This window comes from Brachycentrus maculatus, unplaced genomic scaffold, assembly GCF_059751285.1.
Source record: "Brachycentrus maculatus isolate JH-2025_06_01 unplaced genomic scaffold, ASM5975128v1 h1tg000474l, whole genome shotgun sequence".
Classification (NCBI taxonomy): Eukaryota; Metazoa; Arthropoda; class Insecta; order Trichoptera; family Brachycentridae; genus Brachycentrus; species Brachycentrus maculatus.
Window position 1 is genome coordinate 179,125 of NW_028281221.1, and position 144,179 is coordinate 323,303.

The 144,179-nt window shown below is 31.2% G+C and overlaps 1 protein-coding gene across 1 annotated transcript; it reads left to right on the plus strand.

Annotated features, from left to right (window-relative positions):
- Positions 1 to 29,340: 29,340 nt before the first annotated feature.
- Positions 29,341 to 94,894, plus strand: LOC148302201 (cadherin-86C-like). The gene is made up of 15 exons (XM_088271993.1): positions 29,341 to 29,814; positions 65,105 to 65,277; positions 76,840 to 77,033; positions 79,563 to 79,807; positions 82,409 to 82,492; positions 82,767 to 82,892; positions 82,980 to 83,244; positions 88,380 to 88,572; positions 88,663 to 88,906; positions 88,998 to 89,583; positions 89,677 to 90,028; positions 90,230 to 90,356; positions 90,877 to 91,007; positions 91,087 to 91,395; positions 92,137 to 94,894. The coding sequence occupies exons 2-15, from the start codon at positions 65,246 to 65,248 to the stop codon at positions 94,886 to 94,888; spliced, it is 5,640 nt and encodes a 1,879-aa protein (XP_088128119.1). The 5' UTR covers positions 29,341 to 29,814; positions 65,105 to 65,245; the 3' UTR covers positions 94,889 to 94,894.
- The last annotated feature ends 49,285 nt before the right edge of the window (positions 94,895 to 144,179 follow it).

Below are 144,179 nucleotides of genomic sequence, written 5' to 3' on the forward strand. Positions count from 1 at the left end.
TATTTATCTTGTACGAGCGGTACCTACGCATTAAATTGGTTCAATATTCGAACACCTATTGTTTCTGCGCCTGGTACTGTGTGAGATAATATAAGCAAGAGAGCATCAATTAAAGTCGTTGTCGGAAACTCCGTACAATGATCGCGGTTACCTACTCAATCCTTCTGCGGCCCGCGTCGTGTCAGTCCCCTGAACCTGACCATATGGTGCCGATACGATTGCGACCTTATTTATTTATTTACACTTCCCGCGGTATTTTGCAATATCGATAAATAAACATGACATTATTTTACTTATTTCAACAGCATAGAATATAAAATATAAATAAGCTTAATATACAATAAATTTTAAATCGGATAATATCTGTTTTAATACCTAAAAATTAGGAATAGGTATTATTAGGAATAGGTATAGTTTAAAAACATTTTTCGTCATTATTTTGATACTGTAAAACACAAATAAAAAAGTATAAATTTTTTAACACACGTTTCTTTTTTGTGAATTTGGTAAAAATAAATGAACGGAACGCATTATTACCCTAGAGGTAATTGGTCTAGGAGGTTATGGCGAGAACGGAGATTTTATTTTTCTTCAGATACGAAAGGCGCAAGCGCAGTCTACTATACTACTACATTCGCAAAGTCTGCCCGACTTTGCGAATGTAGTAGTCGTGTGTTATCAGTGAACGACATTTTCTGACAGTAACCGCCGTTTTCCATGCTCTCCTGGTACGAAAGGGACGCCGACAACGACCGCGAGCAATGTGGCGGCGTAACGCCGTCGCATTTTCTCACCGACTCGCCTGGCATACTTTCCTGGTAGCGACATTTTAGATAGGACGAAACGTCACGTGGCGTCAGAAACAAAGGAAAATTTAATTTCACGTTTTTGGTATATTTTTTTTAGTATATATTTAATATGTTTGTATTAAGATTTAGTTTATTTTTTATTTTATATTTGGTCCCGTGTTAGTCGTGAGTTGATCTTCATAGTCAGGTTTTATAATTCCTGATTCAGATATAAAATATACAAGCCATGCCGAAAAAAGAACTACAATTTTTACAAATTTAAGCAATAAATAAGTAATTTCGAAGTAAGTTATTCCAATCACGCACTAGAAATATGATTTGTTTATGATTTTTAAATTAAGAGGAACTTCATGCGAAAATCAAATTTTAAACAATTTATAGGATAACGAAGTTCTAATTTTATTTATCGGCTTTGAAGAAAATTCGCGTTTTCATTGAATAAATCCACCAATATAAAGAAAATATTGTGGTTTAAAAGACTCATATGGTGTGGCATAAAATCGGAACATTTTATTTTAAGACTTGTTAAAAAAATATATTAATACAACATTTAATTTTTAAAATTATATTGATGTTGGTCTAAATAAGTATAAGTTAGTAACGTCATTAATACAAAGCGACGATTTGTGTTAATTAGTTAGAAAATTATTTTCCTTAGCATATTATTTGATGAAAACAAAACACAAAATAATATTATTTATTAGATACTAACATCAAATTGCTTATTCCCTGTGACCTTTAGCAGAATATTGGATGCCAATGCATAAAACACCGATGTCCGTCCATAGCTCATTATTACCGTAATCTCTCATTCCTTTAAAGGAAGGGATGCATTCGCTGACTGAGATAAGTGCCTCAATATTAAGTGAAAACCTACCTATCTACAGAGGTCTATTACGGCTTGCCTGTTCTGTGATGATCTATGCATCTTAAACGGGATAGAAGGTGAACGTCTTCTCGGGGTTCGCGTCTTTGCAATTGCTTTGTGCACATGTCTGAAGAAAGGTTTTATTGACTTTTATGACAACTCATATAAAGTCGTTGGAGATCGTTAGTTCAGTAGAAATAATTTATTCCAATCACTAGGTAGAAATGTGATTTATTTATATAAACAAATAAATAAATAAGGTATAAAATAAATAAATAAATACGGTGTTTGAAAGTGATGCGGAATGCATCGAAACACGTGTCACAGTAGATTTTAAGAAATAGTGGTATTTAATAAGTAAAGTTTTATTTAAAAATGGATTGGTTTTACCACAAAGCGACTGCCGAATCAATTAATGAAATTAAATAAATAAGATAAATGCTTTTTCGTAAGGAACTTAATTTATCAAGCAAATTTTAAATAGTATGTGGGACAACAAAGTTTTAATTAAATTTATCGGCTTTGTATTTTATTAGCACTAGAATAAAATTCGGGTTTTCATTTGATAAATCCAAGGACACAAAGAAAATATCGCGGTGTAATATATTCTCCATGAAATCAGGACATTTCATTGTAGATTATATTAAAAGAAGTTTTTTTTAATTTAAAATCTTTAAGTAGTGTTATTTGATTATACTAACGTTGGTCAAAATACTAATAAGTTAGTAACGTAATTAATATAAAGGTACAAAGCGACAATTTTTTGGCTGTCGTATGAAAAAGATAGAAACTTATTTCAATATTTTTTTAAGGATTTTTTTTTAACTTCTAGCTGTCAACAATCACTTATATACTTGTATAAACTATAAGTTGACCATATTATATGTTTTTTATTTTATGGTAAACTATATGTATGATATACTATATGTGGTAAATAAATACAATTAAACAAAAAGTAAAATAACGACAGAGGTCGAAAACGCAAGCAGAAGTCACAGGAGCCGCTTGAACGCAAGCCTGTTTCATATTGTGATCACATTGGATCATTAAGCCCCCATCCACTGCTAATAAATAATTCCGTATCGCCATTAAGCAGTGGCGCTCCGAAGTGCATATCAATTGCATTCCCATATTCCAGAAGATCTGCGTATCGATAGTAAAAGCCCATTTATTATTATGACTATGAAAAAATATTATTAATCCCACGTAGAAGCTTAATTTTATTTATTTTCTTCGTCAGATAAAATCTTTTAAATATGCACCTAAACATATTAAATTTATTAAGCTAATGAATGCATTTAAAAGCTACAATTTCATGTTATTCTTAAAGTTTTATAATATCATACATTAAATGATTTTTTTTCTTTAAAACTTTTAATGCATCAAAATCATAAATAGTTTTCATACAGATAAGGGGATTATTAATTTAAAAAGATTTTTTATTGAAAACACATTATTTTATTTGAAATATCCGAGAGTTTTAAATTTTCAAATAATATAACATGTATTGTCGTCAGACTTGGTAAGCTTGGACCGAGTGGTAAGCGCATTTAGCTGCCGTGCTGGAGGTTCCGGTTTCGATTCCCAGGAAAGGAGGATAAAATAAATATGTGATTTTCACTCAAATATTTGTTCATTTATAATTTCACTCAATTTTTCTCGAGACACCAGAAGCGCAGGGCTGATAATCTTTCCTCAGTGTTATTAATATTAAGATAAAACTACGTTAATCCGAAGCAGTGCCCTATGCACCACTAGATGAGAATTGGTGTTAAGAAGGAGTAAAAAGATATTGCCGTATTATCAGTATGTAATATACGTAGTACCATATACATAATCAAATATTTTTATTTTGTTAAACAGCATTGGGTATAAAACAGATCAAATGTTAGTATCTCTTTAAATTTAATTATCATTATAATTTTGTAAATATAAATAGAAATGATATAATTTCTTCGAAAAAATGGTTAAGTGAAAATACGATTATATTTTACGTAGGTATTACCTATTTTTATCTATGAGAAATACAAATTTAACGGTTGGTAATGATTAACATTATTTAAATTTAAGTATTATTATTTTTTATCAACACATAAATTATTCTAAATTTTTATATTCACTCTTTTAGTAACTTACATTTTGACGTCACTTAAATGTCGCAGCAGACTTGATATAAAGAGACAGTGGCGCCGAAATGTTTTCCAACTATGCATGTTATTTGGTTCCGGTATTTTGAAATGCACAATAATGCAGTTTCCCTCGTTCATACCATTTGAAGAATTACGTCTCCACATACGCGGAATGCAAATAGAATAAATGCTTACATAAGTATATAAGAAAAGTAATATATTCTTGTAACATAAGACATTTGATTAAAGTTATCTCCTTAAAATATCTGTTGAATACTTACGACTTACGCGATGGGAATTTTAAATCATTTACACTGATTTTATAAACTGCTGTATCAGGAATGTAATAATTGGCAAGAGGTAGTAGTATAATCCTGTGGTATAATCTTCCAGAGATATATCGATACGAAAAGGATTTATTTTTATGATAATACTTTCCCACTTTGATCTATCCATAACTTTGCAATATAGCTAGATTATCGATAAACATAAATAATATATGTAGGGAATATTAATTACTTAAAATAATCAAGAGGTATACAAAAATCTCAATAAAAACTTCACATCGTAATCACGTGACCATAGGAAAATTCGTTTGTGAAATATATAGATACTTAGATGAGTTTGAGAACAAAATTTCATATTTTTTAAAAATCCTATTTAATATTTTTCTCCCTCTATTCAGTGGTGCATAGGGTAACTACAAGTACAATGAAATTACGCAGTATCGTAAAAAATATGAAGAAAGGTTATCTGTAGGGAAAAGAAAAAACAGAAGACGAAATATATCAAACGTATTATTCACAATGAATGTTGACCCAATAGGAATAATTAGATTAAATAATAAACGAAAAAAGACACGAAGGATATTGAAAATTATATAAAATATTTTAAGAAAGAATAATAACGAAATAAAATATCACGTTTCGAAACTACGCATATCAAAAAGTAAAAATATTAGCTAAAACTAGAATGTGAAAAATATCGGTATTTTCCGGTAATTCAACAATAAAATTTAGCTACATTCAACAGTTAATTGGTAATATTAATTAAAGAGTATAAGTATACCCTTACAGGAATCAAATCCGGCACAACATGTTTTGCAGTCGCAAATACTAAATATTTTACTATTGAACTTTTTAATGAACATATATTACGAATCTAAAAATAAATTATTAAAAATTCTTGACCTATTGTAATCTCGACAAAACATCAACTAATTGGATTTTCAATGTTGTATTTAATGTCTGCCAATCAAAAATTGAACGCAGTTTTATATCTCATTAACACTGATACTTCCCAGTTAATCAAAAAATTTACAAGGTAGTTTAGACATTTTACGTAATTTGCGAAATACTTGTAAATTATTGTTGATTTTACAAACCATTGGGGTTAAGGGTTAAAACTTAACGTAAATAGTTTTATCACGCAAGACTCTACTTTATATACTGAATTGGATTTTTGATAATAGCTCAAATTTCCAGTTATGACCTTCGCAAGCTACACTCGTCTCTAATTTTGATATAGGTAACTATTAGCGGCGCAAACACATTGCTAACTTTACTGTTTAACTTTGGATGTTATTATTTAATCCTTAGCAGTGGAAAGGGGAAATAATTCCATTGTTTCAGTTCGCATATAACGAGCTTAGTTTCAATTTGTAAAAATTGTATACTGTAAAATAAATAATACTCAAGTAGTATCCGCCTCCGTAGTGTAATGGTCAGCACGCTCGGCTACCGTTCTGGAGGTCCCGGGTTCGATTCCCAAGGGGGGTAAAATAAATATAAGTAATTTTTTCGCTGTAATATTTATTTAATATTACCATGGACTGGTACCTGAAGCGGAGGGCTGATCACCTTTCCTTCATGTGTAAACGATCAAGATAACACTTTATATGACACAGTGCCCTATGCACCATTGGGGAGCGGATAAGGGTTCAAAATTTTTTTTTATTAATCTCAAGGAAATATACATAATTCGTTCCACCGGAGACCACGGGAGAGGTCACATGGATGTTCCCACCCGATTTATTTAAAGAATATATTTTGGATATTTTTTCGTTTTTTAGAATAAGAAAAAAGGTAATTACGTAAAGTGTTACCTGGATTTGTAGAAAATTGTGTTGAGACTTAACGAATACAGCGCCTTAATACTTTTTCCGGATACCTACACACATATACTAGATGCTTATGGTGGTTACCCGTCAATTTCCTCGACTGTTGACCTGACCACCTTCAAGTAGCTAAAATACCTTTCCCTCGATCTTCCTCTGCTTCTATTACCTACTTTTACCACATTCAAATAATTTTGACTATTCTTTATTCACTCATTATTTATTTTTATGTTGCTAAATGTCTTTATCAGTGGATTATGGTGGCAGACAAATTATATTGTAACAATAAATCATAAACGATAATAACAATAATAAAACCAAAGAATTAATTAAAAACAAAACTATGCTTAAATATTCAATCAACACACGTGTGTGTGCGTTACCTCTAAGAATTTTAGGAAAAGTGTTTTAAATTACGTATTTATTTTTTACGGTTATTTTATATTTTATGATGACAATTCAATTAACTTTTATTGAATGCGCCATAAATATTTAAATAATTATTAAATACATATGTTAAAAGGATCGTTAAATTTTAATTCAATATGAAATTTTACAAACCGCTGGCGCCAAATTGGTGCAAAAAAATATAGTAATCAATTCGTATATTTTGTGTATCAGTAGTTTATTAAGCGTAAATTCGCACAATTTAGTATCTTCACACAGTTTTATATAAATATGCAAAACATCTGAAAAAAACGCTTAAAATACAAATTTTCAATTTTAAATTTGTATTTTAAGGCCCAGTATTTGAACAGTCGCAACTTATTTTCTCTAAATCAAAGTAAAATTTTACGTAAAAACGGGATATTTCTGGGACGACAACGACATCACAATTGGAACAAATACGACGAACGTCTAATACAGGACCGTGATACGTGCATGCGCAACTGAGCGGCGTACTGTAATAATAATTATAATAATTTTGGAAAATTTATATAGCGCTATATTCGTAAAATACTACCTCAAGGGCTCTTATACAGATAGATTACATTAGTAGTCCACTTCCAAAACCAAGTTATGTTAAAATATTTTTTTAGCAAATGGCGGCAATCGGTAGAAACTTTAAAATAGTTATAACTTTAAAATAACTGCCAGAACTCGTCAAGTTAGGAATAGAAAAATCAATACTTTTGCAAAACTCACTATGCCGATCAACAGTTCCCTTTCAAAAATCTCTCGAAAAAGCTTAAATCGGTAGCAGATTTAATCTTCTACCGATTGCCCCCATCGGCTAAAAACATTTTTTTTAACATAACGTGGTTTGGAAGTGGACTACTCACATTACAGATATGTTATTTTACATCAGACTCGTTGAGCGATAGGATATTTTTTGACAAAATTTAAAACAACTTTAAAACGTTTAAAAAATAGCTTTAATCGTTTTTTTTATTTATCGCCGAAGAACTTAAGATTGCATGTCTTATATCAATGAGTATCCACAATGTTACGAAACTAAGATGCACATGTTGTTTTTGATTTATAGAATATAATGAAAATATCACAGAAGGGTTATCTATTCGAGTTAGGCTTAAGGGTCGAGTCGCCCACTCAAATACATTGTGCATATGTTTAAAATAATGTAGGTACCTAAAAAAGTATTTGTTAATAGACAAAGTCAGGAGTTATGATTAATATATGATGACTTCTGACTCCTATAATTGTAGGTACATATAAAAAAATAGTTGCCCATATAAAAAAAGTATTTGATTATAAACAAAGTCAGGATAAATACATGTATATCATGACTCCTGACTCCTGACAGGCTCCGTGGCGTAGTTGGTTAGACGCTCGACTGCGAAACTGGCGTCGCGGGTTCGCATCCCGCCAATTGCAAAACGAATTTAAGAAAGGTTTATTTTCAATTAGTCTGGGTGTTTGTAATGTATTTTTCACATTTACCTTCCCTATCCTTACTATCCTACCTACAGACGAGCATCTAAAATAGACGCTTTGGGGGTTATTCCTTAAAAAAAAAAGTCGAAACAATATGGAGTTGGACACCATACGGAATAAGCTGACGATCAGTGAATTACCATATATGTTTATGGGATGATTCCACTAAACATATGGTTTTCAGCCTTTCAAGAGAGAAAGAATAGGAAAACAGAGAAATACGACATGGTAGGTACACAGATCATCAAAATAATTAGGTTTTTTTTGTAAAAATCGGAATCTAAACTACAACGCCAATTTTCCAATCTAACGTCTACCAAACTGTAACGAGTAACAAGTAGTCTTTTCAATTTAAGTTTTAAAAATCAAAGTATAATTTTTTACAAAAATCAGTATTAATTGGTGTCAACAATTTTTAATTTTTATCAAAATATTGTGTAAAACCTATTGTTTAATATTTTATTGCAGATATATTTTAATGTCTAGCTCTGAGTGGACTGGCTCCTTAATTAATCTTTATAACGTAATGGAAGTTCTTAGTACGCTTGTTATCACCCGAGTGTCGAGGTGATTTATTATTTTCTTGTAATTAAACCATGTAAAATAAATCAATATTTCTCACGACTTCCGCAATCAATTTACAATTATTTATATTTCTTCCCATATTATCTATTACGGAATTATTTATTCACCTTTTTCTAGAACTTTACGCATAATTTTCATTGAATCAATGATATCGGAATCGGAACAATTTTTACACGTTTGCCAATTTCTAGTAAATAATTATAATTAAAAATAGTATGACGTACTAATACTATTGTACCGCCCTAGATTTTATAGCTAGTATTGGTCAAACGTTTGTGAACATATTTCAAACCACCCACCTCCTCATTCCTGTATCCGTTTATGGGTGCCTGGTCATATTATTAACTCATGATCGCCACCCAACGACATTATTTCCAAAACCAAACGAACGACCTAATAAAAATGTTAAATAAATGAGAAGCAATAAAATTTCACTGTAAATAATAAGTTTAGACACTCTTATTACCATCCGTGTTATTTATACTTTCCCACAATTAATGTATTAAAAAGTAGCCAAGGGCTGCCCCTTCACCCGGTGAGGACCATGACCCGGAAGAGGTGTGGGGGTCTCTTTTCATCATCGGGCCGACGAGTGGGTGCGAGGGGGAGGAAAATAATGGCGTCCTTATGACGTAACGCCGGTCAAGCGCCAAACGGGCCAGCCATCCGTTGTGTTTTTTGGTTGCCTGGCAACTTCGCGACTGCCAGCTTTCGCTTCGCGGCTGTAGGCGGAAAAACTTTTGATTTTAAAGGCAAGGACGTTTGAATATACACAACTCTCGATATTATACTTAGTAATACTAGCCATTCAAATTCAAACACTATCAAAAATACAAACATACGTGAATTTTTCAAAAGATACTTTTATCTAAGTCATTATATTTCACAATGCATTTTAATTGATGCAATGTTTTTTTAACGCTTGAGGCTAAGGTTACGTTATGAACGTATAATGCGTAAAGATTATTCTCTTATAAAATTTAAACTACGATTATTTATACAGAAAACACGGAAACAAAATGGTTAAGTATATTATGACCTTTAAAAAGTAACAGCGTCATATTTTATGAAAATTTATAAACGGTAATTAAAAATGACATGAAATGGGGAAAAAAAAGATCTGATTAGTCTATGCCATATGCACCGTTAATGCTGCAAAGAGCACTGCATTGAAGTGATAATATTTTTCAGCTTACAAAATTTATCATATGATTTGGGAGAGTATCGAAATGTTTGGTGCATTATACTAATTTCACCAAAAATTAGTGCCTTCATCTGTTAATGGACAATTCGGATACTACTAGTAAAGAAAAATCAGTTCCATGATAAAGCGTCATTAAAAAGGTAAGGATGATAAAAACATGCTGTGTTGATTTTAAAACAAGATATTTTTATTAATTTGGCTATGAAGATATGAGACGAAAAACGTTTTCAACGTTAGAATGTGGAAATCTGAGTATGTATTTAAAGGGCTAACGTCCTGTCATAGACCTATATAATGGATCACTTTACACACTGTGTAATATTCATCGTTCTGTCGTGAATCTTACAACATAATATTTTAAACATCGATATTCTCCGTGTGATAATCGTTAGCCCAGTAATGTCCAGACTTCCATATTTTCCTTCCAAAAAAAAATTATATGCCTCAATCGAGATGTCCATAAAAAAATCGAGTATTTGGATACTATGATGTGGTTATTAACTATTCAACAGCGTGTCAGCCTCCGTAGTGTAATGGTCAGCACGCTCGGCTACCGATCTGGAGGTCCTGGGTTCGATTCCCAAGGGGGGTAAAATAAAATATAAGTGATTTTTTCACTGTAATATTTATTCAATATTACCATGGACTAGTACCTGAAGCGGAGGGCTGATCACCTTTCCTTCATATGTAAACGATCAAGATAACACTGTGTTTATATGACACAGTGCCCTATGTGCGGATAAGGGTTTTATTATTATTATTTATGATGTGGTTTGATTTAAACGTACTATTTCATTTTGAATCAATTTGTTCATAATTTTCCTCATCAATATGCTACAGTCGAGCCTCAGGTTATTATTTTTTTCATCTAACTCAACTTGATACTTGTTAACGTATAAAAAAATAACAACTGTTTTTATGAACGTACTCTGGTCAAAAGTTTTTTTTTTTAAAATTGAAACACAAGAGCGCGGTTTAAATGTCAAACCTAGTGGCTATTGAAATGGATTCTACATTAAAGGTTGTCCGGCGGCCTTCGCGTATTTATACAAGCATAGAAAAACGTTATTTATTGTATGAACTCGATTCTCTGTAGTTCGTGTGTGTATTTTTTAAACGCCAGCCTACTTACGCAAGAGAACTTAGCAGCCATAATGTTGCATGAAAAATTGGATTGAAATATCAACAACAAAATGGGGAAATCGTGATTTTATTAGGGTCTTCGAGCTTTTCGTAATTCTTAGCTTTATTGACATTCTTGGCATAATTATTTTGTGGAACACTTGTGAATTATTTATCGCGATATGGAAACTATAAATAATAAATAATGAATAATTTTCCCCGATATCCGATTGATTTCTTCAGGTTATGTCAGGTCAATAATTTCCACATATTACCACCATGTCCACTGCATTAAATCGAAACTGTGTTATTAATAATATAATAAAACCCTTATCCGCACCCCAATGGTGCATAGGGCACTGCGTCATATAAACGCAGTGTTATCTTGATCTTTACACATGAAGGAAAGGTGATCAGCCCTCCGCTTCAAGTACCAGTCTAGGGTAATATTGAATAAATATTACAATGAAAAAATCACTTATATTTATTCTTACCCCCCCTGGGAATCGAACCCGGGTCCTCCAGAACGGTAGCCGAGCGTGCTGACCGTTACACTACGGAGGTGTTATTATGGTCATAGTTAAACAATTTAATAAAATATATAAAATAGAACCCATTTGGGGATCCAAAATAAATGATCTGAAAAAATACTTTATGAAAAGAGATATATGTAGTGATAAGTCATATTTTTTAAATTTGTTTTTACCTTTTATTTTGTATATTTTCTCATTTCTTACATTTTCTCATTTTTTATATTATCTCATTTGTTTTATTTTATATGCTTCTTACCTTATGTTTTTCTCATTTATTTCTTTTAAATATACTTCTTGTGCCTATTTATTATACCTGTTCATTGTTTTTATATTTTGCCATGCATTAGTTTCGGTTATTTAAAAAAAAACAACATTTTGTAAATTTATTATTTGTGTTCCAGTCTTGTTAACCTTAATCCCATGTCCCAAAATTAGAAACAGAAATGACTCATCGGGAATATATGAATATATGACTTATGTTTGTAATATGTTTTGAAAAAATAAATAAATAATTAATAAATAATCAGTCTTATTCTATTAAAAATAATAATGCTCCACAATATTATTTTAAGCCGATGAAGGAAATTTAAAATTTGAAATTTAAAAAATTTGAAATGCTTCAAAATAAAGCTATGATAATAGTGCTTAAGAAAAATAGATATAAGAATAAAGGAATAAATGAGAGAAGAACTTAACTGGTTACCTATAAAATAGAAACTAGTATACAAACTGTAAGAAGACGTAAATATGTATTTTGTAAATTAAGTGTTCATAACAGTTAGTATTTAATGTAATATAATCTAACTGAAGAAAAAAATAAGGTCGTTGATTATTTTGGATGCATTTAAATTTTTATTCAAAATGTCGGATTTAACTATTTAGATTGTTTATGTTGATATATCAATAAAAAAATATTAAATGGGAGACTGGGAGTTTTCATGCCAAAAGTAATAAATTCCTTTAAATGCTTTGATTTCCATTCAGTTTCGCTGTCTGTTTAAAGATTTAAATAAAACCGATTAAGTTAAAGTTTTTATTAAAAGCTGTCGCTTAAGTCTACTATCCTTCTAAATAAAGATGTACCTCATTAAGTTGTGGCGAAAAATATGATCACCACTAAATAATTGTTAGGGTAGCATTTACTGATTTTACATTTCAAATTTTAAATGGGTGCAACGGGTGTGGTCTGTGCATATACCGTAACATTAAAATCCGTACTTGCAAATACATTATTATTATATATTGAGTAAAACCGACTCTTAAAATTTATACTAACATCTTCCGCCATTATACTGCACTCAAAATTAATACCTTCTTTGTCGGCAAAATAAACTAAAACCGATTAACTTATTTATATAATATATAGCAAGTCCATTTTTATTTAATTTACGAGTACAATTCCTTTTCCAATGTAACATTCAATGCTTTGGTATTATTACAAAGCAGCAATTATTCAACCTTAGTACAAATTAAAGGTAGCCCTAACTTCTGTATTCGTAGATATTAAATATCGAAAAATAGTTTTTGCATTGTTCCTTTTATAAAAAGGGTTTCTTCTTAATATCTATGATTCTCGGTGACAGTTTTGATAGTATGTCCCTTTTCAATGTTGCTTGCTTAGGCGACCCCTTTTATCTATGATCGCGAGTCTGTGAATACGTAGGTTTAAAGGGCGCCATAAGTAAAGGCTTGTCTTAAATAAAATGCCATTAATTCGCATTACCTTTGCAAGTTGTAAAGCACGGTCCGTGCACTTACTTCTGATGGGTCGGTACAGTATGCAAAGCTCTATTCTTTGGTCAGCGCTCGGTCACGCAACTTGCTAATATACTGATGTACGAGACTAAACTAAATATTCAGGTTAACGCATCAGCTCGTCAGTAATACTATTAATCAATCAATTCAAAATTAATTTTATTGTCAATTTAATTGAAAGAAGTGGAACGTAAAATGAGCTTTACAGCAATCACAATAAAATACCGTGATTATACTACCATTCCACAAAGTTAACGATGCTTTTAATATACAAAATTAATCACAATAAAATATAAAATCCAACCGTATTACACTACATCCATTGATGTTTGTGTATAATTTAACCCCGCATTAAAAAATAAACATAGAAAAAGTTTGCGATGGAATTAAAGTGAAAAGTTAATGATTTAACTACTTTGTGTGTTTAACTACTCTGGGTGACTGCCTTGTAAATTTAAAAGCCTTATTTCTGCCGACTTTTAGAGACGGGTTTTCGATCAGTTTACGTATTGTCACCAAGTTACCGAAAATAAAAATAACGATTATTAGTTTTTTTTACGGAATCAATGTACAGTTAAAGTTATTTACTCTACGTAGTTAAAATGTTTACTTCCGTATGTAATTGATGCCCTAATCTTAAATGAAAAACCGTGTTCTATGTTCTATTTTCTTGTTTATTGTACAAGCACTATCTTACTGCTTATTTCAAAGAGCTGAATAATGTATGAACCTTGACTAGTATTGTTAGTCAGTTTAAGTTCATTGGAATAAATACTTCTAAGCTATAAGATTGCATCTCAAATGAAGATGTATTTATGTACAAAATGTTTTTTGCTTTTTGGTTTTTGTTTCGAGTATTAGACTTTTAATATTTATTGATGAATAACGAGTTAAAGAATAATTATTGTTTTATTCACAAGGAGAAACATCGATTTTATAAGAAGATAATTGATGACTTCAAAAATTACCAAAAAAAAACATTTCTCTGAGTCGCAATTGATTGAAAACAATATTTTGAAGCAATGTGGCAATGGTAACTGCTTGAAATTAACATGTACTGCATTGTTACTTCATACTTATGCTGCTACTCTTCGGCATACTGAAGTGGCCATTCCAACAGCGAAACATTTATACCAGGGCAGCATGAATTATGCCCGGTTACAGAAAGGCAAGGCAATCGCAGTCCGGAATATATGTATACATACCTACTACGTAAGCTGAAATAATAAAAGCCTCTAACCTAAATTTATGCTCCGCCATAAATCAAATCCGAGAAGTGACCGATTTCAATTTCAGCCAGTCAAGTTTCGAGAGGTTAAATCAAAGTTAAATTGAATTTTGTAAAACAAAAGAATGGCAACACGAAATGGAGAGTGTTTGTGTTTAATGGCAGCACATATATGCATAAATATAGCATGCATTTATGTTACATTCAAATCTGTATAGATTAAAATACCTTTCAACTTTAATAACGTTCTTTTATTATATGATCAGGTAGAATGATGATCTTGGTTATGTAAATAAAACAATATTATGGATCGTTCTTCTTTATGGTTATTGATTGTTGATGATGAAACTGATCTAAAACAATAGCTACTCACAATACATTAACACCCAAAGTTTTACATTTCAATGAAGAATTTTCATTCACACCCTTATCCGCACCTAAATGGTGCATAGGGCACTGCAGCATATGAATGCAGTGTTATCTTGATCGTTAACACATGAAGGAAAGGTGATCAGCCCTCCGCTTCATTTACCAGTCCAGTGTAGTATTGAATAAATATTAGTGTAATAAAATCACTGTTATTTATTTGACCCCCCCCTGGGAATCGAACCCGGGACCTCCAGTACGGTAGCCAAGGGTGCTGACCATTATTACACTATACAGGCGGACAAATGTCTGTCTCAATGAAGAACTATAGCTGGTAATTTGTTAGAATTTGACACTGGGTTAGATTCTTTATAATAATAACGATGTTAAGTTTTGGATAAACCTTTGTGTACACATAAAGAGTCTGTTCAAAATGTGAGAGGGCCCTGGTGCCTCTCTCTTTTATCTTAACCTTTAGTGCTAATTGACCGGCAGTAGTTCCTGATCGCTAGATTTTCATATGTTTGAGTAGTTGTCCCAACTCATTTGACTAGCCGCTGTTATTGTAATTCTTTGAGTATAATTTTCTTAATATATCTTAGATATTTTCTCTCTGAATTTTACCATCCATAATGATTGCTATTTGAATAGCTTCAGATAAAATTAATGAAAAAAGATTAACAAAACAACAATAAAAAATAAAGTAGGTATGTGTTAAAATGAGATTTTTTTTAATGTATGCATTTCTTGTTATTATATATAATTTTTGTATACCAAATTGATAGTGCAAATATTGTATAATTTAAAGTAAAAAAAAGCATTTGTTTAATACTACATTTCAGTTTATTAATGTAAACACGACTAGTTATGAGTAGGTACTACAGATGTTTTTATTAACAAATAATTAAAAAATAAATACTTGTATTGTATTTTCAACTGTTGATGAGAATATCTGAAGCTGTCAAAATTGAAATCGTGTTTAAATTAATAAACTCAAATAGGGCTTTAAACACAAATTTAATGCCCAAACAACATATAATATAAGTATGCAATTGTACAATTACGACACTTTATTTATAGATGATACCTTGTTTATATATATAAAATAATAAGACGTCTGTAAAAATAAAAATAAATCTCTCAAAAATAAATCAATAGATATCGTACGTTAATATTACAAAATAATATATTGAAACATTATTATTAATAGTCCTTCTATACGTACACAGGAGTATATGTATTGTAAAAATAACTGTTAATTGCTTATTTTTGTTAACGAAGGTGTGTTTAGAGCAACAGTTAACTACTGCACTGAATAAAAAAATACAAACACAAGTTGGAGCACGGCAACGGGTGTAAGATCAGGGATGTTCAAAGCGGCGATCCCGGTCGATTGGGCGACCGGTAAACTGTTCCTAGCCGCCCATGTACAGTATGAAATATTTGCCGAAAATATGAAATGCCGCGTTTCCAGCGTGTCCTCTAATATAACATAAATTTATTTCTCAATATGTATTTACAATTAAATTGTTCACATTAAAAATAAGAATAAATGTCAACTATTGTATCTTATTTGTAAATTTATAAGTTTGTAATGAGAAATTATTATTTTCTCTATTTAAAAGACGTTGATATTTTTTTATTATTTTAAAATAAAAGAGAAATATTTGTGTTGTATTATTTACAAAGATACTTTAATTTCATACTTTTTCTGTGAGCCTGAGCGGCTCATTATTAGAAATAGGTATCAAATTGTGGTAGAGTGGGTACGAACCGAGAAACTCTGACTCAAGAGTCCGAGACGCTAACCACGGGACCACAACCCGACACTATTAAATATGTTTCCTTCTCTTCTTCGTCTTACCCTTCATTACTGAGAGTTATGAGAGTTGAGTTGTCTTCACTTCTTCTTGTCTCCAACCACCGAGGTGCCTGCTGCTGTCTTAACTTGATCGGTGGGGATCTTCCTCTCTCTCTCTTCCCCTCCAGAAACCGATCACAGCCAGTCCAGATTATCTCCATTACCACACGCAACGTGTCCAAAAGAACTAATGAATCCGTTGTGTTCAGACACTGTCCAGAGTCCAGCCATCCAAGTGCAATTCCCGACGAATGCACTCGTTAGTACGTCTTACTGTCCGTAGGATTCGGAGCATGAGCCTCTAACACCACATTTCAAATGCGTATTTTTTCTTCTTTCTGCTGCTTTTATGGTCCATGTTTCAGCTGCTTAAAGAAAATTGGAGTGGATTAAACTCCTGACAAGCTTTATTTTGGTAATGTTACTCATACCTCGGTCTTTCTAGATTTTGTCTAGCTTAGACATGGCCCTTTTGGCAATGGAATATGCATTAGTATTGTCTATAGTTATTTAAAATAAAAATTTGTGTTTAAATTACTATTATACTTTCTTATGAAAACAACAATACGTACGTTGTTGGTAGACCGCCACCCATTTATTTTAAAAACAGATCGTCCGCAGTGATCAAAAGTCTGGCCACCCCTGTTAAAGAACAACTAATTGCTTCGAAAATGTGTTCTACTACATTATGCAATTCGTTTAACAAAATAATTTATTACATTGCCTACACAAAAGTTGATCTAGATACCAGATTCATTTTACATTATTTTTGGTATTAGAAAACGATAATTTTCATTATTTATGAGAAAGTAATTATCCACTGATTAACGTTTTATTGTTAACGCAACAATAAACTGTCGAAAATCATATCACAGTTATGTCACCCATCTTTGATCAATTATTTATTTATTTATTTTACTTCTTTTGCAAAATATATGTAATATATGCATGTGTATTGGTGGGTTTATTGCTAAGCAATATCTTCCAACCAAACAAAAATACTGGAGATATTAGTAATTTCTTTTCCTTATACAGCTGTTCGTTCATTAGTGTCCATTTTGCATGTATGCACATCTGTAAAACGAATGAAAAATACCTAAATTTGAATTCGTTAATGTGTAAATGATCAAATAATTTTAATATTGTGTAATATTTTGATGTAATAATCGATGAAGATAAGGAAAACAAGGGAATAGGATCAGGTGAAAAATTGAGGAGAAAAAAGAGAGGGAAACCATGGAAGGGAGAATATGATGAAACAGGTGAAATAATGTTAGTTAGGGCCCCAAATATAGAAGCAACTTCTTTGTTCCACAAATTCTCTCTCTCTCTCTCTCTCACACACACACACACACACACACGCACACGCGCACACACGTGTGTGTGTGTGTGTGTGTATAATATCTTGTGTGTGTGTGTGTGTATAATATCTTATGTCCATTATTCAAAGGTATCACGTATGTTCTACTTTTTCTTAGTGGAAATGTTTTTTTTATAAATCTAAGATAGAAATCGAAAAAACACTCTTATTTACGTTAACATCGAAAAGGAAATGTACAAAATGATGTTTAAAAGTGTAGAAATTCAGGAGTTTTCTAAGTATCCAATTGTTTTCTTTGTCGTTAAACAAAACAAAGATCATTGGAAAAATTATATATCAGGACACAGAGGGTTTAAGATCTGGTTTAAATTATTTTTTTGCAAGAGGTCGTCACAAGGTCAAATTTTTAACAAAAAAAAATGAATGTCAATATACATATACACGTATTATACAGTATATCTAATTGAATATATCAACATATTAGAATAGATATATAACATGTGTATGTACAAAGCGGTTTATTATGCGTATTTAAATTAAATTTATCCATTACAAACAATATCTTTTTTATTATAATTGATTTATGCAATAAATTAAAATCATATCTTGTTTAATTGAATCAGGATGTTAAACCGTGTTTTTGTTTAAGCATCTATGAAAAAAAGGCGTTCGCAAAAAGTTTTTATGAGATTTTTCTATACCTATATATTATGAATATTGCATGTGGGCAAAAAATTTATATTTAATGCACTGATTTGGCAATATGAATTTTGATAGAGATGTCAAGTTTATTATTTATTTTATTAAATAAAAGATTTTTATTATGATTACATATAATGCTTAGTAAAATTTATTATTTTATTAAAATCAAACACTTTAATGAGTTTTATAAAACGACAGATGTTTTCAAAACTAGTCGTAAATAAAATAAAACTCATTAAAGTGGTATATTCAAGTGTTTCATTTTAATAAAATAATCATGTCATTCCACAAAGTTAATGTCGAATCAATAAATAATTAAATGTAATATCACTAAATTCGTATTTTAAGAATATTTGTTTATTTGAATAATAAAATATGAAGGTAAGAGAAATGAATTGATACATAATACATATAGGCTCATAATATATATGAATGACAGAACGTATACACATATAGCTTTGCCCTCCATACACCGCTGACCACACCTAAGGACCAAAGATTCCTTGGCGGTGCTCAAATACATAAAATTAGAGTTCGTTAACAAACGTGAAAAGTTACCAAAGAAGCCTTCTATAGTCTGGTAGCCTTGGCATATATGTGCAGAAAGGAAATAAAAATATCAAACATATATTTTTCTCTGAAAATTGGATTCATTGGACATAACACAAATACAGGTGTTTTATCGATTTGACGATAGAGGATCTTGAAGGTAATTGAAATATCTCCCATGAATATTCAGCGGCATTTGCAAGTTTGTTAGTGAAGATGTTTTTATGTTTTTTCAGTATAATTTATATTATAGGATACCCTCCGACTCTGTAGTGTAATGGTCAGCACGCTCGGATACCGTTCTGGAGGTCCCGGGTTCGATTCCCAGAGGGGGGGGGGTCAAATAAATATTTTTTTATCACCTGTCCTTCGTGTTTAAACGACCAAGATAACACTGCATTCATATGATGAAGGGCCCTATGCACCATTGAGTGAATCTCATTAAAAAATTGGGCAAACTAATTGAACAAGGCTTTTGAAGATACATTTAAATATAATGTAACAATATAAAAAAAAAATATTTAAAAACAACACAATTAAAATAAATTTCCCTATTTTACATAAAATTATTCATTTGATTAAGTGATTCCCAGAAATGTTACATTCATCGTTCCGAAACGATATTCGACAATATAAATATAAATAATTCTACACGTATAATGAACTATGATTGGCATTACCCTATACAAACGTTTATTTAATTCGATTCCGATGAAACGATTTTATCAGGGAGTCAATTTTAGTTGAGGTCACCTTATATATTTTTTAAAGTAGGTACTTCAATAATTGATTCCAGGAAATATAATAGTTCCCAGTTCCAATATTTTCAAAGTTAAAAAATATCATTTAATATGTAGTTCATTATTATTATTTGGTTTTAATCTGCGCATAGCACAAGAAAATATTGTCATTCTTCAAATGTTTTTGTCAAATGCGTAAATTCCCGTATTGCATACAAAACAAATCTTAGGCAGTCATGAACTACAATAAAATCATACTATGAAATAATTTTTCTTCATCTAGCAAAACTAGGCATATGGTTGGTTTAAGGGTGTACTTTAGGGATATACTTCAGTACGCGACCGGTATATAATCCTGTTTGATTGGATAATTATAACTTTTTATTCTCTTCAGTAGACTAAGCTCAGATGGAGTTGAAAATATTTTTTTTTAAATATATTGCACCATCGGAGACGGTTCTATAGTAAAATTGTTTTGCACATTATTAACTCTTGAAGCAATCTTCAAGTCAGCGATATCTTTAAATAGCGTTACCAGGTTGCAATTCTGAAAATATCAAGTTTTCTGCCACATGCATTCGTAGAGACATTCGTGTATGTGTGAACCGGGCATAATATAAAATTCATTATAAGGAGTTACATATCGATATTGGTGCTACCTGTTTTTCGCTTAGCGATGGATTTGAATCAAAGCTCTCACGTTCGTATCCAGCCGCGTACCAACTCATCGATAATCCATCAAATCTCTAATGCATGTTCTTCAGTTAATACAAGAGAGTCTAAAATGTTGTGTTTTTAATGGAGGATGCACTCGATCATAAACGGGTTGAAATTCTCGCGGTCAGCGCCTACGCATGTAACGACCACATTATTATCAATAAATACCCATTATTATGCTTTTTTATACTGTTAGGGATCGCTTTTTACAACGGTCAAGCCAGCCCTAAATACGTGACGTCACAGAGCTTTATAGCTATTTTATTGTAGGAACGAAATCAATATTACATAATAATGTAAAGTCGGTTGAAGCAAATTAATAACGGGTCAGTACTTCATGCTTAAATTTGTCATAAATTTTTGACCAAAAGTCCCTTACATCATTCTCATAGCAAAAATCATTTAATTTTTTTTTAAATTTTAAATAAGAAAAAGCTACAATCACTTAACCACCCTATGACAGGTCTTTAACCCTGAAAATACTCATACTTACATACTATTCTTCATCTAAGTTGAAGTGTCAAAAATTGATGACGTTGATGTGGATTCCTATTTACATAGGAGATAGAAATAGATTGGTTGATAATAATGATACTTTTGTAAAACAACTGCTATTTACGTAAAAATATTACATTTAAATAAATATCTGTGGGTTATTCCTTAAAAATATTCTTGGATGTAACACTTATAAAAGTTAAGTCAAAAGTTTATATTTTTATATTAAAAGCAGTCAACTTTGTGGTATGTTAATTTAGCACTCTCCTGATCATTCATCGTTCACTTTGTGTAATACTACTTTTTAACGATTTCAAGTGGTATTACACAAAATGAACGATGAGGCAAAAGTGAACTTTCCTTTCGTCAAATTTGTCGCATCTGATTGGTACTATTTTATCCCAAAAGAGTGTCTTTATGGAGATTTAATTAATAAACATAGATACTTACATAGATTCTGGTATGTAATTAACATACTATATAGGCATCTCATATCGCTCGCTCCTTTCAAGAACGTCATAAATCAAAATACTTGATTTTTCAGGAGAGCGTTTTTAATGTTAAATATTATAATACAATATATTAAATATAAATATGAAGCCATTTTTTGAACTTTTTACTGTGCAACAGATCTTTTTAAGTTAAAGCTGAAGGTTTTTTCTCCATTTGAAAAATATTTAGTATATTTGAAAAAACAATTAAACAATACCTTTTCTTCAAAATGCAAAAAAAAACACTCTCTGCCCTGTAGCGGGTAAATATTAAGTTAAAAATATGCCGCCTTTGCTGGGATATAGTACATTTTCTGGGCATTCCGAAAACATGCACAACTGAAAATTGTCGATTTTTGATTTATGACGTTCTTGAAAGGAGTGAGCGATATGTCAATACCTAATATTCCTTTTGTTCATGAGGATGTATGCATCAGATAATCGAAAGTTGTTAAAAATGAGTGATGTACAGCGACTGACTGATCATCCATCAAAAGCATTTAAATCCAAATATCTGTTTCTTTGTTATCCTTATCCCTTTAGAATCGGTTAAGAAACCTTAATTAGGACCATCCCTTAGATGAGCGGAAAGCAGAAAAAAGGATACATTTTTAAACGATGATTATAAGAATGCACGAGGCGGCCTCGGTGGTAATTAAATATTTCCAAAACATTTATTGTATAACGTACATATGTAGACAAAATGATGTAAAAAATATTGATGCATCGACCGCATGGACAGGTATTATTACAAAATTGATTCCGGACTATTTAATACCTATATTTAATTTAATTTCATAGTCATACCTTCTTATCAAATTTATGAAATTAAATGCTATATCTTCTATAGTACAAAATTTCAGATGAGGAATAGTGTAGAACTATAGCAAAAAAGTTGATTTATTATCCTAGTATTGAGAACCGCGCGATTGACGCTGGAAATTGGAAGGTTTGAAACGACCGTTTAATTATACATAAAATACGATATTTTTATGAGAATCTGCCTTTTTCTGTATTGCATCCATAGTAGTAATTCTGGTGACTTGTGATGCTTGCATGAAGATTAGATAGTCGTTAAAAAACCGTTAGCTATCAATATTTTACAAATTAATCTTATAATAAAATCATAACTTAAATGGGTACCTTTGTATTCAGTAAGCTATGTGTGTATTTCGGGCATTATGGATAAGTAATACGTCATATTTTTATCTACTTGAATATTAGCAAGGTTGTGTCAAAATTTCAAAGCAACCGGAGCATAATTTAAGAAGGTTTAAGATTTTCAACAAATGAAGACTTACATTTTTATTAATATAAAAAGATAAAAACACGGCAGTGTTTGAATGAAAATCTTTTTCTTTTCAAAATTTAAAAGTGATTGGTAAATTTAACAAAACATCAACATTAGAAGATGTAAGATTTTGGAAAAAAAAAATATATATATATATACCATGGACGGAAATAGTGTATGCTTTTTAAATATATTTATTAGACCAGGGCGTCAATACATCGGTCTCAATTAAATGTAAATCTCATACAAAAAAGAGACTAGAAAGAAATTTCCGTAAATAATGAGTAACTGGTGTTAGCGCAAAAAACGGCATTTTATTTATTATGTAAGTTAGCAGTTAGCAGTGGAACAGTAGGTATAGGTTTATTGAACTGCACGTATTGTCAAAATAGTCCCAACACTCCGTTACCATATCCGTTAGGTACCGAAAGACATAATAGATTCCGACTCAACTATTGTTATTATCGGCTGTAACCCTTTGGCTGCTGTAAGGGAAATCCTAACTGCAATATTACAGAGACTTGGTTTACACATTTAAAAAATATTTCTACTTGTATGTTTTTGATCATAACCTTTTACCATGTAAATATTGACAATTTTGACCATGGGTTTGCTTAGGTAAGGATATATTTGTATTTTTTATCATAAATTATTTTGTGGGTATATTTGAATATTGCAAAATTTTCCTCAATGAATCATTTACAAGGCCGTAGCGTAGTAGGGTAGAAGCTCGACTGCGAAACTGGCATCGCGGGTTCATTCCCGCCAAGTGCAAAATAAATTCAAGAAAAAAATATTTTCGATTGGTCTGGGTGTTTATGATGTATTTTTCACATTTACTTTTCTATCCTTACTATCTCACGCAGACAAGCCTCTAATTAAAGGCTTTACGGGTTATTCTTTTTTAAAATAAAAATAAATATTTAGAAAAGTCCATATTTTACCCATAAAATTTGTGAAAGAAATCATATTTTATCAATTGATTTTTGTCACATGTTTGTAGAGATATCAGGATAAGTTAGGAAAAGGCCTAAAGAATACTTACCATTCTCAATGTCTATTTTCAAAAATATATCTGCTCAAATAAAAGATAGAAGGTGTGCTCAAATAAAAGATAATACCTTTGTTTACTAAGAACAGCATTGTTTATAATAAAGCAGGAAATATTATTACCCTTTATCTTCAACAAGCGGGTCTTAAAAAATAATTGGAAAGAAAAAACAGCTTAGGCCGACTAAACTATTCGTAGAATCCCTAGATTCCAAAACACAGGATTAGTGAAAGATTACTGGTACAGAGCTTCCGAAGCATACTGTGTCAATGAATGAATGAATCAATGTTTGAACAGTGGTGAGTAAGAACACAATGAAGAACTTAAATGAAATGACAATGCGTAATACAAGAAAATGGAGGATAAGAGGATTAGTGATAACGGGAGGTCTGGAATTTTCAGATCAACTCATGTATAAAAAATGCATTAAAATACTTTGAACTGTATTAGTGAAAATCAGAGTCATCATTCGTGATTAGGTCATATAAGTACCAACTTATGTATTGTGTGTGTGTTTAATTTTTGTATTCGTTTTCTGGCGCGGTGAAGCTCATTTTATTTTAAAATTATGATTATGTTCCTTACGAAAAATGTACAAAGTAGTTAATTTCTCTTCTTTCTATCTTTGACATCAATCTTCACCAAAATGGTGCAAGGAATACCGCAAGGTGTTTACTTGATCGTGAATTATACGATGTAAAGCAATCAGTCATAATATGCCCTAAATTCGAGAGAGGAATGGAATATATTTGATGAATATAGGTAACGGATGTCATTGCATGAAACCTCAATAAAAAGTGCATTATTAGCATATGAGAAAGGAAATGGAGGAGGAATATTGGGTAAATGAAATTAAGAAGGATTACACACTCATTCTAGTTCTAGTACAATATTAATACTAGGTATCTATCGATTCATAATGTTATTTACTTTGCCTGATATTTGCTTTATTCAAAATGAACGTCCAAAATTAAAAACAAAGAAAATATACATTTGTATGTATATAAATTCCAATAAACAATAAGCACCATATAATATTTTACTTTTAACCTTTAGATCCAAGTTAGAAATGTATGCAAATATTTTATTGCTCTAAAATCAGACCGACTTTCAAGGTAGTGAAGACGTTATAAGTTTCAAAATAGATCGGGGAGATTAAAAAAATACTATATTTTCTTTTATTGTTCGGCCATGCATAGCATAGGTGCGGTACCTGTCTAATACAATTAAAGGAACATATTTTATATTTGATCTTTAGCGTATGACTTACTATTACCAGTATAGTTGGGATAATCTGATATGGCCGGCACATCCGCTTGGAGAGCCTTGAAACACAACACATAGGTCTAGCGGTCTAGTCTCCGCTAATTGATGTTACGTTTATAAATGTACAATAAATTATTGCGTTCAGATATGTAGTGCCCTCCGGCATTTGCAATGCGTGCGATAGATGGAAGAGAGTAATCATAAAATTATACCGAAATTAGGAGCAATTACAAAGCACAAAACCCACCTTTCCGAAAGGGTTTACCTCAATTCATTTCGATAAAATACACGCAATTATCGCGGTATAAGAATAGCCGCCCAACAGACGGCCCTGGATCATCCTGTGAATGTTCGTTACTACCTTAGTCTATTAAAAAAACGATAAAGAAGAAATCAAACGTTACTTTTCTTATCTTATTTATTTTCTTCACACGTCGAATAGGTGCAAAGGCTTTTGTGCACTTGTTTTGGCTTTTACGGGCGATTGAAATCGTGACTACCTGCCTGGAGCCCGGAGCCGAAAAAATAACGTTACAATACTTTACACTTGTTCCCCTCTAGTCTTTCCTCTCCCATTTTCTGGTGTTCTTTTATCTCGCGATGTGGGTAGAGCTAGAGCCGGTACTGTAGAGATGGGAGATAGCGAGTTCGAATGGGAAACATAATAAAAAATCGATGATCTATATCGGATTATATGCGCTGGACACGTCTAAATATCGAGGGTATTATAAAACAAAGTTTATAGATCGTAAATTAGAGTTTGTAATACAACACAGTTCGTAATCAAAAATTTAATTTCCATCTGACGCGTACCTTATTTACTCATTTATTTATAAAACGCGCTTCGCCACTAATTATAATTTAATAGCTGCTTTAAACAATTAAAGTTAATTTACTTAAAGAGCTATTAAAAGTATGTATTTAAAGGCTTGATTCAATAAAAAATTGATCATTAAATGAAGCCGCCCTTTAGTTTTGTATATTCATAAACATACATGCTATAAATTTTTATAACTAACCATTAGAATACTATCCACACTCATAAATTAACCAATTTACCAAAGCGCCCAATTCGAAGACTTTTCAAATTGTGAGATCCTTTTTTTTTGTGGCGCAGGTATTACGCACTGCGCTGTTTTTGTTTTGTTACGCTATTTGAGGAATTTTGATTGAGGTGTTTTTTTTGTTGTTGACCCATGTTACCACTGCATTCTACATCCGACATTATATGTATCAACAATGGCATGTTGGCACTATAACATGACAAATTGCCTCCAGCTGACATGTGATTACAAGAAGACTGCAGAAAAAGGTCGCATTTTGTTGCGCTATTGACACTATTGTTGGTAGGTACCACAGAAGTTCTATAGACATGTCTGTTTGGTTGCATTATGAAGATGGTGTTATACCGTTTGGAATCCGTCTTTCTCTGATTTATTTTTTCTGAACTGTATTTGATGACAAATCCTTTGTGTAGTTTTGTAACAATGTATCTTAAGTATTTTATTTTCGTTCGAGATCTTGTAACTAAAACTTGAAATTGTTACACGATGTCGATTTAATTTATTCTTTATTTTATTTGTTTCTTATTGGTTGTCGCTTAAATAGTATCATTTCAATGATGAATAAGAAAGAACTTGTATATAAAAACATGATTATATTATAAAATTATATTCTGGACTTCTAAAAATATCTAATCACCTTCATATTAAAACCTTAACTATGCTTTCTATCATACTCTCTTTTCCTCATCTTCCTTCCCTCCGATTCATCTTCTTATCTTATTCTACTCTCTACGTCTTTCTTATTTTGTCTTCATTTAGAGAAATATAATTATGTATTTAATATCCATATCGTAATTTTTTTATTTTTTTTATTTGTTTAAAACATAAGTTTTTAAAAGCATTATCAATTGTGTTATTATTACTGTGATGAATCTGAGCCCGTCTTGAAATAATCTGAATTAATAGACAAGCAAATTGCTGGCACATGTTTAATGTAAGTAACGCGAGTAGTTATCCTTCAGATTATATATTTTTATGCTATTTGCAAACACAAGAATAATTAATAAAAATATACATGGGCCAATAAATGAAAAATAGATTAAACGCGAATCAAAACCCGCTGATAAATAAATACTGAGCACGCAATTATTGTAATTAGATTCATTAAGTTAGCCGACGTTATGAAAAAAATGTAGGAACTAAAAAATATGGCCAACGTTAATCACGTCAATATATAATAATATAGATTGTAATGTAAGTGACATGTTTGCTCATTTATATTATGTAGATGTATTATTTATAATGTCAACGGTTGGATTTGTTAATTTTTATAACCATGATACGAAGGGTACAAAGAATCAAAATGATTCAAATAATTCATTTTATTATTTATTTTTACTTGATTAGTTATGACATTCCGCATGTTATTATAAATTGAATTATTATTTGTGTATTTAGAATAGATGAAACGTATTTTTTAAGAAAAAAACATCAAACGCTTTTTATATTTGCAAACAAAATAATTACCGAACCCGCAGTTTTTTTTCTTTCTTATATCTTCTTTAAGTGATTTTTTCACTGTACCTAATATTTATTCAATATATCCCTGGACTGGTATCTGAAGCGGAGGGCTGATCACCTTTCCTTCATGTGTAAACGGTCAAGTTAACACTGCGTTTATATGAAGCAGTACCCTATGCACCACTGGGGTGCGGATAAGGGTTTTATTATTATTTATTTTATATCTTCTTTATTTCACTGTTATAATCTTATTCGTGATAATCAATTTTACAATACATACTAGAGGTGCCTACGACTATTCTTCTGACTCCTATTTTCAGCTAATGGCCATAGAGAACTGCATAGGTCGACTCCCTGGTAGTTTTATCCTTAATTGTAGAATATATTTTAATGTACATAATTGAATAATTAAAATTGTGGTAAGTGCAATTTTTGCTTACTTTAATAGAAATATATGTGGAAAGTAGTTCTATTAACTAAGAAAATATCAAGAAGCATGTCTGCAATAGCTAGAGCACTCGAGATTGCTTACATGTACTCGTAAAAGGTTGCGAGAGTTGAAACAGTTACTGCTATTATGTACGAGTCCATTACGGTTATTTTTAAATGTTTTTTTTCAAGGAATCACCATAAATAAATAAGAAAATGTTTATTTGGCGAATTTAAAAAAGCACAAATTTAACGGATTGTTAAAAATATCATAATATATTATACACATATAACTAAATAAGTAATTGAATGTTAAGTTAGAGAATTCACAGTACCATAAACTAAACATGTTATTAAATATATTTTACACATAAAACTAAATAAGTTAGAAAATATTTGGTTAGCGAATTCAAAGAAGTATGAATTTAACCTGTCATTAAATATACTATAAAAAATTATACACATACAACTACTTTGAAAAGTCTAACATCTAAGTTTTTCTTACAAACTCGAGAAGTTGGGGCTTTGAGAAAGGAAATAAATAACAATATTACAAGAATCACACGCACGAATATCTCACCCTTTTATTACATCAAATTGGAGTTTTATTTTGTTTTGTGTATTTAGGCTTGACGTTGTTCAAGACTGTTCAACGTCCGATAAAATGTAGATAACGCCTCAGGACTTTATGCCTCACTTCTAGTAACAGCCAGTTCTCATGCATTTAAGATTCAAGGATGTTTTATAACTCACATTGAAGTAGTAGAAAATAATGAGATGACTGTTTTACAAGTTGTTTATCCCTGTTATTATTTTAGTAAAAGGTACTCGTGGGTATATTTATTTCACCAACCTATGATTTTTCTTCATCTTTGATACTTTTCATCACTAATATTATTTAAGGTAAAATGTAGGCTTTGTTCTCATACCTATGTAAAAAATCGACCTAATATATGTACGTTTGCATACGTAATACAAACCCCTTGATTTTTTATTGTTGTTTTTTTAACTGACCGATACGATACATATAGTAAGAAAACATAAAGAATTTCAGTAATGAAATTCATCGCCCCATTGTAAAAAATTACAATTTCTTGAGTGGTCTTCGTTCCTTAAGTGGTTTTCTTTTTACTCGGGTGCTATGGATCACATGTTGCTATGCATTTCAGTTGGCTTCTCTCCTCTGGCACTTTTCCTCGTTCGAGAGCCTGTTGTGTTACCTATTATGCCTTCGCCTAGTACTGCCCCATGCTCAACAACGTCCAACGTAATATCGCGGGCCGCAAAGCTCAGTCTATCGCAGGACGCCGCGGCGTGTGCTTGCAGTGGTCGTGCTTCGAAGGAACTTTATGACAGTCACATTTCTGATTTCCTAATACTTACGACTTACGATCGAACTTTTTAACTTTATATTGTACGTATATTTAATAAATTCCGAAACATGACGATGTGAACTTTACTAAAAAATGTAAATAGTTTATTTTTACGCATTTTAAAAATATATATTTTAAATCAAGGACTATATGTGACTTAAGTGGATATTTGACGGCGAAAGGATAGTAATTTTAAATTTCGCGCGTTGTGTAACCGTGTGTTAAACTTTGGTGTTGTGATTGATCCAGAAAATGAATCTAAATGTCAAAAGATACATAATTAACTCTGTAAAATTGATCAACGTCGAACTCAGTGATTAGAAAGAAGCCGGTTGCATCATGAGATCACCGTCAATCAGTTACCAGCCATATGACTTCAGGCACAATATTAGGTGAGCCCACTTTGTTTCCCGTACGTGTGATCGTAATACGAACATGTACTATTTTCTTGCCGCCTTTTTCGATATCAGTTTTGCAACAATGGTCCTGTCGCAATATTTGCCTCTGGGTAACTACCGGGCGGACATTAAAATTAATTATATTTTTGAAGTATTATTTTTAAGGCCGTAATTTGGACTGTCCTATTTTCTAATTATCGAACATGGGTGTCGAATTGATGTAAACTATTCCAACATCTTATGATATATGTACATATATATGATTTTGTAAGCACTCTTCTTATTGAAAAAAAATAATAAAACCACTGACCCAAAGTATCTCAAATTTCAAAATCAAATACATACACATCAATAAAAAGTCGGTAACATCTTAAACACGAACTTTATTGTTTATTTAAATTTTTAAAATTAAGTACAATGTTATGTTAAGTACGATTTACGATTACACTGTATTTTTTATGCTTTCAATCGTTTGCTAGTGATATTACAAACAAAAAGCGGAGTCAGCGAAAACATTAATAAGAGGAAAAAAAGTAAAGTTAAATTTGAAAAACGTTTTCGATGGAAATATTGAAATGATAACAAATTTTCAAAAAAAAATTAATATAATGTGTAAATGTTGAATTAATATTTTTCTTGCAAACTAACTACATATATTATTTTATCATTTTAGTATTAATCCATTAAGTATTGTACCTATTATTAAATTACATTAATATTCTATTTATTGTTTCGGCATTAACTTTGTGGTAAGACATGTTACAATGATCAAAGAAAACACTTGTTTTTTACCACTTGAGTTTTATTATAGACTACATGTTTCAGAAGTTAAACTTCCATCATTCAGGTCTGTATAATAACTATAATAGTTATTATACAGACCTGAATGATGGAAGTTTAACTTCTGAAACATGTAGTCTATAATAAAACTCAAGTGGTAAAAAACAAGTGTTTTCTTTAATCATTGTACATTAATATTCTATTAAAAATTCTTAACTAACCTTTAAAAGTTTTGTCATCATTTTGTATATAATTTAAATTACACACGTGTATTGAATTTCAAAATATGGTTGATATATACAAGAAAGTTAAAGCTAAATACCTTAATTAATGATAATTATTATAAAGTAATTATATAATATGAATACATATGTTACATAAATATGTAGAAACACATTACATTTAAACCATTTTTTGAAACAAATAAACAAATATAATGTACATTTTTACATTTATGGTGGTATTGGGTAAGCTGTTATTAGGTAGAGATTCTTTTATATAGATATATGCAAGATCCTAACTGGATTATTCTACATACTATGAAACGCCTGAAAACATGATTAAGTTTTTTTATACAGCATATAATTTGACCAGTAATTTTTATTCACAAACTTTTGAGTGTTTTTCTCTATTTAGGAGTAATTTTTACACACAACATAGTATGAAAACCTAGATTTGTGAACAGTCCACAACATGTGAAAATGTTGTGAATTAATTTTTATATCACTTATTTATTTTTTGTTGATTACATTTTTTTTTAAAGAAAATACTTACCATTTTTTCCATTACTTTGGTCTTTCGCTTCGAACATTATGTTCGAAGCGAAAGACCAAAATTGAATTATTTTTTGTCATTTCTATGAAAGTAGCATAGATTTGCGCACTTTTTGGGTCGGTCTAATTTACCCATTAAGTTTGCCAATTCGCAAAACTTTCACTCTTACAAAAAGCGCAAGCCGAAGTAATCATCTCTGGTCTGTAATTTGGCTTATCGTTGGAAAAACTCCCAATTTGCATCAGTTCCCGCCTCATCAGAACGATCACAATCCGAGGCCTTGCCTAATAATTGCACCTTAGGATGGTCCGGGTTCTAGGAAGCGAAGCCCGATCTATATTTACCCAATTATTTTAAGGCCTTAGTATTATTTGTTTCACATCGATTATGTTTGCGGCAAACGTAATCGTTACAACAGTCGTGATCTCGCCTTAGGCACTTTCATATTTTCATCTCATTAGTGTTACCTACCAGCAAACAGTCCTTCATGATTTATTTTGCATGTGAAAACTTCGTATATGGATTTTAAACGATCATGATGGTTCATGGCGGGGTGGCATTTTTTACATATCGCTCACTCCTTTCAAGTCATAAATCAAAAATCGTCAATTTTCAGTTGTGCATGTTTTCGGAATGCCCAGAAAATGTACTATATCCCAACAAAAGAGGCATATTTTAACATAATATTTACCCGCTACAGGGCAGAAAATGTTGTTTTTGCATTTTGAAGAAAAGGTATTGTTTAATTATTTTTTAAAATAAACTACATATTTTTCAAATGGAGAAAAACCTTTAGGTTTTACCTAAAAAGATCTGTTGCACAGTAAAAAGTTCAATAAGTAGCTTGATATTTATTTTCAATACATTGTATTATATTTTTAAACTTTAAAAACGTTCTCCTGAAAAATCAAGTTTTTTGATTTATGACGTTCTTGAAAGGAGTGAGCGATGTATGTCTTTAAGGGGAAATTGCAAACTAGATGATTCAGTACGCGACCGGCTGCATGAAGAGCCACACGTATTTCCACGCACAATATTTTATTGAATACATGCTGGAATTTGATTTTTTTTTTAATATTTAAATGACAAAATATTTATATCATATTTTTGAACTCCTTACCTTTTTTTAAACTATATATTTATTTAAAAGAAAAACCTCTTTTTTCAATACAAAAATGGTGTTTTAAGCAGAAAATGTAATGTTTCAAATGTAACCGGGGTTTAAAGAAAATCCCCTATTGAATAATCATGACGGTTCATAGTATCCCGAATGTGGGGATGGCATGTTTAAAATTTGTCCGCCTCCTTAGTGTAATGGTCAGCACGCTCGGCTACCGTTCTGGAGGTCCCGGGTTCGATTCCCAAGGGGGGTAAAATAAATATTAGTGATTTTTTCACTGTCATATTTATTCAATATTACCCTGGACTGGTACCTGAAGCGGAGGTCTGATCACCTTTCCTTCATGTGTAAACGATCAAGATAACACTGCGTTTATATGACGCAGTACCCTATGCACCATTGGGGTGCGGATAAGGGTTTTTTTTATTATAACCTTCACCATTTTGTCTCCTTTTGAACACTCTTTTTTTTTTAAATTATGTACTGTTGTAGGATTCCTTTTGTATGTGAGATGTAATTTTGGTAGATGTAGAAGTTTTGCTGATTATCCTATCATCAATTGAAAATTTGTAATATATTAACAAAAAGTATTCACGAGTAAAAACGAAGTATTAAGTAAAACGGTGAGATTCATTCTGAATTTTTTCACAATATTTTTTTATTATTAGATAGAGTCTGTAATATAGATAAGATAGAGTCTGTAATAAAATTTGAATTTTAAAAACTTCTATTTGGACCAGTTTATAGTTTACTTAATTTTATTATTATTATTTATTATCAGACACTGGATTTTTCATACCACGGATGAAATTAATGTCAATAAATCAATAAAAAATCATATCTTCTCGGGGTTTAAGACACCCAAGCGTTTACAAAATGGAAATTCTCAATACTTAATTATACTCGTTTCGAAGATAGAAATTCCACATTCCTATGCAAGCGATCGTGCCCGAGGGAGATAAGTTTCATTTCGTTCTGTTCCTATCTTTCTGTATACGGATCTCGTGGCCATGTTCCTAATGTTTCTTTACTGTTCTCGGACAGAGGAGATAATATAAATGGCATATTTACGTAATACAATTATCTAATTTAATATCCCCTAGAGTTAAATAAATATCTATAAAGTGTCTGTAACTGTATGAAAATAGGTACTTTGTTTCAAATCCAAATTCAACTGAATTCCAAATTCAATTTCAACTGAATTCCAAATCCAAATTAAACTGAATTTCAAATTCAAAATAAACTGTATTCCAAATCCAAATCAACTGAATTCCATATTTTAATTCAACTGCATTCCAAATTCATATTTATACCTATATTTAAGAATTTTCACATTTTTGTGATACGGTTGGCGGTTCTGATTCCAATAAAATGGGTTTTTAACAATACAAGGGTCATTCATTACTTTTAACGATTACTAAGCGGATTTTTCAATATTTATTAATTTAATTATAAAAATAGTATTAAATCGATCACGCATCTAGTTGATGCTAATGAATATAATCTGGGTCCAATCATCTGCAAATAATTTAAAAAACTTAATTTCATATGCATATTATAAAAAAAATATTTTACAAAAATTGTGGATAAAGTAATTCAATGGGTTACGCACTATTATTAGTAAAAAACTTGCTATTTCAAACATGATTTGAAAATAACTTAATTTGAATATTATTTTTTTGCACTTACTGCAATAGTACGTAGCTAGAGCTATAGTAAAATGAGTTCATCTAAACACAGCACTAAACAAAAACACCGCCAGTAGGTATACTTATTGTATGAAGAAAAAAAATCGCTCCGCCTCTTACGCCGTTAAAGATACACATACATTTATAATAAAAAACACCCTAGTACATATGCATTAGTATAAATTGATTTATTTAGTTCCAGCTCTACCTACCTGCAATGAAAAAAATTAAGAAAAAAATGCGGATATTGAATGCGTCACTTTCACGAAAAATAATTATGTCCGTCAGAATTGTAACCGATTAGTTAGTTACCTGTGTAAAAGCGTGTAATGTTGACTTTCCATCTTACTCACGAAATTATCCACGGGCTTCATAGAATACAATTTGAAAAATAATTTCACGCAGACTTAATCGATATTCCCTTCACTTAAAAATAAACTAGCTAATATGTCACAGACCTTTACAATAAACACGAAGGCACTTTACAAGACGTACTTCCGTGAATTTTGTATGAAAATGAACAAGAGTAGGTTTTAAAATTAACATATTCTTAATGTTAATTTATAATTTATTGAATGAGTAATATAATAAATAATTAAATGTATCTTACATAACTTGACTAAAATAAAACGGAATTGTTAGATTGCGTTGAAAATAACAGATTTTTTTTTTAAGGGAAATATTTGTGATTTTATTATTTACAAAAATACTTCAATTTCATACTGTTTCTGTGAGCCTAAGCGGCTGATTATTAGAAATAGGTATCAAATTGTGGTAGAGTGGGTTCGAACCGCGAAACTCTGACTCAAGAGTCCACGACACTGACTACGGGACCACAACCCGACACAATTAATAACTATATAAGTGCAATGTAAGTATGGAATGTCTAAAGAAAAAAATATGTAGAAATGATAGAAATCATAGAAATATGTTAATTGCTTGTCATTTCATTGGTTTACGTTGGTTTATAAGTTTTATGATGCCTTCATAATTGAAAAATTTATTGACTTTAATTGAACTCACTAAAATTATTTAAATGACATATTTCAACTTCGATTAGTATGAACCAATTTTTGTATATGTATGGTATATATGCGATTGTATTATTTATTTAAGATAATTTAAAAAAAGGTCAAAAAAGCCTTTCAAATAAAGAAAATAACATATTAGATATTTATTAATGTCATATTATTTTCATTTAATTTATTTCAATTTATATTCGGTGTATGTCCTCATTTACAAATATATTTTTTAGTTTTTTTTTTATTATTTTAATTTTGACAGTATTTTTAGCACATTTTAATCTTCGTAAGTACACAAATACTTAGTTAATTTCCCGATGGATTATTTTCAACTTATATTATAGACGTCTCACAAAAAGTCACAAATCTTTGGGCATATACAGAGCTTACGACCTGTTATTGGATGGCTTAACGAAGGAGAGAAATATGCTATAACTTCCATGCATCAAGGGGCAGAGGAATATAAAAAAAATATGGCTGTTTCTCATCCATCCCTTATGTCTTCGTAAGGGCCTCTAACTAGAAGTCTTCTCAAATGCCCACAGGGGGGCTGAATCGCATCTTTTGGGTAGAATATTCAATCTTCTTATTATTTTTTGACATTTCATCAAAGATGAAGAAGAATATGGAAGTCTGGGCATTTACGGGGCTTACGACCGTCATAGGCTGGTTTGAGTGATCACTTTACACACGTGTAACATTCACCAATTCTACCCATTATTGACAACCACACTACTCAAATTCTTCGAAGTTCTATATATATGAACCAATTTAGAAACTTTGTTCTTGAATCACTAGAACTTCACTAGAGACATCTATTGGTGAGATGTAAAGAAGCTTTTTTATTAAGCAGAAACTCTTATATTAGTATGTGAGATCCGAATCCCGGATTATAATCACACACATGAGAAACGCCAGAAAATACCATTTTCATTTTTATTATTAAGCTTATAATTTGACCAGATAATTTATTTACAACATTTTGAGTGTGTCCAAATACTTTTTCACAAAATCTGGATTATCTCCAATTACAGGAGTTATTTTCATATTATTTTTTGACATTTCATCAAAAAATTATTTATTCTTCTTCATCTTTGATGAAATGTCAAAAAATAATATGAAAATAACTCCTGTAATTGGAGATAATCCAGATTTTGTGAACAAGTATTTGGACACACTCAAAATGTTCAATCTTCTTTATGTAATATTTCTTCTTTCAAAATCTTTTTTTGAAAGAAGTGTTGAAAATCATTTGATGGTAGGCGTGTTTAAAAAATACACATAGATATTAAATTTTATTTATTTATTTTCGCCATTATTTATTTGACAGCAAAGATAATACAATTCCAGGGTGCAGGTAGAATAAATAATTTGACGGTACTAACAGTGAGGATGTATCTCATACTAATGTCACTGTTTATGTAAACAAAGAACGTTAGTGTCATCCCTTTAATAGTATATGGCTAATAAATTTAACCGTTCTGTTATCCTGTAATTTGATTAGCATAAACCTGTGGCGTTTGAACACAAAAAACGCACTTAAAAAACGGGTGATTTCTTAAATAATACAGTAATTTAAATAAAGGATCGATTTTTTATACAAATTGAGTAGACTGGATTTATATTTCTGGTTATTGGAGCAATATAAATAAGAACAGAAAAAAATTGATTATACTAGAAAGTAGAATATAGTATATTTATTTTGTTTTATATTATTATCTATTATTAAAACTGTAACATTTTGTCTAAGGATACTGGAATCAAATACGAATATCCGATGGGAAAAATATTTGTTTATATGTGGTACCTATTTATATTTTAAAACCTACTATTTATTTATCCAATATCTGTTCATATCAAGTAATGGCTATTGTTAGTTGGTCGGTATGTCGGGAATCAAAAATTCAAATTATATAAAAGGCTTAAAATACTGCCTTAAAAACAAACATATCGAAAAATATATTTTGTATATTGAAGCATTTTAACATTGTGGTATGGTTATATAACACTCTCCTTATCATTCATCGTTCACTTTGTGTAATACCACTATATATAAAAATTAAAATAAATTATTGTATAACAATAGTTAGCCAGACACAATCGATATTCAGTGATACCATGCTCTTTTTGATAATTTTAACCTAAAAAATATTTAATAAGTAAATCTGATTAGTATGTTCTTATTGGTTTATTTCGTGATCTTTTTTAGTTGGTGAGGATGATTGATCGACTCACCCATAACCAAAATGGATGTTCGTTGAATTCCACAAAGAAAACTTTATATCGGCGTAGTATAATACTAAAGTTATCATACCAGGCCAGCATAACACGAAACTGGTTACTTTGATCCGCTGTAACTTATTTAGTACAATCACGATGACGACTCGCAAACATGATAATTTATCTCATGAACGAAAGTAAAAACGTGTGATGTAATGAATCTGCGAGATCAATCTGTAAGCAACCGCATTTGGAAGGAATCATTAATGTCTTTCAAAGTGGACAAAAGGTGTTAAATACTCGTATGTTTAGTTCTGGGTAGAGCATTCAGTTATGAAATACCATATTATCACGTACTAAGTATATACCATTAAAATATTATGTTACGTAATTTGTAAATAGTAAATATACGAGGTAAGTAACTTGATAACAACTCTATTGCAGTACAGCACTCTATATTTGGCATTCTTGGAATGTCATATTTAATTTACTAATGCTATCTGAAAAGACATCGTAATTTTTAATGACATATTATTTTATGTGATGTAGCAACATATATAATATTATGATAGTTTTTATAGTATATTTTAAGATCAAAATACAAGCATCGATCTAATACCCTATCTACAAAAAAAACATGATCCTGATTTATTTCAAAATATTTCAAATAACCTTTACTTTGGGTTTTATTATGTAACTAGTTATAAACTTAAAGATACGATTTACAGAATGTGTTAATTTCAGCATTAAAATAGTTATACGTTAAAATAAAACAGAAACATCACATAACATAAGTAAACATTTAAAAAAAAATATTTAAACAAGTATTTTAAATATTATTTTTTGACATTTCATCAAAGATGAAGAAGAATATGGAAGTCTGGGCAAGAGAAGCTTTTTTATTAAGCAGAAACTCTTATATTACATTCTTTACATCTCACCAATAGATGTCTCTAGTGAAGTTCTAGTGATTCAAGAACAAAGTTTCTAAATTGGTTCATATATATAGAACTTCCAAGAATTTGAGTAGTGTGGTTGTCAATAATGGGTAGAATTGGTGAATGTTACACGTGTGTAAAGTGATCACTTAAACCAGCCTATGACGGTCGTAAGCCCCGTAAATGCCCAGACTTCCATATTCTTCTTCATCTTTTATGAAATGTCAAAAAATAATATGAAAATAACTCCTGTAATTGGAGATAATCCAGATTTTGTGAACAAGTATTTGGACACACTCAAAATGTTGTAAAGTATTTTAAAAATAAAATAAATTTTATTTAGAATTGAGAAAGAAATCCATAAATCACTTTAATATGCTTGCCTTTATTGTTCTGGGGAATTATTACCGTTCGACGAATCCTAGAATGTTTATGTATTCTTGTTATAGCCCTTTGTTGGCTTTAAAAAATTGGTCGTAAGAATCTCGTGAAATACGGGACTTCAACCTGGAAGCTGAGTTCATTATGTATTCCCTGTAGATTTTCCCTGCTTCGATATACAATCTGAAAAGTCGTGAGGTGCGTTAGGAAGCCTTCGTTGCATAGTTAATTGGCGTTTTTACTAACGAAGATGTTAACGATCATCGACTTGTTGCTGGATTACGCTTCTTGTAATTTAAAACGATTTAATTGAATACACAATAGATAAGACACGTCCTTAGCCACAACACATACATACAGTGATGGGATTCAAAAATTTCAAGAACCGGTTCGCCCTTTAGGTACTACCTCTACCCCCCCCCCTATAAAAAAAATAGTTATTACATTTATTCATTCATTTGTTTTTTATTCTGCATATAAACGGAACATTCACATAACAACTGAGAATGCTACGATATATGATCTCAATCGGGATATTGTGTGACAATAAAGGGTTTAGGACCAAATTTAGGCACCGGTTCTAGCGAACCGGTACGATCTGGCTGAATCCCACCACTGCATACATACTACAAAATGTCTTTTTGGCATTAACTTTGTGGAATGACATGATGATTGAAATATAAAAGACCAGAGTTTATTCATGGAAACACGACTAGTTTCGAAAACATCTGTAGTTCTCGAAACTAGTCGTGTTCACATTATCGAACTCTTAAAAAATATATCCAAGTGTTTTATTTTTACATTTACGAAAAAACTACGGAAAGTCATTCATAGATATAATATTATATATGAAATGCCTGTATAATATTGCACTCGTATAAAATATATTTCAACTAAGGACAGATATGTAGGATTTATAGACAGAGGGATTGTTATCAATATATATTTTATATGTCTGTCTCACAAGGATGAAGAATTTTTTAAACATTTTTATATTTCTTGTATTGAATTCAGTAAAGAAAAAATAGGAGCTTAGAAAGAAAAAAACTATAATTAGATGTCACCAAGTTCAAAGAAGCACACATATCGATGACAAAAATTATTTTAATGAAAAAAATACGGAAATACTTGGATGATGAAAAAATCACGTTTCATGCAGGTAGATAAACAGTTGACAAAACCTCCAGAATTTGGTTTGTAAAATGTGATAAAACTGGATTTTTTTTTCATAATATAAATAGTATAATTCCACAGTCACACTTAAAAAAAAATTTACCCATCTACCCAGAAAAATAACGGAAAATGTTTGTATAGGAATTAAAACATACTCTTATACCGTCGTTCCTACATATGTATCTACAGTATTTATATTCTTAAGCGTAATCTCGCCTTACTTTCATCTTTGAAAATCTGATAACTTTCATTTAAATTACTGTAGCTGTCACAAACTATTACCAGTCTGGTGATAAGAACAGGAAATAATAAGCGGCCAGCGATCTATTTTATACCTTTATCGACTATCGACATGCACTTATTTTAAGTATAAATCGTCATTAACATGATTCATTGACTGATTAAATACTGCGGGTAGCATTTGTACTTTTACATACAATATATCTCGACACCGTGTTAGGTAGAAGAGCCTGTTAACGCTCGATATTTATTAATAATTATATTTTATTTCATGGAATTAAACAAAACTATACAAAAATATATATCTTTACGATTTTTCACCTTCTAGACGTCTTAAAATTAAATGATTTTGTTGATATGTTTTGACTTTACATCTGCCGTAAAATAAATTTTAAGTATTTTGGGCAACTGAAGTAAAGAAAAGCAATAAGAAAAAATCACTCAAATAAAGCTGTAATGTGTTTTGAAACGTCCATGCAAATAACATTCGAAAAATTTCTCCATAAAATAGGGATGATAGAAATATGGAAGTTATATATAAACATGTTTTTAAGTATATGGTGTAATTGATTGAGAGTGAGTAAAAAACAATATTTTATTTACATGTATGTATCAGTAGTATCTATACTTCTTTCGTTTTGATGAACTGGTGTAAAAATCCGTATAATTGGTAAGTTTGAAAAAACGCCAAAGACTGAGATGATCACATACCCTGCTGCTAGAATATAAATAAATTCACTAATTTACCTACATAAAAGTGTTAAAAGGCTGAAAGTGTTAATAAAAAATTACCCCGTTTAATCGAGTCCAAATTTTCGCGTTTTCATGTAGAATTGCGTCGCCGTCAGTGGACCCCTAAAAAAATATAAATGAAAGCTTTCCATAAAATAAGACGATAATAGGGAGTCTTACCTTACAGCAAAGATATAATATTTATTGTACAATTTGTAAAAACTGGTTTCTGGGGTATGTAGTTTGTGTTATTCATGTTTAGTTGTTTTGTAACGAGTAATTGTTTCTCAGCTGGCTGTACGGGCGCTAGAATGGCATTACCCAATATAAAGCAAGGCTGGTATCTATCAATATAATCAATTTTGATTCAATACATTGAACGTAATACTTCACCAGCAAATAATGGTTTGTATGCTTACAAGCTTTTGACAAGTTGTGATTACAGATTGATATCGATCGTCTATCTCGGATTTTGTGACTGCATATATTACAATGGTAAATAAAACTTTTTATTTTTATTTTTATATAAACAAAGTTACATTCTTAAAAAACTAATGATGAAAATATAAATATAAACCTTATTTTGCAAATGCTAACAGTATATTATTTAATATAAGGGACTTATGGTCTCGTGATTCGAGTCGCGGATGCTTGAGAAAGAGTTTTTAGGTTCGGACTTACTTTAGTAAGAGCCGTCTCTATTTTTTTAAAAATATTACGTGATAATATATTCGGACATAAGGTAACAGATTTGTAAAACTTGAATTTTCAGCTACAGTTCTTATACATATTATAAATACTTAAAAATATATACTTAGTAGTCATTAGGATACCATAAACGACGAAGAGATATTATAAAGCCGTAAATTGTCTCCTTTTTAGTAAGCTTGGTTTAAATGTTTCGATTGTGCAACTACATAGTTTATCGGTAGGTTTTAAGACCATTATGCTTATTTCCACATAACATACTGATATTTTCACAACCAAAACGAAGTAATTATTCCGCTTTTTTGGCTCATTATACGGCGGGTTAATGAAACGATAAGATAAATAATTTAGAGTTAAACGATTGAGCCTGATTATGTTAAGACAAAAAACGCAATTATTATTATAAAGTTATAAATACAATGATTTTGCAACGCCCTCCTCACTGAAAAATTATGTATCTAAAGGTTAATCGAAGATCACGAAAATCAGAAAAGATGAAATTCATTTGTTAAACTTTAATTTCAAACGTACACAGGTACTTACGTTATATTACATTTATAAAAATATCTTAATAATATTTCTCTTTTGATTAGGTAATAGTGTTGGATAAAATATGAGATGATAGTTGTAATTCACAATAATAATTTATTTTAGAGGTATTGTGTAGTACAAATAAGTTTTACGAAAAAACATTATTCTGTTCATAGTAATTTTAGCCTACATAACTTAATATAATACAATTAATTTTAATATTGCTTCATTAGTATGTTTCTTGACTGCATTATTTAAATTAATCTTCGTCCCTAAAATATCAATAAATTCTACAAAAGATATACATATCTGTTAAGAAAAAGTATAACATATGGCACTCCAAGGTTCGCAATTTCTCCAAAATGTACGTTTTTGGTCCAAATCATGCCTATATTGATATTTTAAGCTGGAATACTACAAGAAAACGAAATTTATCTTCCTATTTCAATGATATATTGCCTGGAAAGGACGGATGTAATCAATTAATTAACTTTTTTGTATGTTTTACAAAGGTTTACCAAAAATAGCTTTTTTTAATTTTATATCTTCTTCTTCTTCTTCTTTTCCATGTTCGCTCCCTAGGTGGAGCATATGGCCAACACGAGTCGTCTCCAAGTCACTCTGTCACGCGCCATCTCCTTGGCTTCCTCCCAGGTCAGTTGGCATTCTAAGGACATGTCCCAACCATGTCCACCTTCTTCTCTTCAGGACTTCCAGTATGAGGGGCTGCTATTTTTATATACATGCTATTTATAGTTGTGTAATGTAATAAACGTAAATATGTCATGTAATATATATAATTGTGTAATTTAATATACACAGTTACGTATGTACATTACACATATTTGTGCATAGAATAGTTACCATTTTCACAAGAGATGGACTAAGTATAAGCAAGTACTTTATCTTTGTACTCGGAGAAACAGTTAGTGTTAGTATACAAAGGGAACCTAATAATTTTCGTGATTTCAAGAGTCGCTCGTGTTAGAGATGAAATATAACGTTTTTGTATGGCACGTTTCTTGTTTTTTCCTCGGTTTGTTAGGCTATCTCGGAGATCTGAATTTCGATAGAATTGATGATATCGAGTAGAATGTGTTGTTCTGTAACGAGGTGCTTGCGCCCGCGGAGAGCCTTTGGTTGCGCAAAGATGACCGGACTTCTACGCTTCTAATTATCTACCTCACGAATAGAAACGGTTCACATTATTCTTCACGCTGAATTTTAATTATTTATCTCCCATAACAAGATAATCTGCGATGCATAATGTACGACGTAATGCTCGCTTCACACCATCATCTCACCCGAGTTTGAAAATTAAAAGATAATCAATTTAGATCAACCGATCTTTTTTTAATGGGCTTTTTCCATTCCAGTCTCTAAAATTCCTGAATAAAAATAAAAATATTTTATTGAATTAAGTACTTATGGGTTATTGACACGCTTAGAGCCAGTATATATGTACCATATGTATATGTATACCAGTATATATGTACAGCCGAAAGGAATAATTATTTTGAGCATAGCAGTGGAAATCCTAATTCAATATATCAAGCCATAATTCGTTATTAATACTGTTGATGAATTATTAAGCTAAATAAGATACCAATCATGTTGTTTAGGGATTTTCGAATTACGTCTGTCAAACTGGAGAAAAATGTTTTCAAATTACAAATTTTAAAATTTTAATTTTTAATTGGCGTCTTAAGCTTACAACTGACCACTTCTTAATGTAATTTGTATAACTCTAATATAATACGTCCTCCTCTAAAATTTGGTGGTAACCGCATTTGTCTACCATGTTAGAGATCCCGGGTTCGATTCCCAGGGGGATTATAATAAACGATATGACTATGATTACGATTTCGTATGATTTCACTATAATTTTTATTTAATATGCACTTTGCTAACCTTGCCTTCATATAACTAACGATCACTGAAAATTGCATAAATTTGATGCTGTGTCCTATGCACCGTCTTATACGGATGAGGGTAAGAAGAAGAATAATTCAATATGGTGCCATGTGTATTTATTGTACGTCATAATAACAATTGCGTCATAATATTATATAATATAAAGAGAAACCCTAGTGTTTTGTAAAGGTTGTTCAATACTGCACACGAACAAAACATGGTTTATCTGAAACATCAAACTGCCAGACTTATACTCGATGGTATGTACATATATTAAGGAAGAAAGCTACTCGTTTTAAAGCTTTAAGTTTTTATCGACTTTAAACGTAACTGCTGAATATATTATACGCCTTTTCCGAGAAGAATATTTATTATACCTCCTGTATTTGAGTAAAACAATGGGAAATATTTTCACTTTCTGAATATTCCTTGTACAATGCACTTTTATTGATTTTTTACATTCTCGCATGAACAGTAAAAACACTCCCATGCAAGATTTGCCCGAGTAATATTTACGAACGTTACTTACGGCTATTATGGCATTACAAGAAACAAGAGGGTTCGCTTTACGGTTACCCCCAGGCAGTGGTGTATTCGTGAGGAGAGTACAAACGGATTCAGTTCTTAACGATACAAACCGAACAAATGCATATAATCGTCATGCCAATGCCGCCATAATTACACCGGTCCTAAACTCCTTCTACTGTTTCCTAATATCCTCTTAATAACATTACCGTATTCTTAATAATAGTCATTTCAGGATCCCATGTTGCCTTCAATCATAAATCATACATACAATTAAAAAAATATTTCTGGCATATTCATATTAAAAACGTATTTAATAACAAGCGTTTACTACGCAATTACTTAAGAAAAATAAAGAAATTATTTGATTTATTACTTTTAATATTATTTTATGTATTAATTTTAAATCAAACACAGATTTTTTTAGTCTACTAAGTTGTATTTTATTAACAAAAACACATAAAAATGTTAAAACTGTCATTTAGAATTATATAGCTACATACGGACCGTAGTCCATTTGATCTTCACATTCGTATGATAATGCCCTAACAAGGCGAAACAATTGTCACAATATAATTTTATGTGTTTTTGTTAATAAAATACAACTTAGTAGACTCAAAAAATCTGTGTTTGATTTAAAATTAATACATAAATTAAAATGGAGTTCTACAAATTAAACGCCAAATCAATAAATATATTTTTTTAGTATTATTGTTTTTCATTGCCGCTTATCAACATTTTAACCGAATTGAGTAATAATTTTCTACCATTCGCGATGTTTTGAGTTTGATTTTCGGTTAAGTTTATTTCATTTATTTGATATTCATTTTTATTTTAGTATTATACTTAACATAATGGACCGATAATCTGAAAAGCAAGATTGATTTTATTTTTGTAGTCTATAAATAGTCCTATAAATGGTTTAGGTGGTAATGCATTTGAAAATAACGTTAAGTATTCAAAATAATTACATAAAGTTTTTTTTTAAAGAATTTAATGTTACCGTATAAATCCGGTTAAAATAGATATACAAATCAAAATAATAAAACCAGTAGCTTTGCCGGAATATCTATCATAATAAGATGTTTAAACCTCGATATTAAAGATTAACCCTAAAAGAGAAACAATTGAAGTTGGACGATATCAAATACAAAATTGACCACAGCTCGCAACCACTAACGATTAGTGAGTTCTTTGACTCATTTTTATGAAAATACTGGACCATTTATGATTCGTTTGGTGTGGGATTTAGATTATACTATTATTTAAAATTAAAAAAACCTTTCCGGTACACTAGAGATGCTGATATTGCTTATATAACCAAATTACCACAGTTTACCTACTTACTGTATACGATTAAATGTAGGTAACAATAATTTACTAACCTACTAACCATCACGCTGCTTCCCCGCAGGGGTAAGCAGAGAGAATAGAACGCTACATCACTGTAATTGCTAAAAATCGCCGCCTTTTCCATATTCATGGTTCTCCTCATACATACCCGCCGATTATTTCCACTCTTGACTTTACCACTTTTAATTATTTGAAATACTTGATCATAGAAAGATTTTCTCGGTCTTCCTCTGCTTCTTTTTCTAATTACTCATTCGTTCCACATACCCAAACCATCTCAGCACACCTTTCTTAATTTCATCGATAATGCTTATCTCAGCCTTGCATTCTTTCCTTTTATCACCATTATAATATATATCTTTTACATTGATTTGTGACAAATTTGTCTGAGAGATCGCATCTGGACTGCATTAATTCTAATTCAGTCCTTCTTTTGCCAACTTCATGCTTTCATAGTTACTTGATTTTCTTTTAAACAGAAATATTTGTGTTTTTATTATTAACAAAAATATTTCAATTTCATGCTATTTCTATATATTACTAGCTGTACCCGCCACGCGTTGCTATGGCTTAATTTGGTTAAAAGAAAAAAAAATTAAAGCGTACAATTATTTTATGATTCATTTTACAATGCTTGCGAATCAATGAAAATAGTAATAACCTATGAAACAACAATGCATTCCAAAACATAGAAAATGCCAAGCCTCAATATCTGTCAACATCGCCTCGTATCGAATTGTGATGAAGTGGATTCGAACCCAGAAACTCTGACTCAAGAGTCCGCGACACTAACCACGAGGCCATAATCCAACACATTATATTATTATTATTAGATTATGTCAGTATCAACTTATATAATCTAAATTGATATGCATGAATCACAATAATTGAAAGTAGATTGGATTTTAGCTCAATGCCATTTTGTTTTGGTATGCGGTTCGTGAGCTTGAATACGCCCCTGTGGAGGGCGCGTGCGACCCTCGGCTAATAGTTATTCGGTGTTGATTTAACTTTAAGACCCAGGGGTGGTTTCCTTCCTCCGTCGTGATGGAGAGGCCCGGAGCATAACTCAAATCTTATCGATTTGGCTATTTTCAAGGGCGGCTCTTGTATACCGAATACTTTTTGCTTGGCGACCGCCGTCTGCGTTTTGACAAGGATTTCTTTTAATTGAGGTTATATTACAAACACTTTTTCTTTGTCTTAATCGATACAGTAATTTTAGGACAATGACACTATTTGTAAAGAAGGTGAAGAATTATTTATAGATTTGGCGTTTAATTTGTAGAACTCCATTTTAACTTATGTATCAAATGTTAAATCAAACATTGATTTGTTTGAAAATGCCGTAACTAGGCGAAACAATTGTCACAAAATTTATTTTTTATGTCTTTTTTTAACGATTAAATACAATTTCATTTATTGATTCGGCAGTCACTTTGTGGTAAAATCTATCCATTTTTAATTAATGTTTTACTTAGTAAATACTATTTCTTAATATTTCAAACACGGTGTTTGAAAATGATGCGGAATGCACCGAAACACGTGTTACAGTAGATTTTAAGAAAAAGTGGTATTTACTAATTAAAAATTAATTAAAAATAAAATACAGCTTAGTATACTCAAAAAGTCAGTGTTTGATTTAACATTTAATATATAAAATAAAATAAAATATAAAAAAACGTGGATAATGTTTTTGAAAAATTCTCTAAAAGACATAATATACATATGCGTATCTATAGGTATGCAGAGTATAATTTTTGAAGCCATGTAGGTACCTGTGTTTAATTTCATGATAAGAGAAATATGCGAAATCGAAGATATCGTTAGGTGGGGAAGGCAACGAAGAAGATAGTAGTATTCGCATGTGAGGAGAATGGAACCATCCAGATTCTTTCACGTTTCATTTCACGGCCAACCCCAAGATAGACGACTCTGGGCAGACCGCCAAAGAGATGGATTGATAGCTGGAAATCGACATCGCAGGAGGATAATCCCCGCAAAAACAGGTTACAAGGCCTACACCAAGAACAAGATGTCACTTAAAAAAATATTTTTTGTTTTATTCTACACATAAAAATAATATTAAAATATCTAGGTTCATATTTAGTTTATATAATAATTGCATTTAAACTAAATACGTACTTACTGTAATCACTAAGAAATGATCGCTATTCATATGTTATTTACGTTAAAATGAAAATGATAAAATTGGTGGTATAAAATGTTAATGTGTCATTTTATTAATTCGTATAACTTGAAACTCTACCTTACGCCTAAAACGCAAAGTGTCGTGAGTCACTCTCACTTTCACCTTCAAATCTTTATTTCTTCGTGTATACAGCACCTAAACCTCTTCTAATAACCACCAATTTACTTTCTAACCCCATTCACTACTCGATCCACCCCACCCTACCCACCCCAACAACGTCACGCTGATCGTTATCTTATTACGAATAACCCTGATTCACACAATAAAATAGTTTTCATACAGGCAGTTAATAAAAATGACACTTTGTTTCACCGGGTATTCAGAATTTTAGCCTTCACGTATACGTAATTACTGGGCAACCGAGTTGTGGATGTGAGTCATTTCTTTCGAAGAAATTTATAGAAACACGCATTTCTTAAAATTTCTTTCGATTCTTGCGTTTCAATTTTACACACTTTTATTGATAAATGAGTTGAAAACACGAAATCTGAAACGCATTCCGAAAGGTCGAGTGTGAAAAATGATTTGCTTGTGAGTTCAGAATGAAGGATACATCAATCATGTTTTTTGGTTATTACTTAGTATGTAGGATATACGCGATACGAGTACCTACGTATTTACACAGACATTGTAGGAAACAATGCCAATGATGCAACATGAACATCATTTTAAAACGAAATTTAGATTTATGTAGTTTTATTACGAATGTATCAAAAAGACGTCGTAATTTTTTGCGAAGGGAATATGACTTTTAGACTTTTATAGTCACTGTGCGAGACATCGATAATAACACTGGCCCACAATTTACAACTTTCATTTTGTAACTTGCATGAAAATATCTGATCTTTATGCACTTTGCAAAGCTGAATTCAAAAACGAAAGCAAAAGTAGCACGTCAGATTTTTTAGTCATGGAAATTTTTAATTCTGATATTGAGTAAAGTTTATCTTATTATTTATGTATAAATATATATTAAACATATAATGCTATCGTATTCAATATGAATAAGTCAATGTGTATCCACTGTTACTCCATAATTATCAATACTTTTTTTGAATCCCTTAGACCTTAGACTAAAACATGTCCAGATACCAACCACTATTACGGTTTCAACGTCCATACAAATCCATACAAAAAATAATATGACTAACATCAAAACTTGACGTGATACAAGCTTGTCACCATATAGACTTTGAATAAGAACGATTAACTTAGTCCAAATCAGTCATCGAAATTTCAGTTACAAAATCATTGTTGGCTAGTGTTATTGAGGACCAGCATTCATTGAGTCGCATTCATTCCACCGGAGAGGTCACATGTCTATTCACGCCCGATTTATTTAAAGATTGTATGTACATTTGATTTTTTTGTTTTTAGAGAATATATACATTTAGAAAAAATATTTTTTTATTTTTTTTAACTCCTTACCTTTGAATGACCCTTTTCTTTTTAAAATTTTATAATTATTTCAGTGAAAAACTTATTTTTCAATGAAAAAACGGTGTTTTATGAAAAAAATCAATTACTTAAAAGGTTACCTGGATTTAGAGAAAATTAAGTTGGGACGTAATACTAGGCCTTAAACCTTGATAATAATGTCCTTATCAAAAAAAAATCTCGAATAAATTCTAATTATAATAAATACAGTTTTTCAGCCACATTCAAGGTAAATCAAATCGTTAATCACGCCCTGTAAAATATTTCAAATTGCGTGATTCTGATAGTAAACATTTTTGTCAAATGTCCATTTAAAAGTGGTTGAATTTCAATAAAATTTTGATAAATTACTGATTTCAAAACACGAAAACGTTGGTGACTCAATAGGCCTAAAAATAAACTAGGTTCATGATGCGATCCGTGGAGAACTAATGTATTATGTATATAAAAAAGTGCTAAATTATGGAAAATCGTCGCAACTCACAACTTATCATCCGTAATAAACATGGATACCGGATTTAGTTTCACACATTTCCATTAAGCTGACATTAAACGATTCTTTCGACAAATGTTTTTAAGATTAGTATTTATGTCATCAAATTGCGGATTCCACTAAATTCGTAAAGGAACATAAATATTAATGTGGTCTTTATGGGCAAGACTCCTTAAATTCTTAATTTTCGCGTGGTTTCCAACGGGTGGCATTATTAATTGAATGATAAATGGATCAAATATATAAAACATACTTGTTTTTTCAAAATAATTATGTTATTACGTTATTTGTCGGTTTATATGTAGGTAAGGATACTTACTTTGACAAAGAGCTATAAGCTAGCATCCTTAAATATTACTTATATGATATTTTGGTTCATATTACTTTGAATCCATGATAACCTATAGGTAAAGTAAATATATGTTCTAATGTAAGCAGCATTTACGTACTTTTTTAATTCCGCATATTAAGTATTAGTTATGTCTGGAGATAATTTAAATATTAAAATCTTGTACAAAATTTAATAATATTTAAAAACATGAAAATTTTACAGAAATTATGTAACCAAAAACTGAAAACTGGGTAGGTGTATACAACTGAAAAAATATATAGATAAAACTCAAAAATAAAAATTAAAGAAACAAAGTAATAGAATCTAGTGAAATAATATATGAAAACACTATACACTGAATTCAATACGTATGAAATTTAATGTACGAAGTTTATTTTATACATGTATGAACGAGTGTATATTTGGATTCTACGATACGCGGTATCTTTCCAGTCTAGAAGAGAATCAAGTCGAACTTTGCGGAAGTTGGAAATCTTCAGTGAGGGAGATTACTCGTGTTGAGATAATAACAGTAATCAAGGAGCCATGCTATCATTATTGGATCCGATCCACACGTTCCAATAGTAAAGCCACTTATTGGAAAAGAACACAGCATTTATAGACAGCGTGATTAGACCTGTTAGGAATAAAAGCGCATCGCAACACCGAGCCTAATATTTTAACAAGGGATAATTTACAGAAATTACCCGGACACAGAACGATTTAATAAAAAATACTGAATTTTAAAATAATTGTGCCCCTCTGGATCACGCTCGTTATGGTTCGGTTTAAATACGTTTTTAATATGACCTGTAATTTAAAATCTCTTTTCCTTTTGATCTGTCTTGATTGATTGAGGAGATCATAATCCGAGATTAGATTAACTTGCGCCAGTTTGGTGAATTTACCTCCCAGCGTGAGACTTCGATTAAAGTACATTGAGTAATACCAAATGGGATGTGCTGAGAATGATTAATATGTCTAAAGGCTTCCTCTTATTTGTGTATCGATATCGTCACATGGCTTATGCAATCTCGCAATTTTCTCACGAAGGATACTAACGGTAAACTCAAAACAAAACATTGGTTTCAAATATGTAATTAAGACTGAATTGCACGGTTTGTAATAATAGCAATGAAAAAACTGTAAACGACTAATTTCTGTTCAATTTGAAATTTATTTTAATTTGATTTAAATTGAAGAATTTACCATTTTTTCACCGACAGTAACAAACAAACAAAAAATACAATATTTCCATATAAAACGAAAATTATGGTAAAATTATAGTTTTCTGTATATACTATACTGATTGTAATGAAAGAAGGTTAATAATAGAAACTACGTCAATTTTAAAACAGAGGATACAAAAAATTAAACATCAATATCTTTTTGATTAACAAAACATTGAAAAATAATAATATTGTATAATAACTTGTCAATATTTACCGGTTTCGAGACGACCCAAACGTCTCTTCGTAAGAACAAACAAACACTAGGATGCAAAATTTATTATTCACCACTACCATAGCACTATTAGTATTAATCTGTCCTGAGACCAATATGAACTAAGGATATTTACTGAAAAAATAACAAATCGTTCGTATATAAAAAGTGAGACTTTGGGTTAGCAGTCACTGAACAGACAATATTTTTAAATAATTTTAAAATGTAATCGAAACATAAATATTCGTTTTATCGCTTTACACAGTAAAGCAAATAAATAGTGATCGTTTAGTATCAAAATATAATAAATTTGGTTTGTTGAAGCAATCCGAGCCCACGTGTTTCTATTAATATTATATATTATTTGACTGTTAAAATAGAAAACAACATATTTGGTTAGAATAATTACTGTAATTTTGAATATTTTAGGCATAAAATAAGTATTTTACTATGTATATGAATATTCAATAGATTACTAAACAATGTAGGGAAAATTCAAACTACCTTGTTAAACTTAAGTAATGATGGCAATTGATAATTAATTTTTGGATCAACCTTCGCCTTTTCCCATTTTGTTGATATGTTTGAAAAAACATTGAAAATTGATAGCATCAGGAAAATTCCCATACTTTTACTCTATAATTTAATGCCTTGTTTTATAATCATTGACGCAAATTATGATGCTTAATTGAAATTTATGTATGTCATTTAAATAATTTTCTGGCGTTAAATATAAATATGGGATATGGGTATATTCAGTGAACCTGTTTATAGTTTATCAGTACCTACAACTGATTTTATGAAAGTACATGTAAATATGAGATTAGGCCGATCTTCACCTCTTGTATTCTACCCTCATTCATGTCAAGTCATCATTTTCTTTAGTATCTACTAAATTACATAAAAGTCAAAATTAACGCAATCGATGTCACTGTGTTTATGAAAAAAAAAATCAACGATAGTAAGTAACGATTCGTAAACGTTATAATTATCATTTTTTTCTATTTATTCATTCAAGAAAAGTTTGTTTAACAGTTGCTTTTCTTAAATTCCTATTTATTCGCCGTTTTTATATTTCTCCACACTCTTTCATGTAAAATAACCTTATAAGTACTAATAACGTGATTTTTATGTAGTTTCTAACCAAAAATAATCACTTTTTCGTACATTTTTGAATTATGTCATATTTTTATTATTTACAAACTCGTATTATTTTTATTTTTATTTAAAAACATACCTTCGTCTTTCCTTTTTTGCTATTTATATTTACTGGATATTTCCGTAGAGAGTAAAAACTTACAATTTTTCAATGTTCATATATTTTGTAATTGGCAATTTTTGCATTGCTTTGAATACAATAGATACTTTTTTTTTTCAAATTTTGCCAAATATTAAAAGAAAATGTATTTTAGTTAATCATAATAAATAAATAAAAAGTGTAACAGCCTATATACTTAAAATATCTACAACCTACAAACTACATATTATCTCATTAAAAAAATGGTTTTAACGGATTTAATATTTTGTTATTTAAATAGCTACATGAAATATAGATTCATTCTAAAATAAAGGCTGTTAAAGATTTTTCTAATAAGCACTTGTGAAAGACAAATAACAACCGGTCATTAATCTTCCTTCGAGGAATAGAATATCGTAACTTGAATGTCAGAATCTTCAGAAAATTGTTATTCATTCAATTTAGACTATTAAGTAATTTGTTATATTTTTTCCTCGACTCGTACTCGTTTTGAAGATCAATATAGTTTGCAATCAATTTTCGTCAGTTAAAGTGATGATGGATCATTCCACAACTTGTACAAGGTCTTGAGTAGATTCCCATAATTTGGTTCATCTATAACATGGCTAGAATAAGTAAGACACCAATAATTAATCCGTAAAAAACCCTGTTTAAACATAAAAATATATTTACTTAATACTATATACAATTTTTTTTATAATTAACGCGTTTATTCGATATTAATATACTTCTGAATCTAAGGTTTTTTTTTTTAAATGATAAAAACTAATCAAAGCCTATAATATCTTAGTACTTTTTAAATGATTTTTATACTCTTTTTATGTAGGTACCGTTTTTATATTTATCCAATGCACGCGGTTATTTTAACGGTAATTTTTCTTAAATCAGGGACTTTAAGTCAAAAATATTTTGATATGATGAAAACCAATAATTATACAGTTAAATAATCAATTTATTAAATTTTGCAGCATTTAAAAAATAATGTCTATATTTTATTAAATCATTCGGATCTTATCATTTAAATATGTTTATCAAATATGCATAACTTAATTTTGTTGTGTGAATGTTGTCTTAGTTTGTAATTTGCATTAAATTTCGTTAAATATTTACATTTCGCTTGCCTTTTAAAATAAGAACTAATGGGTTTTTTATATATTTTTAATTTTTAATTATAATTATCCGTGGAGGATTAAGCACTTAAGAGGCTGGCTCCAAGGAGCATAGCAACATAGTTTATGATATTAAGAATTTTATAACTTAAACAATTTTTATTCAAAAATAATATGTAAATGAATTTCATTCACGGTTATCTATTTAGTTGTTATATATATTTTTTTAACTCAAAGATACATGATTCGTACGTAAAATATTTTATAAATTTATCATTCATAAGTAAAGAGTTTATAGTGAAAGAAATATTATCGAAAATACTTTGAAATTTGATAATATGACGTTTATTATTCAGACAGGAATTCCAAACTTTTCGTTTTCTAGACCGGAACTGCGAGTATTACATTTTAACCGCAAGCTTGTTTTTGTGTGCATTATTGATAATAGTTATTAGGTACTGATAGTTTTTAGTCATCGGATGTTTTTACTAGCGGTTTATAATAAATCGATTAAAACTGAGACTGGAAAATCGAATATTAACGATGCCACAATGAAATTTCAGTGAACGTAATAGTTGAATCCGTTTATGGCATGCCGAGAAAAATAATATAGATTGTACAAGAATTTGATATAGATTTTTGTATCAGTCTGATTATTTTCCATTATTCGTTCCAAAACATTTTTTAGTCAGTATTTAAAGCAATTTTAGTGCGACTAATGAAATTGCCAGGACGAAATCAGTTTTTCAGTGATTTTATTTTATTTTTTCCATCATGAAAAAAAGAATATACGAGTTTTTTGGACACTGTTTGAAATACATTCATTATTTTAAAATAAACATAACTTAACGTTAATTTCACTCTGATAAACTTAACTCATTTTTCGAATCAAGTGATAATTTTACGTATTTCTAATACCCTTCTTCACATATGTGCTATTATATTAAATATAATATTATCTGCTAGACTTACCAAACGCATATTTTTTGGTTATTTATTTTTGTAAATTGAATTCGTTTAAAGGAGAAAAAATAATGAGCCTTAATGATTAATAATATTAAAATACAAACATATTTAAATAGAAGCGATTATTTTTTAAATTGTTTTAATAAAAATTTAAAATACTACGTTGAATACAAAATTTATTACAAAATATATGTAGTATATTAGGTATCACTGAGACCAATCATATAGCATATATCTTGATATATCTTGGATTGAGTACAATTTAAAAAATAAAAAAAGTTGTTAAGTTATTTATTAGTAAGACATTGCGCAATTATAAGATTTTGAATTTTATTTGTTTATTTATTAATTTATAGATTCACATTCAAGATTTTGTATAAATATAACATTTTTATAAGATGTACACACTGTACTTAAAACGTTGCCAATGAGTGTTTCTTTCAACCCCATATGCAGTAATTTACCCCAGTTCTCACACTTGTTTCAACTGGAAAAGTCACTGCCAGTTTAGGTTACATTTAAAAACGTGTTACTTAATAGTAATAGTGAAACCAAAATGAAGAAATGGCATATTATTCATTCTTCAACGACTTGTTTATGTCCACAAACGGGTGTTGCCAGATTGCTTGGATAGATCATTATTTATAAGATAGTATGAACTAGATCTGATAACACTAGATAACATACGTACCATTTCAGTCGTGCAAACTGCAAACTTGCCAACACACGGAATATGGTATTTAAATGAAAGTAACGCCATTTCAAATTCCAGTGACGTATGTATATTTTTTTACAGGATAGAAATTTTAAAGCACGCTTAAACGTTAGATTTAAAAAAGTGCATTGATTTATTTTAAGGTCATAATTAAGAAAACTATTGATAATTCATATAAATAGCTGACACAAACACCGTTTTTATTTCTGATTAATTTTTATTTATTTTATGATCAATTTTTTATTATTATTTACGACAGAGAGGAGAGACATTATTTTTAGATTTAGGTTGTTAAGAACATCATGTACATTAATTACATAAAACACTTTTTGCCATTTAATTCAATCAATAATATTTCAAAATATTTTTAACAATTTAATTTTTATTCAAAAGTGATAAAATATTCTTAAAATTATTGAAATACTTCTTAATGATCTTAGCTTCCTTTCATTCTATGGTACTTAGTTTGAGGCATCTCGATTTTTTCCTTTGTGCATTTTTCAATTTCGTAAATATGATATTTCTCAAATGATTATCTTATTATTTTCTATTCATTAATTTTGTCCGCCTCCGTAGTGAAATGGTCAGCATGCTCGCCTACCGTTCTGGAGGTCCCGGGTTCGATTCCCAGGGGGGTTTAATAAATATAAGTGATTTTTTCACTCTAATATTTATTCAATATTACACTGGACTGGTACCTGAAGTGGAGGGCTGATCACCTTTCCTTCATGTGTAATCGATCGAGATAACACTGCGTTTATACGAAGCAGTGCCCTATGCACCATTGGGGTGCGGTAAGGGATTTATTATTTATTATTATTCATTAAGTTGTAATAATGGGCATTACTACTTAATTCAACTTTGTTTACATAATATTTTGATAGAAAAGTAATTTAAAATATCTGCACAAATATTGTATTATTTTATTGATAACCTACCCATCGTACAGATAATATCACACAATCTGAACAATCGAATTTGAAAAATGTGCTAAAAACGCAAGGGCTTGAAGCCTTACTCGCAATAATAGAATTCAGTTAGCGTCCGGCTGCGCTGAAAGCCGGAAGTAAGTTTATGTCCAAATATTTTTTTTAGAATAAAAATTGGAATTCTTTCGTTTTTTTAAGATATACATTTATTTAAAAAATACTTTGATATTTTTTTTCAACTCCTTCACTTTTTATTAACTCTTTTCTTTTCGAAACCATATATTTATTTCCAAGAAAAATTTATGTTTTCAATACAGAAACGGTGTGTTAAGAAGAAGAAAAAAACAATTACGTCTACGTAACTTTTAAATGTTGCCTGGGTTTCACGAAAATTAAGTTGCGATTTAACGTATGTTGAGCCTTAAAAATAACGTTACATGAATATTTCGCTCACTCCTTTCAAGAACGTCATAAATCAAAAAACTTGATTTTTCAGGAGAACGTTCTTAAAGTCCATAAATATAGTGTAATGTATTAAAAATAAATATCAAGCCACTTAGTGAACTTTTTACTGTGCAACAGATCTTTTTAGGTAAAACCAGAAGGTTTTTCCTCCATTAAAAAAATATTCAGTAAATATTAAGTTAAAAATATGCCTCTTTTTCTGGGATAAAGTACATTTTCTAGGCATTTCGAATACATGCACAAGTGAAAATTGACGATTTTTGATTTATGACGTTCTTGAAAGGAGTGAGCGATTTATGTTTTTTTTATTGACAGAGAGATAGGATATATATACATGGGTAGCATAATGTTAAAAGGCGTATGTGAGGCATCTTTATGTTGTTGTCTCAATAAAATAATAAAATGGTCGTTAAATCTTGACAATTTTTTTTATACATCAGTTTACTAAAAATACGTGTTTATTGTAGTATTATTAAGCTATTACTGGACGTATATAAATTTCGTCACGACAACCTTCGCAACGTTTACGTGGCAATTGGTGCTTAATGTAAATATATAAATCAATAAATTGATTTCGTAGTCGTTAATAAAACATACATAGGTGGACATGATGACGACAATATTGGAAAAGTCGTTTATTGTATACCAATAAAAAAACCTTATTAGTACGTAATATATGCATTTTATTTTACTATAAGTTTTTTTGAAATATAAAATATCTGAACTCGTTTTTATAATTCTCATTGCATCATTATTATTATTATATAAAATGTTATGAAAAAAAGTGTTCGTTTGTTCAAAATCTCAAATCGCTTAAAATTATTGACCGGTTGGTTTGAAATTTTACCACAACGTAAGATTCGAATACACGTCTGTTTTTATGTATTTGTGTAAATAAAAATGTAAATATTCGTTTGTCCAAAATCTTAAATCTTCTAAAGTAATTCAAATAGAAATTTTGCATTCGAATAGACGCGTTTTTATATACTGTGATACATTTTTTTTTAATACATGAAAGTGTCATCTATTAGATGTAAATCTCATGGCAGACGTCGTACTTCTTGACAGTCGATATCACCCAAAGTTTCAAGAATTTGAGTAGTGTGGTTGTCAATCATTGATAGAATTGGTGAATGTTACACGTGTGTAAAGTGATGACCATTAAACCAGCCTATGCCGGTCGTAGGCCCCGTAAATGTGAAGACTTTCATATTATTCTTCATCTATGTTGAGATGTCAATAAACAATATAAAAAATAACTCCTATGTAATTCGAGACAATCCAGGTTTGTGAATAAGTATTTGTACGCACTCAAAATGAAGTTACTATGTATATTTTTCGCAAACTACATATAACTTGCTCACAATACGGATCGATATACATAAATAAACGTGACGAAATAAATTGAATGTTATCATTACCAAAATACGTAGATAATGGCCTTGTAATACCACCCTAAGAACTCACAAATAAATGTACCATCTAAGAAGTAGGTGTGTAAATATATTTCAAAGCATCTGTGAGATTCCAATGATATTTTAAAACTGACCGCGTTATGCAACACTTTAATAACCGATCATGCCCGAAGCCCGGTGGCGAAATCGAAAGAGCTCTTGTGCACTACACGGAATTTTGCTGTCCGACAGTCCGGTGAAGGTTCAGTCAGCATGAAAAAACGGATGCTTGGCTTGTGCACTTGTCCGTCTTTCTCCGGATCGGTGCGCGATCACGGTGCGCGTGAACTCGATCACGCTCGAACTGTCGTAGTCGCTTTTATTTGACAGCCGGATAGTAACATTCCGTGTGGTGCACAAGCGCTCTAATATTTCATAGGTCCCATTATTCACAGTTCACGTTTGTTTGAATTTAGGGGTCCATTCACACTTCTGCTTTCAAATTGCAAATTTACAAACTAGAGGGATAGCGAAACAAGAAAAAACCATGAATTATTTATTTGCGAGATGGCTTTGAATAGAAGATTTAGTATGCTTTTACACTATCCTAGGTCAGGGGTCGGCAGTCTTTTGGACCAAAAGATCCAAACATGAATAGCTAAAACGGTTGAGAAATTTTTGGGGAGCGATTTTTTTAATTTAAACAAATTAATTTAATTTATTGGAAACAACGTTCAAGTATTTTTAAGGTAACAATTTTTATTTATACTTAAATATATAGTAGTCGTACAGGAGAAAGTGACCAACTAACAAATCGTAAAATGTTCAGGAGGGCCATTTAAGTCACTTTTGATTGGCAAGAAAATAAACATCAATGCAGTCAGTCATTTCAAACAAGTCAATGTATTATACTTCCAAGTTTAAAATTCTTTGGAATTTTTTCAGGGCAATATTAAGCTAGTAAGATATCAAATAGTCAATGATCACGTTTTTGTAAAACAATGCACTTGGTCACTTTCTCCTTTATGACTACGATATGCATATTTTATATGTGGAGTTCTTTTCTCTCCAATTATGCACAAAAAATCGTTTAAATGCAAATCTGTTCTGTTCACTATATTCTATTCTAAATTAAAGTTACGACAAAACGTAACCAATCCTGTGTTACCAATATTAAATCATTAAATCCCACCAAAACGTAAGAATTTTGCAAGCTAGAATTCCTGATTACTTAAAATAATTTATAATGGAAATGTAACGTTCTGGTGAGGACCTCCACATATTTACATCTGCTTTCAGATATATTTTTGGCTCAGATTCATAAATTTATTATAGATGTATAAATCAGCGCAAAAAAGATTTTTATAATGCATTTTTCTATTATTTTTTTTTAAGTATTTCTGTTCCTCAAAAAATATTTAAAGGACCTTTTAACATTCAACGATTTATGTATTTTATTCTGCATTTTTGATCTATCAAGTAAAGAAGACAGAATAAAACTAAAGTATATACTACATAGCTCTAATTTATTTCATGCAAAGAATAGTTTTAAAAAAATCTAAATTTCTGTTAAAATTGTCATTTTGAATTTAACTAAGAAAGAGCCACACAAATTGCTTAAAGAGCCACATGTGCCTCGCGAGCCACATGTTGCCGATCCCTGCCCTAGGCCGATATTTGCGAATTCTTGCATAAGTATTTCACCATCGGATCTGCGATTTTATCTTTCTTTTTTGTTTAAGACTCTGCTTCCCACAAAACCGTGACCATGTCAGCATCGCCTTGTTTAACTAAGTGAATTTCTATGTTTTTTGCTTTAAATAAAATTTATATTTATATTTTTGTATCTGATCTGATTTTTATAAATATTTTTCCTCCTACACAACGATTCGTACTATTTATCATTATTATTACTTTGGATTTACATAATATCGTCCTACACGATTAATTGAGTCCAAATTATTAACATCATAAAAATTCCTTCTAATAGAATTCTTATTGTTATGAAATCAAATTTGTTCACATATGAGTATATGTATTATTCAGTAAAAAAGTAGTTTCGCCTAAAAACAGAGCAGTTATTGAGTGATTTAAGAAATGCATGTTATGTCTTAAATAATTAAATAAAATATATAAATAGGTAAAAATTCAGTTCCACTGAGAAATGTCAGTACAAAACATAAATTCTATATATTTTTCTTACATTCCTGGGAATCGATCTCGGGATCTTCAGCATGTTGGGTAAACTCGATGACCACGTGATCACACTATGGGGGCGGACAGTATAAATTTAAGTTTAAAAAAATTAAATTGCGTAGTAAATGTATGTTTTATGTAGGGTTGCCGTTCGTCTCTTTGATTCAAGAAATGTAATTATGATGGACAGATATAATAATTACATATTATATTTTGACATCTCATCAAAGATGAAGAAGAATATGGAAGTCTGGGCATTTACAGGGCTGACGACCGTCATAGGCTGGTTAAATGTCACTTCAATGTAATATCACTTTACACACGTGTAACATTCACCAATTCCACCCATTATTGACAATCACACTACTCAAATTCTTAGAAATTCTAAATATATGAACCAATTTTGAAACATTGTTCTTGAATCACTAGAACTTCACTAGAGACATCTATTGGTGAGATGAAAAGAAGCTTTTTATTGAGCAGAAACACTTTTATTAGTATGTGAGGTCCGAATCCTGGATTATAATCTCACACATGATCATGTGATCTCCGACAAAAAATGGGTCGTTACATCCGATCTTATAAAAGTAAAATAAAATCGTTTGGTTAAATGCCCTGACAGAATGTTGGGCGACCTATGTTAAGAGAAAGAGAACAAGAACGGCTTTGCATACGATATTTAATATATTCTCTGATCCATGTTTTCCATATTTACGTGTGTTTGATGTGGGAGTCATTATAATACACTCTACCAGGGGTCTCCAAACTTTTCTCTTAAGGGCTATTATAATTACTCTAGAAAATTTCAAGAGAAAGAACCGCTTTAATTTTCTTGCCATTATTTATAATTTCTAGACTAGTTGCTGAGTACGCATCCTTAGCAAGCATACAGCTGCTAAATTTGCTAATCAATTATTATCGTGTTGTTGTAATGTTTATGTAACTTTATCTAAAACACAACTTGAATTCATTTAGTCAAAAAAATAAACATAAATCATGATTTTCAACAACTGCCTTGTTATGCATAAAACATGGAATTTTGTCGAGCTTCCCACCTATTTGATGATGTCGGTAACGACGAAATCCGGTCACTGGTAAAATAAAATATATCTGGAAAAAACAATACATGTTACTTGTTATTTAAATTTAAAATGTTTATGTTTTACATGCTTATAATGCTAGTTCGAATCATTTGAATTATTTGTAGGTGACAACGATTAAGTATAATTTTCTGCGTTTTATACTTGTCATCAAGCTTTACCTAGAAAAGCTTTACATAGATTGTTACCCGTGTGTAAAGTGATCACTTAACCAAGCCTATGACAGTCAAAATGTTTACCAAAAGTAAATAAAACCGAGTTACTATCATGCTACGTTTTTTATTCAACTTATAACAACAACAATAATAACAATAAGCTGTAGCAGATTTGTTTGATGACACTGGTGATAAGCTGTCGCGGGACGGATAGATGACACTCGTCATTAGCTGTCGCGGGCCGGATTGATGACACTGGCGAGCCAGATTTTGCTCGCAGGTCGTAGTTTGGCGACCCCTACACCAAGTTTGGTCGTAATTCAGCAATGTTCTCCTAAGTCATGAAGTATGTAGGTATTTTGTAAGCCCCGTATGACTAGTTCGGTTCATTAGCGACAAGAACAATGCAGCACCCGCGTGCCTCGCAGTGAGCTGTCCCTTGGACGACGCCGTGTAGCGCTGAACCGGTTTCACAACAATATGGCACAGCCTGATTATTGTTTCTTGTTCCGATACTTAAAGCGCCTGAATAACATTACGCCATGCACTATTTTCGTATGTTTCCCCCCAACTACAAGGAGGGGGTACCTAGATGTTCGTACATAAAGATGACGTAACATGAGTAATGGATAGTATGTTTGTTTTTAAAATATTATTTTTAACATTTTTTTAACATCTTAAATGTAAAAAAGAACAAAAGTGAACCAGAATGAATAAAAGTGGTTTTACACACAGTAAACAATGGATGATAATGAGAGTGTAAAAAATAACTAAGTCGAGGAAACCCAGATTTTTGCACAAGTATTTGGGCACACTTAAATATTGATATTTTTTACGTTGAAATTACCAAAAAGCAATTATTCTTATATATAAAACTTTTATTTTTATATTTCAAACAATAAAATCTTTATAAATATGATTTTATATGCAGATCGATTTTAATTTTAGTTTTGTGATTACGTACAATTACAACTTGACAAAGGATTAATAATGATCCGAATACTGTCTTATACTGTCATAAGGCGACACACTGAACCATAACTACTGAAATTCTCAACATCTCACATAGTTTTAAAATAATTATTATTCTTCTTCTAACCCTAATCCATACCCAAAGATGCATAAGGCACTGCATGGAATCGATGGAGTGTTGTCTCGAACATTTATTGCATGAAGGGAAGGTGATCAGTTCTGCGCTTATAGTACCGGTCCAGGGAATATATCTATTATATGAGAGTGGAAAATGACTTATATTTACTTTGACCCAACTATGAATCGAAACCGGGACCTCCAGCACGGTAGCCAAATGCGGTAACCACTACGCTATTCGGGCAGACAGTTAATAATTATTGATTATTTTCATCTTACCACTTTCCTTTAAAAAAATCATGTGTTGGGGATAGTCGTGTTATATTAATATTTGTATTATTTTTAATGTTTAGGACTGGATATTATTTTCATTATTTGAGTAGATCCGAAGACACATTCACATTATATTTATTTAAGTACGTACTTGAACCTACTCAGAAGCTCGGTAAGCTGCAACTTACATAATAAATTAATTTTATTGCTCTCAAAATAATAACTGCCTGACAAAAGGAAAGTAAAGTATGTATTAAAAATGTATTTAAATTCCAGAGCAGACAGTAATGAAAAATATATTAAATAACTATGGTGAAATGTTACGTCTAAATATTTTGTGGGCAGAAAGGTATTCACTGCTCGCTTCCATGGGTGTGTAAGCCATTGTTTAATTCAATTTTATATCTTTAAAATATGTTTTCATTGCGTAAGGACCGTTAATTAATGCCATTGTCGAATTATAATGGTGAAAGTCGACCGGTAGATATCTCGATCAATAATGATCGTGTCCATATTGTATATTGTTCTAAGATCACGATTAAAGTCCGAATATGAAATGCCCTCCCAAATTTCAGGTATTATTATATAACTTGTTGGTTAATGATATTTCTGATTTATTATTAAAGAAAACATGCAGAGTGAAACTTCGAGTTACGAACGTAATTCGTACCGTGAAACTGCTCGTTAATCAAAACATATTTCCCCATAAGAAATAATGTGATATGCGGTAATCCATTCAGGACTTAAAAATCAAATAAAAGAACGAAAATTCTTTATTGAAGGAAACATAAATTACCTAAGAACGTATTTTTACTTTATTGTTTTAAAGGAGCTCTTAATACAAGAAAACATAAGATATTAGAAGCTCATCATGTTTCTGGCTTACTTAAAACCTCTTCAATGACGTTAATTTTTAGATTTTATAATATTTTATAAGATTTTAAAATATTTTATAATTTTAAATAGATGTGGTATACATTATTATCAGAATTATAGTAATTTTTATCTTTAATTTACATATTTAAAATTCATTTTAAATAAATTGTTAGTGACCATTCTGATTATAAACTAAGATATTTTTTCACATGGATTTTTATTCGTAACCCGAATTGTTCGTAGAACCATACTTTGTACTATTATAAAATTAGGGTATCCTTTAGTTTTTTATCCGCCTTTTCTTCGAACATTTTTCAATAATTATTGACAATTTATTCCTAAAATCGTTATGTTTTGAAATTGTATGGATTCCGACCTCGGTTTAGTAAAAAAATATGTTACGGTATCCATGGGTTATCAGCTAACCTTGCGGGTAAAATTATTATGTTTTGGAGCACGTATCCGGTCATCTGATGTTTTAGAACCACTATCAACAATGGGATTCCGTGATTGTGTAATGATTAATGGTTGGTGAACATAATGCTCGCTGCTCCATTACAAAATATTGAGAAAAGTTCGTAGATTGCTGCCTATGATAATATTCACGGTCAACAAATTTGAACGTTTTCTACACAACAAAATAGCACATTTATCCTATTTCGAAATAATGTAAACAGACATTGGTATTTTCTAAAATAAATAAAAAAACGTAACTATAATATTTTTTCGTAATTTATTTTACAGAAAGGGAAAGAACTTAGGACTCGTTCTGCGCTCCTAATATATCCTGCCCACACAGCAATCACATGCGGAAAGGGGGCGTCGAAAAACAATCTGTCATAGGGGATGAAGGAGGTGGAGTGACGTCATCTCAGATCTAGCATTATGGATAACAGGAGCGAAAACGTAAACAGGAGGTAAGGTTATGTTTCACTACATACATTCGCGCTTTTAACGAGTACGCATAATCCACACTATCATCTCTACGTGTGTGTCGCATAGCTGGTTTTCTGACGCGCGGCGGCGCTTCAGAAGTGCCAATGGCCGCTCGACAGCAGCCGCCAGATCGGCGGTCGGCAACGCGGCGTCCGTTTACTGATACTTTCTACCAGGAGCACATCAAACTCGAGGAGGTCGTTTACTGAAACTTCAACATTCGAAATACGAAGCGAGCGCGATCCGAAAAATGTTATGAATGCGAAAAGAGAACGAAAGTAACAGTATTTTTAACGCTCCTCTCTGCCCGGGAAACATAAAAGCACAAAGGTTAATGCGACGCTGTTATCGCTAGCTAGCGCTGCGCAACGCGGACGGGCTACATTCACAGCTGATAGATATTTTAATATAATCATTATATAAAATATAACAACTCCATTGACGTTTTAACGATATTATTAAATATTAATTTTGAACAAAGTTATAAATAAAAATTGTTATATAATAATTCAATAATATGCGACTGGTAATAATTGTGTAATAAACATTTCGTAACGATTTGCAAGAGTAAGAAACAGAAAAGTTTCATGCGAATGCCATATTTCATCAGCTTTAGTAACTGACTGTCACCATTTCCATTTTCGGAAGTTCACACATCTAATAAGCCATATTCAAAATTAGAGCGTTTGATTATGGATAATGAAACATTATCGATTCATTAGTATCGAAATAGGAGTCGAGGTATTTTATATGGCACAAATAAATCATTGAGGGAGTTTAAAGGTCATTTTACAGAAAAACTTGTACTTTATTCAGGGTTGTTAATATAATTTATAAATTTTACAACTATGTGAATTTTATTTTATATTTAGGTGGTTTAAATCTTGAGAAAGTACATTGAAATGACCATATTTGCAATGTACATCGTAATGACTGAGTTGATTCGATAATTCATTTTTGTACCTACAGTGTACAGACGAAAAAAATACACATGAAAAATATTTCATGATTTAAACGAACGACATCTTTGGATTAAAATATATTCAGCGTTATTTCACCAGGAACGCATAAACGCGAAGATAATATTTCTTATTTTATTATGCTGTCTGGCGTCAATCGGTAGACATAGTGTTTCTCTCTCTCTCCCTCTCTCTCTCTCTTGTCAGACCAGTGACGTAGTATATTAAGCCATCTGGGAGATTGGTTTCGCGACGCAAGATACCCGTATATGTTTATGATTGCCTAATACTTATTTCTGCATCATTCCATGACCTAGCACAATCTCACACAAGACAGACGAAGCGTTTTTGTTCTTTGCTTTAAAAGTTTTTTTTTCAAATAGATTCGTAATTAATTAGTGATTGAAAAAAAATTAAGTATACGACAAAACTCTATCTTGTGTAGATTGTAAATAATAAAATATGTTATTATTTATTATCATGCAGTTAAGTGTGATTTACTAGGCGACATGTTATGTGTTATGATTATGCAATTCCTAGTACAAATCCTTTATGCCGTGTAGGTGTAGACAGTGATATATGCTTCCACAATTATTTATATTGTCATTGGAATATCTTGTCGATACACACACTAGAAAATACTAACTTTAAAAAGTTTCCTAGTTTTTTACTACCATGTTCCATAAATATACAAATATTAATAAAAATTAGATTTTTAAACAAAATATTGAAAAAGTAAACATTTCGAATAAATATTTTTATAATTGTTTCTGAAACTGATTACTAAAATTGTTTTATTTATTAAATGTTAAAAATCAAATACTGATATTTAGAGTCTACTTAATTGTTTTTAATTGTCAAAAATACATAAAAATCTTTAAAAATTGTTTCGTCTTGTTATGGCATTTTCAAACTAATAGAAACAATTGTCACAAATTAAATTATTATTTGTTTTTAACAATGAATTACAATTAAGTAGACTCTAAAAATCAGTTTTTGATTTTATAAATTAAAATGCAGTGCTACAAATTAAACGCCAAATCTTTGAATAAATAAATTATTAATCAAACCTATTACTAAATATACTTTTCCATAATTATTCGCTTAATTTGGAAGTATTTTTTTATAATGTATGTGGTTCGTTCTGCAGTGACGTATTCAATTACACAATAGCGCAAGTTTGCTTTATAATTACACTGATAAGGGGATTATTTATGCAGCAATGCTACCGCCTTTACAACAATGCACAAAACCTACCCTTGATGGACTATCATCGCAGTACTTAAAGGTGGCAGGGTAGCGTGTGGAAGAACTAATTCCCTAACTGATTGCAACTCTAACAATGTAACACAGAATCACCACCGCATTAAAAATATCTTAAAAAGAAACCCAGCCTTTCGAATCCCATGCTAAGCAGACTTTTAATTTCATATTTTGCTCCATATATAAAATACACAGGTACATATTATGTTAAATATCTGTACAAAATATAAAATGTTAATATGTATGCTGTTTTCTTTTCATATAACCAGACTTTAAATTTAATGAAAACCTGAAGCAAGAAAAAATAGGAAAAATAGAGTTTAAGGCCAAACTCGCAATAATAAAACTCAATCAACTTCCGGCAACGCATAGATAGAGCAGGTCGTCGGGTCACATACGTTTTTTTGGAATAAATTTTGTATTTTCTGTTTGTTTTTTTCGAATATGTAATGGAAAAATATTTATATAAATTTTTATAACTTCTTACCTTTCAATGACTCTTAATTTTTTTTTCAATACAAAAACGGTGTTTTAAAAAAACAATTACGACAAATTTTACCTGGGTTTAAAGAAAATTAAGTTGCTATTTGTGGCCTTAAGACCACAATAACAAAGAAACATAGTATTTTTATAATATCGACCATTTACATGCTTACGACATTTAAAAACTAATTAACTAACTAACGAACCCACCATCATACCGCTAGCCAGACAGAATAGAACGCCACACTAATCTGTTTTTGCAAACAATCTTTGCGTTTTCCACATTCATGCATCTCATACATACCCGCCAATTATTCCAATTCCTGACCAGACCACACTTTATTTAAGCTGTTGGATAATATAAATATAATGTGGATTAAATAAAAAATTTGTGTGAAAGTAAGCTATTATATTTTTAAACTTTTAAATTTAAATTTTCGATTAAATACTTTAATCGCATGGATTGGGTGCGAAACACTTTTTAATTACATTTGTACTCGTAATTTAAAGAGTTATGTAGCAAAACCTGTTTTTATACGATGCATCGTTTTGAATAAATGTTTTTTTTTAATACACACAATTAATACTATGTATATATTTTAAAATTATTTCATACACGCTTCAAAAATAATAATAAAAAAGTGGTCAAGAGAGACCTATTCAGGGTTTTAATTATAATTGGGAGTATTTCAATTATGAATAATCCTTAGAGGCGGTGCATATTACATATCTTAGTAAAATTTGTTTCTTAACACATTAAATTTACTCTCAAAATATAAAAGGTAAATAAAAATAATAGGAAATATCACCATATGTTAGTTTTAAAGTCTCTATTTCTTCCAGATAGTGAAACATCTTGTATGAATAGTTATTTTTAGAATATTAATTATTTATTGATTGACATCATAGGAAGTAACTATCCTTCACAAAAAAAAATATAAATATATATATATATATATATATATATATATATATATATATATATATATATATATATATATATATATATATATATATATATATATATATATATATATATATAAATATATATATATATATATATATATATATATATATATATATATATATATATATATATATAATATATATATATATATACATATATATATATATATATATATATATATATATATACATATATATATATATATAACACCTTGTATGAATAGTTATTTTTAGAATATTAATTATTTATTGATTGACATCATAGGAAGTAACTATCCTTCACAAAAAAAAAATATAAATATGTATATATATATATATATATATATATATATATATATATATATATATATATATATATATATATATATATATATATATATATATATATATTTATATATATATATATATATTATATATATATATATATATATATATATATATATATATATATATATATATATATATATATATATATATATATATATATATATATATATATATATATATATATATATAAATATATATATATATATATATATATATATATATATATATATATATATATATACATATATATATATATATATATATATATATATATATATATATATATATATATATATATATATATATATATATATATATATATATATATATATGTACGAGTATGTGTGTGTGTGTGCGTGTTTATATTTTTTTACATTTATTTTATTAGGGCGGTTTTATTTCTTACACCATATATACGTATGTATTATGTATATACATATGTAAAAATAAAGTATTCCTTTAGCGACTGAGAGGCGTTTATTACGTCACTCAAATTCAAATTCTTTAAATTATAATTACTTACGTATCCATCAAAATCGAATAAGGCGTCTTTTTAATTATAAAAAGGCATGAAACATCTAGCCTCGAGAAACCTTTAATTATTTTGACGCACACCATTTTTCTATATCCCCTCATCAACGTTAAAATGGACGGCTTTAATACATGCCCGACGGACCCACGATTTTTTACTATAGAGTCGGTCCAGATTTTTTTAAATGAAAAATACTCATGCTTATATAATTACGTGTATTTATTGATAATTTTAATAAAATTTTATGCTTTTATTTAATATGTTTGAAACATATCCACATCCAGTGAAGTAGTTTAAAAAAACATAATACCTTCTTTGTATATTGAATGTTGTTAAAATTTCAACTCTGTTTTGTTTAATTATTATTTAGAGTCTTCAGGTTTAAATCCCTTTTTTTCAATTTTATTTTTCGATTATTGTTGATATTTCAAATTATGGTTCCAGCATCCTAAAACAAAATAAATACATATTATAATATCACTTTATAAACAACTATTTATTGTTGTTTTTTATTGATTTTAGTTCTACGGTTTTCTCATCTCTTTAAAAGTTTATTAAATGCCTTTAGATATATGGAAAAATTTTATCCAAAAATATAATCGTTACTTGATTGGGTTTATATAGTCTCCATTGTGTAGTGGTTAGCAGATTCTGCTACCACGCTGGAGGTCTCGGGTTTGATATTCAGGGAGATTTAATAAATTTAAATATTTTTTCACTCTAATATTTATTTAATATCACCCTTGACTTGAACTTGATATGCAAGACTGGTCACTTGCCTTTATATAATAAACGATCAAAATAACATCGTATCAATTTGATGCAGTGCCCCATGCATTATTTAGGGATCAGTAATAGTGGTAGTCTTAAATTTATTTTAATAAAATACTTCATAGAAGGATACTTATAAGAAAGGTTTTTTACTTTCTTATTTGTATTTCAGCCTTGTTAACCTTAATCCCAAAATGAGTAATGGAAATTACTCATCAGGAATATTATATATCTGACGTGAATTTGATTACGCATTTTTATCGATTGTTGCGCGGTATGATCGATAGTCCTGAAATTATCCGGAACATTGGTCTGTATGTTCCCGATAGTTACCTAATACAGCGTCCACATAGATTGTTTCACATTCCTATACACAGGACCAACCTGCCGATGGTTATGCCTGTAGGAAGAGCTACCGCTATGTTGAACAATATTACAGTGGATATTGATCTGTTTCATGTGTCCGAAGGAGTTTCCGAAGCGGGATTCTTCTACAACTTTAAGTCTTCTTGCTTACTTTTAATATATACGCCTTGAATATTGTTTGTTATGTTTTATTAATTTTTTGTTGTTGAATAAATTGAAAATTGAAATTGAAATTGAAATTATGTTTGTAATGTGTTTTAAAATAAATAAATAAAATAGTATTGAATACGGTTTTATATTTAAACGTGCTGTTATATTCATTGTTTATCAATAAGTCTAGTAGAGTGGCGCCACTAAATATTCAGATACAAACGTCGCCTTAAGAATGTTGCTCTTGTAATTTATTCTCCTTTTAAGAATTTGCTTGACGTTTGAAAATTCAAGGATCTGAGTTGTGAAGGCGAACATTTATTAAATTAGCGTAATTATTATTAATTAATCAAACATATCAGGGGGGCATTAGGCACGGTTGTCTCGCTCATCGTCAACTCAGAGTGAACTGTCATTGAAATGTTAATTTTATTAAATGAGAAACCGGTTTACGATTTGATTGTTACAATATTTTGACACTTTAATACATTTATTTTCACGATAGTAACTTAGAATAGCAATCACGTTAAACAAATGTGAGAATAAATAGCTGTGACTAAGGCTGATCCACACGTCTTGTAATTTTGTTGTTCATTTTCGATAAAATAAAACTCAGTACACAAACCTTAATAATTAATGATTAAGGGGTTGATTTCAAGAACATTAATGATGTATCAAGAGGGACGTAGCAGTTATCGAGATGGTAATAATAAAGTTATCTAAAATGAAACCTTGATTTCGTATTTGTCCAGTATTTGTGTACAAATATTTGAAGGAAGTATGCATTTATTTAGAATTTAGAAATATTTTCAGAAGTATCCCAGTAAATGAAAATTTTGTTAAGTATCTCACATATTTTTGTTAAGTTTTCAGCTTTAATTACTTTGACAGGAAACGTAAACACCAACACAACAGTAACATGGCAACACTGAAATTTGTGTTTAAAAATCTAACATTAAGAATGTTACACAATTTATAAAATGATCACTTAAACCAGCCAATTTTATGTCGTAAGCCTTGTTAATGCCCAGACATTCATTTCCAATGCTTTCCAATATAAACGTACTCTTAAGTCAATATGCTCTTCACTAACGAGAGTGTACTATTTTAGCATTGAGCTTTTATTTATGTATACTAAGGCAGCTTTTCTTTGACTTGTTGACATCTCTCCACGTTTCTGTCATCCTGGCACACGGACTGCCTTCAGGGTACGAACGTGAGTCCCGATCGAGAAATGTTATCGTGAGACCCTTCAATTTATACAGAAAATAAATAAACATAAATTTACTACCTGAAGTTAGGAAAGTATTTTTTTTCAATGTTTACATGTTTACAAAACCAAATCATCATATTATTTAGATTCTTGACATTGACAGAAACTAATGACAAATATTTATGAATGCGAACTAACTGTAATATAATATTTTTGGTGATTTCACTTTCCGAATGACTAGTATATTACCAGAAATCAATGTGTTGAGGTAATAGTTAAAGTTATTTATGATATAATGTAAAATTCTATGGAACTTTCATCATAAGTGCTAAAACGTATTACATAATTAACTCATATTTTATTAAAAGCAGAGGAAGACCAAAGGAAAATTGTCATGATCAAGTATTTTAAATATGTACTCGAAAGTGTCAGGTCAGGAGTCTGAATAATCGGCGTGTTTGTATGAGAAGATGTATGTATGAATGTAGGCGAATATTGTATCTAAAGACAGGTTAGTATGGCGTTCTATTCTTTCTGCCTACCCTTTCAGGGAAGCGGCGTGATGGTAGTAAGTTAGTTAGTTATGAATTCAGTAGTAAAAAATTAAATAATAAATTCAATAATCTTAGCACAGATTGTATTCAGATTGCTAAAACAGCATTCTTTTAATTTCAAAATACTCCTTTGTAATATGATTTGATCAAATCAGAGATGATCAATTAATCACCTTTAAATAAAGTGGCGTTTTACGCTAATTAATTACCAAGATATATTGATTAATTTAAATATTAATTGATTCCCAGGTGTTTGCATAACCCGAAGGCGTTGGTCGTAAATAGTTATACGGATAAAATATATTTAGTTTATAAATAATATATAATTATTGAGATAGGATAAAGAGTTCCGTGTCGTTATTAATTGACTCCAGAAATGCGATGTTATTTTAAACAACTGTGTTTAAAAAATATGGAAATTCCAAGTAGCGCGCTATGGCGGTTTGAAGATTCAAAATCAAGTTAGCAGATAAAATGTATTAATTCCTTTCTGTGATAAATTTGTACTAAAGATTACTTTTCATGCTGAATATTGTTAAAAATAATACAGAGAAATATTATCAAATTTCAAAGTGGATAAAAATTAATGATTAATTTTTGTATTTCAAAGCAAAAAAGATCTAAGTTTAATAGACGATTGTGTATTTTTAACAAAAATAATGTACGAACCGTATCCCTGTTGTATGACGCATGGAATCGCGTTTGTTTTAAAAAAAAATATATCACATAAAACCACATTTTTTCAGGTTATTATTTGGTAAAAAAAAATAACGTAAATATTTGTTGGCCGAATGACATTTCTTGAACAAACGTATACGTAGAGGAAATGTATAATATATTTTTATTATTGTCATTGGAAATTTAGTTAAAAGCAAATATTTGTAATAACGACTAAAATCAACTATTTAAGTGACGTTTTTTTGACAAACGAAAGTGGATGTGGATGATACCTGTCACAAGTAGCGTAATTTTTCTGACAAACCTATCACAGGGTAGAATACAGGAGTGAGGGTCCAGTTAATCGTTTTTGATAAACATTTGTTAATTAAGACAATGTTTTAACAGAAATACTGAATTACGTCATATCAAAATTCTTACATTGGATATATTCTATTTCTAAGTCTATTTCTTCTGTTACGTTAAAATAGGTACCAAAATATGTTTACATATATTTTAAATACTTATCATCACGTAGATATAGGTTAGTTATTGCCTGTTAAATACCTGTATGTAAGGTATATACGATCGATTTGCTTGTCGAGTAATGAGGTCAGTTTTCCATCAAACCATCAATAATAAATAAACCATGGACACTGAAAACGTCAGTGTTGAAAATGCTCGAAGTACGTAAAGATAGTTCAATAATGTACGATAATATGATGTACGTGTTGCCTTACACAATATATTCGTGCATGTATGCACTATACTAGCGCAAGCACAATAGAATAATCATGTACCTACGCAATGTGCAGGCATATAATTTGTTATATTATGGACAATTTGTGTTGATGGGCGCACAATTTCATTCGTTACCAGTCAGTTCAAGTCTATAAAACACTTTCGTGTAATAAACACGTGAATAATAAAAGTATTCACATAATGGTTTATATTTCGGTTCGACCGGTAAATACGAACGGTACTTCATCTCTTAATCGCGCTGCTTGCCTGGTAATATAATATTTGAATGAAAAAAAATATTGAAATATTATTATTTCTCACGAATGTCATAATATCGCTCACTCCTTTCAAGAACGTCATAAATCAAAAATCGTCAATTTTCATTTGTGCATGTTTTCAGAATGCCCAGAAAATGTACTACATCCTAGCAAAAGCGGCATATTTTTAACTTAATATTTACCCGCTACAGGGAAGAAAGTGTTGTTTTTGCATTTTGAAGAAAATGTATTGTTCAATTATTTTTTTAAGTATACTAAATATTTTTCAAATGGAGAAAAAACCTTCAGGTTTTACCTAAAAAGATCTGTTGCACAGTAAAAAGTTCAATAAGTGGTTTAATATTTATTTTTAATATAATATATTATATTTTTAAACTTTAAAAACGTTCTCCTGAAAAATGAAGTTTTTTGATTTATGACGTTCTTGAAAGGAGTGAGCGATATGTACACGTACGTATCAATGAACTGAGTCATAAAAGTTAAATATGTATTAATGTGTTTGCTTCATTAATCTCGACCTTTTTTACGTGGTAAATTGGTAATCGCAAAATTTCGTGTGTGCCACTGTTTATCACGTTTAATGCTGCCTTATAGGAAATACATGATCGAGATAATATGGATTTTCCCTAGTTCTAATGGCGGAGGAAAATAATTTAACTGTGTGTGTGTATGTTGTTATATATACATTTGCTTAAATTTATTAAATATTGATCATATACTTGTATCTGTTACTGGCCAGTTGGTACATAAAATACGTTGAAGCAAGAAATTAGAATCAAGCCGATCAGGAAATTATGGTGGAAATGAAATTTAAAGAATGATTTTTAATTAAAAAAATATTATAAATACCAAAAATTAAAATTGCTATTTAATAAAATTTTAAAAGTGGTAAGTGTACGAGTCTCTTGAGGTTAGTCTTTAACTACATACAATTATAAACAGTTTTTTGGATACATTTTCAAATTGGTGGATACGAACTCACAACATTGACGCGCGACGTTGTTTCTGTTGCACAGCGAACGTCCATTACTAAAATACACAGAATCTTTAATGTAATGAATAATATAACAACTATGCATGTATGTTCGTTTACCATTTAACATAAAACTTTTTTATCGGTTTTACAATGCTTCAAGATATAAGAATTGTTGAATGTGTTCATTCAAAATGAATGAGAATCATAGTTGAATCATAATGATCGAGAAAATTGATAGCACGAATATTTTATACGTCTTTCCAACGCTTCTGTCTTCTTGAAAACGATGTATAAAACTAACTTTAATTATTTAATGATAATGTTTTTAATGCCCAATGAAAACTGCAATAAAGATTTAAAAAAATTCGGGTTATTAATAATACAATAAAATATAAATTGTATACATTCATATTTATTGTATGTACGGTATAAGTAGAGTCTGAGCATTTTCTACCAGTAAAAATCTTTTTCGTATCCATACATATACTGTATTAAATATAAATGTATATGCTTATGCATTTTAAATAATATATATATAATTATGTATTTGTAATATATATATATATATATATATATATATATATATATATATATATATATATATATATATATATATATATATATATATATATATATAAGTAGTATTTACCAAGTAAAACTTAAATGTAAAAAGTAAATATTTTAATATGTTCAACTGTATTTATTTTTCGAGACGTCTTTTGGCATGCGAATAAAGCAAGACAGAACCGTGATCATCTTTATCACCTTGTAGATCTGATTCCCTGGTGTATCTGAAGTTAGTACAGATGTTCGCCATTCACATTGATTTAATTAATATAATTATTTGTCCAATAAAAAATGTTATTGCATAGTGAATAAAATATTTTTTAAATATTTTTGTCTTATTTCCCGATCTAAAAATAAATAAATAATTAGTCATATAATTTATATTTAAAGCAATAACTTTGTGATTTTCCATTTTATAATTAAAATATAACTTTATTTTGAAATCACTGTAAATATTTTATTATAACTTAATTATAATGTCTGCCGGTTAGCTTCGAAACCGGTGGACATTATAATTAAGTTATAATAAAATATTTACAGTGATTTTAAAACAAAGTTATATTTAAATTATATAATTATTTAGTCGCTTGGTACCTTCTTACCCAGGCGTATTGATTTCTGATGCTATTTATTTTCCTTTCATTCTTATCCTGCGCATGACGAACGATAACAATTTTATTTCTGCAACCCTGATATGTTGGATTTGTGTGATCTGTAATAAAATGTTTCTATTTCCGCAGAACATTATGGCGCGCGGTGCTCCTGGTAGTAGTGTTGTTCGTGGGAAGTGTACAGACCGGAGACCCTGTGTTCGATGCTGCTACCCTGATGAGATTGGTCTTGGTGCCGGCGGACGCGGCGGTCGGGTCGGTCATATACCGGATACGTGCGCATGACCAAGATTTCGACTATCCATTGCAGTTTGATATGATCGGTACGTATTGTATATTATATAATTTTCAATAAAAAAAAAATACATTGAAATACTTCAGCTTACAATAAAACTACAGTAATATCAGAGAAAACCACAACGTACAGTTAAACTCAGACTTCACAAATACGTGAGTGTATTTCACTTTACATACTACTGAATTTTATGAGAGAAATGAGTTTTTTTTAAAGTTGTATAATCTCTTCTTCTTCTAACCCTTAACCGCACCCAATGGTGCATAGGACACTGCATCGTACTGATGCAGTGTTATATTGATCGTCTCCTACATGAAGGCAATGTGATCAGTCCTGCGTTTCAGGAACCAGTCCAGGGTAATAATAAATAATTATTACTCATATTTACTTCAAACCCTCCCTGGGAATTGAGCCCGGGACCTCCAGCACGGTAGCTAAACACGCTTACCATTGCACCACGGAACCGGACATGATAAAATTGTATAAATAAAATATAAATTATGAATTTCTTTGACGTAAACTATGAGTTATATAAATTACAGAAACATGTCTTGTGAGTAAAAAAATAATTTATCATTGTTGTGTATAATTTCTTGACAAATTCATTCCTGTATTTTATAAAGACATATAAATTAATGAAAAATGTATTTAATATGTTAATACTCACACATACATATGTAAGTGCATTATTCATGATGTAGAAACATTTATTTTCACCTTGAATAGTTTATTTAAGTTGCCCGGATCTGATAGATGACATTCTGCATATTAAAATATCTTAAATATAAATATGTATGTGAATCTGTTATGGGGAAGTGTTATCTTTTCCATTACGTTATTGTATTGTAGAGTGGTGGTCTGGTAGTGTTTATTCATGGGTTATTCAACGAGTCACAATTTAGTAACGGTGTTAGCATGTCCGATCAACTTTAATTCCAAATCACATCATAGACACAGTTCGATTTACAATCACAATGACTGTGTCAAAAGTTTTCGGCATTCATAGATGACTTGTCAAAAAGAATTTCAATTTCATTCTGGACATAAATAATTAATTCAATCGCCTTGTATATATTATACTTAATAAAATTTAAGAACATAGTTACTATACAAAAGTATTTTTTTATTTATGCAAAATATTATGCCTGAAAAAATTAAATTAAATTAAACATTAAAAATACACAAAAATTATAAAATCCATTCATCGTATAATATTCAGCTATCATTATTTATTAAGTAGTGACAGTGAAGCTATTAATTTAAATTTACGGTCATTATTATGATAATGAAGAAATAATAAATTTAAGCGTAAAATCTCATAAAATCGCTTATGGAAATTTGAATATTATTTTAAGAGGAATATTATTTGCTTCGATAAATGTTGATATTATTCCATACGGCTTTATGTTTTACAAAAATCGACGGTAATAACAAAATTATGCTAACATTTCGGCGCATGTATGTTTGAAATTTTATTTGTATATTTAATAATCATTATGACATATCAGATTTAGTGGTGTCTATTTAGAAAATATGAAAAGACGAATTAGACAAATAAACCAGCTATGTGACAAATCTTGATTGATATAAGATATTTAATCCATTGTGCCCAATGTTTTGTTTTAAGGGATCAACCTTATTAATGTATCATTAACTATACTATCTAAAAAATATAAACTATCATTTTTAAAACATATTAACTTAATAATTTTCGTTCGCCTCCGTAGTGTAATGGTCAGCACGCTCGGCTACCGTTGTGGAGGTCCCGGGTTCGATTCCCAAGGGGGGTAAAATAAAAATAAGTGATTTTTTCACTGTCATATTTATTCAATATTACCCTGGACTGGTACCTGAAGCGGAGGGCTGATCACCTTTCCTTCATGTGTAAACGATCAAGATAACACTGCGTTTATATGACGCAGTGCCCTATGCACCATTGGGGTGCGGATAAGGGTTTTATTATTATTATTAACTAAATATGCCAAAAATCCTTGTACACAATTGACAAGGAGAATTCATAATTGACAAGGAGAAGTCATCTAATAAATTTTTTAAAAATAATAATAATAAATGTGCAATCTTAATAAATTAAAAAATTCAATTTACAATGTTCCTGGTTGTATATTGTGGCTTTGATTAGTTTAACTTTAAACCTTTACCATCAAACTAACCTAATCTTACTTAGCCAATATTATTAGTCTATATTTAGTCGATTGGAATAACAATATCAATAACCCAATGTGAATTTCCACACCAAAATCAAATTCAGTGGTGTCTTATTTAGAAAATATTAATAAGGCAAGTAAAAAAGCTATGTGACAAATCTTGATTGATATAAGATATTGAATCCATTGTGCTTATTGTATTGTTGTATCTATTTAAGGGACCAACCTTATAAATTTATTATTAATTATAAACATCTAGTATTATTTTAAGACAAACATATAAACTAAATATATTATACTAAATACAATTTAAATAAATAAATAAATTCAATTTATAATGTTTAAGGTTGAGTTTGCTTTAATAAGTTAACCTTCGCTTTCTGTTTTCCCAGGAGAGACGGGTCGCTCTGACGTGTCTGTCGAGACCCTCCCGTGCACCCGGTACAACTCCGTCTGTCAGGCGAACGTCATCCTGCAGCGCAGGCTGGAACCAGGGAGGTATGTGGACTTCAGGGTGTCCGTCAGGAACACCAAGGGGAGGACGAATAGGATATCCTGCTCTATCACAGCTACCAACGCCACCACTCCGCGAGACACCATCTTCCCGCACATCCCGGCTCTCATAATGGTACCAGAGGTAAGATAAGCTAATTTAATTTATTAATTCCCTCACAACATTTTGAATGCGTCAAAATACTTGTTTACAAAATCTGGATTATCTGGATTATTAATTACATGAGTTATTTTCAATCAAAATCAAAATCTGGATTATTAACTACAGGAGTAATTTTCATATTATTTTTTGACATCTCATCAAAGATGAAGAAGAATATGGAAGCCTGGGCATTTACGGAGCTAAATTTAGCCCCGTAAATGCCCAGACTTCCATATTCTTCTTCATCTTTGATGAGATGTCAAAAAATAATATTATTTCCCTCTTCAACCACTAAAGCTAGACTCATTTTTTAAATAGGTAAGACGTTGCAACATAATGAGTGTGTCCTAATACTTGTTTACAATTCTGAATTATATCCAATTAGAAGTTATTATTTTTTTTAATTTGGAATTTTTGGTAGAATTGGTAAATGTTACACGTGTCTAAAGTAATCACTTCAACCAGCCTTTGTCGGTCGTAAGCCTCGTAAATGCCCAGACTTCCATATACTTCTTCATCCATGTTGAGATGTCAAAAAATAAGGCAAGACGTTAGCAAAAATATATGTATCGTAGTAGATTGCAAGAAGTAAAAAAAAACTCCGTTATATTATAGTAATTAATTGTAAAAAGTTAAGCCATGTTAAAAAAAATTAACTCTTTATTATTAATTTATAATTTAATTTTTTTCACAATGATAGCTAATTTTACTATTACTATCGACTAATTATGTATGTCAAGACTATTATATTTACAAATTATCATTAATGATGAGATAACTCCCGAGGCCAATCCAAAATATAATTACAAAATCTAATTTTTATTCCATAATTATTTAATTACCACAAAGATAAGGCATCGATATAATATACTATGTATTTCTTGTGTATCTTATTTTATTTTACGATAATGTCAATTTGAATTACTCGATTTTCCATACTGTAATATTTCAATATCATGTATCCCGTCGGCTGTCCATGTAACCGGCAATTAACTTACATTTTATGATAATAATACTGGTACGCATTTATGTATCATTTCGAAACTTTCTGAAAAGTAGAACCAAAATAAAAGCGTTCGAACTTCAGTTTAGATTGAAGCGAGATAGTAACGCCACATAAAGTATTGTGAATTTATTTGTGGACCATTTCTACCGACCTTCTATGTAATTTGATCCAGATGTTTTCAAATCACCCGCACGATCAAATAACCCGCAGCTTAAAGTTCTATTAATTTTCCACAAAGATTGGCAACAATCATCTCCTAAATTGTAGCACGGAAGTTTCTAAACTATGGTTATACAGAAGCCTCGGTCGTGATAGTCAAACACGCCTAAAGCACATACTGGATTCATATAATTTAAATTGCAGAGCTCTGTGGCCGTTGCACTATGTGATGGTGAAACTGAATTCATTTCTCAGGAGGACCCTTTCGTGAGAGAAGGTTAAAAGCATATCACATTCCGAGGCTCCTTTTGACATTGTTTTGAAGGGAACAATGCGATTCTTTCACGGTTCGAATTCTTGGATGCTCACGCCTGTCCATTTAAAATTGAAATCAATTTAATGTTCTTAACATTCTTGTTACACATGATTTTGAGACTATCATCTCAGATGAAGCACGTTTCAAATTTTATTATGACATTGAAATCTTTCTACAACATTTTGAGTGTGTCCAAATACTCTTATATTAGTATGTGAGGTCCGAATCCTGGATTATAATCACACACATGAGAAACGCCAGAAAATATCATTTAAATTTTTATCACTTAAACCAGCCTATGACGGTTGTCAGCCCCGTAAATGCCCTGACTTCCATATTCTTCTTCATCTTTGATGAGATGTCAAAAAATAATATGAAATCTTTCTACATTGCCTCCTTGTCTAATATGAAAGCAATACAGGTGTTTGCATCTTTATCTTTGGCTAGTATTTTATAGTAAAGTAGTCTTTCGCTGTTTAGATTCAACAAAAATCGGTTTCTTTACTATTCCTAGTATTAAATACTTTACTTTTTTTATTGTATTATACATTGATTCGGGTAAATGATACTTGAGCAGTCAACTCGGTGCTTAGAATTTAAATAGATGGTCGACGAAGGGGATACCATCAAACAGGAAACTGGTCAGTAATAAAACGTGGGTTTTTATTACCCTTTACGGTTGAAAGAAATAAACCTTTCCGTATTTTATCCAAATACAAACAGCGAATAAACAAGCACACTGAATGAATTTGGACTTTATATGGAACTAATGAAATATTTATTATGTATATGTAACATCGCAATACGTACTGCATACGTTATAGTGTACAAAAAAACATTTTTTGGTGTATTATACGTGTTTAGGTATATCTTTAAATAGTAGGTACATGATAAAAAATATATATGTATTAAAATACATTAAGAAAACATGAAAATATATACAAAGTTAGTAACAAGATCGTTAAAAACAAAAAAGTAACTTGGGAAATCATGTTTTTTTTATATTAATATTGATTCAGCATAGTATCAGTTCATTGTATGTTACACAATGAATCTTCATGTCACGAGCCATCTCTACATGTTTTTTTCTTTTCTTTTACAGGACGCCAAACGCGGCACGGAATTGGACTACATTGTCGCGAGAAAAAATCCATTACAAACGAAACCCGTTTACCTGGAACTATGGGTAAGACTAAAAAAAGTATTCATCATTCAAAACGTGATTTGTATTCAATCTCCCCTCAAATAAGTTTTTTTTCGAACTGGTATTATCTACTAGCCTAAAACGTTTTGTATCCGAAATGGTAAAACGTGATTATTTAAAGTACATCGATTATTTAAAACGCTAAACATTATTTTATTTAAATTTCAATTCATCTGTATTCTGTTTTTTATGAGGAATATACATATATAGCAGTAGTAATAAATAACAATAATTTGTATATTAATTCGTTTTTTAGGGTTCTCCGCTGTTTGCGATTCGGCAAAAACTGGTGTCGCCTGAAACAACCGAAGGAACAATCTTTTTAATTGGTCCATTGGATTTTGAGACACAATCTATGTACCACCTCACTGTTCTTGCAAACGTATGTACATTTGATTACAATTTAGTTTTTAATGAAAATTATTATGGTATCCATAAAAAAGTAACAATTTAATGTCTTGTTTCACAGGATGCATATGCAGAGCCTAGTCAGGATACCAGGAACATAGCGGGAATAGAAGTTGTGATTATAGTCCAAGACGTGCAAGATATGCCACCCGTGTTTACATCTGCTCCCCCGGTAACTCACCTTCAGCCGAACTTGGTTCCGGGCGACATTGTCGTGAGGGTACACGCTGAAGACGGCGATAAGGGAGCACCGAGGCAAATACGTTACGGCCTAGTGTCGGAGGGAAATCCTTTCACGACATTTTTCAACATCAACGAGACTACAGGTTAGAAAAAAGCATTTATTTTAATTGGAACATTATAACTATCTTGCTCCATTTGATTAGATATGCAAATATATGCGATCCTGGTATATTTATTTCCTCAGACGTTAAAATATTAAGTAACGTATCTAAAAATGTTTGTATTTTTTCCATTTGAAATAGTTTTCAAAACTTTTCAAGTCGGATTCCAGTTGTCATTAATAACAAACTACCTATTTAAAAGTCAGTTACCCTTAACACCTAAGTCTCGACTGTCCGTTTTTTTTTCCTATTTAAATTATAGTGGAGAGACCAATTAAATTGGACTTATGTTTTCTTTTTTGTTACGCCGCCTTAGGGTATACAAAGTACCGATCTCCACGTTCCGTACTTCCCTTGAATAAATTAAAGTTTTGACCTCCTTGCATAATGAAATCGGACGTAATACGTTCCTTGAGTTAAAACCAGTTGAAGGGGAGGTATAAATAACGAGGAGGTGGAAACAACGGGTGCTTTACAGTCTAGTGATAAGAGGTCGAGATAATATTATAATAATATGTCCGTACGAGTAAAACTTAACTACCCACCGTAGGCGAAGTCTAAAATATAAAGTTGTTGTAAATGCTAGTATGTAGATATATTAAGAGACATAGGGACAAAAGAAAGGAGTAACTACCGATGTATACAAGGTAGGCTATGTGAGTGGTCTTCGCTACGATCTGCAAATTTTATAATTATCTACAATTAGAATGAGCGATTTTTGACATAAGAGATTTGTGTGTTTGGCATATGCCTGTCTTATAAACAATAGTTGGCAGCTCGTAACAAATTTCATGCTAATTTAAATTGCGGAAGAACAAACAAAAAACTGTTTAATTCATAGGTACCAAGATGAGATAATAATTTATAGTAATATTTATTTAGAAGCATAACATACTAGGATCGACTGATAAGTTTAGAGAAAAAAACTTTACCAGAAGTAACGCATTGTTTAAGTTCTAGCAGCATAACTCTTTGTAACGTTTGGAGAGGGGTAACAGTAATCCACATGAATTTTAAGAAAGAACATATTACTAAAAATAAAACATAGATAAACTTGTATAATATGGAAATTGAAGTCGAACATCGGCCAGGGAGTGATGAGAGAACACTGAAGGTGGCGAAAACTATTTCGTCAATTGGGGAAGTGAGCGTCTTTGTTTTATTAGGATTTCCAAGGAATTAACCACATAAATTACATTAAAAAATAATGAAAAATAAAAAACACTTATTGAAAAAAGTAGATAGAGAAAATAAAAATAAAATGCATTAATAAACTGCTCTTTCGATAAGATTTTCTCGAAAGTCTCCATAGCTAAATTTTAAGAATTAGACATTTTATTTAATCATTATTTACATCTACTATTTTATCTAGACTTGACAGTAGTTTTATATTTTTTCTTAGTTTTTTTTTATTTATTTTTTACTCGGTGTTTTTTCCAAACGAGACAATGCGTATTTTGCAATCTTCATAAACAGTTTTTGTGGGTTTAATTAAAATTGGAAAAATATACCAATTATATACCTATGAATTGAGACTATCTTAACAAGAACAAAAAACTTCATTAATTGATTCGGCAGTCACTTTGTAATAAAATCTATCCATTTTTTATTGAAGTTTTACTTAGTAAATGCCACTATTTCTTAAAATCTACTGTGACGCGTGTTTCGATGCAAACACGGTTTTTGAAAATGATGTGGATTTTAAGAAATACTGGTATTTACTAAGTAAAGCTTTAATTAAAAAAAAAACTGTTTTTTTTTTACAAATAAAGGCCACTTTTCAATCGACCCTTGTTGTCAGCGCGGCAAGGTCGACCGGTAACAGAAAATGTGAAAAACAAAATTTATTTTATAGTATTCGTCACTCGTCACATTCCATCAGTATTAATGTCAATCATCCACGTGCAATAAATTTATTAATAATAATTAAAAACATTTTTAATCTATCCGCGCTGGATTGATTTTATCTTGTTTGACGAAAAATGAAACAAAAGTCCGTGTACATTTTTAAATGGACTTTTGAATTGGGGCATAACCTAAATAATAGTTCCACAAACTGTAATATACTGACCATACTCGACGCACGAAATTAAGAAATACACAAATTTTTTATTACCTTATAAATATATTATGAATTTCTAAAAATTCCAAGGTTTCCTTGTCCAAAACGGCACGACCTACGAAGGTATTTCTTTAGTAGGTATATCATATTTGCGTGAGTAAAAAAATAATAAAAAATAATTTATTTTTGTAGGTCAATTGCTGGCCAATTAAAGAGGTGTACATACGTATAATTTTCTTTGAAAATGCGGTTAATTTTGTGTCAATTGCGATATTATGTTAATATTTTTAACTGTTATGTGGTCAAATATTGGTATTGTGAGTAATTTTCCTTCTAAATCGATCAATCGTTCGTCTCTGAAGTGTAGTGGTCAGCGCGTTTGGCTACCGTGCACATGACTACATAATTAACGATCACGTTGCCATCTCGTCAACCGATGCGGTGCCCTATGCTCCATTGGCTGCAAATAGGGATCAAAATAATGTCTTTGCACTGTTCCGTGTCTGTCTGCTGTGCTGGTCGGGGTTGTGGGCGTCTGTGTACCGGCCAACGTCGAGTCGTAATTGGATCTAGCTGACTAATTGAACTAAACACTAATCCCTTTCACTGCCTACACTGGGGAACTTCTAGAAAATTTGGTGATGGACTTACAATCTTGTATTTATTTAGATTGGCAGTGACAGGTATATTGAAAGCTTTTAAATGTAAATTCACAGTAAAATCGGGATACAATTTTATATTGTTTCACATTTTCAATAAATTTCGCAACTTAGTTAAAAAATAAAATTGCTTAGCAAGAGCAGATCTGTCAGGAAGCCTAGATGCTTCTGTATCAGATCTGGGCATGCGGTGGGACAGCTTTCAATCGGATCAAAATAATATTATGTATTTCGTATTTGTAAAAATCGGTCGCAGTATTTCCTTTTTCTCCTATGTTATGTACGTATATACGAACGTAGAGATATTTATTTGCAGTTCTTTTTTACTTTCGATAAAACTGGTTTCCAACATACTAAATTATTCCGAACTGTGGACAGTCGCCGGTCGCATTCATATTGTTTTTAGAAGGATATATGCGGCAGTATTATCAAGGAGGTTTGTAACTCCTTTTGTTGAAACAAATCGAGTTTTTACCATGAGAGCTATCATCTATAAATGTTGCTACGAATAGTAGTCACATCTATAAATGCCATTCTATGGTGAAGGATATGAGTACATATTTTAATCATTCGCTTGTATTCCGCGGACTTGAAGATTTACAGATAATGTAGTCTTTCTTAAACGTCACACGTATATAAAACATTGTATTTATACATATGTTTATATATATATATATATATGTTTATATATATATATATATATATATATATATATATATATATATATATATATATATATATATATATATATATATATATATATATATATATATATATATATATATATATATATATATATATATATATATATATATATATATATATATATATATATATATATATATATATATATATATATATATATATATATATATATATATATATATATATATATATATATATATATATATATATATATATATGCAGTTTTATATTACGAATTGAAAGTTTTTCGGAGTAAATTAATTTTCATTCTTAAATCATGCAAACAAAATAAAACAATTAAGCAAATCATTAAAAAAATAACTGCTTAAGACCAATACTGAAAACTTAAACGTTGTAGATTGATGAGAATCGAAATATCGACCTCGGTATATATTGATCTAAGCGCGGCCGTCGATATGTCGACGATGAAGCCTATGTATTTTGGCTGTCGAGCTGGGATTTTGTGTCGCAGTTTTGTTCCGAATCGTCAATAATATTGACTCCTAATAAAATTAACAACTTTAATAATTTTAGCATATGTACATGTAAGAAAAAATCTCAGCAGTAAAACGATTTAGGTATCCGGTTGGTAGCGGAGTTAGAGGAGATCAAGGTCGTTTAATGGATGAGAGAGTCAAGTCAGATAGGGGGGACTTAGTAACATGACCACCCTGGGAATCGAACCCGGGACCTCTAGCACGGTAGTTAGATGCTCCAACCATTTCCCGATTGAGGCGGACAAAATTTGCATCATTAATCTCGATATTTTATTTGATATTTAATAAAGTGTTTTGTTAAATAAAGATTTTAAAAAAACAACAAATTATTTTGTAGCTTTTTCAAATATTTCGCAGATTAGAATATATTGATTACGTGCTAATAAATTTTATTTCTCGCGCTCTAAACCATTTTAAGGAGAAAAAACACATAAATACGTAAATATAAGTTTGCCTTTATTCAAATGTTCAAAAAACCTAGACATATGCAAATAAGGCGCCAAGGCAAGATATTATAGTAGGTATTTGTTCATAAATCTTAGTTTATGAAATCTATCGTGTTTTTTCTTTGTTTTTGTTTAATGCCTTGATGTGGGATTTAAATGTAACATAACACCTCTCTAAATTCGGATAGATTATTAATGTCTCTCAATGGCTAAAATATAGTTAGAGGCATTTCTTTAAATACCTATTCCATATAGAATTTTTAGCATAAAACTACTGAATGAATTGAAATGAATTTCAATATTAATAAAATATGTTATTTTAAATAAATATTAAATACTGTTCATAATTAATTTTTTTTATCCGAATAAAAGATATCGGAATCATTGTTTGCAGTGGTTTCAAAATAAATTCATTTACGCTTGGTCTGAAAACCTCTTATCACACTACATATTTTGTATAGTAACTACTAAAACCTGAAAGCTACTTGGTAAATTTGTTCTAGTCACGCCACTATTGGAGGTGACAGAAAATTCGATTGGATTTACAGAAATAGGCACGATTCTATGTTTTTTAAAGCGAAAAGCACTTTAGGTGTCTTAAGTCACGCGGAATAATTAATTTAAATAAAACAGAGTACCTACTTAATTAAAACAATAAATTAAATTTCTCAACTCATTTATTTTCGACGCGCGGAATTTAAACTCTTTCGTTGCGATATTCATTTACCAGGGTATCATAAATTTTTAGGTGACGTGACACTGGAGCGCCCGCTAGACGACATTGCCGCGATTTCACACGTCGGCTCTCCTGTTCTCCTGACCGTTATAGCCGAGGAGGTGAAAATTCATCGAGACGAACCGGAAGCGATGTCTGCCACCGTACAGTTGGCGTTCATCATGCCCGAGAGGGGAAACTCGCCGCCATATTTCGAAAACGACAAGTGAGTATTACGAATTCGATTAAGAAATAAAATAAGATCAATTGACAATTATAAGAAATGTATGTATATTTTGACATATTATTTTTTCAGTTATATTGCCCGAGTTGATGAAAATAGTCCCCAGGGCACAGCCTTATTTTTCGCCGATCCATATATTCCACAAGTAAATGATGATGACTCGGGGAAGAATGGAGTTTTTTCTTTGAGTCTTGCGGGAAATAATGGGACATTTGAAATATCTCCAAGCGTCGGAGAGAGAAGAGCTAATTTTCTTATCAAAGTAAGAGATAATAGCATGCTCGATTTCGAAGAAAGGCATTCAGTTACATTTCAAGTACGTATATATGTTCTTGGCGTTTATTAACATAGTCGGCAATTATCCACAATACTAGCATATTGACTAATGACATAAAAATTATTTTCAGATTGTTGCTCAAGAGCTGGGACCGGCTACTAATTTATCCACGACAGTTAATGTAACTGTATACTTAAATGACGTAAATGACAATTCACCAACATTTATTGAAGAAAGTTACCACGTGGAACTAGCAGAAAATGCTACAGCTGGAACGAGAGTTGTTCAAGTAAAAGCGGAAGATGTCGATACGGGCGTTTTTGGAAAAATTCAATACACCGCCATATTAGGTTACCTAAACACGTCATTGAATTTAGATCCAAAAACAGGACTGATAACGATAGCAACAAACAACCACGGATTTGATAGAGAAGCCATGCCAGATATAAGATTTTTAGTTGAAGCTAGGGACAATGATGGAATTGGAAATAGGGCAACTGTTCCTCTTGTCATCAAACTTTTAGATGTTAATGATGAGACACCGGAATTTGAAAGAACGATATACGAGTTCATTTTGGCAGCTAATTTAAGAAACTTTACATCTCCAGCAATAATAAAAGCAGTTGACAAAGATGCTGAACCGCCCAATAACATAGTCAGATATGAAATCATCTTAGGAAACTTTGAAAACAAGTTTGCATTGAATGAAGTAACAGGTAAGCAAGAATAAAACAACATAATTAATGAAAACAGTTTACTACTTGTCAAAATTCTTTCCGTTCATACTTTAATATATATATTTTTTATAGGTGAACTATATCTGTTAGAACCACTGAAAAAAACCAGTCCACATACACGAAGAAGAATTAAACGTCAATTCGGTACTGAGCAGGAATCTGAGTTCTATGTTTTAACAGCAAGAGCATATGATCTAGGAGTACCGCATAGATATTCCATGACGACCATTAGAGTATATCCTCCAGAGAGCAAAACAAGAACTATGCTGTTTGTAGTTCCCGGACTCAAGCCAGATAGAGAAAAGACTGAGCAAATATTAAGCACAATCACTGGAGGAAAAGTAACAATAACGGAAATCAGACCCTACAAAGGAACAGAAGTAGGACTTACCGATGTCACTGCAGGAAGCGGTGGGAAAGAGAGGTAGAGTTATATTCAGATAAACTTAAAATGCTAAATGAATAAAAATACAACTCTGAATACAGTGGATGAAACCGAAATACAAATTCGGTTCACCACTGCATTCTCAATGTTCTCCAGAATATAACATTGCATGTATTCTAATTTTATAATTTTTCTCTTTTACTCACCATTTAATTTACTCATATATATCCTTTTTTGTAGGAGTGTCGTCGTAGCTACCATTTTGTCAACTGGAAACTCTCTCGTTGATGTCAGTCACATTCAACAACAGTTAAATAATAATAAAACAATTGCTGCTACAGCTGCAGTTAGCTCTGATGATTCTGTGGTGAGTTAAAACTAAATAAAAAATGTAGTTTATAGTTGTGATATACATAATATGAACTTTATTATTTTTGACATCTCATCAAAGATGAAGAAAAATATGGAAGTCTGGGCATTTACGGGGCTGACGACCGTCATAGGCTGGTTTAAGTGATCACTTTACACACGTGTAACATTCACCAATTCTACCCATTATTGACAACCACATCACTCAAATTCTTGGAAGTTCTATATATATGAACCAATTTGGAAACCTTGTTCTTGAATCACTAGAACTTCACTAGAGACATCTATTGGTGAGATGTAAAGAAGCTTTTTTACTAAGCAGAAACTCTTATCCCCAGACTTCCATATTTTTCTTCATCTTTGATGAGATGTCAAAAATAATATGAAAATAACTCCTGTAATTGGAGATAATCCAGATTTTGTGAACAAGTATTTGGACACACTCAAAATGTTGTAATATGAACTGTACGTTATTAAGTACGCAATCTTTGTTTGAATGTAAGCATTTTGTGTTCTAGGTCGTGTACAAGGCGGAGAATCAAGTCCTGTTCTGGCTGCTGATCTTCCTGGCAATCTGCATCACCCTCGCTCTCATATCCCTCATCTGCTGTTGCATCTGCGACGGCTGTCCTCTCTACATGCCCCCGAGGTAATTAGCGTAGCTACTAAAATTACTAATAGTAGAGAGTTGGATTGAAATATCCCGTAAAGTAATACAAATATTTTAGGAAAAGAGTGATCCGTGTCAACTCCACAGACGACGACGTTCATTTAGTTGTTCGAGAAAAGGGGAGGGACAAGGAAAATAAGTCAGTCCAGGCGGCCGAGTGGTACGGGAGGAAGGAGGCGTGGAGTGCTCAGGAGTCGGACGCCCGGACCAAACCGACGCAGTGGAGATTCAACAGGAGGAACAACAAGTCCAAGGAGTCAGCAGACATCCGCCCCATCCGCTCAGCAGGCGCCAAAGGAGACCTCTTCACACCAACAGCCGCTAAAAATGAAATTAAACTGGAAGACCGACATACTGTCAAATTAAGGTAAATTATAATAGAGTTTTTTATTTATTCCCCAATAAATCTAATAATTACACCTTTGCATGTACTAACCTTTAACATACCACAATGATAATAATGAATAACCCCTCATATATTCCACAACGACTACAACTCAATATGAATATTTCTATAGATGGAGCTCAGAATATTTCTATAGATGGAGAACAGAACTGTAACTGTCACGGTACAGCTACTGTACCGTGACAGTTAATTGTCATGTGCAGTTTGTTTATTTGTCATTTGTTAGCCTTAGTCACAGATATCAACATTGCAAATTTAAAATATTTTCTATTAAAAAGAATTGAAAACTCATTAATTACTTAAACATGATAATAAAAGATTGTATCATAAAAAGTGGGTAAAGTATAAAGTTAGTATCTTTTAAATGTAGAATTTAGATTCAAACACTTTTAAATCATGAGTTTGAAGTGAAAAAGAATACCTTTTTAAAGTAGCATACCAAGTACCTTATCTGCAATATTGATCTTTTTCTGAATTAAAAATTAATTTAACAAGAAATCAATTAAATATCAGTAACATCCTTCTTTGTATGTAAAATATCACAATATTTTCATTACTTCAGTAAAATGCCAATAATCTCATACTAAGTAATGTAGCATTTAAAAATATATTGTTCACCCAAACACATACCCGAAAATTGTATATAACTTTTTGTATACAATTCAATATTGTATAACTAATAATGACCTTTTATTATTACAGGGAAGGTCCAAACATTATTTACACTAAGGAAATCCAAAATGGAAATGATTACATTATCGAGAGAAATATTTATATGGAAGATATGGATCGTGAATATGCGCGAATAGCTGGATATAGAGGATCGAACAAAAATTTACATAAACAAACAGAAGATGATGCTGACGCTGATTCATTGCGACGACATGAAATGGAGAGAGGTTCCGAAGTAGATTACATGAAGCAAGATGCTGATAAGATATCAATAGCTAGAAATACTAGTCAACAAAATTTAAGAAGACATGAAAATGTGCACCAACCAAAAGATTCCTCATCTGTCATTGATGGACGAGATCAACTATTTATAAAAGAAGGGAAAACAGAGATTCTTCGACTTGTCACAAGAGGAGATATGGAGGAAGAACGTTATGTTAATATTCCTCGTCATCAACAAATTCGGCAAACTGCAATACGAAATCAGTATGTAGTGGTTGATAATGGAAAAGATATTTTGATGCAAAGGTACATAGAAGATCAAGGTGATGAGGTAAAAAATCTCCGTGCCAAAATGGGACAGCAAAACAAAAGATTTTTAGCTAATGAAAAGGTATATATCGAAGATTCAAGACTACTTCAAGCTGTAAATGATCAAATGCCCATAAATAATATTCATTTCAATCAAGGTGACAACAATTATCAAAGTTTAGAGTTACCAATCCCAGGAACTGTATTACCAACTGATTTAGATGGATATAGTCAGAGAAGAAACAATTACGATAACTATCCAAACTCGTTGCATATGAGGCAAGACATTTTGGAAACATCGCTTCGAGAACAAAATGAATTGCTTAGAAGAATTCTCCTTCAAAAAGATAAATCGAATCATTATCAGGATGCAGCATCACAATTTGAAACAAATTTAGAAACACAAAGTCTACCTGGTCATTCTGTAATGGCTACACAAACAGAATGTCATACAAGTACTCAAACCGAACCATTGAATATGAGACCCGCTAGAAGAAAGGCGAGAAGTGATATTGATGAGTCTTTTAGTGAAGAAGAATATGAAATGTATATTGATCATAGTCCTAGAAAAATTAAATGGGTAAAACGAAAAAAGCCCAAGAGAAGGAAATCAAAATACAAAGAAGAGCATCCAAGAAGAAGTATAAAAGTAGAAGAGGTTAAAAGAAAAATTAGAACTCCTATAATGGAAGAAGGAGAGCCTTCATTTGATAATGAAACTGATAGACATTCACGAAAAATAAGAAGTAAAGATGAATATCATAAAGCATATGGTGAAACAAAGGCGAGTATTTTAAGGAGAATGGTGAATGATGTTCCGGCTCATAAAGATCATAGTTCAATAGAAAATGAGCGACCTGTAAGGTCAGCTTTAAAAAAGGATGTCTTGATTGAAATATCTAATTCCCTCGATGATTCTTTAAAAAATCGTCCAAAATTATTACGCCAGACAGCTAGTACCATGTACGAAGACAGCGACGTAGCTTCAGATGATGAGGGACAACGTAAAGGTTCTAGAAGAAATTCAGATGAATTTACCGACGACAGTTTAGAAAGAAAAAATATTTATGAAAAAAATCCATCAAGTAGAAAAAGTACAGGTAGAGACAAAAGGAATTTAGTATTTTCTCGTCAAGGCTCATCTACGGACGCAAAAGATGCCATCTCTATTAAAGATGAAATACTGAGCAGTAAGCACTCTTCTGCCAATAGTAAGTTGTCTGATAAAGATAAACCCTCAACAGAGAAATCAGATGTCGAAGAGAAAAATCTTAGAAATTTATCCATTACAGAATTACAAGATCAAGACTCTGAAATAAGGAAGCAAATTGTCAAAGCAAAAACCACCGATGGCGAATTCAAAAAACCGATTGACAAAACTCTAGATGTTAGTAAAAGTGTTCCAAGATACATGCAGTGGTACAATAATGGTAACAACAAAAGCGGTAACTCTCAAGTACAGCAAGAAAACAAAGTTATTCCACCTAAACCAAAACGATCTATAAACAAAAACAAAAACTTAAAAGATAATCAGGAGCAAAGTGATAAGAAAGCAACGAGTGAAGATAGTTCAAAAAAGAAATATTCGGAAAAAGCAAAACTCAACGAATCGAAGAAGTCTAAATCAGAGGTAAAAGAAAAGTCTTCTAAATTACATCCACGCGTTATGAAAGAAGAAAAGGTAAAACCTATTCCAGAAGGACCTCTACCAGACACTCATCCTCGCTTGCAGCATTCAGAGCATAGATACGAGCGGGAGTACCAAAATCAAAATCCAATGTGTTTCATTCAGCCAACACACCTTCCTCAGTATTTAGGGATCCAGAGTCCGGTGACTGACCAACAAACGGCTAGTAATCAGCCCCTCTATATAAATCAGATACCTGTCAATACCCCTATCCAAACAGTAACACCAACTGGACAGGCTACGACAGTTTACTTGAATTCTTCTGACGATGTTCAGTCCCAAACCGATCCAGAAAGCAGATTAAAAAGTACAAATGTTGAATCTCCAAATAATAATGTATCTACTAGAATTAGTAATAAGGAAAGTAATGTTTCTGTGAAACATTTCAAGGGCGTTGAAGATGATGACTCCGGGATTGCGATGACCTCTCTACTAGCGGGACAAACCAATTCACAAAATGTTAAAAGATTACCGATAACTGAAAAACAAAGTGTATTTACAATAGCATACAATGATGTACATACTAAACAATTAAGGCCTGACAGTAGCACTCCATCCTTTTAATAGTAACTCAATGTATAGTATGATAATTTAATGGTTTAAGCTTTATTTGATATTTTTATACAAAGTAATGTAATTTGAATTTTTGTAAATACAATACATACTTGTGTATATTATTTTGTACAAACTATAGTATTTCATCTTTACAATACATTCCATTTTGTATTATAAAGTCTGTAAAAAAATTTAGATAAATTCAAGTGATATTATGTACATACATACTAATTTTAGTCAATATATAGTTAAATACAAACATACATATCCAATAAACATTAGAGATTACATCATATATTTATTTTGAAATAATTGAAAGCTAGTTTTTTTTATTGAAATTAATTATTTATACAAATGTATTTATCAATCATAATTCACCATTTTGTCTTTGCAAAAATATTCCGTCCTTAAAATGTGATTCTAGAAAGTTAATAATGATAAAAAAAACCCAAATTGACAATTTGGAATATTCTATTTTAAGTACATATATTGTTATAATGTATATACCATAAAATTATTACTAACAACTCGTAAAACATAAATAAAGAAAATGTTTTCTATTTAAAATGTGTAGTTTTTCAATTTATATAACCTTATTCCAGAACTTAATATTCCATAGTATCCTGTTTTTGGTAATACTTTATGCACAAATGGATTTAGATTATTTTTGAAAAAGTGCAGTAGCTAGAATATTCTTCCCTTACCAAACTCGGTGAGACCCATTAGTGTCTGGGTTAAATCAAAGTATTTGACTGTACCTGTGATGTTATTATCAGTGCATTTGTGTTTCAATATTATTGAAATGAATATCATAAGTGTGCACAGAGAATCAAAATTTATTTTAATAATTGGATAAATGCAACTTGCATAGACTACATGACTACTAGTGCACACCTATTATCCTATTCTTCCGCTTCCATAGTGTAGTAGTTAGCATGTTTGGTGACATTGCTGGAGGCCCCATATTCGATTCCCAAGGGTGCAAATCATAAGAGATTCTCACTGTATTTTTATTCAACCACATAAGCTCAGCTTTTATTCACAAAAATTTATCTACAATAATAATAAAACCCTTATCCGCACCCCAATGGTGCATAGGGCACTGCGTCATATAAACGCAGTGTTATCTTGATCGTTTACACATGAAGGAAAGGTGTTCAGCCCTCCGCTTCAGGTACCAGTCCAGGGTAATATTGAATAAATATGACAGTGAAAAAATCACTTATATTTATTTTACCCCCCTTGGGAATCGAATCCGGGACCTCCAGAACGGTAGCCGAGCGTGCTGACCATTACACTACGGAGGCGGACTATCTACAATACCAGGATTTTAAAATTTTATTTACAGAGCATACATAATTCAAATGTTTTTCGGTTTAAAAAAACAAAACAGAAGCAATTTTAAAACTCAACATTTTAAAATAAAACAAGTCTAAGTATAATAACAAAAAAAGACAATAAAACAACAGTAAAATGGTCAAATTTGGTAATTTATTAAAGAATTTACAAAACAATCTAGAAAAGCATCAAGTGGCACTGACATGCTTAATTAGATTTTTTTCTTATGTAACGCAAACAAGACGAAACACGCGAGCAGTGCTTGGGTTGGCGCATTACGATACATGTACCCATCTGCGAACAGGGCTCGATCAAAAGTATCAAGTGATAAATGTAACCTCAAACTAGTGCTTGATGCCCAGGACTGAGCATCTTAAGGTCATGTAATTGACAATCATAATAAAGTTGGGTCAATTTGATGCAGTGTCCTATGGTTCATTGGATGTAGACAAGGTTAAGAGAGAAAAAAAAAACATATTGACTTTTAGTGACATCTGTTGATACGAAAGAAAAATACGTTTATCAATGCAACACACCTTTATTATTAACTGTTACAACAATTCATAGATGGCATTAAAAGAAAAACAACAACAAATATTGCTCATTGCATTTTATATATAAGTATTTAAAAAATAATAACAGATATTTATTAACTTCCAAATTTACTTAAAAAATAACAAGAGATATTAATTTCTCCACAAGTAAAATGGATAAAGTTATTTTTTAAATTAAGCTTATATCCAGTTTGTACAATATATTGTTATAGGGTAAGGCAATTAAATGAAACATGAGCATTTTCCAGCTTCTTTTTATCAAAAAAATAAATCAGGTTGACCATTGCAAGCCCAGATTGGGGTTTTCTTGGGAGTATAGAATTATCGTGAAATAGGACAAGTATATACAAGTAGTATTTACATGCATTTAAATATGTTTTGTCATTATAAATATTTTAAAACCGCTAGCAAACTAAAACGCGGCTCATACTTGTTTTTAAATTCTAACAAATAATACATTATAAAGCCTTTTATTATTATTTTTTTTTAATATTTGCCATAGTTATGAAGTTTATTTCCTATTTTTTTTTTTTTTATCATACACATAATTTTTTATCATACACATATATTACATATCATATATGATTAGTTAAGGAAAACAATTTAAAATTCACACTTTATGGCAGTTTTGGGAGAGCAGTCCTCCCATCGGTATATGATGTAAAACCAAAATGTTACCAATTCAGAAATACTGTTAGGGTGTTCTTAGAAAATTTAATCACACATATTTCGGTAGTGCACACGGGTATATCTGTCAAATTTTTCATAGTCTAAGTTTGTTCCACAAAATGTCTAAAAGGGTCCGCCATCTCAAGTTTTTTTTTTCAACTAGTGTTTATTTCGTGAATGGTAACACTTAGCTCATGTCTGATTTGACAGATAATTAGTTTTATCCTTCCGCTAAGCGAATATGGTTGTGTATACGCTTGAACAACGCTGGAAAATATTGCGACATTACTTTGAAAATCAAGGGTCCGCCAAATAACTTTTTTTTTTTGAAAATGCTATAAAAAACATCGAGTGTAGCTTCGGCTGTGTGGCACGTAGCGCCGTCCTGTTGAAACCAAATGTTGCCAATATCCTCTTCTTCAATTTTTGTGAACAAAAATCCGTTCAACATATTTTATTGGTGCGGATTTTGGTCCAGAGGCATAATTGGGCCATTTTTCTTTGAAAATGAGCAAGGAGTGGCCGTTACAGTCAATGGCGATCGTTATCGGGCCATGTTGAACGGATTTTTGTTCACAAAAATTGAAGAGGAGGATATTGGCAACATTTGGTTTCAACAGGACGGCGCTACGTGCCACACAGCCGAAGCTACGCTCGATGTTTTTTATAGCATTTTCAAAAAAAAAAAGTTATTTGGCGGACCCTTTAGTATATTCCATAATCTAGCAAAAGGATATAGCTGTAGTTGCAACACTTATTTAGTTTTATTAAGATATGTACATATGCCATCCGAACAATATATTTAATTTCACAAGTTTGTTTTTACTCTCCTGTAAAATTTGGTCTGAAACAGATATACACCTTTGCTTTTACACTACCGATTTATGACGTGTTAAAAGTCATATTTTAAAAATTGAAAGCATTAACTTTGTGGATCATTGTGATATATTATTTTGAGAAATGAAAAGACTTTGTTTTTGGATCCACTCACATTGTGGGTGGATATGTACACATAATATTTACACATGATGTCCAACTTTTGTGCTAGAATGATCTGCTGTGGAATATTCATTGAGACTTCTCCGCATCTGCCTTTGTGATGGGAAAACCATAGAAAACTCATAAAAAATGGCCTTGCTTAAAAAAAATCACTTGCTTCGAAATGCAATTCTAGATCTTTCGTTATACAGCTTGGGTTCATAAATATTCCATTTCATCCACTGTACCTATATTAATGAAGTATCAAATACTTTACCTCATTCATTTATTCAGCAGTCACTTTGTGATGGTTTTCAATTAAAATTTTACTTGGTAAATACCAGTATTTCACAAAATCTACTTTCTCACATGTTTCAAAGCATTCCGCATCACAACAGTGTATGATAATAATGTGGGACACATTAAAACGCATGGGACAACAGATTTTAAGAAATATTGGTATGAACCAAGTAAAATTAAATTTAAAACCTTTCGTGTCTATAATGACGTGAAGGGGTTTTAGGGATGAAGGAATAAATAAACATTCGATAGTACCTACAAGTAGGTATGTGGATTTAAAAAGCTTCATTAATTAATTCGTAATGATAAGTGGGTTGAAGCATATTTTTGAAAACTGTATCTAAATTTTGTCTTAGAACATTGACTGCCATAGGTCGACACTGGTCTCTGACATGGTGGTCAATGTTCTAAGACAAGACATTCCGATTGCTTCTTGTCGGGTGCAGTGGCTGACACAAGACATTCCAATTGCACATTGTCTTGTAACATTAAGACTGGCACTTTAAATTTTATTATTCACTTAATTTTTTCAGCTGCCTGAAAAGTTTTTGAGTTTTTTAACATTTTACAAAAATCATATGGAAGTGTGTTGAGCAACTCTGATTGCAAGGAGCAAAGTTTTTATTATGTTTTGGTGAAATAATAACAAATACTTATATTATTTATTGATTCGGCATTAACTTTGTGGAATGACATGATTATTTTATTAAAAAAATTAAACACTTGAATAATCCACTTAATTGAGTTTTATTTTTATTTACGACTAGTTTCGAAAACGACAATTGTTTTCATCTTCTGGTACAAATTAAAACTAAGTTTTAATTTGTACCAGAAGATGAAAACAATTGCCGTTTTCGAAACTAGCCGTAAATAAAAATAAAACTCAATTAAGTGGATTATTCAAGTGTTTAATTTTTTAATAAAATAACAAATACTTAACTTGTAATAAATAGGAAAGTCCAATAAAATTACCTACCTTTATAACCTCTTGTGGGAATTATAGTGAAAAAATAACATTAACTATGCAGTATAGACAGCTATAACCTTACTTCTAGACTTAGTATTTTAACATCTTTAGAATTCTGTCAGGAATTTAATGATACTGAATAGAAAATTAATGATTATTCGTTTTTTACCAAATAGAAGGAAGGAAGTTATCTCTGTATGTAATCAATGGCTTTATTGTATCCATAGCTACAATGTACCTACTAAATTATTGATATTTTTTTATAATATTTTCTCCATACAAATAATTTTATTGAACGCCATTGGGTGTGAATAATGGCCAGAAAAAATAACAAATTTGCTTTCATATAATTAACGATCAATATGACACTACTTCAATATTTATTTTATTATTTAGCACATTTTACCGCGCAGAGTACAGAAAAAGAAGTGATTTTTTTATAGGTGTCAACTAATGTAATTCAGGTGGTTTTATTTTTATTTAATATTGTATAAAAAAACAGCTATTTTTGTATAATTCAAGTAAAAAATTCAATGCAATGCCACACCATTTTTAGAGAGTACGTATGTTACGTATGTACGTGTGTTCACAAAACAACTGTACGTTCTACCTATGTGAGTATAGGTACTTGGAGCACGCCTGGTACGCCGTCCTTTCGTAACCGGTAGCATACACACATCGCGACGTTTTCATATGTGATGTTACCCTGTTCTCTTATGTTATCCTGGTACAATCCACACATGTCCCCGTTTTCTGCTATTGTCGGTTCGGATGGGCCAACCCTCCCCTCCCGTGTGGAGCGATTGGTTCGAAATAAATTGAGTAAATCCGGTTCGTTGAATTTCGAGCCGTAACAAACAAATAGCCTCAAACTTGTTTATAAATCCTTGAAGTACATCTAAAAATACGGAGGTTTAAAATCTTAAATAAAAACGATTTATTTATCTGTCAATTAATTATTCGAGACGTATTTTTGATAAATTACAAAGAAATATTCTTATTCCTTTTCATTGAAATTGTAAGATGACGAAAAATTTATATTCTTCATAACTATGCTTCAATCGTATGTGTATCTCTTTTTCGCACGCGTTTCCTCACCGGTTCCGGGAAGAAACCTCGGATCTTTTTCCACCCGGAGTTCATACGAGTCGAGGAGGTAAATTGGTTCGAAACGGTATGCCGTGCGGGAGATTCCTCACGCGCGTTCTGTGGAGCGTCTCTTTTTCTACCAGGAGCGCATGTTCCGACGGAGACAAGCGGCTATGTTCGGTCAGGCAGTTTGTGTATTTTTGTACTGGCGCTATTTCTGCCCCGCGAGAGTATTAGGAGAACACGCCGTGAGGAGGTATTTTATCGCTCAGGAATGTTCAATGTTGTTCGGCCGAGAATTGCGCTGTCGCCGTTCTCATTCTTGATAAAATATATTTATTTTTTAAACTTTGAAATACGAATAAATTACTCGATTGTCGTAGAAATTAAAACCAATAAAAATATATCTTTAATAATTCAAAAAATGTAATGTTTAATTAAAAAATATTATATCCGAATCGTTGATAATTACTGTAAATATAGAAGATTTTATTTAAAAAAATATTCGTACTTACATAGTGTACATTATTTTAAAGAAACAACTAATGTGAATTAAATTAAACGAGGAATAAACGCCTAGAGAACGCATTCTGTGGCCCGACATTACCGCCCGTCACACACGAGTAGAGGTCGCAGTCGCAAGCCCACAAGCCGCTTGTTGCCTGTGCCGCTCGCTGAAGGGAACGCGTGAAACGCCCAAACAAGTCTCGCGACCATAACGAAACATCTCTCTCTTTCTTTTGCCATACTAACGTAATGTGAAAACGAAACAAGAACATATTTTCAATACTGCGCAATTCTAAATGAACGAGATAGCGATATAGCGCTAAGATAGACTTTTCTGCGTTATTACCCGATGATTTCTTCTGTACATTTATGTTCTCCTAGGAAAGCTTCGGTTAAATCCTTGGTTAGGTAGCATCGATTCTAATTAACGCAAACAACTCGTCAAATAATTTAAAAAATAAATAAGGCAACGAAGCCATTTGTTGTTGTTGCTTTTCTCGTGGTGGACATAAGGATTTTCTGAGAAATCATGAAATTAAATAAATGATATTTAATGAATTAATTAAATTGTTTATCCAACCAATAACAAAAATTAATGAAGAAGACCTCAAAAATGGCGACAGCGAAACGAGGTCATTTCGAACGCCTTATTCAAAGTGCGCGTGGCAGTCAAACTCTCGCAGAATTTATCAGGAGTACATATTACCGAGGAGGTAAGCTCTAACATTATAAAATCGAGACAATATTTGCTTCGTAATATTACTTGTGTGCCGTACTTATTAGTATATACAATTTGTATATACAAAACCATAGACAATGGCATAGAATACTATTCACTTGTTTATACAAATAAAAACTTTGGTATATGTATATTGGAAATACAGTAAGTTGGCGGGTAAAAAAGTAAAAATTATCAGAACGGACGAATAAATATTTTTCTGAGGTGGAAGTTTTCAAAGTTGATGTTTCTAAATTGTCCAACATTATAATGATAATTATGAGTAAAATATAATTTAGCATAGCTTCGAATCATTTTTGTTTCAGCGATAATCCGATAGATGCCAGGCAAGGATCATATTACATGCGACACAAAATAAAATATTTGGTATCATCAAAACATAATACTTATATAGGAGTTTTGTTTTTATTTTCCCACCAGCATTATTGTTCAAATAAAAACAGGATTTTTCATATTGATATCGTTAAATAAATTAACTACAAAACTCAAATACAATTTAGTGGAATAATAATACAGTAAAACACCCTATAACGTTGAGATAGGTACCGCATTATCAGAGGGAATGTTATAGGTGGTTAATTTTTAAATGTGTATTTTTACTATATTATTAGATTAAAACCAATATTTTTAGCTTTTCCACTCAAAAGCTAAAAATATTGGTTTTAATCTAATAATATATTTAAATGCAATTCCATCACGAAGTGTCAGTGGATAATATAAATCTATTAAAAAGTGCTATTGTATTTTTACGTTTTAACCAGCGGAAATGACTGTAATGAGTCATTTAAAATTAAAATACAATTTTAAAACATCAACCCCCCTACAACGTTTCTACAGCGGTACCTATCTCAACGTTATAGGAGGGTTTACTGTAAAAATGATAAAAGTATATTTCAAAACACTAATCGCCTTTTTTTAACAAAAAAAATCATTAGAATACAATTGATTGAATTTTTCCATACTGTGGTCTTTTCATAATATTTTTTGTGTGTAGATTGGCAAGAGCATTATACGATCAGATATAAAATTATTAAATCACATAAAAACTGTTTTCATATTTTATTAGTATCCCTTTATTATTTACGCATAACTGAATGTAAAAAAATAAATCGAAGGGTGTTGTTTTTAAATCAACATAAGTAATAAAAACGTAAGAAATATGAATATTCGAGAGCTTATTAGGGATAAAAGTCTAACGTCTTACTGCAAGTTATTCCTTCCGGCGGCACTCAATCATTTGCTTCACTTACTTTTTTATTCACCTCATTTGCACAGTTCGGTCATGCGGAAAATTATTTCTCTCTTCAACCAATATACCTACCTACCTACTAACCAAACTCCTAAGTACTAACGCTTCTACGAGAATTTTTTTACAAGCGCAGGGCGATATTTTTCGTCATTTGTAGGGTCCCCATACATTCATCTCTTATTCAAACGGGAACGTTTAAAAAAAATTAAATATCATAAACATATATTTTGAAAACATAGGTTATACTTATTTCTTTTTACAAAAATGTTCGCCTCCGTAGTGTTATGGTCAGCACGTTCGGCTACCGTTCTGGAGGTCCCGGGTTCGATTCCCAAGGGGGGGGGGGCAAATAATTAAAAGTGATTTTTTCACTGTAATATTTATTCAATATTACCCTGGACTGGTACCTGAAGCGGAGGGCTGATCACCTTTCCTTCATGTGTAAAACGATCAAGATAACAATGCATTTATATGAAGCAGTGCCCTATGCACCATTGGGGTGCGGATAGGGGTTTTATTATTAAACAACTATAGGTTATACATATATATGCATTTATATCATAAATATAAACATATACATGGTATACATACATATAAATCATAAACATAAACAATGAATAATGAGTGTAAGTCCCTCTCCAAGCTTTACTTTTCACCTGTAGATGAAAACATCTGTAGTTTTCGAAACTAGTCGTGTGTAATGAAATAAAACTCATTTAATAGTATAATACAAGTATTTTTTTTATTAATAATCTACATATCATTGCCGAATCAGTAAATAATATACTTGTCGAATTGTATAACTATCGTAAAAAGACCCTTAAATCCTACTACCATATGTTATTTACTTGACATTTTTAATCAATAAAACCTGAAAATAGATAATTACAAAAATGACAATATCGTTGTCCCGTTTTTAGTGCCAAATTTATTGCATTAACTTGGTCACCCTGGCAGAACTTTGCCGAGCACATTATTAGCAAGACTGTGTAAACAATGGGTACGAGTTTTAAATAAGAATTCAACTTAAATACACTTTCATTTTTTCCTCAGTCATTAGAATAAACAATGACTCTTCAGACGTAATTTGGACGCTTTTTGAATATTTTAATATTTTTATCTCAATAAAAAAATGCAAGGGGGTTTTTACGGTTTTGAATATTTATTAAAATCGTTTTTGATTGGAAAAATACTTATTTTTCTTTATGTACCTGAATCAGTTAACTGGCGTTTTTTTAAAATTATTTTTCTATAAAATGATGCTGCCAAACTTGATGGAAATTATACCATAAAAAATGCGAATTAGGATTTTTAATTACCTAACGCCCAAATGACTATATTCTAGCTACGGCTTATGCAACACAGTATATTATTGTCTTAATAAAGCGGTAAATTTGTTGATTCGTTACCATTTTCTGCATGTGATATTCCTGGATATACTTTTGATGTTTAATATTACTATTATTTTATTTTAGTTCCTGAATTAAAATTCTAGGCAAAAATGAGAGGATGTGGTTAATATTACGATAAAAAAGTATATATGTATGTATCCGATTTCTTTACTTACCATAATGTATATAGTGGCATTCATTTTAAATAAAGGCAATGCGAGCATTTTTGCGTAGAATTTTCACTCATTAAATACATGAAATTATAGTTACTTCACACATAAAAATTAAACCCACTCACAAGTATGAATATGATATAAAACTTATAAAGTTGAAGCCTAAGTAGTGACATTATAAGCAGTATTGTATGAGCCGTAGCTAGGTTTCAGAGTAACTTGGAGGTTAGGTAATTTAAAAAAAATGAACACAATATGTCAGTCCTGAAAACAGAAATCTACGTAAGCTGAAAATTTATTTATTTATAGGGATTATTGTAACCGGTGACTGTAATTATTTATTTATTTATTATATAAACTGCTTTATATATGTGATGTGTACGAGGATCGTTTGTCTACGCATGTTCAATTGTCCGCCTCCGTAGTGTAATGGTCAACACGCTCGGCTACCATACTGGAGTTCCCGGGTTCGATTCTCAGAGGAGGGTCAAATAAATAAAAGTGATTTTATCACTCTTATATTTACTGAATATTACCCATGACTGGCACCTGAAGCGGAAGGCTGATCACCTTTCCTTTGTGTGTTAACGATCAAGATAACATTGAATTTATATGATGCAGTGTCCTGTGCACCATTGGGGTGCGGATAAGGGTTTGAAGAAGAAGAAGATGCTGAAGAAAAAAATAATTATCTTTTTAGAAGATTTTAAACAGAAAAATATGTAGATTGAAATAATGAATTTCTCATTACTTTTATATATTATTTTTAAGTATGATTGCAATTAATAGGCATCTAACTTGCACTTTGTAAACTTATAAAGGGTGATTTTTTAGTAGCTATCGGTTTAAAAAAAAAAACACTTAAAATCCAGAGAAATGCATGAAATCTTTATTTGAATGTGAAAGTGTACTAAGCGGATGGACCATTTGAGGCGCTGCCGCGGTCAACATTTGAATGAAATAATTTTCAAACCTTAAATTATATTGACCGTACTATCGATTCAAATAAAGATTTCATGCATTTCTCTGAATTCTATGCGTTTTTTTTAAAAAAACGGTAGCTACTAAAAAATCACCCTTTATATACCTATGTACTTTTACTCAAGTCTTATTCGATAAAATTTATCAATCCAAGAAATGAAGTAGTATTTTTCGAGGAAGGCAACTTTTTAATTAAATGTGAGAATTTTGCATAATACAAAGAAGAATGATCTTATTAGAGGGGGCAGATCGCGTATGAAAACTTTCTGCGAGTAAATTCGGCCGGTTCTTGGATTTATGGTCAAACTTGGGCAAGAACCCGCCATTTTTATTATGATCAGACCAGTGGACCGTGAGAAAATGGTAGGGGTGTGAACGCCACCCCCTATGCCGCCTACCGCAATCCTCCGCTCACCCCATCCGACCCGCGCCTTAAAAGAAAAGACTAAAGGGTGCGCAGCTGTCAAATTTAAAATAAGTGTCGCAAGCTTATTCAACACTTATTTTCTTTCATTGAAATTGCAGCGCTAAATTTATCAATACTTTTATTTTGAATGCCTGATTTATATATATCACTTATCTGAGTTTATTTTGTATATTTAAAGTATTGTTAACTTTGTGGTATGGTATTATAACACTCTCCTTATGATCTATCGTAATGTGTTCACTTGTAATAAATACCACATCAATAAACAGTAATAATAAATAATTATTCTATCATCAGTTTTCTTTCTCTCTCTCATTTTTTTTTTATAAATGTCAGACCGTAAGAATTTCATTATAATGACCTTATAATGGAATAATTATTCCGAAACCGGTAGTCACGAATTAGTCTCTATTAAAGTGGTATTATACAAAGTGAACGACGAATGATAAGAAAAGTGTTATATCTGTGTTTTGTTACATAAGTATTGAATTTTTTTCTAACCCTTATCCGCACCCAATGATGCATAGGGCACTGAATCGTATTGACGCTGTGTTATCTTGATAGCTACTTACATGAAGGCAAGGTGATGTGCTTCGAAAAATAAGAAAGGTTTTTTAAAAAAAAGTAATGAAAACCAAGTTCTTAAGACGAAAACCGACTTGCGCTTCAGCGTTATATTAAATAAATATAAGAGTGTAAATTCACTTATATTTATAAAGGTAATTTAGTAAAAAGTTCTCTTCTTAATTAATAGTACCTAAATTTTTTACTACTTGTACTAATCTGTAAAGAATTTTCATAATAGCTGGTCAATTTGTATACAGTATTTTTTTTACAATGGAGCTTCAATTTGGCCGGGCGTCCCCTCTTAGCAATAATAAATGTCGACTCGCTAGAGGCGCTTTGGAAAATAAGAAACGTTTATAATGAAAAAAGGGAAAGAAAACCAAGTTATTAAGACGAAAACCGACGACCAAATTAAAACGGTATCTTCTCCACTCCCATGCCACCCTGATCTGTCACCCTTACTTTTCCTATTTTTCTCTTAGAGCTTTTTGAACTTTGTTTATTTTTCGACACGACTTCATTGTCTTTCATTAAAGTTCGGCCCTTATGAGAATTCATTAAGGATAACATTTTTGAAACCGCTAATATATGTTTCACGAATTCGAATTTGAACTACCTTAAAGTATAGTTATACCAAATTTTTAATTTTGATATCTGTTTGAGTCAGTAGATTTTATACACATAAGTGTTACTTATACATAACTATTAGAAATAATATATAATGGAAGGTTAACATATCGCTCACTCCTTTCAAGAACGTCATCAATCAAAATACGTCAATTTTCAGTTGTGCATGTTTTCGGAATGCCCAGAAAATGTACTATATCCCAGCAAAAGCGGCACATTTTTAACTTAATATTTACCCGCCACAGGGCAGAAAGTGTTGTTTTTGCATTTTTAATAAAAGGTTTTGTTTGATTAATTTTTTCAATATACTAAATATTTTTCAAATGGAGAAAAAACCTTCAGGTTTTACCTAAAAAGATCTGTTGCACAGTAAAAAGTTCAATAAGTGGCTTGATATTTATTTTTAATACATTGTATTATATTTTTAAACTTTAAAAACGTTCTACTGAAAAATCAAGTTTTTTGATTTATGACGTTCTTGAAAGGAGTGAGCGATATCTCTATTTTTAATCCGTAATTGAGTTGAATTGAATCTCCTTAGTTCTTACTTAGGAAGAGAGGAGGAGAGTTAAAAATATGAAGAATAATAAAAGATTTAATTCTTTGTTTTACTTAACTCCTCTAAGTTACGGTTTAAAAACGGAGATATTTTAACCTTCCATTCTGTTATTTGTAATAGTTATGTAGATAGATGGGATGAAAATGGACGTAATATTCCTAAAATGAATTTATTTAAAATAATTGTTAAGCAAAGTAAGAGGTTAAATTATCTTATTCGTTGAACATATCATCCTTATTAATTTAACGTAATTTGTATTATTTTTTTACATATAATTATTCGATTCAATAATGCTGAAAACAATCCATAACCGTGAAAGAAAAGTGACTTCCACCTGTGGTGGGAATTTACTGCTTAACGTATTTTTAATATCAAGTCTTCCGACAATCCAGCTTTCTGCAAGAGAAGAGACAGACCCGTATATATCTCATATATCTTAATGTAGAATAAAATTAATTATTAATATTTAAATAAGTAAATAAGATTATTAAAATAAATCCGAAGAGATAACTCTACGCCTAAATAAATGTATAATATGGAAGTAAAATTTTTCACGACACTCAAAGTCATGAAATCGACTAATTCGTATATATATTTTTATATTTTTACAAAACGACTTATAAATTTCCCTTTCCCACCCTTGTGTCGGACTTTAAGAGGCATTAAGCATCACTCCGACAGCCGTAGCGATCAGTTTAACCCTTTCAAGCCCCTATAGCTGGGCTAATGATCTCCGAAGAGAATGACCCTTGAATTAATATTATTATTTTACTGACACAAATAAATATATTCCTTCAGGGTTGCTATTTGTGACGGGTTTTCCAGTGGAGCAGAGTGTTTTTTTCTATTCTGGATACAACTATTTCAACACCGCCCATCTCCTTTATACGTAACAGCAGATAATGTTCTTATTTTTAAAGGTACTTGGTAAATTAAAGGATAGTAAAAACTGGAAGATCACATTATTATGTTAAAATTACCAGAATATGATATTTTACTGCTCTTATGAAGTTAATAAGTTTTACTACTATATTTAATCTAAAATAATATAATTTAAACATCAATCATGTAATTTGGTGAACATTTGTCAATAATTTAACAGTCAATTGTCATATAAAGAATTCACAAGTCATGCTATGTAATTGAAGGTTTTTTTTTACCTGAAAATTAACAAATGACAATGAAGTGTTTTCGAATCAAAGGAAAAAACATTATGTGTTAAAATTGTTAGGAAAATATTTTGATTTATTTGGTACGTATTACAATTTAGTTCTACAATTTTCTAAACGAGAACTCTTTTTCCTAGTAAAATATACTTGGCGGTTTTCTTGGAATACAAAGATTATTATTCCCATATGTATTGAGTACAATAATTTTCAATATGATATACAATCAACTTATCTTTTGTACAAAAAATTGTCAAATACAAAGTTTTAAAAAAGTGCATACAGTTTTTATTTATTTTTTAAATGAACGGTGTTATGTACAATATTTTTTATAATTATTGTTTTTGTTAAAAAAATATTGTTGTGAGTTTGAAACTCATCAATAATTCAATTTGTTCATTGAGCTGGTTGTCAATATAAATAAATTTATCTTCTTCTTCTTCTTTTTGTAGATCCTAGGGGTCTGTTTGTGCCTCCGCATGTCGCTCTTGGGATGTCGACTCCCAGTTGTCTTTCCATCTTTTCGGAGGTCTGCCTGGGGGTCTGCGTCCTTCAGGGTTGCCTTGGAGGGCGATACGTGGAAGTCTGTCTTCTGATATTCTGTTTATATGTTCCTTCCAGTATCGCTTTCGTTGTCGTCCCCACCTCACGATATCCATCGTCTTACACATGCTTCGAATGTCGGTATTTCTTACTCGGTCTCGCAATGTGTTTCCGGTTATGGATCGGAGAGTCTCCATTTCGGAGGTTCGAAGTCGAGATTTTTTCTGGAAGTATCTGCTCCTAAGAACTATTTTTTTTCAATATACATAAATAAATTAATGTATATTGAAAAAAATAGTTCAATACTAAAAATGCTTATTATCCCCCACGTTCCGTCACTGGCGTAACTAGTAATACAAAAGGGTTGCCAGGAGTAATGATCACCATTTGCCACAAAGTTTTGAATCAAGGAGGATATAAAAAATGAAGAGAAATTTGGTTTACCATTTAACTTTGAGGTTTAATCATAGAGGAATGCTTTTCTTACATTTCCATTTCAATTAATTGCAACATTAAATACTTTTTGTAAATGTATGGAAGCGAAACATGGAACTGGCAAAGGAAGGATGAAAGCAGCGTGAACGCTGTTGAAATGCGCTCCCTCAGACGAATGTGTGGAAAATCATTGTATGACAGAATTAAAAACGACGATATAAGAAAGGAATGTAAGGCTGAACGAGGAATAATTGAAAAGATTAGGAAGAGTTCTTTGCGGTGGTATGGACATGTGGAGCGAATGGATAACGAGAGAATGACTAAGAAAATATATGTGGCGAATGTGAGAGGGAAAACAGAACGTGGACGGCCGAAAAAGACTTGGCACGATCAGATCAATCAGAACCTAAAATCTGGCGGTGTCAAAAAGCTGCGTAATCGGAGGGCATGTATGACTAGATGTATGGATGTGAAGGAGGCAAGGAGCGTATGTCAGGACAGAAGACTGTGGCGTTCCATCCTCTCTGCCTACCCCTGCGGGGAAACGGCGTGATGGTAGTAGTAGTAGTAGTAGTAGTTAAATACTTTTTGTGCATGTTTAAAATGGTAAGTAGTTTTGTTGTATAGTATCTTAGCTTTTTATATGCAAACATAAAAGATAAAGATCTCATAAAAGGATGGGTGTAAAAAAGTGCAGTGTGACCACATTTGATGATTCTATAATCCAGCAGAATATTAATTTTAAAAGATTAATATTTTATGTTTTCATAATTTGAAAAATTGCAAACATAAAGTATTGATTTTTAATTTTAGTTTTACTTGGTAAATACCAGTATTTCTTAAAATCTATTGTGACACGTGTTTCGATGCATTTCGCATCATTTTCAAACACAGAAAAGCTGTTATATATGTCTCGAATAAAAAAAAAACACCTGTCACATGCAATATTAAGCTAAGCATGTAGTGTTGTTACATTCAACAGATGGCGCTGCTATTGCGGTCAAATAAGCTCTCTTTTAAAAAGCATGTTTCTACCTGACACGGGTAAAACAACTACTGCAAGAGTATAAAAAACACGCGCGTATTCGAATGCAAAATTCGTGTCAAAATTTTAAAGCAATCGATGAACAACTCGAGGAGATTTAGAATAAACACATTTTTATTTATATAGATTACAATCACATTTTTATTTATATAGATTTTATTTATATAGATTTATCGATGTCTCTGTATTTCTCAAAAATTTCAAGGAAAATTTTCATAGTCTCCATCCTTAAAACCCTAGTTTTAAAATCAAATATTTTTAATTGACAGTTATTACTTTGCTTCGTAATGTCGGCAATTAATCATGACGGGCCGTCTAATAAATTTAAATTCTTCTGCTTTCCTGGTAGGTAAAATATATTTTTGAAAATTTTCTACACCCCTTCTTTTTAATCCCCAACGTTGCGATAAGTCTGTTACCTCCTCGTGTATCTGCCCCCCTATTCAATAATGTCTCTGAAATTCTTCTTATTTTCTTAAAAAAATAATTGATATTAATTATCTATCACAGATTTTGCGTAAATTTGACATTTGTGAAAAAATATAAAAATATTTGCAATAAAGTATATTTTGCAAAAATTGAGTACATTAAAAAGATTTTATATGTGTATTATATTGTAGATTGATTCTTTGTTATTAAATAAGGAACGAGCTTTAAAGTAAAAATGGCAGTTTCTATAACATATTAGTATTCAATAAAACGCGCTTTTTTTAAGCACTGTTTAAATCTTCATAAAGATCTTTGTCTCGAAAGCTGTGTAACTTTTAATTAATTATTGAGATGAATTGTCTCCAAAGATGTTGGCTTGGCAAACGATGAAAAGTAAATTAAAGGAATATGCGCGTATAGTAAGGTGAGCTTCTAATTAAATAGAAGAAGGGATGTAGATACATATACCTTGGTAGAAATCATTATATTAACAATTGAAAAATATTTCAAATACCAATACAAAATTTTCATTGAGACGTCGAAAAAAAGGTTTTCAGTATTTTGTTTTTCACAAATGGAAGTAAGTACAAATAAATTTATATCATATGTATATATTTATCACAGTAATATTGTACTTTTAATATTTATTATGTTTACTTACATACTTATGTATATACTTATACACACACACACACACACACACATTTGTTCAAAAGCACTCCTTACTTCCTACTCCTCCTTATTTGTACAAATATATTTTTTATGATAAAAAATTATGGTGGATATATCACTTTACACACGTATTACATTCACTTTTCCACCCATGATTGACAACCACAATGGTATTTATTGAATCCTAAGTAAAATTTGTGAGCAAAGATTTCTTCTTCTTCTCCGTCTTAATCCTCATTGCTGAGGGTTGTGACCCTTGCAGAAGCAATGACTCTTCTCCAGTTATCCCTTGACTGCGCTGCACGTAGCGCTCCAACCACTGAGGTGCCTGCTGCTGCCTTAATTTGATCGGTCCATCGTGTGGGGGATCTTCCTCTCCCTCTCTTTCCCTCCAGGCTACCGATCACAACTAGGCGTTCCAGGCTATCCTCGTTGCCACGCGCAACGTGTCCAAAGAACTGGAGAATCCGTCGGGTACAGATATTGGCCAGAGACAAGCCATCCAAGCGTAGTTCCTGGCGAATGGACTCATTGGTGCGTCTAGCTGTCCATGGAATTCGGAGCATGCGCCTCCAACACCACATTTCGAAGGCATCAATTTTTCTCCTTTCTGCTGCTTTTATAGTCCATGTTTCAGCAGCATAGAGAAAAATGGAGTGGACCAAGCTCCTGACAAGCTTCATCTTGGTGTTGTTACTCACACCCCGGTCTTTCCAAATTTTGTCTAGCTTAGACATGGCACTTTTGGCGATGGCGATACGACGTCTAATCTCTCCTTCACAAGTTCCTTCATTGCTGATTTGAGATCCAAGGAACTGGAACTCGTTTATTATCTCTAAACCTTCCAGTGAGTTCCCGAGATCACCAAACTTCTTAGATCGATCTATGATCATGATCTTGGTCTTGCTTTGGTTAATCTCTAGTCCCAGTGCCTTGCTCTCAATCTCTACTCGTTTAAGGAGATCTACCATCTCTTTTGGGTCTTTGGCCAGAAGTGTTGTGTCGTCCGCATATCGTATATTGGACAGCTTTACGCCACCAATGGACACTCCTCCATTCCATTCGTAGAGAGCCCTGCGCATGATGTATTCCCCATAGATGTTAAACAGGTCAGGGGAGAGTATGCATCCCTGTCTTACACCTTTCTCAGTGGGGAAGCTTGCAGTGTTTATGCCATTGATTCTTACGATTGCCTTACTTTGGGCATAAAGTCCATGGATGAGTTTTATCAAATGGGATGGGACTCCCATCTCCATGAGTACTTTCCACAGATGTTCCCACTTCACGCAGTCGAAAGCTTTTTTGTAATCGATAAAGCATAAAACTGTTGGCGTCAGGAACTCTCGGCTTTTTTCGATCACTTGGCGGATGTTGAGGATCTGCTCTCTTGTTCCTCTTCCTTTCACAAAACCAGCTTGTTCCTTTGGTATTTGCCATCCAATGTAACTGTGTAATCGTGCTTTTAGAACATATAGCATTATCTTGCTGGTGTGAGAGATAAGTGCTATTGTCCTATAGTTTTCACACTTTTTGGATGAGCCTTTTTTGTGAAGAGGAATGAAAACAGATTCAGCCCATTCCTGAGGCCATGTTCCCGTTCTCCATATGAGGTTGCAGAGATCCAGCACTGTTTTTATGCCCTTATCCCCTAGTTCTTTTAGAAGCTCGGCCTGTATGCAGTCATTGCCGGGGGACTTGTTGCATTTTAGTTTTTTCAGTGCATTTCGAATCTCTTCTTCCAGAATGTCGGGTTCCATGGTTTGATTCTCAAAGGAAGGACTTCCTGCTGTTGAGGTCTCGGCATATAGTCCGGAGCAGTAACCTCGCCATCTCTCCAAGACGCTGCCAATGTCCGTCAGAACGCTTCCATTTTGGTCCTCTATTGCCCATGTCTGAGGTTTGAAGGCACGGGTTAAGAGTTTAACCTTTTGGAAAAGATCCTTTGTAGTGACGCTATTCGCTTTATCTTCTATCTCAGCACAGATATCCGAAATTTGTTTATTTTTGTCTCGTCGGCAATGTCTTTGTATATCTTTATTGAGCCTAGAGTATTCTTGTTTTGCTTCTGCAGATGAGGTTCCTTTTACTCTCATCGCTTTTCGCTTTGATATCATATCCCATGTGGGGTCTGATATCCAAGATTTCCTCTTTTCATTTCTCGGCTCCTGATATTTCATTGCAGTCTTGACAATTTTCTCTTTGAGACTGTTCCAACGCTGTTCGACATTTTCTGATGAGTTTACGTTGAAATCAGCGTCTTGTTTCCTGATATCTGTGCCAAAACATTTAATTGCTGGCTCATTGAGGTTTAAAGTTTTAAACTTATCCCTTTTTATAATTTTGAACTTGGCTCTGATTTGTGCAATCAGCAGATTATGATCAGAGCCGCAATCTGCCCCAGGATAAGTTTTAACATTACTTACCGATGACCTCCAGCGGCTATTTATCATGATGTAATCAATCTGGTTGCGACATCTATCACCCGGTGATATCCATGTGTATAGGCGTCTGATGTGCTGTTTAAACCAAGTATTCATGATTGTCATTTTTTCTTCAATAGCAAATTGGATCAAACGTTCACCTCTATCATTTTGGGTGCCAATTCCATAATGGCCAACTGCACCTTCGAGGTAACTGTTTGATCCAACTTTTGCATTGAGATCACCAATAACCATTGTTATTTCTTTATTGGGTAAAGATTTGAAGCAAAGATTTGGATATACTCAAAATTTTGTAAAAAAAAAAAAATACAAGTTTTATAAAAATTGAAAATTATCTTTTCGGGCCTCTCTTTGTACGTAAAATAGTAAGGAAAGAAGCTTACAAACATTTCTATAAGGTTTCTGCTACAAAAAATGTAATAATTTAAACCAAAGATGTCGCTGAAAAAGCGACGCATAGAAGATCTCTTACATTGATGTATAAATATAATGTCCGAAATTTGAGCAGTGTGGTTGTCAATCACGGGTTGAATGGTGAATTCTACACGTGTATTAAGTGATTAGTTAAATCAGACTATGTCAGATAGTTATCCATGTAAAAATCCGAACCTCAATATTCTCCTTTATCTATGTTGTTAGATCAATATAAAAATTTGATATTTTATTTTATGCCAAAAGAGGGGATGAAGTTGTAAGACGTAAGACTGTCAGCCGAGAGCAAAGCAATGTAATTTTTACCGAGTTAAACTTTTTAATTCATCCCTCGGGCAAATTGTGAAACCTTTTAGCCTTTAATTATGCAATGTGACTTAAGAACGGCCATAAATTTATTGCGGACGTCACCTTTTATTTTGTGAATTTTTCTTTAGTAATCACTTCCATTGCATAAATTTCACCCTTTCCCCGTGCTCTAAGATTTTCGCCTTCTTCCATACTATTCTTGCTTTTACCCCTTCCGCGCCTGTCAATATTAACTCTCGCTGAATTCTGAAACCCTAACACTTTTTTTCTTCTTTTTTATTTAATTATGTGTCTACCCAAATCTAACGAAAGGGGTTATCTACGTTTCTACCTTCCTTTACAAACAATGAAAGTTAATTTGATACCGGATGTGTAATATTATAAAATTAATATAAAATATACTTATTTTGCCTATCTATTGTAGCGATGTTTCAAATGTACTTACTTATCCATATTCTCTCCTTATATGGAGCATATGGAGTCCAAAAACTGCCTCTAAACTCGGTCGGCATACCCTAGCATCCTTCCAAGTCAGGCCCGCGTCCCGAAGCTCAAACGAGAACTGCCGACGAATTGTTAGCAGTAGACATCCTAGGCAGCGGGAAGCTGATGCCTTGTAAAAGAGGCAAGCTTGATTAAGACTCTCGGGATACATGAGAAGTATTATATATGACCTAGACAACTGAATCGCTTTTTCTTGCCGACAGTTGTGACCATGGGTTGCTGCGACCTAAGCCGTATTTCCTCGTTCCATACAAAGTCAAACCACCGCACGCTAAAATTCTTCGACTAATGTTTTTTTGTATCGAACTTATTTTATTAATTTTTCTAGCCCTTATTCTCATCCGGAAATGCAATGAGCACTGCATTGAATTGATGATGATCTTGATCGTTACTTTCGAGAAAGCAAAGTGATCATTCAAGCTCTTCAAGTACCAATCCAAGGTAATATTAAATAAATATTTGAGTGAAAAATCAATCATATGTATTTTGACCTCCCTGGGAATCAATCCAGGAGCCTCCAGTAGCTAAACACACTAACCACTACACTGTGGAGGCGGAAAAAACTATTTTATAACTCTTAAAAGTATAATGAATATTTTTAATAAATTTCTTGAATGTTTTTCGCAGATACTTTGTGGCACATTTTATAACTTTATAAAATTAAACAAATTTGTTTTAATTTTGATGATGAAAAGGTTCTTGTCGAAACCAATAGGTGTACTAATAATAAAAAGTGGTTAAAACAAAGTTATTTCATTTGTTTAAAAAAAAAACAAAGTAGGTACCGTGTAAAAAAATAATGTACTATAAGTATATGCTGTCATGTTAAAAACGTTACTTAAAATGTGAAAGAATGTATTTTTTTGAAAATTATATATATATGAATGTAAAACAGTGGTAATTAATGAAACAATTTGATTTTGAATGCAAATATAAACCACGTTTCCATTCAGTCAGGCGATATAAATTTTAATTACAATCTTAAAATTTAGAATCTTTCCTCTCGGCTCAATTATTGGCCCGAGTTCGACTGCCTTGATAACGAGATCAGTCAGATCATATAATTTCTACGAGTATATTGAATTAATAATAAGGTAAATAGAAAAACTTTTAATGTACTAAAGACTACTTACAACCACTTAACCTAACCGGGAGTTCCCTGCACTTATAATATACCTAATAAAGCCCGGTGATTTATTTATAAAATGTGCCATTTTGTACATTTTATGTATAAATTATAAATTTGTACTATCATCTGTGGTTGTATTTAAACACTAAAATCATACTTCAGATCATTTTTCTGTTTCAACTACGACAAATTACTTAAAATAAAGGTGTGTGACGTCATCGTAATGACATTTTCAAAGAAAACCTATGAAATAAAACCTCGATAATTTTGGTATAAAACATGTTTACTGATGTAAATATTTTTTATCAAAGAAAATATGTTGCCTGTACCTTTGACAATGATAAAAAAATATTTAAAAAAAAATCGGTTCGAACAACCGGATCACTTTTGTGATACAAATCCAATGATATGGATTTTCTGACTTACTGGATTTGGCCCACCTTTGTTAAAAATTAGGGAGAATTTTTATTGACACATGTGTATGTATAACTAAATAGTAAAACAAGGTTAAATATAAATATTTAATTGTTTATACGATTGAATAAATACTGGGAAGACAAAGACTTATCGATCACTGCACAAAGTAGGAAAACTTTCTGTTCCTTTGAAAACATAAAAATAATCCACCACAAACGATTAAATGCATGAATTATAATTTATGTAATTACATTTTTTTACCTAAATAAATAAATAATTTTGAATATATTTAGGTAATTTTTTTTAATTTCTAATATCATGTTCTCGGACTGTACTCCGTCGTGAGAAGTTTCGAACGCCATTCCTGCAGGGGTAACGGAAAAAAGCTTTATTCTTGCGAAATAAGAAATCATCGGGCAGCGCCATCTTCACAGGAGATAATGAACAAGGAGATGAGTCAGACGCTCAGATGAGATTTGAATATTAATTGCCATTGGGAAATGAATTAACGTTTTTGTTTTCGGCCTGATTGCGGTGTTGGTGAACTGTTCACCGCCTGTGACTCGAATCAAGTTTTGTAGAGTCTTTTTAAAACCTTATAATTTGCATAAATTTATCGCGAAACCTCGGGAAAAAAATCCCATTTGAATTTTTAATTCTTGATTCGGTATTGAGGAGGTGTCGTGTACCAGGGAAAAAAGCAGTTGAAACAAAATGGTCGCCACCCTGCGCATTGTCAAATTTACAATTTTGTCTGTCAAAATATTTGCTTAGGACTGAATAGTATCTCTATCTAGTATCGTTTCTCCTGTGGACTCCCTCTTTAACACCTCACTTGAGACACGCTATACAGACGGATGCGTGATCCATACTAAATAGATTGGGTTGCTGTCCCTAACATGAAGTTTGAATATAAAATACACTTCTCGGACAGTCAGTCCCCTACTTGGAATCTATAAACTGACCGGAAGGTCCCGAAGAAGATATTGAAACTTGAATTGGTCAAGGGAGGGATAGGAGAGCAGATTATTAGAGGAGATGATATACTTATTGCAGGCCGTGAATTAGTATTAGTACAAATAGATAAACATTTTATTAAAAGTCGATAAATTACTTCTAATATGACTAAATTACTAAGATATTGTATATTTGTCATTTAGCTTCAAATCGGAATATGTAATTTTGAATCAATACGTAATAAATTTCTTTCCTAAAGCAAATCTGTTGACTGTTTACTTATGATATTTGAAATAATTAAATAAACAAATTTGTTATTACAAGTCTGACCGAATCTTTGGAGCTAATAGAGATATGTATAATGTACTTATACATTATCAGTGGATTTACCAATATCCCCTTAAGGGACGGTAGGGTGAGGGTACCAGACTTGCGAAGGGTAAATGGTTAGGACAGTGTTGTCTTTGTAAGCAATGGCAACCGGTCAAGTAAATATAACGCAAGATAATGGAGTAGTTCTGCACAAACACAAGGAGGTATATTAGATGAGTCTCTACTCCAATCACCCTTCGTGTTATGATTACCTGGTATGTACGTGAGCAATTAAAAGGAATAACATGGAAATAAACAAGTGTATAAGAAAATAACTGATAAGTACATAGGATTTATGCATACTTCAATAAAATTATCTGCGTCTTAGTTATTTAATATATTTATTTATTTAAACTTCATGTACAGAAAAGAAATAAGTACTTTGGCGGGCTTATTGCTAAAAAGCAATATCTTCCAACAAACCAAAAACAGACGAGTGAAACGAAAACAAGTGAAATCAAAACGTTTGATACCATATAGAGATGTTTGCAATCAGAGGGTAGATAGTACTTGAACATTTAAAAAATCTAAAATTATAATTTGATGATAATAACGAAGGCAAAGGAAAAAGGGAGTTTAGGGAAGGAGGTAGAGGGAAAAACTAAGGGAGGAGGTTTGATGGACAGTTAGGATTCTAATGATAAATAGTAATATCTCAGACGTTTCTTAAAAGTTTCAACGTCGAATTACAACGTTGAAAAAATATCGCGGTCTTATTGTTATTTCTGCAAGAGTATAGGAGTATGGAGGTAACCAAGCTTACTGCGCAAAAACAAACAAAACCAAAAACCAAACAAACTCTACCGCAGCCCGCTGAAACTGTTGATTTGGAATTCAAATCGCGCTCCTCGCCTTTTCTTCATATAATATGGAGGGGTGACACCTCTGCAACGAGCTGCGAGCCTGGAAAAATCGCAAGAGTACCAATGTTTTATTTTTCATTCTATCCTATTAGACAGTCAGATTTTCTGGCAATGGAACGGCACGTGAGAAGTTACGTGACATTTTTTTTTGTAATCCAAAAAAAATACGATCAGTCTGCTATTCACATTAATTCTAAAAGTAAATTGAATATACCGCTCATTTATAAAACGCGAAATGATGTCTTAGTATTAGATATAAGATTCGTACGGGCATTTCGATGTGGAACTGCGTTTTATATTATAAAATAATAACTATAGCTTTTTTCACAATTATTTTATTTAACCAGTGACCGGTTTTCGTCGTTACCGACTTAAAATCAGTTTGATAAGGTAAGCAGAGAGAATAGAAAGCCACACCAATCTGTCCTTGCAATTTATATATACACACACACACACACACACACACATACATATATATATATATATATATATATATATATATATATATATATATATATATATATATATATATATATATATATATATATATATATATATATATATATATATATATAAATATACAAATATATTTATTAACACATAAATTAAATTTTTTATTTATTTATTTATTTAAGCCGCACTCTCCGTCTTTCGTCTTGCCAAAAAGGCAATATATTTTATTCCCTGAACCAAAAATGTATGAAGTGAGAACTTTATGAGTATTACGGTATGATATATTATGGTGGTGGGTATTATTGACTCCAGATTTGAGAGAAATTCTGTTTTCAGGAATGAGAAATACCAATGAAAAAAAATCTAAAACTATCCACTGATACATTTGGTTGGAATAGAATATATCGCGTTACAATTATAAAATTAAATGGAACTGTCAGAATTGATTTAAAATATTGACACATTTATTTACTTTAATGTAAATAAGCCTTAAATATAAATTAAAGCTTATATACCTTTATTTTATTTATCTGCATAACATACTATTTCTGTTGTATGTTTAAAATCCGCCTCCACAGTGTAATGGTCAGCACGCTCGGCTACTGTTCTGGAGGATCTTGGTTAGATTCCCGGGATATGAAATAAATTAATGTGATTTTTTCACTCTAATATTTATTTAATATTACCCTTGACTGATACCTGAAATAAAGGGCTGATCACCTTTCCTTCATGTGTTAACGATCAAGATAACACTGCGTTTATATGATGCAGTGCCCTAAGTACCATTGGGGTGCGGATAAGGGTTTGAATGTTTAAAATAAAAATCAAAATAAACTGAATTTCCAAATATTATAAGCGATAAAATATAACATCCCCTATATCGCGATATCATCGTTTTATTAAAACTTCTTCGGCGCACATGAACGTTTTCATATTAAACTTAACAATATTTCCAAAGCTGATGTTCCCATATACAAAATCCTCCGAGATCGACCATGTAAGTAAAAAGTAAGAATATGCAAGTCATGGAAAAAGTACGGCGAGATAAATTTGATATAAACACAGCTTCCAGAGTTGAGACTTTCACAGGCCTCTGCTTTCCTGATATATCGACGACCGTGTCACCAAAAAAGCAAGGATATTGTTATTCCACGATTGTCTCTGAATATAAAATATTATTATTGGGTTGCATTAGGGGCGGCCGGTGGTGTTTTTCTTACACCTCCTCCGCTTTCTGCCCCCCTGGCACGGCCCGTTGGGGTGGAATGGTACTATTGGAAAAATACTTACAAGAGGGGACTGAATTTCGCGTTTGTTTAATTTTAATATTGAAGATATTCACTCAAGTGTGAAGAGTGAATACAATATATTCGCGCATGTTGCATAATGTATATATCTCCCTCTTTTGAACTCTATTCACATCCAATGGTGCAAAGGGCACCGTGTCGGATCCACAATATGTTATATTAATCGTTAATTATATAATGGGAAAGCGATTCATATTTTTGTATCGAATGATTGATTTTTTTTGGTAGAATATAGATGCCGTAAGTAAAAGAGCTTATGGAAGGACATAACCCCTTATGGGAGAGGAAGTGGAGAAGGAAACTATTCCTATATCACTCATACGTACTCATGTACGAAAACTTTATTTTTATTTTTCATATGATGTATGTATTATATAACATATGTACAAGTTCCTCAAAGTAAAACACGAAAATGTAAACATTATAAATTCCACTTTTCCCTTCATTTTATTCAACCCACGTAGATTAATTTAACATTAACGGGTTATTTACTAATAAATACAGTCAGTTTCCTTTCTCACGCTATCAAAATACCTATATATTTATTACAATTTTTATTTATTACAATTCAATGACAACGGCGTGCGCTGTTGTTACTTTTGCTGCAGTGCTTTTCCGACATTAATAGAATAAATATGCATAAAAGTGCGTTTAATATATACCTACATATGTATATGGTATTTAAATCAAAACACGCATTATTAGAGTATTTAAACTACAATGAAGTTAGGTATCAGTAACATGTTTTTAAACAATATTTTCATATCAATCAATACCTTGTTTTTTTCTACTGCCTACCCTGATAAAAAATAAATTAAAAACTTTGTGTACCCACTAAATACAAGTATGTATGTGCATTATGCCCAAATTTCAACAAAATTATTTATAATTAAACTTGTGTATTTTATAGGTAGATTAGTTTATATTACATGATTACATCGTAGGTAGATAGCTACATATTGCCTCTTGGCCCGCTCTTAATTAAGGTGACTGAGTCAGTGAAGCAGAAATTTAACTGCAAGTAGAGCTGTGTGCAAAGGAGACCAGAAGTTCAAATAGCACCTCCCTTATTTCTTAACGTATTTATACGCGTTAAGGAAGGTATCTTCCCAGACACTTAAGTACAATGTTGTCTCATGTTCCCCCAGCTTCTTCTCAACCAGATAGAGATATCGCCCGCCCGTTCCTTGCATCGCGCACTGAATTTTACGATCAAATTAATATGGCAAATTAATGCGTTCCATGTCGGAATAATTTTCGTATAATGGCCATCTACCTCTCTCCTTCGCTAGTCTCCTGGTAATATTTTTCAAAGCGGGGCGGGGGGTTAAAGATGCCGCGCGATGGTGGTGCCGCAAGCTTTTATTATCGCGCTTTACTTCAGTTCGATAATTACCGATTGCCGGTTTAATGTTTGAGACGGGGTGGTTTTACGTGTCGTCTGTGGTTTTTTCATGGCCTTTAAAGCGTTATAGCGGAACGTGCTACGCTATTTGGAGACAAAAAGTGTACAATGTCCAAACTTTCAACTGTCTCTGAAGTTAGTAGGTAAGTTAGTAGTTGAAAAACATTATTGTACGTTTAAACGAAAGATTTTTTTAAACATGAAATTATTTATGTTGGGCAGATTTTTCGTATCTATTTGTATTAAAAATATGAACGCAACAAGAGGTATTTTTCAGAAATGTAAAGCAATTACGATTTTAATTTATTCTCTAGAAAGGGGGGATTTGCATGCGAGGCAATTGTTATTTCAGGAGTGATATAATGTTACGCATATTTAGAATACGTTTATTGTTCATTTCCATATAAATCTACGTACTTTCTTGCCTTCTCCTGTGAGAACAATACCAAAATTACCCCGCATATATTACCCAATGCAAACATTGAAAGCATACGTTGTATAAACTCGATATAATAAGCCGACGTAAGGTATAAGTGGTGTTCGTGTTCACCCGTGTTTCATATGAGTACATGGTATGCACCTACCGAGAAGTTTCGCGTTCGACATCTTAAGAAACTGAAGGTAAACTTTGGGGTATTTACAATACGTGTAGTGTCCATATTGTAGGGTAATTCCGGGAAATAGTTTGGCAGAGTTTAAAGTTTTCCGCGTGTTCCACGTATCCACTCATCCGCTGATCGTAAAACTTTAATTACCAGTGATATAATGTTCGTTTATTAAATGAAATTTTCTTCTTCGATACTAGGAAAACTAAATAAATTCCCATACATACAAATCTACTCATTAATAACAATTGTCTTAAATGTTTTTCGAAGATACTTTTTGATACATTTAAAAACATTATAAAATAAAATTATAAATTTATTTATGGCCAATTTTTAATTTTATTTTTACCAATAAAAAAGTGGTTAAAAACAATGTTTTAGTTTTATTTTATGAAGTTTGATAACAATTGTGTTAAATCTTCTTGCTCATGTAGCATAGATTGGACAAAACTCATCAATAATTCAGATAAAAATTATGATAAAAAAAATGCAACCATTTATATTTTATGATAAAAATAACAAAACAACACATGAACTTTATAAAATATTTAACTCATTATTAAAATATTTATAAAAATAAATATAATAAATTGCTTGTAAGATGTACTTAGTAAGCCACTTTCGTTAACAAAAACAGAGTACTTATTATTAGTATATATATATATATATAAATATATATATATATATATATATATATATATATATATATATATATATATATATATATATATATATATATATATATATATATATATATATATATATATATATATATATACACATATATATATATATATATATATATATATATATATATAGATATACAATATATATATATATATATATATATATATATATATATATATATATATATATATATATATATATATATATATATATATATACGAGAATACAATTTAAATTATTTAAAAAAAGAACAATGGGTGAAAAAAAAACAAAATACACCGAGAAAAGAAAGATATATTAAAAAAACGAAATAGAAAAAATATTAATTGGTTATAATTTAAGAATAATTCTGATATCTTGTACTGGTTTCCGAACTAATATTTGAAGGCTCATGCATACGACAGGTATATGCAACACACATACATATTTATGGAGTATACATCCATATTCCTTGTTCTGCTGATTTCGAAGTTAAGATTGGGTCGTGAATGAGTAATCCACATCTTGTTTCATGATTTTATAGAAACTACATCGCGAATATTAAAGTGAATGGGTGGTTCATTTCAGTGGCGTAGGATGACAAATAAATAGTAAACATTGTAAAGTACTTATTGATAAAGTCCTAAAAAAAAGAAACGAAAATTATTTTTATTGGTACATAAAGTGGAGTTTGGAAAGTGGTTTGGATAGTGTCTCAGACTTTGAGTCAGAGAATTTTGGCTCGACCCCCATTCCGTGATTCAAGTAGTTTGTCATCGGGTTTAAAAAAATAAAGTTGGTTAAAAAACTACAAATTATAAATAAATGTCAAAAAAAAAAACAAGACCTCAATTCTGAAACACAAGCCGATTACATTTACCTTTAAATAATATTGAATTGAAACATTTTTACAAAATTATTACACAATATTACGACACGTAATATTTTTTATTCAATATGTTTCTTATTTATTATATAAAGAGTGATTTAAATTTCTCTTGCAAGTGAATATTTATTGACGCCTATTTTAAGGTCTTTATTTCATAAGCTATTATAAAAATATGATTATGAATAACAACAACTAAAAAGAATTTATAAAAAAACTCAGCTGCCATGAAGAAAGATTAAGGACCTATGAAAATAGGAATTTTAGAGTTCGAATTTTTTTTAAAGATTTTTTTACACAAAAACAATGTTTATAACCAACCTATGACGGTCATAAGCCCCATAAATGACAAGCCATCCATATTATCCTTCATCCATGTTAAAATGACAAAAAATAATAAGATAAATAACAATAATTGGAGGTAATCTAGATGAACATGAACATTTATTTGGACACACTCAAAATGCTGTTAAAAAATAATTGTTTAATTTTTCTCGATCTGATCTCCGCCTATGGCCGGAGCTCAGGAAAGTCAGGAGTAAACTGTTCTCGTACAACACCGCACATCGTGTAGTACTCGGCTAAGGGAACTCTCCCGAGGGATCTCCCAACAATATTGAGAGATGAGCAAACAATTAGACGGTTACCTTTTAGGGGAGAGGAGGGGTTAACAGCGTTTATTATACGTACCGGCGTATGTATGTTAAGTTAAGGCGAGAAGCTTCCCCGACGAATTTTAATATTGTCAATATCGGGAGCGAAAATTCCGAACGCGGTTTACACTAAAATGTAGACGTAAGCTGAGACTAATTTGATTAAGATTTGACACAGGACAGATACCTCCTCGCTTATTCTGAAGCCCTGGCATTTCCGTGCTCACTGAAACGGAAAACTTTCTACTTTCCGGAAATGTTAGGCGATAAAATTGGGAAGTCGGATCGAACTGCGTGTAACTGAGGACTAATTGTGAAAAGTGTTCATGACAAAGGGCTGTTGCGTTTTACTGAGATTAATGCTTTCGAAATAATTTATTTGTTTTCGCCGAAGCACTAAAACTAACCAGGAATGAATCAGAGGCTGCCGAATCGTTTGCAAATAAAAACTAAAGCTGTAAATAGGGATGTCTCTAAAAACAAACCTTCCGATACACTTTTGTCAATCCATTTATTTTGTATTTTAAAAGCTTTGTTAACTCTGTGCTGACCATTACACTACGGAGGAGGACGCTGGACTACCGATCTGGAGGTCCCGGGTTGGATTCTTCGCTCTCATATTTATTCAATATCACCCTTGACTGGTACAAGAAGCACAGGGCTGATCGCTTTGCCTTTAAGTAATTAATGATCAAGATAACACTGCGTAGCTACGATACAGTGCCCTATGTACCGGTGGGTGCGGATAAGGGTTTGAAAGAAAAAAAAGTGCAATCATACCGCTTTATTTACAATTTTTTTTATTTATTTACGACCGTAGCCAATTTGTACATTGTAAATATAATACATGTTATAATTATTGTATAAAATAATAATCTCTTTTAAGTATATTAAACAAGAATTAACAACATTTTGAGTGTGTCCAAACACTTGTTCACAAAATCTGGATTATCTCCAATTACAGGAGTTATTTTCATATTATTTTTTGACATCTCATCAAAGATGAAGAAGAATATGGAAGTCTGGGCATTTACGGGGCTGACGACCGTCATCGGCTGGTTTAAGTGGCCACTTTACACACGTGTAACATTCACCAATTCTACCCATTATCGACAACCACACTACTCAAATTCTCGGAAGTTCTATATATGAACCAATTTAGAAACCTTGTTCTTGAATCACTAGAACTTCACTAGAGACATCTATTGGTGAGATGTAAAGAAGCTTTTTTATTAAGCAGAAACTCTTATATTAGTATGTGAGGTCCGAATCCTGGATTATAATCACACACACAAGAAACGCCAGAAAATACCATTTTCATTTTGATATTTTTTTTTTAAGCTTATAATTTGACCAGATAATTTATTTACAACATTTTGAGTGTGTCCAAATACTTGTTCACAAAATCTGGATTATCTCCAATTACAGGAGTTATTTTCATATTGTTTTTTGACATCTCATCAAAGATGAAGAAGAATATGGAAGTCTGGGCATTTACGGGGCTGACGACCGTCATCGGCTGGTTTAAGTGGCCACTTAAATGATGACGGTCGTCAGCCCCGTAAATGCCCAGACTTCCATATTCTTCTTCATCTTTGATGAGATGTCAAAAAATAATAAGAATTAACAAATTAGACAAGGAATAATACATCAGTCTGAAGTATTGTAATTATTCTTGCTTTAAAGTTAATTTTATTAATTTAATTTTAAAATGTTTATTACATCGATAGCTGTTTCTTTTATTTTCATGACTCTTATGAATGTGAATGGCATCTTAAATATCCGTTAAAGATTTTCTCTCACATCCCTTTAATGACAATTCTACCATTTTAGGTAAGTAAGTGACCAGAAACGCCCAAACCTTGTTATAGAGTCGCCATGAAACTACCGAAACAATAATGGGGGTGACTTAATGCAAGAAGTACAGGGTGGTCAAGGAAGTCTGTAAATTGACTATCAAATGTCAAATACAGAATTTAAAAAAAACGTCGGTTACGACGAAACCCGGTTTCTCGTGAAATAAAGTTCATGTGAATAAAAATACGTTGTTGTTATTTTATTCCATAAAATGCAGTTCCACCAAGAAATATCAGTACAAAACTTCTAAAATCTATAAAATGTCAAATAAATATTATCACCATTCTCCTGAATAATTGTTGTATCTATGTTTAGACAAGTTGTACATGACAGTATTTTTTTATGTTTGGCGTTATAACTATTGACTTTTATGAAAAGCATTCTTATTTGGAAAGAAAAATAAATGAAAATAATTTATTTTTAAGGTTAAAAATTTTTTGCATTTAAATTGGTAAGCCCTATTGATACTGTTGAAATTTTAACCTTGTTAATAGAAGTCCACACAAAAAGATATTTAACAAATCTTCAAACTTTTTTCCCCATTATCAAGTTAAAACCATACTTTTTAGTAAGTCACCCTTGATCTCATTTTAAAATGCTTGACATCAATGAAAAAAAATCAACGCCGTTACGAAATTTAGAGTAAATATGAGCTTAAATGAACTCTATACATATCTATTCTTTCTTTCGTTAAAGAAAAGTCACATTGATAGTTAGTATTTGTAATTAAATGACCATCACGCCATAAGGGTAAAGATAAACGATGATTATTCGACTCATCATGTTTATTCGTATTACAATTCATCAAACAAATAGTTGATACTTTTGTACGAGTACAACCACTATCTAGATTTTAATTATAAACTGTGACCAATATTACTAGTCTGTTTTTGGTTAGTCGGAACATATTGCATCTTAGCAATAGGCCTGCCAATATACATATGTATATTCTGTATAGTATGTTTTAAATAAATAATATGTAATATAAAGCTTAGTTTATTTATTGGAGAGGACAGCGTAACTAATTTTAAGCTTTTTTGACATCTCATCAAAGATGAAGAAGAATATCATCTCACCATAAATATCTCTAGTGAAGTTCTGAACTGAACTGAAGAATTTGTGAACAAGTATTTGGACACACTCAAAATGTTGTAAATAATTTCAAGCTTGTTATAAGTAGAAATGTCTTGCAAATGAATACAATTATTATTATTCTTATTATTAAAAATGTTGTAACTATATTACTTAAAAAAACATTCATGTTATAATAATAGTGACATTTTAAACGTTTCCTACCCACCTACTGTCCGCAAGGACGTATGTTTAAGGATATGGACTGGAGAGGGGTGTACTGTGGGGTAGTTGGGGTGTGGACGCATTAAAGTGGACTAAATGTCCCGCTGGGATTAAAAGATTTGTCCCCTTGGGCAAGATGACCGCAGCATCCATAGCTACGCCCTCGGAGGCTGGACACAAAGATGATGACGTCATTGAAATGGCCATTAACATTATTAAGGTTGGGATTTTCAGTATTTGCTGGTCGTGTTTTGGAATATTCCCCGGTAATTGAGCTTGTTTGAAGCACATGTTCAGTATAAATTGGGATTAATAAATTCCTAATGCCTGCTGAAGACAGTAGGTATGATCCATTTAATTTTATTTATTTTTCATATGACAAAATATTGCAAATTACTAATTACAATGGGTTACTAGGGTTTCCCGTGTCCAAGGCACATTTAACCATACTTTTTTTATAAATTATAAAAAGTCAATTGTTTCCGACATACAATCAAATACGACATGTCCGAATGATGCTATCTAATTCTGAAGAATTCTCCCCTTTCTCATTACGTATACGTTTTTATTTTTTTAATACCTGCAGAATCTTTAATTTGAGAGGCTTGTCTACAGGTAGGATATTGAGTAATGAGTAGGTAGATATGAAAACAAATATTTCTGAAATTTCGCGGGAATTCAACCCGCGACCTGTCTCGCTGTAAAACTAACTACACCACAGAGCCTGTATTAATTTATGAAACATAACTTTTCTGTTGGCTTTCGTTATTTGCGCTATTTATGTATTTTTTTACTGGGATTTTTGAATATGCTGAAATAAAAAAAAATGCGGAACCATATGAATGTACTTTTATTGTGTAAAAAGTTCATGGTTTTGTGGTGATGAAAATGAAAGTTTATAACTTGTGATAGTGTTTTTGTTTTTTATTACACTTTTGTAAGTCAACGTGTATAAAGGTAACTATCCCCTACTACTTTAGGTAAGTCGTTCTGTGTATAATATATGGGACTTAATTCCAACAAAACTGTCAATTCGCCGGTCCAGCGGTCATTCTTCATTCACCACCCGCCGGAGTCTGCCACCCTGGTAACTATTGTACTACTTGGGAGAGTATCCTGCGTGGAAAAGATCGTTATGTGAAAATTCCTTCTATGTTTACAGGAAATCTTATTTTTCATTTGAGAGCAGTCAAACAATAAAAATATTTTTTCATTATTTCTAAATAAACCAAGGATTACTAAGAAATTAAATTACTTATTGGGTTATGATTTTCAGAATTATCATTTCGTTTTAATTTGTAAAATATTAGAAAATAAAACTCAAGGAACAAATATTTCAATTACAATATTTTTTTCATACCCAAAGTGAATTTCCAAAGAATATTTAATTTTTTAATTTTCAAGTATAAATTGAATAGAAATATAATAAATTTACACATGTATTTAGTATTATTATTATGGATTTTGTACTAAGTAAACCAGTGAGTAAATTTATTAAAAAAAATCTTTTTGATTATCTCTTTTGTATTTAAAGTAAAATATTTTTAACTTAATATTAATTGGAGTGAATTTTCTAGATATGATTTTTTTTGCAAAAAAGTAAAAAGATATGTTAAATAGATGTACTAGTTTACCGTTAACATAAAAAATATTAAAAATATAAATAAACAACAATTACACATTAAACTTTTTCTACTTTTATTTTATTTGACCAGTGGTCATATTTTGTCGTGACAAAGCCTGGTCACTGGTTAAATAAAATAAATGTGAAAAATATACATTATTATTGTTTTATTATATCAAATGCAATTAAATGTGATGAAAATATTTACTTGTTTTAGTAATAAACATAATTTATTTCTAAATTCATTCAATCATAATTATAAGTTAAAATTTTTCTTGTGTGTACTTTTTTCCATAGTTAATATAATTTTCGTGATCTTTTGATAAAACATTAAGTTTCATGGAAATGTTTTCCCTTTTCAGTCGCTTTCATTTCGTTTGAATCTTCCCCTCACATCGTTTACACCCTCTATCGGAGTACGTACGAGTATTTCTTTTGTCTCATTATTCCTATTCTGTCTGCTGGCCCAAGGCGGGCACTGGGGGTTGACTTGGGACAAAATGCTTATCTCAGCTGAAGCTCGACTTGGTCAGTGCGCGCTACTCGCCGTCACCAGTCACCGCTGCTTACTCCACAAATCTGCTGAATGCGGTGTGGACCAATAAAATCCCTGACTTTGGTACAAGATACAACGTTGTTAGCTGTGAGAAGACCTACAACATTTTGCGAAGTCATTAATTGTAATCACAAGTTCATGCCAGCTTAAACATTCAATTGAAGTAATTAAAATCATAAAAAATATTTTGGTATTTCAACATTTATTATATTTTTACCATACCCATTTATTTTGTTATTGGTATTAAGACACAATGTTAAAGAGCTATGATTTTTTTACTTATAAAATACTCGGTTTGATAGTGAATGTAATACTATGGATATTAAGTATTGATTGAGGACCATGATTGATAGTCAATTCTTTGAAGATTTCTGAACAGTGTCAGCCTTTGTTCATTACCCTTAAAATAAAATTTTCTTAAAATTTAATATCTTTGACTAAATCGGCTAGTTGGTTTAAAACAAGAAGTAAAAATAACATTTAAATACAAAAATTATTAATATTTTATTTTTTACATGGCATAAACCACTTTTTCATGAAATCTATTGTGACATGTATTTCGATGCATTCCGCATTTTTTTCAAACACGTTCGTAACGCATGTCACAATCGATTTGAAGAAAAAGCGGTATTTTCCAAGTAAAACTTAAATAAAAAATGGACAGATATTAACACAAAGTGAATGTTGAATCAATTTATCAAATCAAATTATTCAACGTTGACGGAAGTTAAAACCTGCAAAATCTTTGTCGAAATTAAAACAAAAACAACAAAAAACACATGTTTACGTACATTAAGAATATTAAAAAAATATACATCTATCTATGGCCAATATTGACCATTCTATAGTACACCTATATATGTATATGTATAATTTTTCTCCTTTTCTCTTTATCCCATCCTTGTCTCTTATATCTTCTTATATATAGACTTTTCTTATGTATAGTTGTGAAGAACTGTAATTAGTACTCATGATTTAATTTTTTGTATTCTGATTTATCATATATTGTTGTTCTTCATAACTGTTGTTCTTCCTTCCATTAAAAAAAAAATAACATGTAGGTATGTGTCGTACATACATAGAGGTGTATCCGAACATTAGGCAACCTCAACAAAGCACTCCTTGTATGGATAGATAAATTCCGTAATCCGTAATGGATTGCAATAAAATATTGTAGATTTCCATCACATTTGGGTTTTGCAAGCTTTCAACAAAAATCACCCATAAACGCTCCCCGCTTAGCCGTGGCGAGTTACCGGGAGGACAGGAGAGCAGAGGGTGCTCGGAGTAGGGATAATCCGCGCGTGCGGCCGGACCATTCCTCGGAGATAAGTACTGACCAAAATCAGTTGTCAGCCGGAGATAAATGCTATAATGGATGCTGCAAAATAAACCGGGAACCAAAAAGATACTAATAAAATAATCAAACCAGACTTTTTTGAAAATAGTATTACTGGAAAAATTCCACATTAGATTCAAAATTTAAATTTACAAATGCTGTTTTAAATTTATCAAAAAAATAGGAGTTCACATGAGGATATAATAGTAATCCCGGTGGCTCAGTGTATCAATAAAAACAAAGCAACGTGTAGTTTGATTTAATAATTGTAATTTTTGTTTGGTGTATAATTTTATTTGACTATTGTAATATGAAGTACGATTTGCGATTTTTAGATGTAAGAAAAAAAATGAGTTGCATAAAAAAAAAAATACGTAAATGTTACTCTTTTGCAATACGTTATTAATAAAATTCAACGCACCGTGTTGATTTATAGGTAAAAAAAAATAGTCCAAAAATTTTGATTTACGAATTTTCTTCGACAATGTAGGACGATATTTTTTTTTTGACTTCTACTATTTCATATAAAGCTTATTGTCATCATTTTCATATAAAACTTATTGTTATCATCATCATCATCATATTGTGATGTCACCGGTGGTTACAAAAACATTGATTCCATAGACAATTTATAGAAGTGTATTCAAAATATATTGTGTTTTGTGTCAACAATTAACAATTTTCGTAAATTGTATTTTCGATTTTTTTTACAAATATTGGAATGTCATATTCGGAAATAAAGATTTTATTAGTATTGCGGTGTTTTACAATATTATGTTCAATATTCTTGATCCACCCAGTTCTCCAGATCAGGATGTTCTCATAGTGGGTTCCGGGTATTAGAGAAGAGTATATCTGGACTTAGCAGACCGTTGAACACGCCTTTACATCTGAGTTATGATACCTTAAACCCTCGGAAACGACCTATCTGTACGCATGTTCCCCTGATACCATGTAAAAGAATTTAGAGCGCATAAAATAAAATAAAATGTAATCATTTATTTATTTTATGAATGATATAAAAATTGGTTGGATTGAATCCGTATTTTATAATAAAAGGAAACTAAACCTTCTAAATCTTCAACGTTTAGAATCTAAACATTATTCGCATGAAAATATGTCAAATAAAAAAATAATATTATTTAACGTGTTGATCTAGCATTCAATTAAAAGTATTTTATCACTATTTTTATGAACGATTTTTCTAACAATATGATAATAATAAAACCCTTATCCGCACCCCAATAGTGCATAGGGCACTGCGTCATATAAACGCAGTGTTATCTTGATCGTTTACACATGAAGGAAAGGTGATCAGCCCCCCGATTCAGGTACCAGTCCAGGGTAATAATGAATAAATATGACAGTGAAACAATCACTTATATTTATTTTACCCCCCTTGGGAATTGAACCCGGGACCTCCAGAACGGTAGCCGAGCGTGCTGACCATTACACTACGGAGGCGGACAAAACTTTAACAATAACTGGATATTATTATTCACTCAATTATTAACATTCAGGAATAATTACTCCTAAATATGTTTATCCATTGTTTTATATATCAGAGTTCAAATAGAATCAGATAATATATTAAAATACGATTTTAAAATTCCATTTCTCAGAAATATATGAATGAATATATTTTGACGTTTACCGAATTTTGGCTAGCTCGAATCCATATTGGCAGATTCGAAGCTGTTATGACCAACCAGCACACAAAGAATAAGATCCTAATTTCCGATTCGGTGAGCAAAAATATGCTGGTCAATTATCTAAATTGCGATCTGCATTTTCTCCACCCGTTCGCTTTTATGATCCCCTGGTCAATTTACTTTTCTTATGGGGAATTTTATCGAATACCTACCGAACGATTTATCTAAATCAAAGGAAATAAATTTCGAGAAAATATTATTGAATTAAAATTGTGTTTTGCTAGTTTTTGGAAATGAGAAGTAATATTTTTTATCGTACATACAACGTTACAAACATTGTGAATTTACACTCTGCACCCTAAAAACATGTTTGCGATTTGTATGTATCACGTAGAGTTAACACATGTAACCGATGTTGTATGAAAAGTCGTTCAGCTTACACTATTGACGCTTTTCCGTGAGAAGATGTCTATCAAATGCTTAAATTTGTATCTCAGTATAACAAGCTAAACTGTCAAATGTAGCTACGGGATAAAAAGAGAGAATTCATTCAGTATAATTTGTCGACTATCGTATTATTTATAAAAAGTCCTTTTTTAAATGTCTCTAATTTCCTTACTTTTTCGACGAGTTGATTAATGAAGTCATACGAATTTTGATAAAAATGTGAAGGTTGAATATACGCCTGTCTTTGAAGCTTTTGGGATTAGTTTTTCTCTTTTTGATCCGTGGCATCACAGTTTCAGCGATTCTAACCTAACTCCTGAACGTATGAACAGCAGCTATGTTGAATGGTAGCCGGGCGCTAAGCTGAATATTATGAGTTGGGTTGGCGGCAGGTGGTGATAAGATCCCAAGTTTCTAAAGATATCGCGTTTCTTACCCCTTCTTATCTATAATCTTTACCATGAAATGATGCCTTGGTACTTAAATATAAAATTCAGCATTTGTATTGCTGAAATTAAATAAAGCAAAGTCAGCTGAATAAATTGTTTTGAATTTCATAAAAACAAAACAATAGAAGAGAATGCCACACAACTCTGTCTTTGCAAACATTTTTCGCCTCTTCCTCATTCATGCATCTCCTCTCGTACATACCCGCTGATTATTGCGCCTTCAAGTATTTGACATACCTGATCATGTCAAGGTTTTTCTCGGTTTTATTCTGCTCCTTTTTCCAACTACATTCGCCTCATAAATTAGTTTTGCCGTTCTTTCCTCACTCATTCGTTCCACATGTCCAAATCATCTCGACACATCTTTATTAATTTTATCGATAATGCTCATAATAATCGATAATAATCATCTTAGCTTTGCATTCTTTCCTTATTTCACCATTCGAACGTCTGTCGTACATCGTTTTGCCGCACATTTGTCCGAGAGATCGCATTTTAACCGCATCAGTCTACTTTCATCCTTCTTTTGCCAGCTCCACGCTTCACTTCACTTATAAAAAGGCAACATTGTAATATTTCTTGCAAATCTTAAATATTTTCTTTTCCATCCATCAGAGTTTTGCATATTGACATATTTAAGTATCAGGATCGCAGGAATGAAAGGGGGAAATCGACTGACCGTCATAATTCAGTGTATATAATAGTGCCCCTCGGGAAGCGGCGCATTGACGCATAAAATATTGCACGGACTTGCAAAAGGGGATATGTACAAATCGGGAAAAGGTTCCGTATCATTGCACCTGTCACCTTCCATAATTCAGAACCTATTCGCATGAGTCCAAGCAATATTAGCCAGTAAAGTAGATACATGCATGGCCCGTGGAGGAAAAATGCATCGCGGGATAAAAAGTATTACTGATACAAGGGGAGAATAACTCAGCAGATTCGATTTGCACTGCATTCATCCTATTGTACGACATACGCACTGAAAAAATGGAAAGGTTGCAATTGGAAGGTAATACATACTGTAAAACAAAGAAAGCGAAAAGTGTACATTTTAATATTTAAATCGAAAGTACGCTACGTAAAATTCTTCAACCAAATATTATCAGAACTGTTTAATTTATTATTAGATTAAAACCAATATTTTTAGCTTTTCCACTTTTTTTATTTGACCAGCGACCGGGTTTCGTCGTTACCGACATCATCAGACTGGTCAGACGACATCATCAGACAGTCTGATGATGTCGGTAACGACGAAACCCGGTCGCTGGTGAAATAAAAAAGTGGAAAAGCTAAAAATATTGGTTTTAATCTAATAATAAATTAAAAATGCAATTCCATCACGAAGTGTCAGTGGATAATATACAATAAATCTAATAAAAAGAACTGTTTAAAATTAGTTTTTAAAACATTGTTTACTTTGTGGTATGATAATATAACACTCTCATTATTATTCATCGTTCACTTTGTGTAATACCACTTAAAAACTCCACCTAACGATAGCCGGTTTCGAAATAATCATTCCATTATCAGATCATCTGTAAAGTAATAACTTAAACAGCCAATTTAGCCCATCATAAGCCTTGCAAAGACCCAGACATTCTAATTCTTCGTCTTCTTTTTTTAAAAGGAATGAAACTCGAGAAGCATTTAATTTAGAGGCTTGTCTGCAGGTAGGATAGTAAGGATAAGGAAGGTAAAAAAACACATCACAAACACACAGACCAATTGAAAATAAATATTTCTATTTTGAGATATCATATTAAATGTACAAATAACCCCTAAGGGGAGAAATCCAGATTTGTGAACAAGGATTTGGAAATACCAAAATATAAAATAAATAAAAATTAAGAGATAATTGTGTTTTTCTTATTTACACAAATATTTCAATTTCATACTATTTCTGTGAGCCTAAGTGGCTTATTATTTCGCGACACTAACCACGGGACCACAACCCGACAACCGTTGTGAGTGATAATTAATTCAATACCCAGACTGCCATATTCTTTATCATCTATGTTAAGATATCAAAATGTAAAAATTACTCCTCCAAATTTATGATCAAGGCTTTGGGCATACCCGAAATGTTGTGATAATTAATTCAATACCCACACTTCCATATTCTTCATCGTCTATACTGAAATGTCAAATGTAAAATTTCTATCATTTTTACGCATTATTGTCGCGAAAGAAGAGCTGACGTGTGTTATGTTGGCGTATGAATAATTTGGTGTAATAAAAACTGTGGATGGCATGGCCCCTTTATCATCCGGCCCCATAAATAAGTGCACAATAATACCGAATGGGGCATCCATATTATTTTTATTCGCCATTCCTCGCCGCAATAGTCAGTGTAAGCAACTTAAAATTCATAATGTTGCCTTATAAATCCACGGAATATGTGACTCCGCCTGCGAATTTAAATATTTCCGATGTTTCGTCTTATTATTATTATGAAATGCGTAAGATATACATGAATTTCTAGCGTATTTTCTTACGAACAATATTGTTGACTTTCGTAAAGTGTACACCACTTCGATACGATATATTTCTGTTCCTACTTCGTGTTTATTTATGACAATGATGACAAAATGTTAGCACGCTTAAGTACTGAAAATATAGAATATTTATTTACTGATTTAAACTTCATGTACAGAAAAGAAAGAAGTACATTGGCAGGCTTATTGCTAAAAAGTAATATCATCCAACTAACCAAAAATAGACTAGTGATATTGGTCAAAACGTTTGATACCATATAAAGGTGTTTGCAGTCAGAGGGTTTGAACATTAAAAAAAAACATAGTTTACAAGTTGAGGATAATTGTTTATGATGCAATCAAGTACGGCATGGCCGAATGATGCGATCTATTTCAGATCTACCTACCTCCATTATACATTTATAAATAGCCTTTATTTCCTAAGTTTTTTTCTTAAATGATTTAATGGACGATGAAAGCGGTGTGCACAACTTTATTGCATAATAGTCAAAGTTCTTTTGACCAAAAGAGGTGTGTGCTAGCTTTGTTTGATGTGTTTCTTTTTTTGGATCTTGTAAACAAAGAGACATTTTTTGACATAAGAATATGCCAAATATCGATCTGACAAATTGTGAGGCTAACGATGTCAAAGGATCCACTGTATATTGAACTGAAGATGACAAAACTACTCCGGACAACAGATGATAAAATTTTCTTATCTTTTTTTAATTTCCGTTGTGTAGTTGTTAGCACATTTCATCACAACACACAAGATTCCTAATGAGAAAATCTAATGTGATAATAATTTGGTTTGAAAATGATACATATGAAACAAAGAGTTGTCATTCATATTTTTTTCAAATAAAATAATATAGTTATTTAAATGATATACTTAAGAATCAAATAGCAGATATGAAAAGTTTAACTCGGTCCAATCTACGCGCCATTTGAGATGAGTTCGCTTCTAACTGCCTCGGATAAGTATGCACCGTGCTGTGTATGCAAATTTGCCCTTTTTATTGCCCATTTATATAGAGAGCGTACCTGAGAACCTAACTTATGACCCATTTCCAAAAGCCTGTTATTAATATAATATACGTAACTTTGTACTTCGAATTTATCAAGACTTTTTTCATACGTAAAAATATCATTACTGCAATAAAAAAAGTTTAAGAGGATGTCTTAAATCATACGTAATTTTAACTAATGATGTTACTTTTAACTTAAACACGTTATATTAATAATGACTCACGATTTAACTAACTTATTCAAGCATATTACTTTATTTGGGCAGACGACTCGTAATATTACAAATATAATAATGAGAGATTCTAGACTTGGTTACCTAGATAAATTAGGTATAGCAAATAGCAAAGCATCATATTGAAACGGGACCTCACATATACTAAATTCTAAGTAGAACTGTCAGTAACCAAGTTTGATTCTTCGAAATTTACAAAAATTGGAATTACATTAATTGAGGTATAGAGTATCGTCATCTTATATATTATTTCTTAAGAATGAAAGACGGTTAACAGATACGTATTTAAGTTATTTTATATATTTTTTTATATTTTAATCAACATATATTCCTGTGCGGAATGTACCATAGAGAATTCTCGTATCTATTTAAAACTTTATGGACATTTAAAAAAGGTTTAATTTAAGGGGCTCCTAAACGATTTTGGCGCCTTAAAAATTTCTTTTCCCGCCATTTGGCTATGATTTTATATTTCCCGCCCACTTTATCCCCACAAAATGAATCCCTTCCGGTGAATGTTTTTCCTACCGCCGTAAAAGGGAATCAAGAATGAATCCCGACAAATTTGATGCCATTCTAAATAGGAAAGAATAAACTCAAGCAGTGGAGGCTAAAAACGTATAATTAAAAAAATATTTCACAGGTTTTTTTGGTAATAAATTTGTAATATTTATTAAATTTTAACCTATATTTTTACCTTTCTCATAGTCTAGAAATCTAGGGTTAACCAAAGTTTGACACATGAGGTTGAAGATTGTGGACATGTGGAAGTGTTTTAAAAATAAATAAAAAGACGCTTACCTTTTATTTTTAAATTACATAATGTTATAAAATTGTCGAGAACTAAAACATATATTGTATTTATAATCAATAATATCAAGTTTTTTTTATCAATTAAAAAATATTCTGTAACGATACTTTCAGTCTCAGTATTATTTTTATTATGTCCCATTTACAGCAAAATGTTCACTTATAAGTTTTATACTTACTTCCCATAAAATCCAAAATAAACGAACCAAAAACTTGTGAAATTAAGTTTATCAAACTAAATTTTTCAATAAAAAAAATCATTTTATTTTCTAACGTTTTATGTTTTCTGAGGTCATCAACGATTTATGTGTGAAATGGAATTAATTTTCGAAACCTTAAAAAATTACTTTCAAATTTTATATCGTTGTACGTATTTTTATAATAAAATCTGTGCTTATTTTCAAAGCCAATAATATTTTTTTCAAGAACTAGACATCATGAGGCTCTGGTGAATTTATAGGTTTGTTACGCATGCCATGGTGTTTCAGAGGACGTTACTTTATAATTAAGGCATATTGATATGAGTTTTTAAAATAATTTAATTGAATAATTCTTTATTTATTTCACGATTTTGCACGCCTCTGCCGCATTACGATCTGCGAAAAAATCTTGTGAAATTTAAGTTCTGATCACGTATTAGGACACTACAGGGTACTTAGAGCTCGTTGCCAAGGGAAGGGGGTTGGAGATATTTTTCATCCCTCGAGATTTTCACTTGACAATATACCTTTATTACACATTGTATAAAATGCCGCCATGTAACGACGATATTATGCCAATTTTTTTTTATTAAAAAAGACTTAGGTATGCAAAAAAATGTAATTGACGCGTTTGGTAAACGAAAAAACACCCAAGAAATACGTTTAAAAATCATCACAGTAAATTCTCATGTGTTAAAAGGTATTATTGTACTTTTTGAGGAACATATCCAATTGATAAGTAATATTTTTCTGGAAATTATATTTTAGAGAACTCCTGACTTCCCCATATAAATGTGCAGTTGAAGGAGTTTTTAACCAACGGTTGAGTGCCCTATACAAAAACTATCTACAATTATCTACCCTTATCGCAACTAATGTGTTATCATAATATTATAATACACTACTCACATTTATTCAATTTAAATTCATGAAATATTATTTAATATCATGGTTCAAATCCTGCCTTGTTGTATATAAAACATTATCGAATAATAAAACATTACAGAATTTTATCTAGCTTCCCACCAGTCTGATAATTTCGGTAACGACGAAAAACTGGTTACTGGTCGTATAAAATAAAAGTGGAAAAAACCATGTAGTTTTTATTTTATTATACAAATACATCTTAATACCGTTGTTTTCCTTAGTATTGCATTGTGTGTATATTTAACTGTGCAAAATATCGGTAATTTTAAACACTAGTAAGTTATCGAGTCTCTATTATGGAAGATAAGTAATGAATTGGATTCTTGTTGTTTTATTTTATCCAATTGAAATTTTGGTTTGTAGGGATCTAAATGAAGAAAAAAAAATCGATTTTACATTGTGTAAAAATGGCATTGTATGTATGTATGTATGTGAATGTATGAAAATATTTGTATTACAAAATTCATAGAAAACAGGAGCGCAGAAAATACAAAGAAGGTCAAATCCTATCATTTTAATGGCCGCTTAATCGCTTACAGAGTTAACTAATCTCTTTATACATCCACGCGTGTATCTGAGCAACCCCCTTTCCGGGTAATCTCTAAAACCTTCGTCAAGCTTACCGAGAGCCTTATTAAATATTATGTCCTTTGTAACTTATTGCTGTATTTAATCAGATTTACAGAAAGTGTATTCATTATTTAAATGAATATTTTAACCTTTTGATGCCTCTAATCATAAAAATAAAAATGAAAATTCATGAATATCTCTTCATTTTCTAGTCTCATGTAAATATGTTCTTACTAGAATGGGGGATGAATCTCATCGTCAAAGTTAGATTTATTTTTAAAATCACTATTTGCCGGTGATAATCATAAATCCTTTGCATATAAGGCGTTGGTGTTTTTTCCCCTACTAGTAATTTTAACTACTTCAAACAAAGTTTAAAATTGAATTGTTTAATCTCAAATGGTGATTACATCAAAATTATCATAAAAAAAATAGCAGTACCCGACCACGCATTGCTATGACTCGGTCTGGTCAAATGGAAAAGAAATCAAATGCACAGATACAGGTAAAACATCGCTATCTTCATTCTGGCTCCATCCTAACTTATCGTCTTTGCAGACTGTTGGGGTCAGTTCTCCTCGTTCTCAGGTTGTAGGTCCATACACTCTACAAAGATGATAAGTTGGGATAGAGCCAGGAAGAAGAAGGTATGCTACTGAAAACATTTTTACTTTTTAACTTTTGTTGTTGCTTTTTTTTGTAATAAAAAAATGATAATACGTTTAAATTACAAACCACAAACATATTAAAATACTAATAATACTCGTATAATATATTTTATTTATAGGATTAAGATAAATGTTAGCGTAACCTTGAATGTGGTCGGTTGGAATATTTTTATAACATTAAGATTTTTTTAATGTTTTAAAATTGTTAATATCGTGTCTAGCTTAAAACAATCTTACAAAGGAGTTTTATTCATATGTTCATTGGGAAAATTGAAAGAAGGTATATTTTATCACGTATCAACGTATATTTGTACAAATTGTTTAATTGTGATTAGCTTGCTTTTCGAGTCACACAGAAATTTATTAATTAAGTTAATTGTATTTCTTAGGGTTGAATTTATTACGTTGTTTGTGTCTGAGTTTCCGCAGTCGGTGATTAGTTAACTGGTTTCTGAACTTTCTTTAAAACTTTGTTGCACTGATTGTATTATGTTCTTATTTGGAGGTACAAAGCGTCTTTGAAATTAATAAATTTCTTAGAAACATATTCTAATATGCGGCACAATGTTCAAACCCCTTTTATTAAATATGCATGAAATTTCTTGTCTTCGGATATATAAGTGGTAAATAAAATATTTTAAAACATTTCATTTTGAATTCACTTACATAAGTTGTTTATTTATGCAGTTTTTTTATCAACCGCTTTTATAGATAAAGAAGTTGTTTTAAGCGTATTCAATTTGATAGTTTACCTATTAAAATAAAAGTGTTAATGTTCCTTTGTTTAAAAATGTTTAATCTCTTTAAGTTATACACCGATTGCTTCGAAATTTCGACAAAACGTTGCACTCAAATACGAGCATGTTCTTATGTGTCTGTGATAACTTTTATTTTAATCTGTGATAGGTAAAAAAGTGTTTTTTTTTTAACTTTTTTTAGTCCTAATGGTAACGCCATTTGTTATAGAAAGTAAATGTATTCCTATATATTTTTCATTGTTTATAAATATTTTAATTTCTTCACAAGTTTTGTTAAATTTACTATTAGAAATACGTTTTTCCTTTGTTATACTGAGTCACAGCAACGTGTGTCCGGGTATGGTTAGTTGATAGTAATAATCAAAATTTCAGTTATGATTTCATTACTTACCAAACCATCATTTAGATATTTTTTTAAGACAAAATTTGAGACGCTTTTGTTTTCAAGTTTAGTGAGTACCTACCTACCTATAAACGTAGTTCTTCCCTCTTCATGTTTTCAGTATACACCTTTTCTTTTCTAATGTCGAAAAGCTAACTTATCGGTTTATACACATAAAAATACTTCATCTCAATCGTGCCACCCCTCTGCATAAAAATCTAAAAAGTTTGACTTTTTTATCTAGCAAAAAATGTCGCCCTGATTACAGTAAACAAGTCCATAAACAAAACGAAATTATCTCCAAACTGAAATAAAAGCGGGTAGCTCATACGTCTCAGGAACGCCCCAGAAACAGGTAGTTTGGAAGAACGCAGAAAGTACTAAACGCAAATACAAGGTACGAAGAAAAGTTACAAAACTTGCTATAATGGTGCGTTATCTTACTTTGTGCTTGTTTTGCACTGAGTGTCGAAAACACAAGCATAAAAAAGGAAAAAGGTGCAGAAATGACAAAGTTTTGTCTTCTATTTGGGAATATGTATTAACTAACTAATATCACCGCTTTACCGCAGTGGTGGGCTGAGGATGAAATTTATTCGCAAAAGTTTAATACCGTTTTAAAAGGTTTCTTTTTAATTAAAATTTTACTTGATTTTTATCAATATTAAAGAATTCATGAAAAAATATGCTCCACCCTATGAACCAGTGAACAAAAACCACAAAAGTGATTAAAAAATAGTTTCGACTATAAAAGATATAGAAATATTGCCATACATTATGTAAAACTTAAATAAAAAATTTACAGGTTTTACCTTTAAGGGACTGCCGAATATCAATTAAAGAAATTGAAAAGGTTCGTTTGTAATTGTTATTTTTATTAATTTTGGCGAATTTGCATCAAATTTTAATTTCTAAGATGTATGGCTGTTCTCTGTAGCCGTCTTCTTAATCAGTATAATGTCATATAGCCTTCCAAAGATTATATTTTAGAGATGTGTTATATCGGGTTACTTATTTTCAAATGAAGGAATAACCCACGAATAATAATAACAAGTAATATGCAGTTCTCTGAAATAATATAATATTAAATTAAAAAACGCGAACCTTAAGAAAAAAGTACTTGTTAACAAATACGTACTTTTCCTGGAATTTTTAACAAAAAAGAGTACCTACGAGTAAACGTGTGTGCATTTATATTTTATGCCGAAGTTTTATACGAC

Bases quoted from the DNA above. Each gene is read 5' to 3' on its own strand.
- LOC148302201 (XM_088271993.1), top strand. From the start codon at position 65,246: ATGGATAACAGGAGCGAAAACGTAAACAGGAG. The intron at 83,245-88,379 runs GTTAGAAAAAAG...ATAAATTTTTAG, and splicing joins CAACATCAACGAGACTACAG to GTGACGTGACACTGGAGCGC. The intron at 90,029-90,229 runs GTAGAGTTATAT...CCTTTTTTGTAG, and splicing joins GGAAGCGGTGGGAAAGAGAG to GAGTGTCGTCGTAGCTACCA.